This window comes from Gossypium hirsutum, chromosome A11 (assembly GCF_007990345.1).
Source record: "Gossypium hirsutum isolate 1008001.06 chromosome A11, Gossypium_hirsutum_v2.1, whole genome shotgun sequence".
NCBI lineage: Eukaryota > Viridiplantae > Streptophyta > Magnoliopsida > Malvales > Malvaceae > Gossypium > Gossypium hirsutum.
Window position 1 is genome coordinate 13,587,705 of NC_053434.1, and position 144,179 is coordinate 13,731,883.

The 144,179-nt window shown below is 32.5% G+C and overlaps 8 protein-coding genes across 14 annotated transcripts; 5 read left to right on the forward strand and 3 right to left on the reverse strand.

Annotated features, from left to right (window-relative positions):
• Positions 1–23,794: 23,794 nt before the first annotated feature.
• LOC107923600 (protein HUA2-LIKE 3) lies at positions 23,795–37,755 on the forward strand. Of its 2 annotated transcripts, none has more exons than XM_016853783.2 (12): positions 23,795–24,192; positions 25,027–25,103; positions 29,462–31,414; positions 31,776–32,238; positions 32,502–32,610; positions 32,698–32,810; positions 32,888–33,075; positions 33,161–33,653; positions 33,767–34,199; positions 34,302–34,463; positions 34,676–34,729; positions 34,807–37,755. In XM_016853783.2, the coding sequence occupies exons 1-11, from the start codon at positions 24,070–24,072 to the stop codon at positions 34,699–34,701; spliced, it is 4,140 nt and encodes a 1,379-aa protein (XP_016709272.2). In that variant the 5' UTR covers positions 23,795–24,069; the 3' UTR covers positions 34,702–34,729; positions 34,807–37,755. The 2 variants fall into 2 exon arrangements, with proteins under 2 accessions (XP_016709272.2, XP_040937049.1); XM_041081115.1 differs by having other exon boundaries at positions 34,900–37,755.
• A 21,898-nt stretch (positions 37,756–59,653) lies between these two features.
• On the reverse strand, positions 59,654–61,241 carry LOC107923176 (adenylate isopentenyltransferase 3, chloroplastic). The gene is made up of 2 exons (XM_016853393.2): positions 61,039–61,241; positions 59,654–60,923 (listed from the first exon to the last, which is right to left on the reverse strand). Exon 2 carries the CDS (start codon positions 60,912–60,914, stop codon positions 59,949–59,951), a length of 966 nt encoding a protein of 321 aa, XP_016708882.1. The 5' UTR covers positions 60,915–60,923; positions 61,039–61,241; the 3' UTR covers positions 59,654–59,948.
• A 4,496-nt stretch (positions 61,242–65,737) lies between these two features.
• LOC107922818 (TVP38/TMEM64 family membrane protein slr0305) lies at positions 65,738–69,841 on the forward strand. 2 transcript variants are annotated; one of them, XM_016852991.2, is made up of 9 exons: positions 65,738–66,246; positions 66,429–66,490; positions 66,691–66,745; positions 66,891–66,989; positions 67,177–67,263; positions 67,897–68,013; positions 68,216–68,308; positions 68,560–68,590; positions 69,031–69,841. In XM_016852991.2, the coding sequence occupies exons 1-9, from the start codon at positions 66,142–66,144 to the stop codon at positions 69,249–69,251; spliced, it is 870 nt and encodes a 289-aa protein (XP_016708480.1). In that variant the 5' UTR covers positions 65,738–66,141; the 3' UTR covers positions 69,252–69,841. The 2 variants fall into 2 exon arrangements, with proteins under 2 accessions (XP_016708480.1, XP_016708479.1); XM_016852990.2 differs by having other exon boundaries at positions 65,778–66,246; positions 66,888–66,989.
• Positions 69,415–73,236, reverse strand: LOC107922816 (transcription factor bHLH7). Of its 5 annotated transcripts, XR_001691440.2 has the most exons (9): positions 73,141–73,236; positions 71,418–71,886; positions 71,249–71,299; positions 71,011–71,157; positions 70,757–70,822; positions 70,388–70,453; positions 70,081–70,173; positions 69,942–70,001; positions 69,766–69,839 (listed from the first exon to the last, which is right to left on the reverse strand). XR_001691440.2 is itself a non-coding variant. In XM_016852988.2 (8 exons), the coding sequence occupies exons 2-8, from the start codon at positions 71,853–71,855 to the stop codon at positions 69,666–69,668; spliced, it is 1,002 nt and encodes a 333-aa protein (XP_016708477.1). In that variant the 5' UTR covers positions 71,856–71,886; positions 73,141–73,236; the 3' UTR covers positions 69,415–69,665. The 5 variants fall into 5 exon arrangements, 2 of the variants coding, with proteins under 2 accessions (XP_016708477.1, XP_040937050.1); XM_016852988.2 differs by lacking the exon at positions 70,081–70,173 and having other exon boundaries at positions 69,415–69,839; XR_005904868.1 differs by having other exon boundaries at positions 69,711–69,839; positions 69,942–70,173.
• A 991-nt stretch (positions 73,237–74,227) lies between these two features.
• On the forward strand, positions 74,228–76,770 carry LOC107923020 (small nuclear ribonucleoprotein SmD1a). The gene is made up of 4 exons (XM_016853218.2): positions 74,228–74,405; positions 74,516–74,592; positions 76,225–76,416; positions 76,522–76,770. The coding sequence occupies exons 1-4, from the start codon at positions 74,392–74,394 to the stop codon at positions 76,581–76,583; spliced, it is 345 nt and encodes a 114-aa protein (XP_016708707.1). The 5' UTR covers positions 74,228–74,391; the 3' UTR covers positions 76,584–76,770.
• Positions 76,771–78,976: 2,206 nt separating this feature from the next.
• LOC107924680 (F-box protein At2g27310) lies at positions 78,977–81,256 on the forward strand. Its single transcript, XM_016855232.2, has 2 exons — positions 78,977–79,345; positions 79,989–81,256. The coding sequence occupies exon 2, from the start codon at positions 80,006–80,008 to the stop codon at positions 81,125–81,127; it is 1,122 nt and encodes a 373-aa protein (XP_016710721.1). The 5' UTR covers positions 78,977–79,345; positions 79,989–80,005; the 3' UTR covers positions 81,128–81,256.
• A 40,944-nt stretch (positions 81,257–122,200) lies between these two features.
• LOC107922703 (protein trichome birefringence-like 11) lies at positions 122,201–125,897 on the forward strand. The gene is made up of 4 exons (XM_016852836.2): positions 122,201–123,375; positions 124,083–124,472; positions 124,750–124,908; positions 125,413–125,897. Exons 1-4 carry the CDS (start codon positions 122,876–122,878, stop codon positions 125,744–125,746), a joined length of 1,383 nt encoding a protein of 460 aa, XP_016708325.1. The 5' UTR covers positions 122,201–122,875; the 3' UTR covers positions 125,747–125,897.
• A 4,913-nt stretch (positions 125,898–130,810) lies between these two features.
• LOC107923708 (aluminum-activated malate transporter 14) lies at positions 130,811–133,271 on the reverse strand. The gene is made up of 6 exons (XM_041081118.1): positions 132,910–133,271; positions 132,674–132,814; positions 132,178–132,450; positions 131,647–131,756; positions 131,374–131,517; positions 130,811–131,269 (listed from the first exon to the last, which is right to left on the reverse strand). The coding sequence occupies exons 1-6, from the start codon at positions 133,196–133,198 to the stop codon at positions 130,940–130,942; spliced, it is 1,287 nt and encodes a 428-aa protein (XP_040937052.1). The 5' UTR covers positions 133,199–133,271; the 3' UTR covers positions 130,811–130,939.
• Between the last annotated feature and the right edge of the window lie 10,908 nt (positions 133,272–144,179).

Genomic DNA, 144,179 nt, shown 5'->3' on the forward strand with positions numbered 1-144,179 from the left:
CCATCTGTGACATTCTCGTCCAATAGAAAACACCCCTTCCCACATGTTCTTTAATGATGATTAAATGGCAAGTCTAACACATTAACACCATCTTACACAGGACCCTCACCTATAAATATCTCTAAGAACGATGAAAAAAGGACTAACTTTTCTAAGATACTAAGTTTACATTTTTTTCAACTTATCTTCAACTCTTAGCGTTAACACTCTCTTCGTCTTTACCCTCTATAACTTCTGGCTCTCCGCACCAACTAGGTTAATCGGCTTCCAAAACAACCATCACTCTCTTCTCAATATTCCTTCCTTATTGTATCATTGTATCAACAATTGGTACAGTGAGCGTAGACAACATGGTTTCACAATCTCAAAATGGCATCTTACCTGAGCAAACCAATTAGACCAATGACCCAGCCAACCAATTCAAGTTGCTCCACTCACCACCCTCATTTCACCTGCCTTAAGAACTCCCACTAGCTTGACCTCTACTCAGACTCCTTCTTTTTCCCCTATAGGAACCCCTTTACTATATGCGAATGCCCTCCTCCCCACTTTAGAGCAAATAATGAAGGCTCCGAAGGATCCTCTAACCCTAATCCTGCCACTTTTGCCACACCAATAGGAACCACCCTTTTAGTTGTTACGATTCCCATAGTTTCTACAATGCTTCAGCCACAACCTGTTGTGGTCCCTCTTGGACCATTTGATTACATAGCTTATTGTTTGCAAAAACCTGTAACTTGTCTTACAACCACACCTACTCCACAAACCATGATTCCCACTCCATTGGACCAAGGTTCTTAGGCATCACATCCCCACGACTCAAAAACCTAAGAGAAGACATTTGGATGAGCAATTTTCTTAGTAAGAGCATTGCTTTAAGGAACAACAAGAACAATAGTGCATCATTGACCAAAAGAACGTTCAGAATGAGCAACTTATTGCGAAGTTAAGAGCCACATGGAAGGTCCTAAGAAGAGAAAATACAAAGCATCAAGAAAAGGAAGTTCAGTCCATGCTCCGAAGAAACAATGAGCATGATAGTTTGAAAGGCCTCGTAGAAATAATGGTGACCTCTTGACAGCATGTAATGGCCTAAATTCAGGGTTATCAGAATAGTGGTTTCATAACCACAAATCTGATTTAAAAAGAATATTTATTTTAAAAATTATTGCATGAATATTAATATGATAGGAAAGTCTATAAAAATATCGATAGAAAAATTTACCGATTTAGTGGTTAATTAAAAAAATTTATTGAAAAAATTAGGTAAAAACGAGGTATCGAAACCTTGATCTCATAAAACTGAGTTGAAAATATTTTTATTGATATTTATGAAATTTTGGTATTGTAATAGTAAATTTTCGTTAGAAAATGTTAACATTTGGGTAGTCAATTAAATAGAAAGGACTAAATTGAAAAATGTGTAAAAGTATCTAGAATGATTAAATAGCTTAAGATTCTAATGAGAAATGATTTAAAAAGCAATTAGACCCAAAATTATTTGAGCTGGACGGCAAGGGCATGAAATCAGCAAGAAAATTGATGATTTAAGGGCAAAATTGGAATATTGCATAATTAACTAAATAAAGTTAAGACTAAAGTGGAAATATCTAGATTTCTTTTGATTTTTCTTCATTCTCATCAGCCAAAATGCCATAATAGGGGTTTTTTAAGCTTCTATTTCGTAATTTTCTCCTCAAGTGAGTTAATTCTTGCCTTTTTCTTGTAAGTTTTATGTTTTTAAGACTTTTACAACTAGGTCCTACTATTATATTCACTAGTTTTTGATTTTATGGATGAAATTGAAAGTTACCATGGTTGAGTACTGAAATTTTGTGATGAATAAACATGGATTTTAAGTTTTAATTTTATCAAAAGATAGATTTATTAAATGTTTTTAGTAGAAATTGATTTTTAAGACTTAATTGTGAAAAAGTTTGGAATTAAGGTTTGATGCTGAAATTATGATTTCCAAAGGTTGTGAATTAGTTCAAGATGATAGAATAAAGTGTTAATTGAGGAAAAATCAGCTCAATTGGGGGGTTAATTGAGTAGGGACCAAATTGTAAAAATTGTAAAATTTTGGGTAAATATGAAATTTAAAAAATTGAGAGGTATAAATTTTGAAATAAATTAGATTAAAATTAGATGCTGATACATGGAAAATTTTATATTATAGACCAAGAAATTGAAGATAAACGAGGGAAGGAAAAAGTTGCCAAATAGTCCCTGAAATCTCTACAACTACTACAAATTGTTACGGGTAAGTTTGTGTAACTTGAATTATATTCTTAAATGCTTGGAATGTATGTTTATTGATGTGAATATGGTTTGGATGTTCAATGTATGATATTTGATGAAAATTGATAATTCTCGATAAAAAAAAAGGAAACAAATCCTGGTTGAATGAAATGGACTTTGATGGATCACAGAAAAGGGGATTGACGGTAAAAAGGATCTAGCCCAGACGGGTGATCCAAATATTAGCCCTCCTGAAGAATATATGTGAAATGGATTTAACCCGGACAGGTAATCAAATTAAGCTCATTAGAGCAATTGTCATTGCAAGGGATTTAGCCTGGACTGGTAATCCCGACAATACTCTTTGAGCATATGATACAAAGGATTTAGCCTAGACTGGTAAACCCACTATAAGAAATGAGGTTCGCGGGAGTGTGCTCTCTGGAAAAAGGGTATACCCATATGTGTACAAATTGACAAACCTGGAATTGTACACAAAAGTGTACTACTGAATATCCATCGAAATTCCAAAAAATTCAACAGGATAAATATGAGAAATGGAAGAACATGAAAATTATGGAATTTGATGAGCTCATTAACCATTTATCTTTATATTGAATTTATATGATGTTGCTTAACGAATGCAAAAGTTGAGTTTGTATGTGATAGGTGTATGTTTATGTGAATTGGATGTATGCTTGTGTTGTTAAATGATGGATGTATAAGTATGGTAAGTATAATTCTTGTTGCATGAACTTACTAAGCACCATGTGCTTACCTCGTTCTCCTTTTCCCTGTTTTGTAGTGCTCGAGAGCTCGAAGGTCGGAAATTAGTCGGAGCCTTATCATACCATCAACCTATATCTTTTGGTAATGAAAATGACTTATTTTGAAAGAATGGCATGTATAGACGAAATACCAATGCTTACAGGGAAATGGATGTTAGTTATTGGCATGGTTAGAGTAAGTATAATCTTAGGATTTTGTGAAAAATTCCCTGTGATTCTGACTTTGTTCCGGTCTGGTCCCGATGCATAATTTGGGCTTTGGAAGTCCATCTAAGAGACGTAATAATAATTTTCGATAAATAAATAATACTTGGTTCGAGTAAATGGAAATTGGTTCCTTAAGTTTCGGTAATACCTCGTACCTTATTCTAGCGATGGATACGAGTAGGGGGTATTACACAACATCTCAACATTCTCAGGGTAACAACAATATCTCTATGGAAGAGCATCTCAAAGCCTTTAGAGACGAGTTGATGCAAAAAGTAAAAAGGGTAAAAATAGACGAATCTATTTGGAATTACTCCAACGAATTGTTAGCTCTAAAGATCCTCGACAACCATATCTCAACATCCTTCAAGTTTCTAAACTTAGTGTATAATGAATTAAGAGACTCGGAAGATCATCTAGCTAGGTACAACAAACGCATGAACATATTAAGGGCATCCAATGAATTAAAATACAGAGCCTTCTCCATGACCCTGTCTCAAACAACTCAACAATGGTATCTATCATTACCTAGGGGACTCGTCTATTCCTTTGGATAATTAGTAGAACAATTTATGAGTCATTTTCTAGCCAACAAAAGGCTACAACAGTCCCCTTCTTATTTTACGACCATCCTCCATAGAGCAAGTGAATCTCTCAATGATTGTAATATCCCGAAAATTTCTATAGTAAGATATTATCCTTGATATAGAAAAATAAGGAAATAAGTGATAAAAAGGGAAGTTTTGAGTTCTGACAACATTGGGAAGTAAATTATGATATCTTGATTCAAGAAAGGACTAAATTGTAAAAGTGTGAAAAGTTTTGTTGTACAAGAGTAAATACTCAAAACTTGAAGGGTTAAAGTGTAAATATGAAAAAGTTTAAGGACCAATAGTGCAAATATTTTAAGGGTGGAATGATCTAGAAACTAAGAACAATGGATGAATTAGGACAAAATTGAATAAGTGAATAATTATAAGGGACTAAATTATAATTTTACCAAATTAAATGATGACTCAAGGATAGAATTTTAAAAGAACATCAAGGGTAATATGGTCAATTAGAAGGAGAGAGAAATCTAGAGACAATGATGATGTTGGAGATATTTTAGATAAATTAAATAAATATTAGTTTATTAATACTTTAAATTAAATTTTTAAATGATTTTTTATTATTTTATTTAATATATATATGTAAGGAAAGAAAGAGAAGGATGGGCATTTTTCCCATGCACTAACGTGAGAGAAAGAGAGAAAGAAAGAAAGTTTTGCTTTCTTTACAATTTAGTCCTTCTATCAAAAATTCACCATTTTCACCCAAAAATCAAGAGAATTTCCATAGCTCCCAAGAGAGAAAAATGTTAAGGAGACTATGGGAAGTTAGAATATCAAGTTGGATTCAAGAAATGGAAGCTGAAGGAGAGAAAAAATCAAGATGAAGATTGAAATCAATAGAAAAAGGTAAGAACATTATGATTTCAATATATTTTTAAGTTTGATATTATTGAAAAAGCATGGGATTAATGTTAATGTAGAGTTTCCTTACATATGTTCCTATGTTCTTGATATGTTAGTGAAGAGAAAATAAGAGAAAGTGATGAGAAATAGTGTAGAAAAAGAAAATAAGGGTGTTATAAATATGGTAATTAATATCTTGCACTAAAACAGTTTTGGACAGCAGCAGTAGTCTAAATTTGAAAAATCACAAAAAATTTTAAAATTTTAATTATAGGATGAATAAAATATGAAATTAAATCTTATTGAGTCTAGTTTCTTATAGAATAAATTATGTAAGCAACGGAATTGTTAATCATGAGATATAATAAATTTTGTGAGACAAGCTCAGAATGATTTCGGGTTCCCCTGTTCTGACTTTGGAAAATCATAAAATTTTTTATAAAAATAATTATGGGCTTAAATTTATATTTTTATAATCTTGAATGATTATATTTTCAATAGAAATAAACGGGAGCATCATTTTAATTTTATACGAGGAGATAATTAATTTTAGTGAAGAAGGGTCAGAACTGTCAGACAGCAGAACAGGGGTAACTTTAAAGAATAACCTGTACTTATTGGATAAACCAAAAATTCTGAAAATTTTATGGTAATAAGATATATTAATATATTTTCAGTGAAAATTAGCGGATCTTAATTTGGAGTTCTATAGCTCCAGATATAAATAATTTAGTGACTATGACACAGATGGACAGCTTGAATATTCATAAAAGTAAATAATAAAAATTTTAGATAATGTTACTTACAAGTGTGTTATATACATTAAGGATGTGGAATGGATAGGAGGGGGAGGAAAATATATATAAATATTCAGCTAGTATGGTTAATTTGCATGTTTTAAGCTCAAGGACTAAATTGAATAAAAGTAAAATTTTATGGGGCAATTTTGTAAAAATGTCAAAATAACCAAATTGAAGGGAATGAATTGTTTTATTATCTAAATTAATAAATTAAATGAAATTATTAATTTAATATCGGGTGGAAATTGGGAAAATGATAAATTACCAAAATGCCCTTAAATCTTAGTATTTCTGCAATTTAGTCAGGTAGGTTCGTAAAACTTGAATGAGCATATAAATATGCCAATTTAAATATTATATTGTATTTTATATGATGTTTGAATTGAACATATGAAATGTATGGATGTTGAAATGAAAGAAATAATACATGTTCTAAAACTATTGAAAGGGATAAAATCTGTTTGAATATTGGGTTCCAGATGGATATAGGTGATTTCCCAAATGAAAGAGTTCCTGCATGTGTTGCAGAAATAGATAACCCAGACGGTTAATCTGAAAAAAGCCTTCTCGAGAATATAAAGTGGATAGGATTCGTTCCTGATTCACTATGATACCTCAAAGTGGATAGGATTTGTTCCTGATTCACTGTGGTAATTTAAAGTGAATAGGATTTATTCCTGATTCACTATGGTAACTTAAGGCGGATAGGATTTGACCTGAAAAGATAATCCTGATTTGCTACAGTTACATGATATATGATTCATTATGGTAACCTAAGGTGGATAGGATTTGACCTGAAAAGGTAATCCTGATTCACTACAGTTACATGAGATGTGACTCGAGAGAGTGCTTGATGATTAAACATCCTAAGGGTTATTTCTGAATATGAATTGATGGAATATGGAAATGTACGCTTTGAGTGTACTGTTGAAAAATCCATCGGAACTCCAATGATTCAACGAATAGAATATTTGATATGATACGAGAATTATAATATAAAAAGGATGTTCAATGAAACATGAAAATGAATGCTAAACGATATAAATTAATTGAAATTATTTTGAAAATTTCGGTAATGCCTCATATCCTATACCAGTCTCGAGTACAGGTATGGGGTGTTACAATAATTATGTCAAAAGATTCAACGTAGCTAACATGTCACGAAGGAAGTTATTGATGAATGGATAATTCAAGCCTTTATTGCTGGAACCTCGCATCAGCACTTAAGATACATCATCATTAGAACCACCCCGAGCAAACTCTTTAACCTTTATAAGATGATACACAAATTCTTGAAAAGGGATGACGTAGAAAAAGTTCGAGCCAACTCTTCCGCACAACATCCCATCAAAATAACCCTTCGCAAATATCACCACTCAGGAGATTTCAAGGCTATCAACAACCAATGACTAGTTCGAGGGTAGACGGACGTGGGTATGGATATTGCAACCAACCTAGCCAGAGAAATAATCAGCAGGTGAACAATGTCTATACCATGGATCACTAACGACCCATCTGCAGTCATAAGGGAGGCCAAGATCATCAACTTCAAGCTCCATATGATAAGTTCAGAACTTATCATATGCTTAATTGCTCCCCAACCCAGATTTTCAAATAAGTGCAATATTAAAAACTTCTGGAGACAACTCCACACCTCCCACCCAATCAACATCGTAGCAACTCCAACCATTATTGTAGATATCACAACGCTTGAGGGCATCAGATTGAATAGTGTGTGTATTTAAAGAATGCCATTAAAAATGCAATCCGGAAGGGGCACCTCAAGCAATTTCTAGCTCAAAAAGCCCACTAACCAAATAAAGCTCAGATCAAGGAAACAGGACCATCAAGTTCATAGCATGACAATAGGGGAAAAGTCAGTGAGAGAAATCATCAATGTGCAATTAAAAGAAAACACACGGAATGGGTCGCTTTAAATACGAAGTGAAAGGCTTACATGGGAAATGTCCTCTCAACTTCAACTGCAATTAAGAAACCCAAGCCTTCCCCATTGAACCTTCATCTTTCAGATCAGGATGAGAGAGATGTTCTGGATGTAGAAGGAAAAGACCCTTTGGTGATCTCAACCAACATTTCCTCCTTCCAGATTAGACGGATCTTGGTTGATACGGGTAGTTCCGTGGACATTTTGACAGCCAAAGCTTTCTACCATATGGAACTTAAGGATATAGAGCTCAAGCCTGAAAGCCTGATTTATGGCTTTGTAAACTAACCTATCGTAATTAAAGATCCATTATCTTACTAGTGGTATTGGGAAACAGTGAGCACACCACCACAAAAAATGGTGGATTTCTAGTGGTTGGCCACCCAACAGTCTACAATACCATTTTCAGGAGACTGATCATAAGGAACACAAAAATAGTGGTGGCCACCTTTTGCATGACGACGAAGTTCCCCACTCCCAAAAGTGACGGGTACATGAAAGTTGACCAGAAGACATCCCGAGAGTGCTATATTGTTTTTTTATGGCCTCTTCGAACAAAGTCACATTTCAGAACCGGGGAAACTCCTTTCAATGATAATGAACCAACACAATCAACTTAACAAAATAAGAGAAATGGAAAAGAACATTTGATTGAGCATCCAACTTCAAAATCTTGTTCAAAAATAATTATAACTTCTATTAGAAGAAATTTGGCTAAATCTATTGATAGATGGACAATAATAGTTGAGGAACAAATGAGACTACAAAATGAACTTAAAAACAATTCTACAAGAAAGTTAATGCCTTCGATAATGAAATTAGAATTGGATAATGAATGGGTTTTAAGATCTATCAGTATTCTTATGCATGAGAAGAAAGTTTGGTTTTTGCTACAATGCCTTCAGAACTTAAGAAAAAAATAGGTGCTTTGACAACTTGGTTTATTATGAGTGATATTAGGAAATAACCCAACAAACATACATGAAATGCTAAAACAATTAGATAAAATTGCAAATAATATTTTTTTTGTTATTATATTAGTAATCGTATTGTTGACCGCATTCGCACATGCATATAAAACAAACAATTTTAAAGCGAGGTTTTACTGCAAGTGTACTTGTCAGTTGTAATATATGTAGTGCTCCAATGGAACATTGGAGTATTCCAACGATCGAACCCAAAGGAGATGACGATTGAGTGATAAATACTATATACTATAGAGTCTAAGCGGTTATTGATATGATTTTATAGTACGACAATTGATAACAAGAAAGTTTTTAAAGAAAATTAAATATGCTAATTTAAGGACTAAATTGTAAAGAGTACAAAACTAAGAAATTAACCAATGAATAACTAACGGTGGTTTGATGTGGGTCGTCGGTCCTTGGATAAGGGACTTAAATCACTTAAATTACTTAGTGGTTACATTTTATCTCTTAATCTCAATTTTACCAACTTAGACAGATTAATTCGATTTATTTTTCAATCTCACCGGTTAATCTAGGACTAATGAATTGGTGCACAACAAGGTTACCTTTCGGTCTCACTTGTCTGAATATTCCCTTAGAGGCGTTGCTTCCTATGTTTTTAGGTTTATTCAATTTATTCCAATTTAATACGATTTGGTCCATTGTCCAAAAAAAATCAACTTACCCACATCTCCATCAACCAACCCCCTTTTTAAGTATAGCTACTCATGCTAAAAATAAAGAGAATGGACATGGTAATGACAAACAAACAAGCCATTAAAGTAAAACTTAAAAAAAATATAAAAGTTTGGATTTTATGCAAGAAAACTTAAAAGAACATGAAACTATAGGCATTCAACTAGGAAATCTAAAGCAATAAACATAAAGGAACAAACTTTAGTTGATTTAAAGTAAAAGAAACTGAAATACATTAAACTAAAAATAGGAATGTCTTACAACCAAAGTACAAAGACTAAAAGTGTAAATAAACCTAAGCTACAGTAATAACTATCTTAACTAACACTAAGAACAATAAGTAAATGCAGAAAGATAAACTCTAAAACTAATAAAGAAGAAGAGAAAATGAAAACCCTAGAAAAGTTGCAAAAAAAAAAACTAAAATAAAATCTAGAGAAGGCTAAAACTAAACTGATGTGTGTCTCTCTCCTCCTTAGCCAAAATTGACTATTTTAGGCTAAATGCTTATGAATTTTCGTTTCCAAAATTGCCCATACGTGGGCCTTGGGTGATTGATGGATCAGGTGAACAAAGACTACCATTTTTGTCAAATTTTGTCTCTCTCACGATATCGGTGTCACAATACCTCAGCCAGTTCTGAACCTTGGGGTCTTCTTTGAAGGGTGGATATCACGATACCACTGAAGGGTGGTCTCCAATCTTTCATATTGTTGGAGGTATCGCGATTCCAAGGTATGGATATCATGATACCCTTTCCTTTGGTGTTGTTTTCAACCTCTAACACGTCTCTACACCACTCAACTACACATTAGGCCTTCCAATGGCACTATTGGCCAAATTGGGTCACAAAATGAGTAAAAATGAGATATTTACATTTATTAACTTAAAATATAAAAATTAAAAAAAAACTATAAAAAAAAGACACTACTTTGCTTGAAAATAAGCTCTTTAAGTATACTAGGAAAGCCTAATTTTTCATATCAATTTATGATAGATCAATTGTCAACTACTTTCTTGGGCTTACATATTGCTTATGGCGAACTAATTTTAATTTTTATTACTTGTTTAGAAAAAAATTTTCTCAAATATTGTAGATAAATTTTTATAGTAATAAATATTTAAAAGAAAATATGTAACTATGTATTACAATTTGTACTACTAATGTAACAACCCTTGCCCGACTCGATCACCAGGTCCGATCTACAATATGCCACATCCGTTTTCGGAGCAGCTATTGTCAAACATACTATAATTATATCATTTAAACAAGCATTCATGTCTTAAACACATTCATAATATGATATACAATTAAATTCGAGCCTTAATCGAGCTTACGAAAGCTTTTTTATTGACTCGAGCACAAAATATGACTAAATTGTAATGTTTTAAAAATTTAGGCCGGCGTCATAACATCACCTTCTCCACATCATGACATTTTCAAACAACTTGTCACGTCACAACATTAAGCCACTTGACGTTGGGACATCACATACTGTCAATCGGCGTTGTGATGAGAAAATGTGGTCGTTGGGACAAAGATTCTACTTTTTTTTGGTACAAATTAGGCCATTTGGTACCTATTTCAGGTCAACCTAACCATTTGCACCTTTAATGCATTTTTGCACAATCAAACATGCATAAAACTTGATCAAACTCATACCAGACATTATGTTTCAACCAATTCACATCATTCAACCCAATATGCCACAATTCAGCATCAAAACATTCCAATTCAACCTATTCAAACTCATCTATACTATCATGCCTTGAAGCCATTCAACATCAACATTATACCATTTCATTTCATGAACAGTATGCCCTTTAAATACCATTTAAGATGTTGAAACACATTACCAAATCAAACACATGCACATTGACTTTAGTTTGCACAAAATTAAGCATGAACCAAAGTCTCAAACCAAACTAACATTTCTAAGTTAACAAAGCAACACCTATGTATACATTCCACATAACTAAGTCTAGAAATGATCAAAAGAGTACTAAGTCTAAAGCAAGATAGTGTGAGCTTCTTGTAGATCCGATCGAAATGTTTCGCAAGCTGACAATCTACAGGAGAAGGGAAAACAATAGGTAAGCATATCGAATACTTAGTAAGCTCAAATGAAACTTACTTAACTTACCTTAACATTACAACAGTTTAAGCAATTCAAACATATTGGTACAAAACATGGCATCCTTGGCAATCTTTTACTTTCATGCACAATTCAACAACACATACAATATGTTAGTTCATTTGCATAATAAAACATGATACGAAAAACATATACATATACAATCGTTTCATACTATATCAAATATTTTTAAGCTATGCTCAATTTGCAACTTAACATTTCAATCATGATCAATCATTACATTTCCATTTTAATTATTTTTTTCGCTCAGAGAACTAAAGTAAATTGAATTTGAATATCGGACTTGTATGCTCATAAGAGCTGACATATTTGAGTTGCTTACATAATCATTAGGTCAGGTTTGATTATTACTCACACAAGCTTCAGAGAATCCCCAACACGTGTTGGATCTCAAATCATCATATAAGCCACTGATCAAACAACAATTTTCCTTATTCGTTTGAATCATTTGCTTTTTCATTGGGACCCTAATGGCATGCCATTTGTATCCTAATCATTTATTAAGCTCACACGGGCACCATTACCAAATTAGTATCATTTTACACTCTGTAGTCGTATTCAAATTTATATATTCCATATACATTTTGGTATTCATCTCAATACCTTGAAACAATCCAGAATAATCACAATATCCATGTTTTACAATTCAATCTATTTGATACCAAATTCATCAAATCCATAGCAATTTAATTCACAAACAAAATAAATACAATTTAACATATCAATTAACTAAAATAGTAAACTTCATATGAACTTACTTGACAAAACAACAATCAATTGAATCTTAAGGACTACTCTGCAATTTTATTTTTTCCTTGATTATCTTCAATTTGATTCAATTGTCGATCTATATAATAATTTAACTTGTCGATCTATATAATAATTTAATTCAATTTGTCAATTCCTATCATTTTGTAACATTCTATAATATGCATATATCAATTAAATTTCATTATTTAAATACCCCTAAAATTTTACATATTATTCAATTTAGTCCCTAAAATCGAAATTGCTATAACTTTCAAATTTGAGCTTCGATTTCAAAACTGATCTCAATTTCATCCTTCTATAACCCTTTAGTATAAAAAAATTATAGAAATATTATACTATTTTCACAATTTATGCACTTTAGTACATATATTCAAAAACTAGCAATTAAATTTCACATGCTAATCTTTTTTCACTTCTAAGCTTAAAACCTAACAATTTAGTACCAAAAATTTCAAGAAATCAACAATGGAAACTTTTAAAATCTTTAACAATTTTACAAATTGGTATATGAGCTAGCTAAATCAAGCTTTCAAAACCTCAAAAACATAAAAATTACAAGAAATGAATTTTCAATCACTTACCAAATGAAGAAGAAAGTTTGAAACCCTTATTTTCCCTCTTTGTTTTGTGAATATGGAGAAGATGATAAGAAAGGTTTTTTTTTTCTTTCCTTTTCATTTGATATATATACTTGTATTAACATTAATAAATTAAGATTAATTTAACTAAACTTTAATCACAGTTAATAAAATTGGTGGATGAAAGTTGTCATCGTCACCGTTTGGTGATTTAGGAAAGATCCAATTACTCAATTAGTCCTTTGGATAAATAAAAATCTATGATGATTAACTTTTATCATTTTTACAATTTAGTCATTTAACCTTAATTGACAAAATTAAAGAATAAAATTTAATTAAACTATATACTAACAACGTAAATATTACATAATATTTATGGGCTCAAATATCGAAAATGGGGTTTCGAAATCACTATTTTTGATACCACTAAAAAACAAGTTGTTACAAGCAAACATGATATAGAAGATTACAATGCTTTGTCAACCAAACACTTCTATGACCTCTTTGGAAACCATGATTTGAGTAAAAAAAAAATTGGATTTGGATTTGACAATCCAAATACTTCATTTGGATAACAAGTAAAAAATTGGATTTGAATTTGATTTTGGGCAAATCCAAGTCCAATTTTATGAGTTAAATTTAGATTTCAAAATACAAGATTGTTTAAAAAATATGAGAACTTTTTTTGTTATTTATTTTTTTCCCACTTTCATTAAAACCCAAACAATAAGTAATTAATTTTACTTATAATATATATCAACAAAGCTCAAGATTTTTAGAACTGGACCGATATATGAATCGATTAGACCATCTGGATTTGATCGATTCAATCAATTCGATTAAATAAATTATCAAAACTAAAAATATATATATAAATAAATAAAACCGATTCAATTGTTGGTTTGGCCTATTGGACTAGTTCAACTGGTTCACAAGTTAACCAATTTGAACCCTTATTCGGGATTGGTGCCCCAGTTGATTCCCAATCAATCGATCTGACCGATCGGTCCAATCTAAGTCTAAACAATGATTAAGCTTCATGCATTTAATTTAATGTAATATAAATATTCACAATTTTCATTTATACCATAGTTTCCATAATTTTAATTTTAAACCCTTGACTTTTAATTTATACCTAAGTAAGTCCACTTATGCCCAGTGCAATCAATGTGACTAGCTGGTCCAGTTCAGTTTTGAAAATAGTGACAAGCTTCATGTTTTTAATTTAATAATATAAATATTGAAAAAATTTATTTATACCATAGTTTCCAAAATTTTAATTTATAAACCCTTGACTTTTAATTTATACCTAAATAAGTTCGCTTATTTATGTACAAACTAGATTATATGATTCTATTTAGGTGTAAACAAAGTATAAATGACTTGTATAAATAATACGAAAATGTTGAGAATTATTTTTTAATATTTTAACCCAAAACAATATAAAAATATAAAGTTACATTTTATTGGCCGATTGGTTTGATTAATATGATTGGTTTGATCAATCTGTTTGGTTCTATTAAATGTATTAAATGAATCATTAAAGACTTCATAAAAAAATGGTTTAATCATCCAATCAACCCATTTGTACCGGTTCCCAAGTCAACCAATCTAATGCCTTTCTCCAGTCCAATTCGTCGCTCGATTGCTGGTCCAGCCTGGTTCAAACAACAATGTTGAAAATGCTTATAAATAATAAATTTAAAAAAAATTATTTTAAGGATTAAAATTTGTTGAAATTCAAATTTAAATTTAAAATTATCCCAACAATGAATTTGGATTAATTCAAAATCCTGAATTTCAACCATTTTAATTCCCAAACAAAGATTTTAGAAACAATGAATTCATAAATCATAAATTTCAAAACTAAAATTTTAAAATCCAAATCCAAATTCCAGTTCTTAGACGCTATCTTAGGGAATTAAAATTCCTTGTAATTACAAGGGAGTGTAATTACTACTGTGGGTGTAATCGAGTCGAGCTTGAATACTCCAAAGCTTAAGCTAAGCATGAAACTTGGAGCTCCATACTCTACTTAAACTCGACCAAATATCAATTTTTAAGCTCGAGCTCGACTCGAGATATAATTGAGCTACTCAAGTTTGGCTCGAGATAGAACCAATGTAACACCCCTAACCCGTATTCGTCGCTGAAATAGAGTTACGAAGCATTACCGATCAAATCACAACATACAATATACAATTCTCAAACATAAATCCTTTATCATATAAACATCAATAAACATAATCACAATGTCCCTTATAAGGCTCTACGAGACCTTAAAACATGCTTGGAAGAGGTTCAGGACTAAACCGATAACATTTGAAAACTTTGAGAAACTTATAAAATTTTCATGCATACAAGGATCATATGCCTGTGTGAACTAGCTATGTACCTCACACGGCCACCAGACACGCCCGTGTCACAAGCCGTGTGGAAACAGGGCATACATACTGACTTGCATCACGCGGCCGGAGACACGTCTATGTGTCATGGCCGTGTAAAATATGGAGGGTATACTGACTTAGGTCACATGGGCTGGCAACACCGGCCATACGCCCATGTGCCAGCCTGTGTGTCACACACGGCCAGTAGACAAGCCCGTGTGTCTAAGCCGTGTAACTCATTGACTTGTTTAACTAAGTTACAGCAGGCACACGGTCGAGTGACACACCCGTGTGCTTAACCGTGTAGGGCGAAATCAGGCTTGGTTTAAGCCACATTTCTTATCCTCCTCAAGTATACCTAAACCTCATCATTTAATACCACCTCAATACATTCAAAGGCAACCAAAGCATGCTATTTCATACATATATCATGCCATTAATAAACTGTTCTTTCAACCTCCTAAAAACATAACCAAAACTTACCACATCAATATGTCATAACCAACATTTTTCACCTATCTTCTATATGGATATTTTCACCATATTATCATCTATTTCATGCCTCAAAACATACCATTTCATCATCTTAAAACCAATTCACAACATGCCTTAACAAACAGAACAAAACATAAGGCCATTTTTATACATCATATTTTACTTACCAAACTCATAAAACAAGCCAACCAAAATGGCCAAATGCACACCAACATTTACATCATTTACAAGCCAACTCTCATGTCTAAAATCATAACTCAAAACATATCATCTTAACACTAGTCTATACATGCCATATACCACATTACAAAGCATCAAAAGTACCAACAAGTTGATTAATAGTGTGACGGTGTTCCTGATGATCCCGAGTTCGAGCTAGCTTCGATTATCTATAAAATAGGGAAATAACACACAAAGTAAGCTTTAAAAGCTTAGTAAGCCATAACAAATAAAATTACCACATGAATCAACATTATTTTCATCAATAGACAAACTATGTATAAGCACATAAAAGCTCACAAACCTTTCCCAATGTATACATATTCAATATCACGAGTGAATTCATTAAATACTTCCCTTTTTTAATACTTGTATGAATCTTGTACGTACTTGAGTCACTTAACTCATTCACACATTCTTTCTCGACTTGAATTTACCTGTTGAACCTTTTAGAATCGTTAAGGATCTCGAAAATCACATATATCTCATACAATGCCATATCCTAGATATGGTCTTACATTGTATCACATATCGATGCCAATAGCCCAGCTATGATTTTACACGAAATAAAATAACGATACCAATTTCCCAGACATGGTCTTACACGTAATCACATCTCGTTAATCTTAATGTCATGACATTCGTATCCTATACTATTCCCAAGGTTCGTACAGGACTTTCGGATATTGTAACCCTGACGATTCTTGCTCGTATTTGATCATTCAACATTCATAGAATTTCAATGACAATTAAACATATATAATTCAATTTAACGACATTTATTTTCATATGAGCTTACCTCGTATTCAGAATAAACAGACTAGATTGACTATTTGTTAACCTTTGATTTTCCCCGATCTAAATCTGATTTCTTTCGTTCTTGATCTATATACATTAAAAATTAACTCATTTATTCATCAAATCATTCAATTCAGTCCATAAACACATATTTGGGCATTTTACACTTTAGCTGTAATACCCCAAAAATTTTTACAGTAAAATATTATCCGTAATATAGTAAAATAAGGAAATAAAGTGACAAAAAGGGAAATTTTGAGTTATGTCAATATTGAGAAGTATATTATGATATATTAATTCAAGAAAGGACTAAATTGCAAAGATGAGAAAAGTCTTGTTGCACAAAAGTAAATACTTAAAATTTAAGGGGTTGAAGTGTAAATATAAAAAAGTTGAAGGACTAATGGCACAAATATTTTAAGGGTGGAATGATCTAGAAACCAAGAAAAATTGATGAATTAGGACCACATTGAATAGGTGAAAAATTATGAGGGACTAAATCGCAATTTTATCAAATTAAGTGATGACTCAATTAGGGGTGTTCATTCGGTTAACCGACCGGTTAACCGACCCGAAATTACTATAACCGAATTAACCGACCTTCCAAAAATTTTAACCGTTAACCGAACCGATTTTTTTAAAAAAAAAATTAACCGAACCGAAATTTTTTCGGTTAATAAGGTCGGTTAACCGAATTAACCGAAAATTATGTATTTTTATTTTTGGTTAAAAATTACCCGAATTACCCGAATTACCCGAATTAACCGAATTAACCGAATTACCGAAAAATACCCGAATTTTTTTATTTTTTATTTTAAAATTTAAAAAATTTATAAATTATTAAAGTAAATTGGGTTTTAGACTTTAGTAAATTGGGTTGTCTTTTAGTTTTAGTTTTATTGGATTGGGTAATTGGGTAAACTTTAGTTTTAGTTTTATTGGGTTGGGTAATTGAGTTTGGGTTGGGTTGGATAATTTTATTTATTAATTTTTTCGGTTAACCGAAAATTTTCGGTTAACCGACCGGTTTCGAACCGAATTAACCGTTAACCGAAAAATCATAAAAAAATTAACCGACTCCCGACCGAAAAAATTCGGTTAACCGACCGATTAACCGAATTCGGTCGGTTAACCGAATTTTTTCGGTTTTACCCGAATTATGCACACCCCTAGACTCAATGATGAAATTCTAAAAGATCATGAAGGGAAAAATGGTCAATTAGTTAAGAGAGAGAATTCTAGAATGTAATGATTACGTTGATAATATTTTAAATTAATTAATTAGATAAATATTATTTTATTAATATTTTTATAAGATATTTATTATTATATTATTATTTATTTAGTATAAAAGGAAGGAAAGATGAAGAATTATCATCACCTTTCCTTTCCCATGCAAACCCACGTAAGAGAAGAAGAAGAAAAGAAGTTTTCTTTTTTTACAATTTAGTCATTCCACCAAAAATTCATTATTTTCACCTAAAAATTGAAAGAATTTCCATAGCCATCAAGAGAGAAAGATAGCAAGGAAATGATGGGGAGCAAGAATATCAAGTTGGATTCAAGAAATAGAAGCTGGAGGAGAGAGAAAAATCAAGTTAAAGATTGAAGTCAATAAGAAAAGGTAAGAACATCAAGATTTCAATATATTTTTAAGTTTAATATTGTTGAAAAAGCATGGAATTGATGTTGATTTAGAGTTTTCTTATATATGGTCTTATGTTCTTGTCATGTTAGTGAAGAGAAAATAAGAGAAAGTGATGAGAAATAGTGTAGAAAAAAGAAAATAAGGGTGTTATAAACATGGTAATTAATATCTTGCACTAAAACAGTTTTGGACAGCAGCAGTAGTCTCACTTTGAAAAATCACCAAAAATTTTAGAAATCGAATTATAGGATGAATAAAATATGAAATTAAATATTATTGAGTCTAGTTTTTATAGAAGAAATTATGTAAGCAATGGAATTGTAAATCATGAGATATAATAAATTTTATGAGACAAGGTCAGAATGATTTCGGGTTCCCCTGTTCTGACTTTGGAAAATCATAAAAAAATTGGATAAAAATAATTAGGGGCTTAAATTTATATTTTTATAATCCTGAATGAGTCTAGTTTCAAGAGAAATAAACAAGAATATCATTTGAATTTTGTACGAGGAGATAATTAATTTTTAGTAAAGAAGGGTCAGAACTTTCAGACAGCAGAACAGGGGTAACTTTAAAGAATAAACTGTACTTATTGGCTAAACTAAAAATTCTTAAAATTTTATGGTAAGAAGATATATGAGTCTAGTTTCAGGGAAAATTATTTGATCTTAATTTGGAGTTCTATAGCTCCAGATATAAATAATTTAGTGACTATGACACAGATAGACAACTTGAATATTCATAAAAGTAAATAATAAAGGTTATAGATAATGTTACTTACAAGTGTGTAAGGATGTGGAATGGAGAGGAGGAGGAGGAAAATATATATGAATATTCAGCTAGCATGGCTAATTTGCATATTTTAGGCTTAAGGACTAAATTGAATAAAAGAAAAACTTCAGGGGGAAATTTTGTAAAAGTGTCAAAATGACCAAATTGAAGGGAATGAATTGTTTTATTATCTAAATTAATAAATTGAATGAAATTTTCAATTTAAGATCGGGTGAAAATTGGAAAAATGGTAAATTACCAAAATGTCCCTGAATCTTGATATTTCTGCAATTTTGCTAGGTAAGTTCGTATAACTTGAATTATTTTCTTAAATTCTTGAAATGTATGTTTTTGATATGAATATGATTTGAATGTTCATTGTATGAAAATTGATGAAACATTAACATATTTGATAAAAAGGGGAAGAAATCCCGGTTGAATGAAAGGAAAATTCGATGGATCTCTGAAAAGGAATTGACGGTAAAAATGATCTAGCCCGGATGGGTGATCCTATCCTGATATAGCCCTCCCGAAGAATACGTGTAAATGGATTTAGCCCGGACGGGTAATCCGAATTAGGGTTTGAATTTAGCTTGGACTGGTAATTCAGATCCAAGCTCATTAGAGTAATTGTCGTTGCAGGGGATTTAGCCAGGATTGGTAATCCTGACAATACTCTATGAGTTTATATTACAGGGGATTTAGCCTGGACTGGTAATCCCACTATAAGGATGAGGTTCGCGGGAGTGTGCTCTCTGATATGAAATGTGTAAGACCATGGTTGAAAGATACCATGGCAACCTTATATGAAATGTGTAAGACCATGGTTGAAAGATACCATGGCAACATGATATGAAATGTATAAGACCATGGTTGAAAGATACCATGGCAACCTTATATGAAATGTGTAAGATCATGGTTGAAAGATACCATAGCAACCTGATATGAAATGTGTAAGACCATGGTTGAAAGATACCATGGCAACGTGATATGAAATGAATAAGACCATGGTTGAAAGATACCATGGCAACATGACGGGAAATGAATAAGACCATGGTTGAAAGATACCATGGCAGCGTGACATAAAGTGAATAAGACCATGGTTGAAAGATACCATGGCAACATGACAGAAAATGAGTAAGACCATAGTTGAAAGACACTATGGCATCATGTCAAAGATAAATAAGACCGTGGATGGGAGACGTGATGACATCTATTGAACAATTGATATTCAGGTAATATGTATCAGATGACGAATGGTTATATGAAATGGTTGTGTGAAATGTTTACAAGAACTGGTCATATGGAAATATATGTACAAAATAGTTGTATGAAATAATTATGAAGATAGATAAATGAAATAAGAATAGATAAATGAAATAAGAATAAGTACATGGAATATAATTTATGTTAAGTTTGATATAAACTTTACCGGAATAAATATACATAAAATATATGGAAATGATGGAGCATGAAATATTGATATAATGAAATGATTGATATATACTTATGAAGAAACGGTAAGAGAATGATATGTTTCATGACATGTACATATATGATTATCTTTGATATGTTGATACAGGGAAATTATGTAAATAAAGACAATTATTAAACTCAAGTGTGACATGTCGAGAAAATAAGTATATCAATATTGAATTTATATGAAATATGTGCAAGTATACTAACAATAATGTTGTTTGACGCTTAGACAAGTGTCAAGCTCTTGATTGAATAGTAACATGTTTAATTATAATAAGCATTGAAATGGTAAGTACTTAGATGAAAATAAAATTTAAGATTTTGTGAAATTTTTTATGATCCCGATTTGATTCCGGTTGGTTTTCAATGTATGTTTGGGGCTTCGAGGGCCCAATAAAGAGACGTTATGATTATCTTCAAAATATGAATAATAAATGACTCAGAATTATCTAAAAATGTTCAGTAAACTCTGATAATGCCTTGTACCTATTCCGGCAATGGATACGGGTAGGGAATGTTACATTAGCCCCTAAAGTTCTGTATTTTTACAATTTAGTCCCTATTTCACAAATACACAAAATTCAGCCAATTTAATACCTTCCTAAGCTAGCTGAATTTTCCTAGTGCACATCTCAGCCCATATTTATCATTTATTCACACATTTAACCACATATTTTCACATTTTCACAAATAAATCCCTATTTGACATTTTTGTCAAAAATCACTTTACAAAACATTAAAATCTATCATCAAGTTTTCATATTTCATCATCAAACATCCAAAAGCTCAAATAATCATAAATGGCACTTCAAAAAATCGTGAAAAAATTCAAAAATTAAGGCATGGGCTAGCTAAAATACAAAGCAACGATCTTAAAAACGTAAAAATCATCAAAAATTGAGCTCAACACACTTACCAATCAAGCTTGCAAGTGCTGAACCCTAAAATGCTCTCCAAAGCTTTATTTTCTTTTGATATTCGGTTATGGATGAAGGAAATTAAAGATGATTTTAGCTTTTGTTTTATTTAATTTAACTTAATTACTAAATTACATGTTTAACCTTAAACAAAAACCATTTAAAACATCCATTTAATGCCCTTTTATGTCAAATTCCACTATCAATGGTCTAATATCATCATAAGGACCTTTGGTTTAACGAATCATAGCAATTAAAAACTTTTAACAAATAGAATGCAACTTTTGCATTTTACGCGATTTAGTCCTTTTATCAAATTAAGCATTCAAACGCTAAAATTATTTCACGAAACTTTCACACATATATAGTTACATGCTATAAACACAAAAAATAATATTAAAATAATTTTTTGACCTCAAATTTGTGGTTCCAAAAACCATTGCTCCGATTTAGCTAAAACCGAGCTTTTACAACCAAGCTACTCGAGCTCAATTAAGCCCATTCACCAATTTTTGTATTCAAGCTCGAGCTACTCTATAATTAAGCTTATGGTTATTAAGACATATTAATGGCAATAATGTAATTTAATAATATAAAAAATGAAAAGTTTGACAAGGCTCCTGAACCATTCGAGTCAAGTATTACTAAACTTGAATTTAGCTTGATCCATAGCTCGGGCTTGAGCTCAACTCGATAATTATAGAATTAAGTTTGAATTTTTTTTGAGTCAAACTCAAGTAGCTTGTTAGCACCAATGTCTCGTTTACACTCCTAACTATTACACTAATAATTTTCATCCAATTACTATGTGGTGTCCAAACACACCATAAATAAAATTTGATATATAAATGTGGAATCACTTTCCAATTGATTAAATTCCGGGGAAAGTAATCACTACACTACCTTAAGAGACTGTTTGGTGTTTTCCTATCTAATGATTCTAATGTAATATAATTGATGAGAATATTATTTTACAATATTTGGTACACATTAAAAGTAATTAAAATCTCGAGAAAACTAAATTAACACGCTTAATGCACTTAACACTTTTATGAGAATATAATGTTATTTTACAAAATTACCATTATTAAATAAAAATATTATTATGAATGTCTATAATATTTTAAATTTTCCTCATTACTTCAGGTGTATTCATATATTGCATATATACTTTGAAGTCATATTAAGGGGAATGATCCACTTACATTTGTGTAAAATTAAAATAGTTTAACATTTTTTCTTACATTTTTATATGACTAATATTTTAATGATCTAAATTCTAACTGTCAAGTTTTATATTTTATTCATATAAATTATACATGTTAAATTTAATGTAAATCAACTATTTCTTTTATGTAAAAAACTTTCAATCGTTCAATAAATATTAATATATAAAATATTTTAGATCGATATGATAAAAATATAGAATTGATTTAAAAATTTTAATGTATAACAAAAACAATTATATTAAAATATTAATAATCAAAATATACAAAAAGGTGTAAAAACTACTTTAATTCTATATGTAAGTGAATCCCTTCCATTATTTTAATACTAAAATTCGATAATAATGAAAAAAATACATTTTAAAAAGATTTATAACAAAAAAATATAAATATTTACTTGCTTTGAAACAATGAATTGAAGCCATAAAGACCAAAAAGGACCAGAACATGCAATTGTGTTCTTTTATTATTAATTATTTATTATGGTTAATAAGTTAATACTCTAAACACGAAAGACTAGTTTTGTCTTAGCAATTATTTTTTGCTTTTCATCTACATGACAAAGTAACTTTCCCTCTAATTATTATGGGAATCACTTTTCACTATGTCAATGTTTAGTATTTTCTTATTATGCGCAAGTTATGAATTTAATTATTGTATTTTAATTCGATTATTTTTAATTTATGTAATTTTCAAAATTTAAAATTTTAGTCCTAATTAAGTAATACTTATTAAATTCATTAAATTTTACTATTTTTAATATTTGATACATCAAACTTGTTATCACATTTATAATGCCATATTAACTTATTATTTCAACATATAACTAAAAAAATTAGTTAATGGATTTAACAACTATAGCTTGCATTAAAATTAAAATTTCAAAATTCAAGAAATATAACTACTCAATGATTCAATTGGAGAATATAAATTTAACCTACAATTTTACGCCTATTGCAAGACTAATAGCAAAATTTAATCAAACAAGTTTAACTACTATCATTTGGTTAGGACTAAAATTTTAAAATTGAAAAACTGAAGGGACAAAAATTAACCAATTTGAAAAGTACAAAGACTAAAATTGAGCAAATTATAGTGACTAAGTCCACAACTTATGCAGAGTACAGGGACTAATAACAAAATTTGACCTTATTCTTTCTTACTGTACTTATCCTACACCCCGCCCGTGTACTTTAGCAGTCCCCCACCGCTCCATTTTCAATTATCTTTTTGCCTTGCGCATATTCTCTTCAGTGATAATCTTTCTATTTCGAAACCGAAAAAAAGAAAAAAAAAAGTAAAAAACTCTCTCAAACCCCCCAAAATTAGGGTTTCTCTTCTTTTAACAGAGTAAGAGACTTGAGTTGCTCACTCACTTTTGAATCGAGGTGGGCGTTTCAAGCGCCTTCATAATTTGTGCAAAATTGCTGCTCCGGAACCTTAGAGAGTGCCAAAGTATTATGCCTTTAGGACGATTTTTCCGTGCTTTTGAGTTTGGGATAATTGTTTAATATATACTCTGATGGCGCCCAGCCGAAGGAAAGGCGCCAGTAAGGCGGCTGCTGCGGCTGCCGCTCGCCGCCAATGGAAAGTCGGCGATCTTGTCCTCGCTAAAGTCAAAGGTTTCCCTGCTTGGCCTGCTACGGTATGCCAAGACTTGTATCACTATCTTCTATTTTCTCCTGTTTTAAATCTCTGTTATGCTGGAAATATGTTATTGCCTTAGGTTTGTGGTTGCATGTGAGTTTTAATGTTCTTTTCTTTTGATGATTAAGTGGCATGATCAATTCTTCTATTTAGTGTATGTTTATGTGTTAATAGTGCATTAGTCAGGAGGAATTCTTTGGCGGGTTTCTTTTTTGTTTTACTGATTAGTATTTAACTATGTTCTGAAGTTGCTTTTCGCGAATCCAAAGGGGATTGAAGTGTTTGTTAGTTTCAAACTTGAATGCATATCTTAGAAAATTAAATTAGAAATCTTTTCGCTAGTTTTATTTTTAAAATAGATTTTAGGGAAAATGAATCCTTGGTTTCTCAGTTCTGCTGGAAATTGCTTAGAGAGGCGACAGACTAATCTTTTGTCCTGTAAGATTTATTATTATTATTATTCTTCTTCTTCATATCTAACTTCTTTACTTTTGATTTCTCAGTACTATTTTTTTCATATCTAAATTAGAAATGTTAGAAATTATTTTTGATTCATATCTAGCTTTTATTTGGAAAAAAAGGGACAAAATTGATTAAAACAAAAAAAACCAAGGGAAATTGGTCCAAAATTAAGCTTATGCTTGTAACTTCAGGAATGAGTGGAGATTACACCCTGAATTTGGGCATCTTGATATTATTTGTGAATGTGAGATTACGGGGTGGCTGGAATATTGAAAATCAAAACAGTGTAATCTTATTATTTCAGGGTGTAATGTAGCATTTGGGGAACCGAATGCACCTTTAGGCTTATGTTTTTGATTGCTTGTGGCAGGTAAGTGAGCCTGAGAAGTGGGGCTATTCATCTAATTGGAAGAAAGTTATGGTTTACTTTTTTGGAACACAGCAAATGTAAGTGTGCATTTGAATTTTTTATTTTGTGCAATTTATCCTTTTGATTTGTTTTTCCTACCTCTATTTTGCCCCATTTTGTTATTCTATGAAACTTGTTTTTAAGTCATGACAAGTTGAAACTTTGCGTTCTCAGTTTTTGGTTTTTCTTGTTGACATGAATGTAATCTTGTAAAATTGTTTTATGGGCTTGTGTTGTTTGAGTACTTCCCAGCAAATATGATTTAGATTGGATCTGTCCTTGTTGCATATTGTCTAGATTTATTGATCTATATGTTTTTATCATCACAATGGTGAGATAATTTGGGTTTAGGATGTTCTTGAAGTGTAGAAGGATTTGGCATTCTATTTCTAGATGATTTATTGAACTATATTGACAACTAGAGGTGTTCATGTGCCAGGATTGAGTTTATATTTTTCAACCTTGGGCTGGTCCGGCCTGACCCATTTTATTGTATAGGAATAATAAAAAATATAAAAAGCCAGTCTGATTAAATTTCTCTTTAATTTTTTTCTATTTTTCACTGTTTTCATTTGAAATACCGTTACTAGTAAGAAAGATAATCTTAAACTCTATACTTCTCAATATTTGGGCATTCAACTACAAACAATGACTGCAAGGAAATCATTCATATTGACCAGTCACAGAAATTGCATGTTTTTTAGAAAAAACTGAACCACATTTTAGAATTTACTATATATCTTAAGCTTTATAATTTATACACAGACTTGTAAAATCTCACACTTATACGTATTGCACTTCACTTCACTGAGGCTAGCACTTTTTCTGTGCTTTGTGCCTGAGGCAATATAACGGTTCTAGAGTCTAGAGTGCTCCTTGCGTCCTGGACAACACTCCAATTGTCATAATTACGATTGTTGGTGAAACAGTTCCGCACTCCCACTATTTAGCTATTATTTTTTAGATTATCTTTTCAACTATAGTGTATTATCACCATTATTATTTTAATTTCCTTTTCGTCAGTATATTTATATGATGAAGAATCCATTGTTTAGTAATATTTTTTCCCCAGAAAGCTAACCACCTAACCCATATCACTGGTGGCGATGTTTTATTGTCACCAAGGAAAGGCTACCCATTTGGAGATGAATGAATTAGTTTCCTCTCTTCGTTGCCCATATGTAAAGCTATGAGGTATATTTTGAATCATATGCATCTTTAAATTGAATGTTTATGATCTAGTAATGTGTGCTTATTTATGCCGCCAGATATGGGTTCTTGAATGCAAAATTAGAACATTTTAAATGGGACTCTTTTTGTGCATTAATTTGTAGTTTAGGACAGGAAGATGTCTAGACTTCTTGTTGATGGCGCACTTTAAAAGATTTGCAATTATGGAAGCTTATATATTCTTCACATCTCATGCTTTGTTTTCTTTTCATCATAAAGAAGTCCTTACCAGAAGCTCTTCATTACCCCAAAAAGCAGAATTTGTTTAATGATATTTGTTAAATCACTAATTCTATAAACCTGGTAGGGATTAATTTGTCTTGGGGTTTTGACTGGGTTTAGGGTTTTAGGGTTTAGGGTTTAGGGTTTTAGGGTTTAGGGTTTGCTCTACATATTTTGAGAATTTGAACTATCCTCTCCTCTTATGTTGTTGGCTATTTTAATATTTTATTGTTTCTGCATATTTAGTTCTCATATAAAATATTATGTTAAGGTTGTGATCTAAGCAGATATTATAGTGTCTAGAAGGTGTGGAATTCGGCATTGCAGTTTTTCACCATTTCTTTTCTTGCAAAACAATTTATTCATTAGTACTGATAATTTAAGGCAGTCCATGGCATTACAAATTAAGGCTTTGTTTGTTGAGTGGATAGAAAAATGGGAGCGAAATGTGAAGAGAAACAAGATATTTTCCATAGCATGCTAGCAAAGATGGAAAAGTGAAAAGAAAAATTTAATTTCTTCCTAGCCATTGTTAGGTAGAGTTAAAAAAATGAGAGATGTTGTTCACCCCTTTTTATAATTTAAAAAGATATATTGAAATAATAATGAGTAATCTTGTACATGTGCACACCTGACTGGCTGACTAGCATTTCTATGATTTTTCTCTCATTTTTCGGATTCGGAATGATTTGTTTTTATGCATCAAGCTGAATTCCTATTTTATTTCCTTTCACTTCTCTCTCCTACCAAGGATATTCAAAATTTGTTTCCTTCCATTCTTCTACCCACCTCTATTGACCCTTCCATTTTTTTCACTGTACTAAGTAGACGTCAAAGTACATGAAAGCATGGCGAGGATATGGCAGCTAATTGTGATATAAGAAACTTAGAAACATTTCTGGACAGATCATTAGCTTGGAAGCATGGCATTCATATAACATAAAGAAAACAAAGCTCAGTGGTAGGATGATTGTATGGTGGAATTTGGTCTACTAAGTGGTGATTTGTTTGTATTATTCCAAAGATAAATTTGTGTAAGAAACTAATCAAACTGGAAACTTGAATTTGTCAAGTGTTGAATCTTGATGAGGTAAAGAAAAAAGGTCATCTCTCTTGGGGGTCGTTTGGATCATGAAATGTATGATTACCAGTGGCCATCTTGTATTTTGCAATCATATAACCATGTTTGGTTCAACAACATTACCTTGAGCTGGTAATATTATTACCAACAGTGCCAAGATTCAATAATATAAGGGGTAATCTTAATACCAATCTTATATTACTTTGATGACGTAAGATTTGTGACAAATTTACCCTCATTCTTAATGACTTTGATCCATTTTTATTAAAACTAAGACAAATAAATAATAAGTACTAATGAATTAAACTCTCCAGTTTTTTTCCATATATATTCCCTCAATTAGCATTTAACAATATTAATTAATTAATTTATTATAAGTGAGTTTGTCTATTATTATTAGTTGAGGAAACTTAACATTTGTTTATTATATTACATTTTATCGATTAAATTACCTTAATTTTTTATTAATCAACAGTATGACTAGTGAGTTTTTTCCATAATAAGTGTTGTTGCTTACTGAAAACCTCATTATCAAGAGGTGCTCCTGAACAGCTATCGAACAAATCTCTTTAAATCATTCCAAGAATGGAAAAGCTACTTCCTCACTGTTCACTGTTGCTTCAACTGTTTCCTTTGCTTTCTCTTGCATTAATCAGTTACCTCATTCCGTAGGTGGCTTCTTTTATTCATGCAATGGATGCAATTTCAAATTTCTGTTTTATATTATGTTGTGTTATGTTGGTTGGTAAACCTTTCATTTGTTGGTATTCTTAAAAGTAATGTCAAATACTGTTCACTGGAGCATTGCTTCGTCTAGACATAAAGTTGAAACTCCTTATTGTAATGTTCAATTATTGATTCATGGATTGGGTTGTTGAAAGCTGGTGTACCTTCATTGGATGATATTAAAATTGAGTCTTATTAAGGCCTTGGTATCCTTGCAGTGACATGAGCTGTCTTTTTCAGATTGTAGATTAGATATTTTCTTTGTTGTTATCTAATGCCTGCTCTATACTTTATTTGGATTGTCTTTTGTCCTTCCACTTTATCTTATAGTAGTTAACCTGATAATAGGTTTACAGTTCTCATTCAGAGAACTGATAGATGGTTTTCAAGGCGTAGAGAGTTATGTTCTGAAATGGGCTTTTTGGAGACTCACAAGTAAAGGCATGATGTATGCTTAGTTGGATGCTATCATTCTAATTTATCTTTCCTGTATGTGGTTGTGACATTTCTGGTACTTTTTTGTACATAATAGAGACATGTTAGGAAAGCTGGAAACATTCCTGGTATTTTTTTTAGATTTTGGAAAATCTCAATAGTTATTTGGTGATGCTGATATATAGGAAGATTTAGTCTTCAAATTCAGAATCTCTAAAGACCAGCAAAGATTTAAGGAGTTATTTGATAGCTTGGGTTTTGAAGTTCATTGGTATATCAATCAGCTGTGCTGTAACTTTCTTCGAACTAATGATATTTCATCAGTGTAATTCTGGATGTGGATGTTCTGTATAACCTGTTAAATAAATGAAAATGGTCAGGGAAAGGAGACAAATGCTTCCTTTTAATGTGTAGCAGCACCTGTATGTATGATGAGAATGTTGTCCTAATTTCTTATCTAGATAACTGTGTGTGGGCTGCCCTTGGGATTAGATTCATGGAATTATAGTAGAACCTATAATTTTAATAGGAAGTTCTGATAGTTACTATATAAAATTACTGTAAACATCTTTTACATTTTTTTTTATGTGGATGATTGTCTGTTGGTGGTTGTAACTATGTCTATTCTTTTCCTCTCCAAATATAATTCAACTTAGCTTATTTTGCATTCTGTTAGTTCACTTATGGGTATCTTTCATGCAGAGCATTCTGTAATCCTGCTGACGTTGAAGCATTTACAGAAGAGAAGAAACAATCTCTTTTGACCAAACGTCAGGGAAAGGGTGCAGATTTTGTTCGTGCAGTCAAGGAAATTATTGACAGTTATGAGAACTCAAAGAAGCTGGATCAAGTTGATAACTATAATTCTGCTGATGGAGTTACTCAGGCAAATTGTGGGAACTCAGGGGACTCATCTGTGTCAAAGGATCTGACTGACACTTGCGAGGCAACTGAGATTGCTCAAGCTGATGCAAGAATAGATGCTCTGCATGAAAAAGAATCTGTCTCAGAACAACCTTCAGATGCATTTCCGGTTAAAGAAGAACCTGTTTTGACCACATACTCATCAAGAAAAAGATCTGAAAGTGTACGATCTCAAAAATCTATTGGACAGCAGAAGACATCACCAGTTCGAAGAGGTAGAAGCTCAACAAAGGTGGAATCCTCTAGATTCCAGAACTTTATGATGTCGTCTAATGATGTTAGGAGTGTCTCTGATGTAGCAACAAATGTGATCCAGAATGGGTCCCAAAGGAAGAATAAACAAGTCAAGAAGTCTACAGATGCATCTGAGAGTGATGATGTGGACTTATCTGTGTTAATGCTGAATGGTAGAATTGATGACAATGGGTCTGACATTGCTACTGTTGATTCTGATGCTGGTAGTTTCAATGAGGGTAGCTCTATGGATTGTAGTTGTAAACCTGAAGACTCTGAGACTGTTGTTGAGTGTTTGGAGGGAGATGCTGAGTTGAGCAAAGGGCTTGATTTCCAAATAAAGGCTGTTGTCATTAAGAGAAAAAGGAAACCATTTAGAAAGAGGGTGAACATTGATTCTGCTGAGCCTCTTGCAGAAGCAGATCTGGATTTAGGAATCAGTAATACTAGACAAAATTTGCAGAATACTTGTGAAAATATAAATGACACATATTCCAAAGATGATGGAGATGAGCACCTACCCTTGTCAAAAAGAGCAAGGGTTCGCTTGGGTAAACTGTTAGCTGCTGATGAGATCGTTAATTCTTCACCAATAGAAGAAAAGCGTATTAATGAAGGCACTGTCAATTTATTGCAGCAGATGAGTCCATCAAGCAGTCACAATGATTCTGCTACTGAGAGAGACTCTTTGTTGTTGAAGGATGCTTTGGTTAATGTATCACCTTCAAAGGGTGACACTGAAGTTCGAGGGAGTGGGCCGGAATCTTCGAAAGTTTTGAGAAATCAGTTGGGGTGTTTGGCAGGTGGTGAAGCTGCCTTGCCTCCATCCAAACGCCTCCATCGTGCTTTGGAAGCTATGTCAGCTAATGCTGCTGATGAAAATCAGGCAATTGCTGAACTTTCTACAACCATGAAAATATTAGATGGTGAAAGTCATGATTCTCTAATGAGTTCTCATGTAACTGTTGAGGACAAAGAAGCTAGTGGGTTGGAGCAACACAGCAGGGATTTGATTGCTCATAGTGATTCTGGCATCTTTTTCGTATCAAATTCAATGCCTTCAGATAAGTTTGTCAAATCTTCTGTGGAACCACTTGTTTGCTGTCAACCTGTGAAGAGTCCTAAGAATCAAAAGCATGAATTACACGAGGATGTCTTTGTGGAGCCTATGAACCCTGTTAGTTGTAATACTCATAAGAGCGAATGTTTAGAACATTCATCCCCTAATCCTGAGGAATGCCAAGCTAGTTTCAGATCTAGCTGTGGTTCTTTATATGAAAAGTTCCCTTCAAATGATGATTTGGATGCTGAACCTGCTGCCTTGAGCAATTCCAGGGCTGAAAATCTTGATGAACGGTTTAATACTTCAGAACATGCTGAGATGAGTTTTGATCCTGTTACAGTGACTGGGAAAACTTGTAAAGTTTCACCTCAGGATGACTCCAAAAGTGAGCCACTGAAGTCCCAAATTAATGATAGCAGCTTAGTCAACATCATGTAAGCATATTTACCTTGCTTTTATCACAGTTATTATGTGAACTATATTGAGAAAGTAAAATAATAGAGAATTTTTTGTTCTAAAAGTATGCCATAAAATTTCACATTAGCAGCCTAATTTGATACTACAATCATGAGAGTGTTCTGCTGTTAATTTGCAGAATTTGGAGTTTGACAACAGCTTATTCTAAGCAAAATAAATAATCCTGATGCTAATATTAATGTAAATCTTGTAAGAATTTAGTTCACCAAGGTGTTTAGCTTTATTTTCTCAGTTTTCTTTTTGTTTTTTCTGTGTCTTTGTGTGTGTCTTTAGCGCTTATCTGCTATTGATTTGCTGAATTTTCTCTTATTTATGTAGGTGTGAGGTTGAGGAAGAGTTTCAACCAGAATTGAGGCAGAAGACTTCTTCTAGTTTTAATCATGATGACAACTCAGACAAGGATGTTGCAGTTGTCCAGTTAAGTCCATGTTCAGCTGATGGAGTAGATTCTCCGGCTAGGGTCTCTCCAAATGCTTCTCTTTGTCATGTTTCTACCTCGGAGAGTGCTAGTATTGCTCCAAGCAATGGGTATTGTAGTCCAAATGTTCACTTGTGTCCCAACAAAGCTTTATGTGTTCCAAATGCTGATGATGAAGGTAAAGCTGATTCTGTGACCTTTGAAAGACCAAAATCTGTCAATAAATGCAGTAATTACACTGAAGCACAAGCTGTTCTGTTGTCTTTTGAAAATATGCTTGTGATCTTAACGAGGACAAAGGAGAGCATTGCTCGTGCAACGCGTATAGCAATTGATTGTGCCAAATTTGGTGTTTCTTCTAAGGTAGATAAAGGCTTTTTGTAGACTGTTTAAGTTATCAAAGGCATTTTTACTTATTAGCACTTTAAATTCAAATTCGTCATAGATAAACTTTGGCATGAACATTATTTATTCATTCCCCTTTTAGGATTTCTTTTTAGACTAATAGTGTATATGCTGAATACTAAGAGAGCATGTTTGCTAAAAGTATGTACAGATGATATACTGTTATAAAAAAAGTTCTTATTTTTTATTTGGAATGCATTGGTTTCTTCCTTTTAACCTAGGTTGTGGAAATTATTGCTCGAAATTTGGAGAGAGAGTCAAGCTTACACAGAAGGGTGGATTTGTTCTTTCTTGTGGATTCCATTACTCAATGCTCCCGGGGTTTAAAAGGTATTATTTGTATTTTTATAATTTAGCAGCATGTTAGGTGTTTGGTCTGTAAGTCATGGCTATGTGCCTACCAAATTTGGTATCCAGGTGATGTTGGTGATATCTACCCTTCAGCTATTCAAGCAGCACTCCCTCGTCTACTCAATGCTGCAGCACCCCCTGGACCTAATGCACAGGAAAATCGTCGGCAGTGCTTAAAGGTAGGTGGCTTTGATGTATTCTTTTTCTTTATATTTTATTTGGATTGTTGGTTTCTCACCCTTTTTCTTTGATATAGGTTTTGAGACTTTGGTTGGAAAGAAGAATCCTTCCAGAATCTGTTGTTCGGCACCATATACGAGAACTTGATTCACTTAGTGTTTCATCTTCTGGTGGTGTGTTTTCTCGTCGTTCAGCTAGAACAGAGAGAGCATTGGATGATCCTATTAGAGACATGGAGGGTATGCTTGTTGATGAGTATGGCAGGTCTATATTTCAGGATCACTTTAACTTATGGTTACTTTTTGTTTAAAAGATTTTTGTTCCTGAGATTTGTTTTTTCTTGCCTCAGTAACTCAAGTTTTCAGCTCCCTGGATTTTGTATGCCTCGAATGCTCAATGAGGAGGATGAGGGTAGTGATTCCGATGGAGAAAGTTTTGAAGCTGTCACTCCAGAGCACTATTCTGGAGTTCCTGACGAACAAGAGGAAAACCCTGCAAGTGAAAAGCGCAGACATATTTTGGAGGATGTTGATGGTGAACTTGAAATGGAGGATGTTGCTCCTGAGATTGAAATGAGTTCAACTAGTGGCACTGCTGCAATCAATACTGCACAAACTTTGCAAGAGCATTGTGATCAGCATTTTCCACTGCCATTTGCCCCACCTTTACCTCACGATGTGCGTCCGTCATCACCACCACTGCCATCATCACCACCTCCACCTCCACCTCCACCTCCACCTCCACCACCCCCTCCACCGCCTCCTCTTCCTCCACCCATCCCTCGTCCTGTTTCTGGTCCCTACACAAACAATGTTGATTCAACTGTTCATACAAGTATACAAGTAGGTCCTTGTTTGTGTTCCTTGCACTGGTTTCTTATTATGGTTATGACAATGATGATAAGGTAATAATGAATTAGATTATTCATGTGGTTGTGTTCTTATTATATTTGCAGAACAGGCAAGATGATTTGAGATCTTTGGTTCCACCATCAGTTGCACCCAGAATAAATTCAACAGTGTGCACCAATGCAGTCCCATATAATGGGCATGATCCTAGAAATCCTCCTGTTATGCAGGTTTCGGATTGTAATACTGCTTTCAACAGTTGCCCAGTGCCTCCAGTTAATAATATCCAACAACCTGATGGCCCTAGCTTTCACAATCCCTACCCTCCGCAACCTCTTCATCCTGCACCAACAAATCAGTTTGCATATGTTAATTCAGGCCCACATGTGAATTTGATGAGGGATGCACCTCCTCCATACACTGACAGATACTCTTCACTGAACTTTGATGGTGCAAATTATTATAACAGCCATGAGAGAATGAAACTGGCCCCAAATGATCTTAGAGAGAGCTGGAGGTATCCTCCACCGCCATTCTCTGGTAAGTTTCTTGAATCATGTTTTGTTCTGGTTTACTGATATCATGCCTTGTTCTGTCTAATGACACCTGATTATGTATGTTTTTTTCTTTTTCTCCTAACAGGACCCTGGTATGCTGATAAGGCTAATTCATCATATGGCCATGGCCATGGTTCTTATGGTGGGCCCCATTGTGAGCCAACAAGGTTTCCAAATGAAGGATGGGGCTTCCGACCCCCTCCAATGGATCACCGGAACTTTTTTCCTGGCAGACCACCTGCAGAAGGTATGGTTCCCATTGGATCAAGAGCTTTGCATTTCTCCTGTGAGATTGTGGTTTAAAAGCTAGAGACAGAGCTTATATATTATATGTAAATATATATATGTATGTTGGTGCGTGTATCATTTTGCATTTGCATACTTGCTGTTGCTAGATACCCTGTGTTCAGTTAGTTTTACATGGGGCCTGATACTTGAATTCTCTTTTATGTGTTTCAGCTCCTTGCATTTGGCAGCCACGATGACCAGATACTTAATCAGCTGCTTTAATTGGTATGTTATATTTTAGTGATAGTTTTATTATGTCATCCAAAAGTTCTCTTTTTCACTGGTTTTCTTGTTATGAATAGGTATACCCCCCCCCCCTTTCTCCTTTCCTTTCTTTTGGCATGGGTTCTGCGGCATGTTGAAAACAGTTCAGAGTTTTTGCATGCATTGAACAGATAATAGGATGAGTTGAGCCGAAGATGAGCGTGTCGGCATTGCTGATACTGGTTTTGTAAATATGTAAAATCTACCACCGGGCAGGACAGTAAGATTGGGAGAGTTAGGCTATCATCATGTATCAAAATTTTATTTTATTTTTGTTTCTTTTTGCATAATTTATTCCCATCAACGCCCCAATTAAAGACCTTTAGCAATTTTTTAATCGGGCCATTCCCTGTAAAACTTTTTTTCCCTATACTTTGGCTGTAAACAGTGCTATTTTATTAGTACAGTGGGAGGCAGGCAGAGTGTCAGTGGATGAATCTAGTTGTATGCTTCTTGTTTTTGAACTGAACACTGTTTTTATATATATGTAGGAAAGAGTTTTAAGTTCTAACCTAAAAATTAGGATTTTTTATATTTTAACTATAAATAAAATAGGATCATAATAACTTGTTTGAGTTATGCTTTTAACATTGATTTTATGATATAGTTTGTGGTGGTGCGCTTGATAGGAAATAATATTATTCTTTTCGAGGATTAGTTATGATTTATTGGTTTGATAATTTGAGATTATAGAGCAGTGGCTAATTCGGTAGGGTGGCAATGTGGTCATTTCTGAAGAATTAATGGGTATACTCATTATGTACTTGGCCGCGCATGACTACATCCCCTTTTGTAAAAGGCGCTAGAGTGTTACTGCATGGCGAGAATTTTCTCTTAGGGCACCCTTTTCGGTTGTCCCAGCTGTCATGTTGTCTCGGTTATTAGAATTTTTTATATCTTTTCCAAGCCAAGTTTGACCGTGTACCCCATGCATTTTGCTTTACATCTGTTTACTGCGCTATGGGTAATAGCACCAATTGAGAACTGTTTTAGACAAAAAAAAATAAAAAATAAGAGCAACCGGTTAATATTTAGATAAAGTTTTGATTATTTTAAGATATGAATTTAGTTCAAATGTTTTGTATAGTCATTTCTTTTGACTACTTGGCAAGTGTTTATAATTTTTTATTGACTATGTATGAATCCTTTATAATTTGTTTTTGCTTACATCTGAATCCCCACACTAACAATAAACAATGCAACAAAATCTGCCCGACAGTTTGGATTTTTTTCAGTGAGTTGTATTTAGTTTGCCAACGTTCTCATACTTCCAACCATTTTTGACTTCTTTTTTGGCTTTCTCATGTGTGCATGTCGTCGTCATCCACCACTAGTCCACCTTGGGCATAGTTTGCATTGCATCTCAATGGAATTCAGCAAGAATTTGCATATTTGTCAGTGTCTTCTGATTTTCCTTAAGTTTAAACAGTACCCCTTTTTCTTTCAAATCTGTTACCCCAAACAATTACTACAGAAGGGACACTCTCTCACGTGGGCAGCTGGCCCCGCATATGGTCTCATCGGTCATCTCCATTCCCAAGAACAAACGTGGCATGGTTCTATCCACTTGCTTTTAACACTGTGGCTTACTCTGACCTACAAGTTCACTCTGTGGGTGACATGGGAGGAGGGTGTGTGAGGCTGCTGCTGAGGTTAAAGAGTGACTCAGAGAGGAGCGAAAACGACTGGCTATGGCCACCAGGACAAAGCAGAACACTAAATTTAATAAACATGAGGCGCATGTAAAACCTACTTTCAACTGGTTCGTTAAAGCCGGCAATCACAGTTGGCCCACATGTCTGATTGACAATGACCACTATTTATAGCTTGGCCCTAGCGATGACATTGCACACGTGACACCGGAGAATAGCAGGTTTATAGTTGGACCATTCATCAATTTTTTAGGTCCTACTTCATCGAGATTTAAATATAAGTTGAAATAAATTCCATGTTTTAAACAATGGCTTTTATATGGTATTTATTTGGACTTAGTCACCTGATTATCCTTGTGTTTATTTATTTAGTCTGTCTTGGTGGTCTTGGTATAATTTAAAAGAAAAAAAAAAACCTAAATGCGGAATGAGACTTATTTCATTTTGAAAAAAAAAAAAAGAAGACCAAAAACTACTACAAACTTTTATGTTTGGTGCGCAGTGCTATGATTGGTAAGAGTTAAGTGCATGACTAAAGGTAAAGATAAGTTAAGGTAAAGCATGAATAGGATTGATGGTGTATACAAGCATGCATGGGAGACATAGATGACCCTCCATGAAATTGATGACAAATCATTTTGAGTTTGGAAAGCAGACAAGCTAAATAACTCCACCTTACTGCTCCCTTAAAAACAGTAGGACATAATGCACGAGATGACCCAAGCTTTAGGGGGGGGGGGCAATCGTTTCTCAGCCACCACATGTTCATATCTTTAACTGCTTTCCTTCTTATAAAAGGGGCTTCAAATTCTTTCACAGCTTTTCAAACTCAAAAGAAAATCTCACATTACTTGCACATAACACTCAAGAAGTAGTATCAGTGAGGTGCTTCTTCCCAGTGAGGAGTATGAAAGGTCGATCATGGCAAAGGTGTTCAAAGCAAATTAGAGAACAGAGGGGACGGCTTTATATTATATGGAGATGTACTGTGTTACTTCTTTGTTGGCATGACTGACTTCCATTGCAGTTCAATCTTGTACCCACTTCTCAATTACACTGCAAGATTTAGATGCTCCTTGTGCTGTGGGTATTGTGTAGTTTAGAAACTCAGATCATGCAATCACATTTTCAATTAGGAGAGAGGGTCTTTTTTTTCCCTTAGATAAAGAAGGGATTGTCTGGTAGGGAGGTTAACATGAGTTCGAAAAGAAAAAGTTAAAAGTTGACTTGTTGCTTGAATTTTGTAAATAGATTTTTAGTTAATTTTTGTTCCAAAAAACTTCTCTTTCTTGTATCACTCAAAAGCATAATAGAAAATTAGATTCTACTGGTTTATCTCTGCAGCCACAAGTGATGGAAGCTAAGATGTTTCGGTATCGTTAATTTTGTGACTACAGGTATAATATACAAATTTAATTTTAGCAAAATGAGAAAAAGAATTATTTACATGCAAGACGACCATCATTTCACAATTTGTCTTAAACCTAAAGATCAAAACACAATGGAGTAATTTTAGTTAATCTGTTGCTAAATACAGTTAGTAGTTGACAATAGTTAAGAGGTTAGAAAGATTAGTTAGTTAGCTGATAGCAGTAGCATACTGTATATAAATACACTTGTAACTTTTCGTTTAGCTGTTGAGTTCAATATTCTTCAACATACAATTAGTAAAATATTGGTATGATCGTAGAATTACATAAACCAGAAGAAAATTGTTTGAGGGAAGGCCGATTTCGTTAAAAGAAATTTAAGTGTTGTTTGATCAACATTAATGGACCTTTCATTGAATTAATATTGTTCAGGAAATTTTGACTCCACACTATTAAGAGGCTACATGATTGGAAAGCGGTAGGTGGGAATTTCTCACCCAGCAAGCAGCTGGTGAGATTTGAAACCACGCCCTATTATTAGGAGAATATGCTGCCACTTAGGTAAGTTGCTCTTACTTTGTGACTTGCCATCATTATTTCAGGATTTCGGTTCTTGACAAAGTAAGAAGATGAAATTCCCATAGGAGACAATATTAAATACATTGAAGATTCGATAACTTATCTATAAGGAGTACTTGAAAATCTCTCAACAAAAAATACATTTTTTTTTCTTTAATTAAGGAGAGGCCAACTTTGTTGAGAGAATTTTGTGAAGTGTAGTCCATCAGGAGCCAATGAATCCCTCAACGTTCGATATTGTTCTTGTTGGAGGTTTTGTCTCCTTAGTGACCGGCTCGCATAGCAAGAGCACTCGTTGGGTGCCTAATAAGACAAAAAATGTGTGTTACACGTGGCTATACTCGTACCCATTGCCTTCTAGTTTATAGGGCACAATTGGGTGAGAATGCTACCACTCGGGTTAGCCCAAGTAGTAGTATAGTATGTATGGGTTCAAATCCAACTAAATACAAATATGAGATTTCCTTGATAGGTGAGGTGATATTGCTTTCATGTCGATATTGTCACGTTTTCAAAAATCTAAGCTCTTAGCAAAGTTGGGAGACAAAACTTTCATGGAGACGATATCGAACATGTTCGGGTCCGTCAACTCCAAATGAACAACACTTTGTAGACTTCTCCCTAAAAAGTTCCAACATTCCTCAGTAAAACTAATGCTCAATTTGTTAGATAAAGAGAAAAAATTCAAATTTATAAAGACTTTGCTTATATGAAATTTTATTTCTACTGCAAATGCATATATTTACCTCGACTTTGACAAATTCTTGTAACTTCAATTTTTTTTTTTGTAAACACATTTAAGAAACTCAGTTTGCTCTATGCCCAATTTGATGTTGAAACAGATGTTTAGTTAAATGTTCAGACAATGACTATTCAAACAAATGTTTGCACATGTATTCGAACAGAACACAAGCAAAAAGGAAAATAAGAAAATGAAAGAAAAAAACACAAGAAATTTATTAATGTAATTTGGATTTAGAGCCTCGTTCAATAAATGATTCTTATTTAACAAATTTTCAAATCATCTATTAATTAAAACTCAATTAACCTTACTCCAATTATTATAAATCACTCACCCAAAAAATCTCATATACATCAAATATAAACTCTCTAACAAAAAATCCCTAACAAAAGAGTGAAAGTGCAAAAGCCAAAAGCACTCTAAACACACACCTAAATATGCGACGCTGTAACTTATTTATAGGCTAAAAATCGACATATTGTTTAAGTAGTCTTCATAAAGTAAAATTAGCAGCTAAAATCACTAAATAAATAGCTTAATAGAAAAAGATAAGATAAGACATGTTGATTTCATAGTTCTTCCAATTATCCAAAACTTACCACTATTTTTTGGGGCAAAATAAAATACATTTTGAAACTCATTTGCTTGTGGAGAAAATAGTTTTTAAGGCCCAAATCATATAAGCCAACAAATAAATACATCAAATTGTCCTAAAATCTTGATTGATCATGTGTTTAAACATGTGACTGATCAGGTTTTGAATGACTAAGCATCGAGTCTTCAAAATTAAATAATATTAGTTTTAATAATATTCAAATATCATAAACACTTTTATAAGTATTTTTGTTGATTTTTTTATAACGAATAATACTTTTTATATAATTTTTAAAAGTTATTATTTTATTAATTTTGTATTATTTATAAATATTTAATTTTATTAAAATTATCTCAAATTGGTACATTGTGTTAATGATCAGATATGAGATTATATCTTTATTGAGGGCTTGTAGTTGATGGAGGATATGTTGAGTGAGCTATCGACATATATAAAGAGCGAAATAGTGACGGTGCCAATCCCTTGTGTGAATAGAGAGGCTGTTATGGATATTAGTTGTTGGGGGTCGGAGGGTTTTGGTAGATTCTTAGTGGGATCAGCCTATTATATGCGGGCAAATGAGTTTCTATAGCAATAGTGACATTAAGTCCGATTGGATAGGGTGGCTAAGTTTTCTGGAGCGCATTCTTTCTTCATATGGCTTGCTTGGCTAAATCGTCTAAATATGAATCAAGTACAAATGTAGTTAACGCCTCTTGTTATTGTTGGGATTTTCACCTTGAATCTATCAATCATTTTCTTCGAGGGTGTTCCACGAAAAACGAAATTTGGACTTCGCTACAAATTTAATCTCAAGTACCGCCTGACTTTTTCAATTCATATTTTGAAACATGGCTTATGGAAAACTTGAAGTAAACTATTATCTTGAATTTTCAAATTCCATGGGGGGAGGTTATTTTTTCTTCCTTGGAAATGTCGCAAAAAATGTGTTTTTCAGGGCCAATTGATGTCGACGACACATGCTCTGGCTCATGCAAAAAGATTTCCTCTGGATATTTGCAAAGCTGTGAATACAGCAGTGGCTAGTATTGCAAGGGGTCCTAGAATCGTTGGATGGAAGAAACCTCTGATGGTGAGCGACGACCAACGACTGGCATGGCCTCCGCAGGTGGTGTTCTGCGAAATGAAAGGGTGAGTGGATCTAAGGAGGGTTGTTCTATTTCAGTTATTTTTTGGTTTTAATTTGATAAAAAAACAAGGAAGTTTTAAATTTTAATTCAAGGTAAATTCATCTGCCACCTCAGCTTTTTATTGCTGTCGCTGTTCAACGGGCAGAAGCCCAGAACTCAGCTTTACTGGGGGTTCCTTCTTTTGGGTCTTTACATCACATCGCATGTGGGTTGGTAGGAATTTGAAAATTTTAGTTACAATTTGAGCCTTTGTGTGCAAGTTAACCTAGCTTGGATCATAGGCCTACTCGTTTCAGCATGGAATCAAAATGCCAAAGCATTTCATTATCACCAATGTACTACTGTCTTTAACAACGTTGTCGGGTCCCCAAGTACTCACGTTTACAGTTAGCATAGCAAAGTTGTAATTGCCCTTGAAATATCAAAAACAAAAAAGTTTGTCCTATTGTCATGGAAGGCCACAACCAGCCAAATTGCATGCTGTTTGTAATTTTCCTGGAGGAATGATCTAGTTTAGCATAATAACAAAGTCTTACCACACTAAATGAATGGAAGCAAAAAGAATAAATAAACCCAATTGAGAAAACCTCAAGAGCCCCCATTCGCTCATTCTCTTGGCCATGCATGATTTCATATTCTTTTTGCCTCCGCTGAATTTTCAATCCAACAAAGAAAGCAGAAAGTTTATGAATGAACCCCAGTATAAATTGAACCTATACAAAACATGTTCATATACCAAAATCCCATCTATTTTACTTCATATTACCTAAATTTAATAATTAATAAAATAAAGATTGAGATATAGAATGAGAAAGGTGGAGGTTGCAATAATATGTCTCTTTTCATTGTTTTTCGTAGCCATGCCTGTTAAACTGCCACAAAGGCCACAGCTGATGGCCCCACCCCGTCCACTTTGTGCTTCACAATTTTCCCTGGTCAACTATGCGTGTGCGGTGCTGCCATTAACCCCCTTCTCACCACCACCTCCTCGCAATCGCAACCACAGCCGCAGCCGCAGCCGCAGCCGCAGTAACAGCCGCCGTCGCAGTGGCAAGCATAGGCGCAGGCACGGGCACCGTGAGACGGAAATGCAAAGTTACTGTTGTCAATGGCTGAAGCAGGTGGACACTGAGTGTGTGTGCGACGTTCTGGTTCACTTGCCCACCTTCCTTTCTAGGCCTAAACATCAGTACACCGTTGTCGTTGATGATACCTGCACCGTCAATTATTCATGTGGGGGGCGAATAGAACCATGATTCCACAACCTCCTTTTCTTCTGATTTTGCTTGAATCTATGTAATTGAAATCATGTCCATCTTTATTATTGAAAAAAAAAATCTTGTCTATTTGCTTTTTGCAATATCAAAATTGACGCCCAAACAGCAGATGTTAATAAGAAATTTTAGTTGTAGAATTCTGTCCCTGTAGTGACAAGATAAATTAAAGCTAAAGTTTTTGTTCATTGATTCAGTCTTTCTGCTTATTGCCAGGGCCTTATTAGCATTTTGGGCAACTTAGTAGGGTAACTGCTAGTCTAATTTTTTCATCCTAAAAAGTTATAAAATGACGATTTAATTGTTCTCTCTTTTCGTCATTTAATTATTTGAATTTATCTTTTTTAGTTAGATAAATTATTAATGAGAGGATAACTTGTTAACTTTGAAAATTGACATTTGTACATTATGTTAATTTAGTCTTAATTTTAAAAAAAATAACTTTCAATATTTTCACATTGTGTATTTTTTTTTATAATTTCACTTTTATTTGTAACATTGAGTATTAAATTAAAAAGAATGAGAAAATATGAAAATTATTATCCTAAATTTTTATGTATTTTTATTTTTGGTATATTTGATAAAATTTGGTTGATAGATTTCTTTTTTAGCATTTTAAGTAAAAGAGTCACAAAGAAAAATAAAATTACAAAAAAAGTTCAAATTATACAATATATAAACATTGAGGGTTAAATTTTTTTAGAATTAAGACTTAATTGTCAGAATGTGTAAACATTAAAGGTTAAAATTATTATTGTGTCAATTTTAAAAACTTCCATATCATCTTTCCATCATCCATTTAACAGCTAGTGACCAAAAAAATCAAATAATTGAGTGATTATTTTATAATTTTTTATAGTTAGATGACTAAAAAAGAAACTTACCAATAATTAAGTAATTACAAGTATAGTTTATCCAATTTAGTATTAATGTCAAAAAGATTCCATGGAAAAAAATGCGTTTAAAACAGAGTTACAGGAGATTGGAATGTTAAAATAAATATGTGTAAAATTGTAAGAATAATACTAGGACAAGTTAGAAAACTTTGGATAAATTGCACCTAAATGATAGTTAACTATCGGCTACCCCTAGTTCAGGTTCGTGTTTTGTTGTTTTGATTCTCGGGGTTCGTAGAAAAATAATTTTACAAAAAATTTTATATTCACTTTCAGCTCTAATAAAATTAAAATCCTACATAGAGATAATAGTCTTCGGTTTAAAATATACATCCCGAAAACAAATTAAATTACAAATAAATTTTTAGGAATCACAACTTTAAGAAAATTATTTTATCATTCATAACAATAAAATAATTGTCGAAACCATCTTTCATATTTTACAAGAAAACCGGGGAATCGAATTTATATTTTGAAAAGAAAACGAAAATTCGGAGTCGCCACCAATCCTTTTTGTTTAGGTGTGATCGGATCACCTAAGAATTTTGTTATTTTAATAAAATATTTCTTTTTCCTAAAACAACAATTTTGGCCTACGTAAATATGAGAAAACGGGTTCGAGAGTCGGTTACGTATGAGGAAGGGTTAGCACCCTCATTACGCCCAAAATTGGTACCAAATCGATTAGATATTGTCCTTATGTCTAAAATTTAAAAATGTTTTTGAAATGTGGTTCCTTTTTAATAACATTTGAATAACCCGAGTTGGTCATCAAAATTCTCTTGTTTCAGAGGAATATAGCATCACATCCAGCACAATAGGACACGATCTTTTGTACCCCAGAAGACATAATAAATTTTGACTTCCAAAAGTTTATATGTTGAAAACCGCAAAAGGGTGCCCAATTATTTAGTCCAACGAGAAAATCGAAACCCAACACAGTAGGACACGACTCCTCGAATTTCTAGACATTGGACCTTGCCTTATTTTAGAATTTGGAGAACATGAGTGAAATTCTAAAGGAATATTCGATTATTTTGAACAAACAAAAGATCGTAACCCAGCACGATAGGGCACGATTCCCCGAATTGCCAAACATCGAACATTACCTTTGTTTTGGAGAGTTTTTTTTTAAAGCATGAGTGAAATCCCAAAGAAATATTCGATTGTTTTGAACAAACGAGAAATCGCAACCTAGCACGATAGGGCACGATTCTCGAATTGCCAAACACCGAGTATTGCCTTCGTTTTGGAGGATTTTTAAAAGCATGACTGAAATTCCAAAGGAATATTCGATTGTTTTGGACAAACGGGAAATCGCAACCCAACACGATAGGGCACGATTCCTGAATTGCCAAACATCGAGTATTGCCTTCGTTTTAGAGAATTTTTAAATGAATAATTATAAAAATAGCTTAAAACGCATTACTTCGACTCAAAATAAAACGGGATTAATCTTAAAGATTTGGACCTCATAGAACAATATTTCGTAAAACAAATGGAAAACAATGATATGGGATAATGTACACATAAAATACAATACCAATTAACAAACTAATAAATAAGCATAACTGATCTAGAAAAGATAATCAAACTTGTAAGCATGGATGACAAACAATTAATAAAACAATGAATGGATGATATACAACAATAATAAATATGGCACAATATAAAACAATCAATAAATCATATACAAAACAAAGGGGAATTTGGAAGTCAACGTGGTATAAGATGATTTCAAAACAATGACGATCTAACGAACCAATAATTTATACGACATACGAATTAATGGATTGATAAATTTTAAATCTATTTGTGGAAAAAACTAGAGATATATACTTAATTATTAAAATATATGTTATAAAATGAATATTTTAATCAAATATCATACCAAAACATTAAAGAATATTGGCTTAAAATTGACAATTTATATATAATATAAAAAATTTAAATTATGTACAAAATATGAAAAGATTATAAAAATGTATGGTGAAGTATAATCTTAGAAGCATGATAGATTTACAAATCATATATACATAAATGACTTTAAAAATAATTACTTGTAAAAACATAGTAATACATACAAGATTAAATTAATTTTATTATAAACTATATATATAATAGATTGAAGAACATGCTTATATATATAAAGAAAACTATATGTATAAAATACATAGATTTAATAATATATATAGATCAAATATAGGTATCAATAAATATATACATATATAATAATTTAAAAGATATATTACGTAGGACTATATAATAAAATACAAGAATAAATTTAAGAAATCGTATGTATAAAAATAATATAAGGTTGATAATAATATATATATGACATAAAATCAACTTTAATACAAAGTATATATATATATAATAGTGTATATAAAAAACATTTACATGAAATATACAAAATGTGGCGATGACATTACAAAAACAAATTTACAATAAGAAAGAAACAATTTCCTAGGTAGTTTAAAAGGCTATAAAATAAAAACTTAATAGGAATTAAACTAAATCAACAGGGATAAATTGAAAATAAAACAATAATAATAAAAAGGATCAATATTCAATGCGCGAAAACGTATAGGGACTAAAACTGGCAATATACCTGTAACACCCCTATAACCCGTATCCGTCGCCAGAGAGGGTTATGAAGAGTTACCAATCCAAAACACTACATTTGTACATTCACATATACATAATTTCATTAGCAATTATATGCATAGTCAAACATAATCAAAGATCGAAATTCAGACTTATACCGACATTCAAAAGTTGCCATATTCGCATGGCTTATATACAACAACATCTCAAAATATCATTCACTTAAGTCTATTCTATACATGCCATACTAGCTCCAAAACATAGTAGTACCAAAATGATAGATAATGTGACGATTTGTTGACGATCCCTCCCCGAGCAGATGACTGAAGTCAACAATCTATAAAACAGAGAAACGTAACAAACGGAGTAAGCTTTCATAAGCTTAGTAAGTTTTAAGCAATGCAAACAAATAAACTCAATTATACATCAATTATTCAATTTCTCAATAGGCCATTTTCTAAATATATTATCATTTGGCCGAATATACACAAGCACATAATGCACATTTAGCATTCTTATTTCACTTAGTCTGAATTCATATAGCATAAATAAATCAAATACTTTCGCATACTTTCACACCTTGACTGAATGCATCATGATCATAGATATAGATATAACATTTATTCACATATGTATCATATTATACACTTATGATTCAATTCAAATCATACTCACATATAAGTACATAATACGTACCTGGCCAACTTAACGTATTGAATGTATTCATTTGTTGTTCTAACATGAGGTATCTTAGTCTTAGACTTTTATCAAATCACCGGCATTCAGTCTGCTAGGTTTTAAACCTAAATTCATTCACCAGCATTTCGCCTGCTAGGCTCGAAGCCCGATATCATTTCACCGGCATTATAGCCTGCTAGGCTCGAAAGCCCGAATAGTATCTCACCGGCATTATAGCCTGCTAGGCTCAAAGGCCCGAATAGTATCTCACCGACGTTATAGCCTGCTAGGCTCAAAGGCCCGAATAGTATCTCACCGACGTTATAGCCTGCTAGGCTCAAAGGCCCGAATAGTATCTCACCTGTAATATAGCCTGTTAGGCTCAAAGGCCCGAATAGTACTGTACGATATTCAAATCAACAAGTTTCATATAACACAATCACACCAAATTAGGTACAAACATCATTCGAATATATCATCCTACATTTTTATTCACTTTTATTTCATTTCATCACTCACATTTATCATTTGATAGATTACACATAATATCTTACTCATATTCATCTAACACTATCATTTGATCATAAAAGCATATCACATTTTACTTCCATTACAATTGCCATTCGGCCATATACATATATGACAAGTAATACTTAATTCTCATAATCTGTCATGTCATTATCTAAAATTATTTATATTTAACTACTTAAAACTTACCTCGAATATTTTCGAACAGTCTCCAATCGGCTATTCAACTACTTTCTCTTTTCCCTTGTCCAACCTTGGTTCTCTATGCTCTTGAGCTAATTCAAACAAAATTTAACTTATTAAAGTCCCATCATGCTAGCTTATGGCCGAATATGACAAGAAATTTAATAGGTCATATAGCTACTTTTAGCTCAAATACAAAATGGTCATACACATTTTTAATCACATTAAGCAATTTAATACAATTAATTTAACATTTCCTCATGTACACCTTTATGACCGAATGCATATATCAATTAAGTAACTTGCCTTAGCATATAACTCACATAGCCAAAGTACATATAACCCTAATGACCGAATATGTACATTACCAAAATTCCTATGTCTTAACCTATAACCTTCATAGCCGAATATTCATTGTATACTTAGTTCACATATACAAACACAAAACTCATATGGCTTATCATATTTTCATATACATATCTTTACCATATAGCCGAATATATATATAGCTCATCAAATAGGTATTTATTTACGTTTCCCTTTTAACACATATTGATCAACTAGTCCATGCATTAGCCTTTGGCACATTCGGTCATTAAAGTAATAACCTATTTAACATTCAAGCATTTTATACCAGAATTTCTCTCAAGGCCGAATTCATCTACAACCTTTAATACTTATACAAAGTTTATATGTTAAATAATTTATACACACACCATTAACCTAGTATCAATTATCTAAGTACTTTAACAATTTTCTTTAACTATGAAACTCATTCGGCAATGACAAGGACAAATTTAACAAGCTTTAAATTCAACTTATAATTGTGCATATCTCATCAAAGCATCCACACCAATTTATTATCTAATTATCCATAGCCGAATACACATATTTCTTTCATTCATTCTCAACAAAATTTTATCAAGCTTAAATCTCCATTCCATCATTTTAAAACACAAACATTACTCAAATGTTATCTAAATTCACATTCGGCAACTACACATACACACAAGCCGATTTTCCCTATCATCTAAACCACCTATATGAACATTTAACTAGCTTAAACTTCACCTATCTACCATTACTCATAAAAAGAACATGAAACAACAACCATTTCCTTCAATTCAATTCATGACCGAATGCTCACAATACAAAAATTTTCAAAATTTAAACATGGGTTGACTAAGAAATGCTTTAACCATGCTAATTTCGCAAGAATATCAAGAAAATACATGGAAAATACCTTTGAATCATGTAGTAAATGACCGAATGTTGCTTGAGCTTTTTCCTCTCCTAATTTCGGCTATGAAGAACAAAGATGAATAAGCTTTTTCCTTTTTCTCAATTTGTTATTTTATTTATCTTTATTTTATAATAATAAAGCCATTAAATTTTATAATGCTAATTTAAAATGCATATATTGTTTATCATCATCATTATGGCCGGCCACTACAAATTAAAGTGAGAAATTTGACATGCAAGTCCACCTATTTTAAACCATAAAATATTTGGCCACTACAAATTAACCTATCACATTTTCAAAATTTCTCACATAAGTCCTATTTAATAAATTCACATACAAATGAAAAAATCAAAGCATGGAATTTTTACACATGCACTTTCACATACAATAAGCATAGAATATAACATTTAATTACTTTTGTAACTCGGTTTTGTGGTCCCAAAACCTAGCAAAATTTAATTCATTCTCTCTACCACACTATTCAATTGTGGAGTGTTCGACAAGGTAAACTGGGATAGAATACCATTCTCTATAAGGTACCCTAACGACATACCATTACAAAAGCATCTGCTCAATTCTCGTCCAATGATTTTTTCATAAGTGTGTTACCCTCATAGGATATCCTTAATCTATTTAAGATAATATTCACTCTCCCAATATCTTATTTTATCTCATGGTAATCATTACATCTTTCTTTATGAAAAGTTAATTACTATTAAATAGTAATCAAGTCATTCATCACAAAGACGAACACCATGTGGCCATGTTTACTTTCCATCAATCATATAATGCCAATGAGAGGATATCATTTACCCATGTCTCAGACTATGAATTTCACTATTGTGAATGATGCTACATACTGCAAAAGTCGAACACCCAACGCACCAACTTTCAGTTCCTTGTCTATTTGAACTTAGGCTTTTACTTACATTAAAGTCTACGAGTCACGCATACATAGTCCATAATCCATTTAGGATTTAGGTATGTCACAATATGAACGTCACAAGTGAATGAATCTATACATGGATTCAGGATCTATATTTCTTGGGTCTAGTTCTATGTATTGCCAATCCAGTTAGTCACATCTATGTCTTTATTGCTGGAAAATCAAGTTTGGAAAATGCAACGGAAAATAGATTTGAGGAAAATTCAGGCTTTTAATTTTTTGTCTAAAAATAAGAACTTGATTGTGATATATAAAGTAATAAACACTTAATCAAAATTGTAAATTTTCTATTCGTCTAGGATGAACGCTTCGATCGAGTAGTTTTCTCTGCTATCAGCAAGCTTACGTCTGCCAAGTGTGGGCTCGCTTTGAATCATAAAATTTTTCATAAAATTACCAGTATGGCAATTTCATAATTTCTTTATACTTCTAGGCTAAGTTGTAAATAAGAATAATATCTCAAGAAATTTTCTGAAATAATTTCTTTAAAGAATTTTCTCTATGTAACTTTATCTTAAATTAAAGTGTGTAAAAAATAATGACACATAACTTCCCTTACATAGGGAGAGTTTAGTGAGTTCAACTATAATTAAACTTAATTACTTTAATATTAAATTAATATAATACTTATCAAGATAAATATTAGATTAAATTTAAGATTAAATCTATTAATTAATAGAATATTTATCTATAAGATAAATATTAAATTGATTTTAATATTAAATTAATAAAATACAATCAAGATAAGTATTAAATTAAATTTAAGTATTTTTTTAATTTAATATTAAGTCTTATTAAAATAATATTATTTTTTTAATAGTTAATCTGAAATAAAGTTATCTAGTAGAGTCCTAGTAGGAGTGTAATTCTACCAGTACTCAACCACCAAAGAATCGTTGTCGTCGATCATCTGACGGTCACTGAAATGTCATTGTTGCTACCGTTGGCACCATCGTGTCTGATGGTGCCATCATAGGTGCGACACCGTCACAACATCCCAATCTGGTTCGGCTGTTGTCGGTCTGGTCAGGTCAATGAAGGCCCGACCAGCCCGATCCAACCATCGATTAGACCATTTGCCCAATTCGACCAGTTTGTGGGTCTTAGTCTTAATCTTGATTTTGGGTTCTTTGGCCCAATTTTTTTTATCTTAGATCCAATTTTCAAGTCCAATTACCCATTGGGCCAATTGCCTGAATTGAAAATTAATTTCCAAGAATATCATATTTATTTTAATTAATTTGATTAATTTAATTTTACTTGATCAAAATTAATTTTTCCAAAAATCACTAAGATTTTCCAAAGTTAATTTTTCAAGGCAATTCTTTAATCAAATTCTCTAGTTGAACAATTCTCATGACCGCCCAATTTAATTCCACATCGTTCGACTCAATTAAATTATTTCTAAAGTCTTAGTTTTTTTTTATTCAAATGCAGTCCAATCGAACTTTTTTGGAGCTAGCAGAGTGACCAATCAGACATATACAATTAGGCTCGAGTAATTGCAATTATGTCTAGAAGTACCGTTCTGATAGTTCGCAATTTACTTAATAATGGAGTCAGTCCACAAAAAGTACCATGAGTGAAAACTCCTTATTTTATACTTTTTACAAAAACAATTCATCCAACTGCTTTGTCCAATGACCTCGTCATGTGTGTGTTACCCTCATATGATATCCTTGATTCTTTTGAGTTAAATACGTTCACTCAATAGCCAATATAATATTATTTTATCTCATTTTCACTATTGTGTCTTCCTAATAATTAATATGATCACTATCAACAAATGACTGTGATAAATTGGTAGTTCGAAAACAAGTAACCTGTGATCAAGTTCCATATTTATCAATCCACACAATACCAATAAGATGATATCGTTAACTCTTAATCGAGCTATGAATTCCATTGTTGGTAGTAAAGTCATGTCATACACAAGTCATGCACCAAACATACCGGCTATGGGCTCGATCATCTTTAGAGCATAAGCCTCTACTTATATCAAAGCACATGAGTTACATACGCATGGTTAGTGACTAACTCAAGATTTAGGTAAATCGCACCATGAACTTCACAAGTGAATTAATCCACAAACGGATTCAAAATGTAACACCCCCATACTCGACCCGATCGCCGAGTCAAGGCATCAAGATGTCACATTTGTTATCGAAGCAACTACTGAATTGTAAATCATTAACTAATTTTGGTAATAATTGAATTTACGATAAAACTAATTATGAGTAAAAGGAGCTCATTAAGACATCCACAATTGATCAAAGTCCAAATTGTAAAGTTCATAAAAAATTTTCAACTGTTGTCGCGACATTGGGGTTTCAACGTTGTGACGTGGCAAACTTGTCATCGTGACGCCGTCTCTATTTTCCTACAAGTTTCACGCTTTATTTTTATTTATTTATTTTATATCATTACCTAAATCGTATTCAAATGTCATAACCACTACATCATTTTACATATCATCCACTTATATCTATTTCTAATCTCAAGTCATCTTAAAAACATGATATTTAATCAAAGATAACAAAGTTTATAAAATTAACATAAATATTAAAGTTTTACTAATAAGACCATGGGAGGACTTGCACTTTCAAAGTAGTTTACCCACTTTATGTATATTTCATATTTATTTCTAGATTGTGCCAATCAATTTAATTCTTCATAAAATTTTAACAAGAATTCAATATCACATCAATTAACAATTATTCACTTATTATTTTATCAATTCATTTAAACATATTTACATGTATTAATCGTTCCATCACTTACAACCGTTTCGAAACATTTCAAATTCATCTATTATATATATATTCATATATATTTTTCCTCCTCCTCCTCCCCATTCCGCATCCGTTATGTATATATTTATTAGAATCTTTAGCTTTTAGTATATAACATGCTTATATGTAATATTATCTATAATTCCACTATTTACTTATGTGTTCATATCAAAGCTATCCACTTGATTCATAGTCACTAAATTATTTATATCTTGAGCTACAGAATTCGAAATTAAGATCCACTTGATGTTTTTGGAACTAGACTAAGATATATTTTTACCATAAAAATTTCAGAATTTATAATTTAGCCAATTAGTACAGTAAATTCTTCAAATTTGTCCCTATTTTGTTGTTTCACAGCTTCGACCTTTATTTACAAAAATTAATTATCTCTTAGTACAGGCTTTGGATAATGTTTTCATTTGTTTCTATTAAAAATAGGCTCATTAATAATTTAAACATATAAATTTAAACCCATAATTATTTTTCCAAATTTTTTTATGATTTTCCAAATTCAGAACAGGGGAACCCGAATCCAGTCCAACCTTGTTTCACGAAAATTAATATATCTCAAACTATAAAATCACGTTTCTTTCACTGTTTCTTTCACTGTTTCTTCCATATGAAACTAGACTTAATAAGATTTAATTCAATATTTAATAAAATCTATAAATAAATTTCTATACTTTTAGGTAAATTTTTAGAGTTAAGTCACTGCTGCTATCCAAACTGTTTTAATGAAAATATTTTCTTTTCTAAGGTTCTTTGTACTATCTTTCATTCAATCACACATAATTCCCATACTTTTGATTACTATACAATTTAGACACTTATGTTTATGTGTAGATTACATATTCATTTCTTAATTTTAGTACTTCCACCATACAAATCACATTCTCTCTTACCAATTTAGTATTTTAAGTATCTATTCTTCATCAAATACTTTCTATTTCTAGTATTTAGATTAAATACATGTTTCATACATCTCACTAAAAATATCTTTAACTCAGTCTATTGAAATACAAGTAGGTTTAGTATGAAAGTTACCTCATTTGTTAAGAATTTCTTCATTTCTTCTTCATTTACATGCATTTCTCATCTTCACCACTTTCCTTCCTTTTTCATCTCATTTTCTCCACTTTCATCTACTATTTTCTTGCTTCTAAATTGATGAACATATTCTCTAAAATATCTACTTCATCTTCTCTCTTTAATATCTAAGGATATTTTCAAAAATTTTGGGTAAAAATGTAGGTATTCCTAACAAAGGACTAAATTGTAAAAAAAAATAAAACTTCCTTTCTCACCCTTTCACTCACGTTGGAAGGATGATAAATTTCCTTCATCCTTCCTTTCTTTTTATACTACCATTTTCTAAATAAAATAATCATAAATATCTAAGTAAAATATTAATAAAATAATATTTAAGTAATTAATTAAAAAAATAACCAAAATATCATCAACATCATCATTATATTCTAGAATTCTCCCTCTTGCTAATTGACCATTTTACCCTTTATGATCTTTCAAAATTCCATCCTTGAATCATTACTCAATTTGGTAAAATTATGATTTAGTCCCTTACAATTCTTCACCTATTCAATTTGGTCCCTGCATGCCAATTCCATATCCTATTAAATTAGATTATTTTCACTTTTGGTCCTTCAAATTTCTCATTTTTACACTTTGATCCCTTAAATTTTAAATATTTACACTTAAGCCAAAAACTTTTCACATATTTACGATTTAGTCCATTCCTAATACATCATGTCATGCTTCTTGATTTAACTCTCTTTTGATATATTGCAACTTTCATTTTCTTTGATCTTATACCTTATTTCGCTAAGATTTTATCTCATATTATTTACGACCAAGGGGGTTTTGAGGATGTTACACAGAATCAATTCATCTTGGGTCTAGTCTAATGTATCATTCTTCCAATGAATATATCTATGTCTCTACTCGTGGAGTCAACTACTCCGATAGTCAAAATTAGTCATCTCTCCAATTGAAATTGTAGATGACATAATAATCCTTCTAAGTATTTGAATCTGATGCTTACTTTGATTCTTTTATGGGATTACAGACTTATTTAGATTATCTACTGAAGTAAGTTGTCTTTTTCGCAATGTAAACGTTCTTACAGTGCCACTTATCATCAGTTTGAACTTAGACAATTAATGAACTAATATTTGCTTGTCACAATTTTGGTATACATACAAAACATAAAAGATAAAAACGCAAAAGAAATAATAGTGAAATGTGAAATTAACTTTATTTATTTATTTATTCATCATTTAAATACATAGAAAACAAGTACGTGTTTACTACAATATAGGCAAATTTCCCAACATCTATCTTTTGGGAGTCATTCGCTCTAATGCTCAAGATAAAACATCTTCCCAATTAGACTTGATAGGCGACATATTAGTCTTTTAATAGGTTTGCTCATTTCCGATTAGACTAAGGACATGTTTAGGTTCACTTTCTAATACAAGTTGTCATTTTGTATTACGATCCAATCATGTAATACCACTTAATATTAGTTAAACATTAGACAATTAGTGAGCAACATTTGCTTCCATTTTACTTTGCATGCAAAAACCATGCGAAAACAATATACAAAGTATTAATGTAATTCATGAATATTTTTATTAACCAATCTGTTCGAAAAATACAAGTGTACTTAGACGAAAAAACTACACTTAGGGCACTAGATCCAACAAGATGTGGTTGTTAACTCTCTATTCATCATACTATGAACTCTTAAGGTCACTCGACTATTAGTAAATTAACACTTTGGTCACTCAATTTCAAAATAATTACAAGTTGATCACTAAAATATTCGAAAATTTTTAGTGTTATAAAAACCTCCTTCACAGTTGCATTCCAATCATTTCACCATTGTCCAGCCTCCTCTTCTTACAAAGACACACATAGAAGCTTTTTTCCTCTTTCAAGTTTATGGTTTAATTTACCTTAAAAAAACTTTATGGTTTAATTTTCTTTGAAATGGTTTCATCAAACTTCATTAATTAAAACTTGAAGCCTTAATGAAAAAGCTTTATGATACTTGTCCATCTTTATCAAATGGCCGCCTAACTTTGATATGTTCCTCTTCTCAGCAAGACTTTCTCCTTGATCTTTTGGATTGAGCCTTCATTGCTTGAAACTCTCTAACTAACTCTTGACTGAATCAAGTATGTTTGAGTCTCCATTTTTTATATATTTATTATTTTCTTTGATTTTATTTTGTTCCTTTTGCTTCTGTAAGTCATGTATGGGGCATGGTGAAACAAGAGATTTTCTTCCTTTTTATTTATTTTTTTGGTATTTTTGTTTGCTTTGATTGTGGTTGTGGTGATATTTGGTTGTTCATTCAAAGTAAAGACATGTGAATAGCTTGATTGTAGATTTTCTTGGATTATGATTTTGATCGAAGGGGAAATGGTGAGTGGGTTAGAAAGAAAAGTTGCTGAGTTGGTTGAGTTAGAGGTGAGACATTGAATTGATAGTGGCTTGGCTAAGGTTCGGGGCTTGGGTTGTTGATAGTTTTTGGTTTATCGAGTTAAGGAGTAATGGTGCAAAGATTGAGTGACTAAAGGGTAAACATGTAAACTTGCTAATGGTTTAATGACCAACTTGTAATTTTTTTTTAAATTGATCAAATTCTAAATTTTATTCATCCCTACATCTGACATTCATTGCCAAGCTAATAGGCCATTGATCAACTTATAATTTTTTGAAATTGAGTAATCAAAATGTAAATTTATCAATAATTACGTGATCTTGGAGTGTAATTTACTCATTAAATTGTAAATTATTGAAAAGTAAAAGCGAAAATTTATCAGTTATAACTTTACAAATTTTAAATTGAGTAAGCCACAAATTTGCCAGTTTTAGGATGAGAACCCATAATACAATCATTTCATTCAATTACCAAAACTCTCCCCTGTTTTTTCCGCTAAGTTATGATTTTAATTGCAGAAATTAAAATGTTTTACCATGACATTTACTGTGAAAAACATTTCTTTTCTTTTTTTTTTAAATCTGGAAAACTGTTGAAACAGCAATCCTAAATAAAGTCTTGTTGAACTGGATGAAACATATTCATGAAGAAATCTAAAACATTCCTATAATTATAATTTTCCATGAAAATGGAAGTTTATGATTATTGAGTCAACTTTTTTTTTTTTTGGTGTGTGTATGCACTTGAGAATCAGAAGGTTACACAGAAAGAGTGATTCAGAAATCATTCCAAAGGGCAAAACAACATGCATGCCTGCAGGAAAAAGCATTCATTAGAGGTTATTGATTATGGGATTCGATACCCAAAGGTTACCATCATATCCAAGAAGAGAATAGTTTTGACATCTTATCGACGACGACAACAACCCGTCTCCGAATGAAATTTACGGAGAGTGGTGATGGATGGATTGAATAAAAAGTAATAATAATATTATTATTATTCCTGGCTTGGCTTTTGATTCCAGTTTCCGGAAAACCAGAATAAGTGGCTTACAGTTTGGTTTAAACGCGTTTATTTGTTAGCTAGTCGGGTTCATGTTGCTCCATAATTCAATTCCATGTCCCTCAACCTTTTTGTCTGCTTTTTAATAATCCACTTCCAGACCAAATTTTTGGACCACTTGCCAACTTTGCATGTACCCTCTAAAGCATCTGTCTGCACAATATATTGTATATCAATACATGTGTCGTTTAATGTAATTTTCAAGTTTCTTCTTACTGGGGTCAACAATCAGGAGAGGAGGGGCAGCCATCCTCTTGGCCCAAATTTTATTTTTAGTTCTTTTTAAATATTAATAATTCAATTCAATTTTTTAATTAATTATTTATTTGTGGTCCCTTTTAAAAGTAATTTAGTAATTTCTTGGTAAATAACTTTCACCTTTCAAAATATTGGATGTACTGAGATTTTGAAGTCCAAATCAATTTTTGGATCATCGAAATTCATAAATACATTTTTTTTTCAAAAAAAATCTATTTTTTTAAGTAAAGATAGAAACCCTCAACAACATAATTAAGAGGCAAAATAAGTAACCATCACCCTAAACCTAATGATTTAAACACCAGCCTTTCAATATTATATTACAATCCCTCAAGAAATTTATGTAACAAGTAAGAATATTGAAGAAAAAAAAAGTAAAGAAAAAAGTTGGTATCATCCTTTTAAAATTTTATGCTAAAAGGAAGTGTTCATTTTTTTTTTGTTTTTGGCTATCTTTGTAGGTCATGAGCACTTTTTCTAAAAAAAAAAAAAGATGAGCCTGTTTATGCCTTTGTGATATAAATCTATATAAATTTGCTGGAATCTAGTATATATGTGACTAATTCTTTTCAAAAAAAAAAAGTATATATTTGACTAATGGGACCAACAACTTGTTGTTTGTACATACTTGGTTCTCCCTTACCATTTTTATAATATAAGTAGAAGAAAACAATCATATATTGAGCATCTAACTTAATTGGATTTAAAAAGAAAAAAAAAACATATTTGTATTCCCCTTATATATGAATTTAAACGATATAGTATGATTCTATAAATATATAAAATAAAAGAAATTACACATATTAATATTTGAATGCTATAAAATAAAATAAAATAAATTCAAGAGTCAAATAACTTTCAAATGCTACTTTTGTTTCATGGATAAAGTAAAAAAATAAAAATAATTCCTTAATTTTTTTTTAAAAAAAGGAGGCTTTTTTAAGTAAAATAATCAAAGCTAAAAGTTAGTGACTTTTTGAAGAATGATTTAAAAAATAAATCTTTTGAAAACTGACCAATCACCATTTATGTGATTGGGGTATATTTATATATAAACTGGACCAAGCATTGATTGTTAGTGGCGAATATCAGTATCCAGCCATTATACTAAACACAATTTATAATCTCTCGTCTTCCTCGATCGCCTCTCATGCATCTTTCTTTTTAAGAACATATTTTCTGTGTTTTTCTTTTGACAAGTGGCCATCAGAATCTTGAGCTGCTGGAAGCTACTCATGGGTTTCTGAATTTTCACGACACGGTTTAATCAGCTGAGTCAGGTCGGATCGTGTTATAAAAACAAGTTTTTTAATCATGTCGTTAACTTACTACTCTCAAATGCGTTTCGTAAGTTTAGGGTTTGTTTGCTTGGTATAAAAAAGCATATGGAAAATGATTTTTAATAAATGTATTAATTTTTTAAAATGATAAATGATTTTGTATAAAATATCTTATCTTTGATAAATTTATTTAAAATTATTTTTCAAAACTTATTTTTAGTGAAACAAATATAATACTAATGAATTTTTTATTCATAATTGATCTAGAGAATGAAGTTTGTTTATTAATTTAATTAATAAACAACATTGGTTTGAAATGATTTTTTTAGCAATATAAAAAAATAAAATTTAAGTAATATGTATAAGGGTTAAAATGTAAATTTGTCACCATATTATCAGTAAATATTGAAATTTGACACTATAATTTATTTTGAATAATATTTATCAGTATACTTTAAAAGTATGGTTCAATTCGCTATACAGCTTTTATTTTATTGAATTTTATCACTAAACTTTGTATTTTACCTAAGTTTATTTTTTAATTAAATTTATCATTTACGCCTTGCTTGATTAAATGTTGAAAATTTTTAATTGGATTAATATTTTTAACAACTTAATTTTTTAAACACGTTTGATAACTCATAATGAAAACTATAAGATAAGATTTTTTTCCATAAAAAGATTCAATTGTTTTTATTTTATTTTATTTCGTTTAAGACTATATTATCCTTTATAAAATAATTTAATTAGACTCAATATATAATTTTAAGTAATACACAAAACAAAATTTATAACTTAAACTCAACATTTAATTTTTCAGTATTTTTTTTCCAATACACCGAACATAGCCTCAAAATTGATTTTGATGATTTAAAAATAACTTTTGACAAAAAAAATGTTATTTGAAATATTTTGTTTTAACAGTTAACTATTAGTTAATTAATAGTATATTATATTAATTAATTATTAATTATTAATATAATATTAATTTATTATTTTTAAGCAATAAATTAATATTTAAATATTTTATTAAATTTTTCTTCAATTTATTTTAAATTAAAATTGAATAGTAAAAGACAAAATTTAATCAAACAATAATAAAGGGGCAAAATTCAGAATAAAGTTAAAATATAATGATGAATTTATTTTTAGCTCAAAAGTATAATGAAGAATATGGCAAATTTCTGCTTTCAGACAAATTTGTAATATAACCAGAAAAATATCCAAATACAAATTTTATACCAAACAAACATTCCCTTAAACTCACATTCGTATATACAAAAGAGTAGAACTTCCAAAAAAAGTATATACAAAAGAGTAGATTTTATAGCGATGCAGGAAACGGCCCAACAGGCTGAATTGGGTTGTGACACAAACAGTCCAACTTCCAAGCACCGGCTTTTAAGTTGTTTTCGGACTGTACGGCCACTAATAATAAAGTGCAGGGCATTAGACTTGGCAGGTTTTTTGGGCTGCTGCTGGGCAGTGTTTCTGAACAAGTTATTTTCAATTATTTGCTTTCCATAATAATAATAATAATACTAATAATTAAAAGTCATTAACATGTGTTTAGAAGGAAATAGGGAAATAAAACAAACAAATGAACTGGGTCCCTACCCCCAAAAATTGCATTACCTTACAGTTCCGGAAACCAGTTAAAACAGTTGCATCACTTGTAATGGTATGTCAACTGATAAGACACCAACAAGGAGAAGAAAAAAAATGCTTTCATATCATTTAATGGCAAGGGCCATGAAATTTGAGCATCTTTTTTTTTTCTTCCCAAAAAAGTGAGTTCCATTAAGTAGCATATCTCAAATATTTTAAAACATCGGAATGTATCAATTTGCTAGTTATTGTCTGTCAGATATGATTTTACAGCATGATACCACAAGGCAGTGAAGGCACTCTAAGGTTGGGTTTAGTGACCAGGGTCTGAGGGCTGAAATTATATAGAAATTCCGCCACTATCTCCGTACTAGGACCTGATACAAGCTTTTCCCATGCCTCATCTGCATCCTTACCACGCCTGCGGAAAACCTCCGTGGCATCCACCATGTGTATCTTCCAGTTCTTCTTGTTCCTCAGCCGGTGAATCTTCTCCAATTGCCGACAAGCTAATTTGCAGGTATTCCTTTTGATTTCTTGTATTGCTTCTTGCAGCAGTTTACCACGTTGTTGTTTGTCCAAATATGGTTCGGCTCTGAAGTAGCGGTCAAATTCAGGGACTCCAATGGCTTTCCTAATCCCCACTGCGTAATTGGCATTGGCGTCGAAGAAACTCCTTACCTCATCGACCATCCCCATTTCCACCATCTTATCTACTCGCTCCGATACGTACTGGTGGAGCACCGGCATTGCTACATCTACACATAGGAAACAACATTCGTACCTAGATCGGAACCGAAAGTCCTCATCGTCAACTAAGGCCTCGATGTATGAATTCGAGCCCCCGGCTATGATCGGAACCTGGCTGCGGGACAAAATCGAATCCATGGCATGTGAAGCCATGTCAACAAAATCCGTTGCCGTGAAATCTGTGTAGGGACTTATTACACCTAACATATGGTGTGGAAGCCTACACCGTTCCTCCTCAGGGATCTTGTTGGTCGCTATGTCGAGTCCGGCATGTACTTGTATTTTATCCGAATTTATTATTTCGGCAGGGAGCCGGGTAGCAAGGTCGATGGAAAGCCGGGACTTGCCGGTTCCAGTCGCTCCCATTAGGATCACAACCTTCTCTTTTTCTAGCCTTGGCCTAAAGAAATTGGATTTGAGCACCCCAGAAGGTATGTCTAGTAAAGACATTGTTTGCTTGCACAAAGACAAGGAAACTATCATGATTGGTACCTGTTAAGAAACAGCAACATTTTAAGTAAAAAATAGTTGAAAACTAATCTTTTCATTCGATTTGAATGACAATAAATGAAACAAGCAAATAATTGTTCTTTTTGGGAAACCTTACCTTATGGTCTATGCAGCAGCAAACTGAGATCCAATAAGACGGTCCAAAGAGTGATATACTAAATAAAAATCAGAGAATTTTATATGTGAAGAAAGTAGTAAGTTGAGACAACTACACGAGTGACAACAAAGGTGGAGCGAAGTTAATTTATAGGCAATGGGCAAAGTGCCAAAGGGGTCAACTTGCAGTCTACTTTTCTGATCCATCACTCTAGTAGTCAAAGAAAAAGTAGTTTTATGATATGCCTTCTAAACTTCAATTGCTTTATATACATATATATATATTAAGATCTGTTTGTATTTATATTAGAAGTGTTGGATTGGACCCTCCAATAACATGGAAAGGCACAGTAGTGTTTATAAAAAAAACAATGGTGAAATGGGTTTCTTTTGGTGATTAGATATTTCTATATATGGTTATAGTACTAGCAAATTGCAGAAAAAAATATGATTTTTAAGTAGGCTTTTTTGTCCTATGGTGACCATATTAGCTGCCTTTCCACGCCTGCTACTGCAGATTGCAGAAGATAGATATTAAAAGGGGAAAAATCTCACCGAAAATTAAAATATTTGCAGATTACTTTCCTTAAGCCTTAATCCTTATCGTCCTTTGCACTTTTATCAAGTTTGTTAATAAAAGTTAAAATACTTGAGATTTAATTTCCAAGAAAACGAAAATGTATGAAATTTTCAACCTTAACCTAGGCTCCAAAGAAAACCGTTAGCTGTATTGCAATTTACATAAGTCAAATGGGGGATGTGTACTTACAACCTCGAAGTTGACCGGGATTTCCTGCAGAAAAAAACAAAATTTAAAAAAAAAAAAGGAACTTTAATAGATTCTTACAGTGACAAGGGAATGTTAAAGGGTGGACTGTAGCTGTACTCTATTGCAAATGGCGCTTTCCCTTGGCTAACACATGATTCCCTCATCCAAGTGGTAATGGTTAAGAAGTGAGGTGACTTTTCTGCACGGCTGATGCGAAATACCCCCCGGGGGGGTCTAAATGCTGTCAAAATCGAATCCTTATTAAAAAAAAGGAAGAAGAAGAAGGTGGCATTGAGTTTGTAAACCATTTGTAAGGAGATAGCTGTCAGTGGTGGAATGGTGAGAGAAAGACGTCAATCTCATGACAAATTACGCAAGTAATCAATCATCTGATAATTATTAACGTAGCTGTCCACGATTGCATTCCTTCCCTTATTTTTGAGCCAACAGAAGGGTATCAAAGTTTTTTCTTTTTTCTTTTTTTTTTTTGAGAATGGAGGGCTGGGATTCAGAAATGGAAAGTGTAAGGTTTATCATAAAGAATCTCCATGATCGGATTCCCCAACAACAACACGGTTGCCTTAATAAGTCAATGAGGTGTGACATTTATATATATTTAACAATGATTTTCCCCTTTTTGATCATGGAAATGAATGAGAAAAAATAAGTAAGAATCATGTGCTGTTCTTAGTCGATATGCTTTAACTATGTCATTTGACTGTTAATTAATAAAACTGATGATTTTACCAAGAATCTTCTATTCCCCCCCCACATCTTTTATAGAACAAGTTTAAAAAAAGAAAAGAAATGAACAGAAGAAAACAGTTGTGAATGATTGATATCTGACACATACATGCTTAGATTCTAAAGTAAATAAGAAAAATCCAATTAGAATAGGGTTGGATGTGAAAGGATGGGACTATTTAATTTTGCTGTATTGCATATCAATAATTCAGATTGTGCAAGAAAGTCTTCCCCCCCGTACTAGTTGGGCAAAATCAAGTGATGGATCGCTCTAACCTAATTTTAAGATTTGATTTCATCGGTTTTAGGTTGTAGGTGGTCGACAGTCGACACCCAAGATGAACATCTGTTTATGTACTTTGTACAATTTTTTTGGGCAAAGTCCGATAACCACCATGTCTCGCTGTTCGCCCAACATTTCGTCGAGGACTGAACATTCGGGTTTTTTTCCATCAGTTTAACCAACAATCTCTAACATTAATTCAACTACTTAAAAGTTTAATGGGCGGATCTGATCATTGATTGTTTATTTTTATATATTATAAAATATATTAAAATTATTATTTAAAATAAATAAATGATTATAATGTTTATCGTTTCAGATATAACTCAAATTTAAGTTATACTAATTACATTATTGTTAAAACTTGACTGACTTATAATTTATTAATAAAATATTGATAAAATCGACTTCAACTGATATTGATTTAATAACTACAAGATTCCAATCTTATTGAATTGTTTATTCTTCACACGGGTACATGCATGTTTTTTGTTAGCTTTAATTTGAAAATAATTTTATTTATTTATAAGTGCTTTTTAAATTTATGTATTTATTGGATTATTATTTTGATTCGAATTGAATCATATAAATGCAATATCCAATTTCGGTTTACTATTCAATTTATAGAATTATTTTATTTAAAAAATATAATTATAGAAAATAATATTTTAATATAATTCAAATAATGTCAAGCTGGATAAGCAATTTCTTTCTGCTATTTAGAGATAGCGAACCAATCTAGGGTTGTGTCATGATTTCCCTTTTTCTTTTTTCTGGTAATTGTCACGTCTTATATTAGCTCAAAGTTACAGTAATTTTGCTCTCACCCTCTATTTATCCATTGACTTGGAATTTGATTATAAAAATAAAATCTATTTCCTCTAACTGAAATCAAATTCAGTTTATGAAAGTATTTAAATATTATAATTAAGAAAAATACAAGAAATTAGGATTTGTTAACTACAAAAGCAGAGTTTAGATTTTGATACACGTTTTTATGTTGTATTTAAAAAATATATATGTAGTAAAATCTTAACTTCACTTATAGAGTTAAAAATTTCCACGGTTAGCATACCAAATAATAACCCATAGTAAAATATTAAAAAATAGAATACATGACAACTTTTTAAATTTACTTGTGGAGTTGAAAAAATACACTTGCTAGTGTTTCAAATACTAACCATTATTATATAGTTTTGGTATTTTCCATGTTTATTTTACTATTCATGATCAGAGTTTACGGTTTCTCCTTCCAATAATACCGTTTCAAATGTCTGAATTTACATTTTCTCATTTAAAGTATAATGTGTCTTATTATTGTATCCGACGAGAAATGTAAGTAGTTAATTAGTTTAATTTTTAAATTCTAGTGAATTTATAAAAAATAATTAATTTTTTAATTGAGTTATTTTTTTGGTTAATTCCGTGATACCAAAATTTTATGAGTAACTAAATAAAAATAACTATGTAATTTAAAATTTTATATACAAATGATTTATTTCTAAAAACGTCGATGGTATCTATGAAAATAATTGAAAGTCGGATATTTGTCCAAAAAGCTGAAGTTGGAGACGTAAGAGGAGTAGCTTTTGAGTCACAATCAAACCATGTACATGTAGTTGTGATGCAAGTGCTATATATCTTGTCAAATTTACCGAGAAGTTGCTGCTTCTTGTTTACCTGTGTTGCCTAGCATTATCGAATAGACATAAGTTGAAAAACTTAAAAAGCTACTTTCATTCACCTACGTCTTCTTCTTTGGTTCTATCCAAAGTGATAAGAATTTAAGAGCATGCCGACCTATAATATATCGCAACTCTAGAAGCATGCATCAATCAAAAAGGTAACGGTTCAATCATTGGAACGGGGAGATTTTCTTTTTCCATATAAAGCCAATCTACCTAGCATGCTTATTATAGAGTTATAGTTTGTCGTCATTTTATACATATATATGCAATGAAGTGGCTGGCTGGTACAAAATAGGCTAGTTTTCGTTTTCTTGTATGAAAACTGCGTGTTGAGAAAATGACTTAATTGATGCATGGAACGAAGAATGGCTTCAAGTATATATAGATATCCTATATATGTTAGGACACATGGCATGTTTCTTAGGAGGTAGGACCTAGTTAACTCAAGGATGACCCTTTGGGGCACTATGGATTGCACCTGGGCAGCCCTTTTTGGTTGATGGCCGCATTCAGTCTGATCTTGGGAAAGTGGATGTGCTAATCATTTCCAATCATATTGAATTGACTTAAACTTGGGCTACTTTAGATGCTGCCTAAGTAGTCCTATTCAAAGGAGTCACATTAATTCACCAAGTTTAATTCTTCGGTTTTACACTAGTTTTGAGTTGGATATTTTTTACGTTTATATGAAAAGAAATCATATTTAAAGGATCAATATTCTTTACTCACTTGGGAGATTTAGTTCCCATGGAATCCTAATCATTAATAAGTTATCAAACTATGAACTTCTAATTTATTACTGATTTTTTTAATTAGTTTTATTACTAATTCTCTTAAAACTAATATTTGATCATCTGTAAATATTTGAAGAATGGCAGTTTAATGGTTTGATTGTTGCTCTCGAGGGCATGAAATAACAAGAGAATTTAAATTTGTTTTCATTATGAACAAAAAGAAAAAAAAAAGCAAGTGCAAACGAAAACAAATGCAAGAGATTTATGGGAAATGGTTTTGGTCCAAATAGCACAATCCGAGAACCTCCTCAGGGCTCATATCCAATTCAAAATTAAGAGAAGAAACCCAGAAAACCACTGAAAGCCCATTTTAGAATCAGATGCCATGCATCCATTCAACCTTTGAAGTTCATGCAAAATACACAGCGATAACAGTCAAAATCGATTTAAGCTAATTCTTGGATGCTTCTTTTTTCTAAATTCCAAAAGTTAGTATGTCCCAAAAGATATAAGCTAAACTTACAACCAAACATGAATTTGAACAACGACAAACAGATTGTCTCGTTCCTGGACCTTGGATGATCGAACTCAATAAAAGAGAAGCAGAAAGAGAAACGCACATTAAATATGTATGCTATATATATGCAAGAGCTTTACTTGATTGTAGCAACAATTATCTAAATTTAGATAAATATGGGTACCTTTCTGTTAAAAAGAAATTTTGGGTTGATACCTTGAGAAATAAAAAAAAAAAATTGGGTTAGTTATTCTGGTAAAAAGATCGTGGAATTGAGGGCACGGTCGTCGTCGCATTGCCAAAGACCACCATCATTGAAACGACAACCGCTGGAGCCCCTGGAGGCAAAGGCTGTTCTCGTTTCCCGACATGGCGGATGTTTTCTTTACCTGGGTTTCGGCTTTTAGAATCGTATTTTCTCTCCTTTTCCTCGTCGCCACCTCTTCCGTCCTCCTTTCCCTTCCCATCGAAAAGGCATTTCCTTATTTTTTTTTTTTTTATTTTTTTCCATAATCCGCCTTCTTTAAATTTTGTTTTATACATATTTTACTCAATTAAACAATTCGATATTTAAAACTTCCTTTTATTGTGTTTTATTTCATATTTGCATGATTGCATCTCTGCAACTTCGTTAATTGAAAGGATTGATGATGCAGATGGTGAAGGGTTTCCTGTTCTGGGTTAAGGAAGATCTTGGGCAATGGGGTCCATTTGTGCTGTAAGTTAGCACTGTTTATTAATGATTGGCTGAATCTTAAATCATTCAGTTTTGCTGCATTGATGTGTACATTGTTGATTTTTCTTCTGATTTATTCTAATGTTCAAGCTATGTTGAACATAAGTTGAAATGTCCCTTTTTTTTTATGTTTATTCAACTTCAACCTGTGTGCATGAAACATATCTTTCTTGGTATTGCAGGGCCTTATCGTATATTCCTCTCACGATCCTTGTCGTTCCTGCTTCGATTCTTACCGTGGGTTCTCATTGCATTTTGCATTTAGATTAAAATAATTATATTATTGGTTTTGAAACCTCATTCAGCTGTTTCGATATAAGTAATACTAGCACTCGTATGCTTTCTATGAAAGAGACAAATTCGTTCTTTTGTTGGTTAGCAGCTAGGGGGAGGTTATCTGTTTGGGCTGTCAGTGGGGTTTATGGCTGATTCAATTGGTGCTACCCTAGGGGCTACCGCTGCATTCGTCCTTGGCCGAACAGTGAGTCTATTGAGCTACTGTGTGATGTGGATCATTTCTTAATATAAGCATGCACAATATGTTCTTGATAAAACTAAAGTCAGATTTTGATCAAGTAGTGCTACTCATTGATTGAATATTTCTTAGTTTTTTTCTCTCTCTCGGGCAAGAATAAGTTTTTTAAGCCTTGCATTTGCTTTTCTGGCAGATAGGAAAATCATATTTGATCTCCAAACTAAGGAATTACCCAAAGTTCCAGGCTGTTGCTAATGCAATCGAGATATCTAGTTTTAAGGCAAGAATTTTGTGTCTTTTCTTAGCCTATTGTACCTGCTTGTAACTATTACAGCTTGGTGAATATGTTGCGTCCGCTTCTTGTTGTATGTTTTAATTTATTTTCATCTTCTTAGGATATACACAATAAGGCTATCATATGAACTACTTAAATGACAATGATGAATTTCAAATTCAATGGCACAGGATCCAATCATTTCAGGAGCTTTATGTTTAACTGTGTGGATGTGTTTCTTTATGCCTCGTCATGTGAAATGGAGTATTCCAGTTGATGGTCGCTTCCTGCAATTCATATTTCTTGAATGCTGTAGGTTTTATAGTTAGAAATTTTGAGAAATGCGTTGGAATCCCCTTCTTTAGCTTGACAACTCTATATATATATGCTTCATGTCACTAAATAGTTCTTTAAGAAAATGGGACTTGTAGTACCGTACAGTCCAATACCGTATAATGAATTCCAGGAACTAAGTTTGCTTGATAATTCTATTTATAAGCTTCCAAAAATGCATTGAACATTGGATTTTTTATTTACTACACATATATTTTTGAAATTTTGCAGATCAGTCTACATTTTCTATTGTATCATGGAACTCTCTGCTTTGGTTAATTTTCTTCGTCTTTTTGGTCCCAACAGATGGTTTTTCTGCTTCGGCTTGTTCCTTTATTGCCGTTCAGCTTGTTGAATTACTTACTTTCCGTGACTCCAGTTAATCTCAGCGTGTACGTGTTGGCATCTTGGTTAGGAATGATGGTAGTTACTCCCTAACTATCTCCTGTTTCATTTATCGGAGATGATTGATCATGCAAGATGCTGTTCTTTTTATAACCTTTAGTACTTGTTTGGCAAACAAGTTACTATTTTCTTGTCCTTGCTTTGAGATTTCTTCATTTAGTTCTTTTTTGGTTGAACTTTTATTGAAGTTGTTAAGTCTCTTGCTTTCTTCTTATTACAGCCTTCCATATTCGGCCTGGCATATATCGGGACTACAATAAAGGACCTTTCAGATGTCACACAAGGATGGAATGAGATTTCTACAATTCACCAAGTATGTATCATGACCCGTTTATGTTAACTTTTTAAAGGATATTTGATCCTTAACATGCATTTAGCAGCTATTACAGGATATGGGATTTCACAATGTTGAAGTATTTCTATCTTGGTTATTGTTAGTGAAGGATTTGAATAGTCTTCTTTCCCGTAAAATAATGATTTCTATTGGATTAGAGGTTTCTGATTCTTCCTAGGATATTGCTTAATTTCCTTATCTCTTGAACTGATCTTTGCCTCCAAATACAGGTTCTTATGGCAATCGGGCTTTGTGCATCTGGTAAGCGCCTATTGCCCTTTTAGGCTAACCAAGAATTATTGTTGGATGATAAAGCACATATCTGAAGCTAACTTCTCTCAACCTGTGTAGTAGCTTGGTCCAACTCATGGTCCAAGGTCCAATCTAATTGTACTTACTTGCTAGTTTTTAAGGTTAAGAAACGAGCAGGGGACCATATAACATGATTTTCAGTCAGGTTATGCAAACTAGTTCTTACTTAAAGCTTGGAGAAGGGATATATTGGAGCGAGGATTAGATTTATACTGAACTCAGAAAAAGGACAAAGGCTGAAAAGTTGTATTCTTACATGTGAAAGCAATTTTTCTTTTATCAAAGTTTCCACAAACCTAACAGCATTTAGCATAGGTAAGAAATTTATCAGGATGATGGATCGTGTTTTTGACATAATTTTGCTTTGTTGTTGCTTCTTTATTTCACAGCAATTCTGCTAATTTGGATTACTAAAGGTGCCAAGGCTACTTTGGAGAAAGCACTGGCTGTCACCAATGCTAAAACGGAGAGATTCTTTGCCCCAGCAATGCTCCCGATAGTGCCAGTGTCTCACACTCCCGTGGATGCTGAGAAGCCTCTCTTAATTACGGTTGACTCATCCAGGGAGAGAAACCAGAGACAAGAGTCTTCTATGTCGACTCGTTCCTAACTTCTTTTACTTCATCTATCATCCGCCCCCTGCCCCCCCCCCCCTCTCTCTTAAAAAGGAAAAAGGCAAAGGCCTTCAAGAGGAGTAAGATCTTTTCGTGATGGATTTTGGATTTTCTTTTTTTGGATCCAGGGCCACCCAAAGCCGAAAGTAGCTTTAAAACTTAAAGAAATAGGTAGCAAATGGTTGCTCACAGTAACAAGCTCACAGCTAAGAGATTTCAAAAGTGCATTCACCTAAAGCTTAAAACACTAGCCATTGTTCTGCAAGACTATGTTTTGAAACTACTAGTACTACTTAGGTTCTATTGTCCACAAAAGAAACGAACATTTGGATCATATAGTATTTAAGTTGATGTAGTTAAAAGTTACTCTTTAAGCCGAGCAGATAAAACAGTTAGGTGTGGAGTGTGGACTATCTATGTGACTCGGTGCAAAAGTCATCAACCAGTGCCCTTGGCATCATGTAAAGGCCTCTGCTCTCCAACAGCTGAGTTGCTGCTGATGGATTTATCTCTAGCAACTTCGCCATCATCTCTTCAAGAGGTTCATTTATCATCTGTTCATGGAGAACATAGTGACCATATCCCTGCAGATTTTCACACACACAATTTTACTTAATTCAGAAACATTTCCACGATTCCCTTCTATAAGTGCCCTATATGGTAAAGGCATGGCATGTGCCAATTACCTCAAAAAAAACAAAAGGATTAGAAGTTGGTTCACCCCCCAGTCTGCTTCGACTTAATTCCTGCACCATAGAGTTTCCACTTGAATGCAAACATATATTATAATGTCATGTATTACAATCTAGGAGTAATTGACCTCACGTTTTTTTAATCCAAAGCTAATCAGTTGAATCTTTGAATAAACCTGAAGAAATGTTTTATGATATGGCTTTATACGACGATGATGGGTGAAACCTATAGCCATCCAAAATGACTCAAAAGTGAAGATTAATCTTTGGAACAAACTTCATCCGAGCTTCATACAATTATTGTAATGCAATGGAGTAAAGTATAAATAATTCTATTCAGGCATGCAGTTTAAAAGAAGAAAGAACGACATGATTTGATATGCATATGAAGGCACTTGCAGCAGGATATATTGAAATTGGAAATAAAAAGAAAACACTACCTTGACTTGCAACTGCAGAAATTTGACATAGTCAATAATATCATCCAGTGCATTTCCTAGGCCACGCTGCATTAGAGAAATGTGATAAATCAAGGGATCAAAGCTCCTCAGTTTAACAAAATAATTTAGGTAAAGTAACATTGCTGCTTAACCTCTTCCATGGTTCCTTCTATGGAGTTGTTCTTGTTATCATTATTATTGTTCATGTTAAGCAGCTAAATTGTAAGACAAATATGAATAAAATGAAATGGAAGATTAATAAAGAAAAGTTGTATTGACAAATATGAGATTATATACCAATTTAGGTTGCTAATGGAAAAAGTACGCTTTCACCCAGGTTCTTTTCTTGTTCACAAAAAAATGAATTACCTCAGAAGAACTTGGAAGCAGTTCCTGCAATGCCTTGATACTTTCATCTATTCGTAGCCTGCGTTGCTGTGTATATAGAAAATATATTATCCAAGTAAAATGTTTGATAAATCCAAACTCAAATAATGAGACAGCATCCAAATTCCAAATTCATATATATCAAAATTGCAGAGGTAATAACCATTGAAGCGTGCATTTCAGATTCACAGTACAGTACTAGTATGTTTGAAGGCTAGGAAAGATGATAGACTTACACGATCAATTGCAGCAGCTCTTGATTTGGGTGCATGGTACTGTGGTTGGGACTGGAAACTGGGAGCAGAAATGGTTTCTTTCGATTGAAGGTGAGAAACATTACAATCCTCTGCTTCTGGTTTTTGCATCCAGGAAGCATGATTTTGCTGAAAGACACAAAGCTGCATTATGAGTAACTTTGTGCTACAAGAGGCTCAGATCGATGAAACAAGATTAGAAGATAGAGAAAGAACTGACCTGTGCATGGAACTCATATTCCGAGCTTGAATTTCTGCTCAAAAATCTTTCCTGTCAGACATGAATATAATCAGTCCTTTGAAGGTAATAGCAAAGGAGTTTTATCAGAAATGAATCCTGCAAGAAAGAAGAAAAGAGCAATCATTTTTTATGAGGAAGTTTTTTATACGCTTGCTGAAGCTTCATGATTGTTGATTTCAGTGGGGTAAGCAGATAGCTTTAGATTCCACTGCCCGGCCTCCAGGGAGTAGCCATCCGGTCCAGAGCTGAAAGCCTTTCCTTCATTGCCATGCAGCAACTCTCTTTGAATTTCAGAGACCCCATCAACAGCATGTATGCCACCAATAGGAGAACCAATGCTCTCCAAGACATCAGCAGTAGGAAGCTTTTCAAGATTTTCTGTCAGAAATTCAACATAACTATGAGGTGTTTTGGGACAATCAATCCACTGAGATAATGATTGGAGACTAGGCTGGTTCGTGTTTCTTCCCCTTGGCGTAAGTAAGACTGGGTTTGTATCATCTACATAGTCATACGGGAACTCATTGACACTCCCATCAGAATTCAGTGACATCAAGGGGTTCTCATGACCAGGTTGTCCATCCATATCCCCTGAAGTGAAATCACTTGACCCTTAACTAGTAAAAGATAAAGAACAATCAATTACTACTAGGACAAAATACTTACAAATAGCACATCATCATACCGCAGCAAGAAGAATGAAAAACGACACTTAGTCATAGTGAAAACTGAGAAGTGAACACTGGAGCATATTTTAGCCTATTGCCAAGGCTTCTTAGTTAAAATATAACATAAATATCATAGCAACAGCCAAGACCCAAAAATTTTATAGTTGCATCTCTTGGAACTGAAGTACAAGCAAACACAAATTGCACGGAAAATTCATCAGGAGAATAACATAAATATCATAGCAACAGCCAAGACCCAAAAATTTTATAGTTGCATCTCTTGGAACTGAAGTACAAGCAAACACAAATTGCACGGAAAATTCATCAGGAGGTACTTGGACCATGCATGATTATAATTCAATCATCATTTGTATGAATAGATAATAACGATGCATGAGGATTTCTGATCAGAAAACAGGAATGTGGAAGGTGGAAACAAAGTAGATGAAATAAATAAGAGTCTAAAACGAAATGCAACAGGTATATTCAATCTCATAGTAACATTAAATCAAAGATTTAACACCATCCATTATTGGTTCATGCTAAGAACCTAAGTATGTTCTTCAGTTAATAGTTGAACTTGAAGGAAAAAATATTTGAGAAGTTTAAACAGCGCAAAGCCATGACTTGCATATAGATGCCTTCAAATCTAAGCATGTTAAAAGAACATAGATAAATACCTTATCTTATGATAGACAAGTTTATATCAAGAAAAAGTTGTAAAGGTTTAAAGTAGCACCAAAGAGCTCATAAAACTCAACATAACAAGAGAAGAATATATAGGGGTTAAAAAAGCAAAACTTGGATATAGAAAACAGATTAATCATCTTCTCCATCTTTGGTTCTAATCCAACAAAATAAAACAAAATTTAAGCAGGATTTCTCAAAAATCAACAGGCAAAGCAAAGAAACCCCCAACAAACAATGACAAACAGCTTGTAAACTAGAAATTCATGGCGCAAACAAGCTCATAAAGAGGCAACATCTTCTCCCTGCTATTAAAGATTTAGAAAGAACACGCCCATGTTAAAAAACCAAAGGAGAACAACATAAAATGACAAAAAAAAAAGAAGTAAAATCCAAAGTTGAAAAATGCTTTGGCAATGCCATGAATAGTCATGGCAAATCGCAATAGATAAATAGTAAAACATTATTAACCTATATTCATGAATCTTTACATAATGAAAATCGAGAACGACTTACATTGGTGATCAGAGGCGAGGCTTTAGAAATGGGGTTTAAGAGAAAAAGGGGGGGGGGAAGAAAAAATGGGGCAGGTTCTTTAGCTGTCACCTTTGCACGGAGTTCCAGCCTATACGTACTTATAACAGAACACTTGGGCAGCAGCCAGCAGATAATGGTGATGGTATGATAAAATTACTATTTTACCCCTATCCCACGCTCAATCCAGTTAAACTATGATTTTTTTTATATATATGGGTTACTATTTCCACTTCCACAAGTAGAATTAGAAAAGTATGATGTGTTTCATTTTTTTAATATATTTAATTCAATATATTAAAAAAATCTTTAAACTATTAAATAAGTTATTAAATTATTTTGTACTTAAATAATTCACTCTCTTACTATTTTTTAATATCAGGTTTTTATTTTAATTTTATTTTGATACAATAAAAATTATAAACACTTTAAAATTAACATAAAATTTAAAAGAAAAATCATAATTTTTTAAAAGAGTAATTAAGTGTTATATATGTATATATATTTTCAAGAAATTTTAAAATATTTTTATTTTTATTTGATAAATCATTCACATAAGCATAAAATACAAATTAAATTAACATTTTAAATTTTTTATTTTAATATTAAAATCAAGAATTTATTTAATTAAAAATTTAGTATATAATAGTTGAACACAATTAACAAAAATGTAAAGAAAGAATTTAAATTGCATCTATTAGTCTACGAGTCTCTTCCTTTTTGCATATGGTATAGTCATTTCATTTAATAATATCGGATAATTCAAAACTTAATTTAAAAATTATTTTTTGACCCAAATATTTTTAGAAATGGAATGTGTTTTTTCTTGGTAGATCCTATTTCAATAAGAACTTGATGAATCAATCCATTCACATGTCTTGCTTTTATTTTGTATCGAGATTTAGTCCACGTATTGCCTAACGTAAAATAACTAATGGATTTGTTTAGACTTATATTAAAAAAAAAAAAGATTTGATGAGTGGTGAGAGTGTTGGGCCATCACCTCAGTAAATGAATGGCCCAATATTTTAACAACTAGTCTAGCTACGGCGTCGTTTTATTATGAAGTCAAAAGTGGCCTTTTAGCAGTGGCCCGAGCCCCAAATCACCTCCGACTCCGATACCTGGTAGAAGCAGCACACAGGTCCATCTCCGTCTCCTCTCTTTCCCGCTTCCTTCGACTTGCTTTCTCGCCTTTTGCTTCAAACCCTACTTCTCTTCTTCATTCTCAAAATGAAGCTCGTCAGGTCAGTTTTAGTTTCCTCTTCAACGTTAGCTCTTGATTTTGAAACATAAAACATAGGCAACTTTTTAGATTCTCTTCATTATGGTTTCGGATTGAACAAACAATGTGCAGGTTTTTGATGAAGTTGAACAATGAAACGGTGTCGATTGAGCTCAAGAACGGAACCGTCGTTCACGGAACCATCACAGGTTCCTCTATTTTCCCTCTCTTCCTCTTTTTTCCCCTTACATTAGGGTTTAGCTAAACCTTAACCCCTGCGCTTTGGCCAAGTTGTAAATTGTTTGTTATAATTTCTTGTCAATATGCCATAGATGTTTAGGGTTTGTTTTTACATTATTCTGTTTTTCTAAAATGAGTTATGCCAATTAAAATCCTAGTTCCCATCTCGGTTGTGCATTCTGTAGCTAGCCTTTTCTTATATTACTTTCTTTAAAAACTGTGAACAGATTTAACTGATCACGCATGATATCAGTTATCCATTAGTTATACCTTTTAAGATGAACTGGTTTTGCAGTCTGTATGTTGTAGTGTTGACTATTCTGCTTATTGAATGTGCAGGTATGATATTATTATGAGTTGGTTAATACTAGATGAAATTGGGTCAATTGTGGACTTTCTTTATGCAATTAACTGATTACTATATGCACAAGTTTCTTTTTACCTCTTTGTTGTTATTGGATGACTTTGTGTACAAGCCTATATCTTTATAATTTTTAAAGGGTTAAATCAAAATTTTATTATTTTTGGAGGGCTAAAGAGAAATTTTACCATTACTTTTAAAATTTTATAAATTATAAAGGGCCTAAATTAAATATTTACCATTTTAGGGCCCTCTGGGTCTCTCCTTCACTGTTTGTGTAGTTTTAGTAATGGACCCGTTTATTTCCTTTTAGTTCTTATTATTTACTCTCTTTCTTGCTGAGTTTTTGAAGAGTCAAATCACACCGGCAAATTCATGTCTATCTACGCAATGTCTTATTGGTGCCACATTGCGTGATTATTATTATTATTTCGATGGAAACCACATTGCATTATTTAATTTACTGTTTTCATGAGAACCAATGTTTTTGGAACCGGTCAGACCACTGGTTCCCAGTTTGGGCGGTTTAGAGCAAATAAATCAGTAAAAATTCAAAAGATAAAATATTACTTAAAAATTATAAATAAATAAAAAAACGGTTCAACTGGTCCATTCCGGTTTTCAGGTCAACCAGACTAGTACCCCCGGCTGGTTTTGGGTCTGACTAGCCAGTTTGGTCCAGTTCAGACAACACTAATGAGAACACTATAGTTACTGTGCCTAACTTTAATAATGACACATACTTTGAAGCCATTCTCCTCCTGGAAAAGATGCAATGGTTTTCTTTGACACAACTGATCATTTCTTAGGACACTTTAAGCTCATGATGATTTCTATAGATGGAGAAATAGTGTGATGATATCTTGCTTAGGGGAAAAATCTTTTTCTAAGAGCATATACTATTTGACTTTGATCGAAATTCACATAAACATGTGCGTCCACATTTTGCAGTAGCTTGTAATATGTGTTCCTTCTGGCTTCCCAATAATAGGTTTAGTCTCCTACATTACTGGATTTCTTGCTCACAGATGTGCTGCTATGTCTCTCACTCCCTCTTATTTTGTATTTCTATAATAAAAAGTTTTTTATGTATGTTTCGAACTTTGGCAGCATCTGTTTGGACCGTAAATATTAGAGTTTAAAGACTGTTAAATATTCTTAGTGATTTCCTGATTGAACATACACACATATTGGTAAGGCATTTTTGGTTGACTGATTGGATTTGATATGTTTGTTTTAGGCGTGGATATCAGCATGAACACCCATCTGAAAACAGTGAAACTTACATTGAAGGGGAAAAATCCAGTGAGTTTGGATCACCTCAGTGTGAGGGGTAACAATATTCGCTATTATATCCTGCCTGACAGCTTAAATCTTGAGACATTGCTGGTTGAAGAGACACCAAGAGTGAAGCCCAAGAAGGCAACAGCTGGTATTCTCATTTCTTCCTGGCTTCTATCTTCTCTGTTTGAATGCCCTGCTTTTATAAATTTGTTTTCTTGTAGTATTTATCTTTGTAATGCATTTCCAAATTCAGGCAGGCCTTTGGGACGTGGTCGGGGTCGTGGGCGTGGACGTGGACGTGGTCGAGGCCGTTGAATATGTTGCTTTGTTTCCAAATTTTTGTGACAGCTGGCTGTGTAGGCAGCTTTGTTATAGTGAGAATTTGTGGGCGATGCTACGAATTTTAAAGGAATTGTATTGGTGTTTTACTGTTCCGTGTGATTATTAGCCTGGGTTGAATAGCTTAATCAAGAATCCTGAGGTTCACCGCTCTTTAATTTTAGTTTCTCCTCTTACCCCACTTTTCTCGTATCATTTTACAAAGTCTATTTTATTCCAAATTCAAATAAATAAATAAATAAAAAGGTGCAACTGATTTTAACTTTTCAAAAGCACCCACTGAAAATTTTTCAGGATTCAGTTTTAATATATAAATAATAGGTTGGGTAAGAGTAAGCTGAGCATATACTTTTAGATTAAGGTTTGGTACTTCAATTCAATGCAATCTCTCTTTAAAACCCTGAATTTCGTAATTCTATAGACGGAAGGTAGTTACCTTTCGAATTTATTCAAAAATTTGTATTTCGTCCTATACTTGGGTAGTTTTGTATTAACTTATCATTAATTTGTACTAGGTGTGATAAATATAAATGAAAAATTATTTTTAAAAAATATTTATAAAATAAAAGCGTATGAAAAAATAAAAATTAGATCTAAGTTCCAGTTAAATATTTTTAACCAAATTCATTACATATTAACTCTTAACTATAAATATAATATCAAATCAAATCAAATATGTAAGTGCTTTCTCTCTTTGAAGCGGGCTCCTTTGGATGCCCAATTCCTTCTACTGTGGCGAGTTTATTTATTGAATTTATTTTGTCAAGTGAAAATAGTTTCACCTCACTGGCTGGAGCATTAAGCATAGGTGAAGGAAATGACGTTGCAGTGAGAATTAATTTTTACCATTTAACCTTTCATATTGTCGTTATGAAATACAATTTGAATTTTTATTATAGAATAATCTTAATATGTTTTAATATTTTATAATAAATATATACAAAGGTCATAATAATTTATTATGTAATCTATATAATGTTGGCTTGATAATAATTTAATAAACATATACATTTTAGTATGAATTAATTATAAATAAGTAGGTGCATGAATAATAAAAAAATAAATACAAATATAATTAATAATAAAATTATCATTTTAACATAAATAAAAATTCAATATATCTTACTATTTAATGTAAAATATAATTAGCTATTTTACATATGCAACTTAATTTAATGTCTTTAATAACCATTTTATGATCTCACCTATTGTTACAATTGCAGTTGGTTTTCGACATATTACTCACTATTTATTTTAATTTTATTATTATAGTGTTCAATCTCACTATTATAATAATTAATCTTACCTTCATCGCTATTTTCAATCTCGATTAAACTAAATTTAGTCAAAAAAAAATTAATTGTAAAGAATAAAAGTATTTGCATCACCAACTCATTATGTTGGTGATCCTTAAAGCTATTTAGTTCACCTAAAACTTCCCTTATCTTTCTATTTCATTTTATTATCCTCAGGTGCCCCTCAGCCCAACCACCTCACCTTGTTTTTTTGTGGTTCTGGTGCTATTTTTTTGGAAATAGCTCTCTCTCTCTTTCATTTTTGAGGTGCAATCGATGTAAAATCACCTAGGTGGCCATATGTGACTCATATTTCTCCGACCCCAATATTGTCTTCCATTTTTGTGCCCATAAATGAAAATTCATTACAAGTTCAAATCTCAGAGGTCGTTTTCATTTGCATGAAGTGAAATCTTTGTGTTTCATTCTTTTAAACTGCTTTATTACTGCATTAGTCTCTATTCCAAGAGCGTTGATCAATATCCCAGGAGTAATTAAGGATGCAAAATTTAGTCTTAAAATAAAGCTTTCGAAGGGTAGACTCTATTCAATATAATTAAATAAATTGTTTTAAAAATTATAAAATTCAGGATTTTTATTATTTTAAATTCATACCCTAATTTATTTCCGGTCCAATTTAACTCTAAAAATAATTTTTGTTTTCAAAAAATAGTGGGTTTGGCAAAGCATATTTAAACAAAGATTCTACTACTTGGGTCCTCCTTAGACAGTCCAAAAAGGCGAATGCAACTGATCAGCTGGCCTAGGAGATGGAAAACTGGAAGCAAATTGGCATAAGAACCATCAAAATGTCTACCTGTAATTCCAATATCTTCCAGAAAGCTCTTCTTTGTTGTCTTATGGCGTAAGTTATAGCAACCCCAGATATGACTACTTATCTAATTCACATTTATTTAATGATTAGAACAACCTATATTAAATGTCCTGATAAGAAATCAATTTCTTTCATCTGTATACCGACAATTGATTTTTCTCTTTTTCTTTTATAAGACGTGAGGTGAGGAATGAGGATGGTCAAACTTTTCAATGCTGTTTTTCTATAGAACCAAAATATAAATAAAATAAGACGTGGCAAGAGATGAGTAGGGAGTGATAGAACAGTACCATAAGAACCGGACAAAACAAATAAAGGAAAAAAAATCTGAAAACATGACGAACTGCCAAGCTACAGACACAACACAGTACCCAAGAAAGCTGTCAAAGAAAGGCAAAGCGGAAAATGACCTCAACACCACTTTGATCTCTTAACCATTGAAATCCCATCCCCATATTGCGCTCTAAATCTTCTCTTCCTTTTTCCGTTGACTTTGATTCCCACTTCCCTTCCCACAGTACCCTTCGTTTGTTCCTGTTTTCCCTGTTGTTTCCTTTTACAACGTTGTTTCGCCAGCATGTTTCTTACATTTGCATGCCCAATTTAAGGTAATCTCCTCCTCGTCGATTTTTTTTCTTTTTGGGGTTGCATTTTTTTTGTTATCGGAGAAAACGATGAGGGTGATGAAACTGCCCAGAAAAAAGGTTAAATTTTGGTGTTAATGGTTGAGTTTTCGTATTTCTGTTTGTAATTTTTCAAGTGATCTGTTATGATCATCTGAAATTGGGTTTGGAATCTGGGTTTTGATCTAACTTGTAAAAACTCAACTCTCTTTTTTTGGGGTATTTTTTGAATGATATGCATGTGGGTTGATTGTAGGGTACTTTTTTCTTTCTATGAAGCGTTATTATTTGACTTGTTAATGGAATTTTCAGTAATTTTGGTGTTAGTTTTTTTTTTTTGCATGAAACAGGAAGTTTAAATTTCACTCAGATCTGCTAATCAAAGCAAAAGGATTACATGATTATTTCACTACATTAGCTTTATCTGAATAGAGTTGAATTGAACGCTGTTCTGTTGGGGATAAAAAGCTTTTATTGATTTCTGAATAAATCTCTTTTTGGACTCATTTAGGGGTTCCACATTGAGTGGCTATGCACTCAAGTTCTCCTTGAGCTTAATTGAATGGTGTTCTTGAACTTATCTGGTCGAGTAATTATGAACAATTCCATTTCATGTGGTTTTCTGTAGATTAGAGGCCTGGAGCTATGTCAATGGTAGCCATCGAGAGCATGGCATCGTTGAGCACTGATGTTTTCTACGACATATTGAGGCGCCTTGATGGTCCAAGTTTGGCTGCCGCAGCATGTGCTTGTGCAACGTTTTGTTCTATCTCTAGAGAGGAGAGATTATGGGAAAATGTTTGTTCTTCTATGTGGCCTTCAACCAACAGGGAAGATGTGAAAAGTTTGATTTCGTTGATTGGTGGGTTTAGAAAATTCTATGCGGATTGTTTTCCGCTTATTGTTAATAAGGAAGTAACGGAGTATCAGTGGAATGGCTATCTTGAGAACCCCGAAGAGTGGACAGAAGCTGAGTATTATGGCGACACCGTCGAACTAGAAAGTATTTCACCACTAGATTTTGTTTCAATTGTGGATATCAGGTATAAGGATAAAACAATATGCTCAAAAGTGCTGTGGGGTATTCCTAATGCAAATGGATCCAATAGTTGGTTTCACAACTGCCCGTTTCGGATCGATCTTCTCAATTATGCAGCTAGAGATGATGATAGTGAAAGTGAGGTTACCCTTTCGGTTTCTGATGGCCTGCCACCTATTACTTCTATGGAAAAGGAAAGGAAAGATGGGAAGCTATGGAAGGAGCTACGAGACGGCCTTCGCCTTAGTTGGATCGTTGTAAACCGGAAAGTTAAACAAGCTGCTAACCTTGCAAGCTGGAGCCCTCTTGGCGGACAGAGACATTGGCCAACGGACAAAGATTTCGTGATAAGGTTCGGGTCTGTGCTTCCTGCCAAGGACATCCTTCCATGTCAAGTAGTGGAATGCATTCTGATAATGAAGTTCAGAGTCGTGAACACAGAAGGGGAGGGCGTAGAGACGACACTCAAATTGACGGAGCTAAGCATGCAGTTGGAAGATATGGAAGGTGCACATGTTAACGGAAGAAACAGTTTGCTTATTCTGAAAGAAGCTCTAAGCTGCAGGAGAAGCAAAAACTACAGCGAGGTTCTAGAGTCATGTCATCTGTACTCGAAAGTGCAGAGTGAGTTGAAGGAGGAAAAGATGAGGAACGAAAGCAGGATAGATAGACTTTGTATCTTAAGTGGCATTGCTGCTTTTGTCACGTTTTGGTATTACATATTGTAAATGTTGATGCTGCTTTTATATTAGCACCTTTCCTAAGATGTTCTAACAATCTCTGAACTCTTTTTTATGCTTTTGATGTAAAGATTCAATTTTGGTCCAAGTAATAAAAAGGTTGCAATCGTTCTTCTCTTCTGATTCGATGAGAGGGTGAAGGTATAAAAGATGAATGAAGATGATGGGCCAACATAATTGAGGTGTACTTCCATTATATACCTACACATTTACCGACCTCTGCAACGCTTCGCATAAACTTCGATTTTGGGCTCTTGGGAAATACAAGTTAAAAAAAAAAAAACTATTTAAATCAAATCGAATTTTACAATTTAATTTATTTATGATGAAAAATATTCTATATTTTAATAATAAAGATAATCTTAGATTGTCATATAAGATTATTTTTTATTTAATTGAATAAATAGTTTTCTTTTAAAATATTTTTGAATAATTTATCAAATGATGTTTTAAAATCATAAAATAAACTTTACTTTGTCAATAGTAAAAAAGAAATTCTAAAATATAGAATTAGTCTAAAAAAATCAATCGAATGCAACGAAGTCACTCTTACATCCATACTGAAAAACAATGTATATTATTTTCAACGGAAGGTGTAGGCAAAATGCAAAAAATTGATGTTCTTAGAGATGACATTGTTGAGAAGAGTAGATGTAAAATTTAAATATCAATTGTAAAATGAACATGAAAAATATATAGACAGAAGGATTTCATTCATTTCAAAGAAAGGAAAGACTCGGAAAAGACTAGTACAAACCGAAAAAAAAAAGATCCAATGGCGAAAGCATAAAGACATCCCTAAAAACAAAAGAAGATCAACTAGTCCTATGAGTAGAATTGGAAAAGGGATCACCACCATGCAACGAGGTTTCAGCCATTTATACGAGTATGATCTTGTCTACCACCAAAGTCTCTCAATATAACCGAACAATTTGATCTAAACCCAAGGATGATGAGCTAGTAACAAACAAAAGGAACAAAGCCTAGAAAAGTTAAAACATAAGCCCAACCCACGGATTTTTTACTTGTATAATACAGATTAAAAAAATACTAAAACGGTATGTCAATATCATTACTTACCAAAATAGGATGTTTGAAGCAGTTCCAAGGGTGGAGGGAGAGAGATGGGCGGTATCCATTTTTTTCTAACACAATAAGTGAAACATCATTACAAAATGATAAAGTTTAAAAAAAAAATTTAAGGTGGTGGGGGAGAGATGGGCAGTACTAGTATTTTTTGTGTAAAAATACGGTCTAAATGGTGGAGAGTGAATTTTGTACCATTTTGTTATTTTTTTAAGAATTACTAATATTTTTACGCATATATTTTCAAAACAATCTCATTTATTTATTTTTTTCATTTTTTTATCCCAATAACAATTTTTTTATTACATAACATATTCTCAACATTTGTAAAATGTAGTTCTTTTGCCACAATAATCCAAAAAAAGTTATATACCAAAATGGATCACCCTAAAAATATTTTTTTTTAAAAACACAAAAATAAATACTGAAATGGGTTTACAAAAATAAATATTAAAATGAGTTATTCACTTGAAATTTTTAGGGTCCAATTTGGAAAAGATACTTGCTTGACCGAGTTCATCTAGCAGCTCCTCAATAATGGGGATGGGGAATATATGCTTTATGGTAAACTGGTTGAGCTGTCTGTAGTCAACACAGAGCCTCTAGCTACCATCTTTCTTTTTAACCATGACTATTGGAGAGGCAAATGAGCTAGTACTATCTCTGATAACACCTGTGTGCAGCATCTTCTGAATGATTCTTTCTATTTCTGCCTTCTAAACAGTGTGGTATATGTAGGGTCTGATTTTGACCACCATATTTTCATCTTTCAAAGGAATTTTGTGGTCTTGATGGAGGAAGGCCTGAAGGGTACCAAAAATATCTGAAAATTCTTCCAAGAGTGCATGTATGCCCGAGTGCACTTGAGGGGAAGCTGCTAGTACTAGGAGTTGAGCAGTGAAAACCATAACCATTGTACATGGGCATAGAAATTGATCAGTATGAGAAAAACACCTGGAGGATTGTGTTGCCGTCATGGTATGTATACTACCAGGTAAGATACCCTGCAACGTGCAACAATTTCCACCAAAACCAAACTGCATAGTTAATGATCCAAAATTCCAGGTGATTGACCCCCAAAGAGAGCAACCAATGTATTCCAAGGACCAAATCACACCCTTTCAAAGGTAACAACATAAAATCTTTTACAAATTTAAAATCCTGAGTTTTCCACTGGACATTTCTGCATGCACCCCTAGTCAAAAGACATCTACTATCTGCCACAGATGCTTTTAGCTATTATTGTTGCCTTATGGAAAGAGACAATTTACTCACCAATTTTGTATCCATGAAATTATGGATACTACCTGAATCCACAAACACAATAGCTCTGGTGTTCCCTTCAAAGGCTTTAAATCTCATTGTATAGGAGGTTTGTCATCAATAGGAGGTTCCTCTAACTGATCAGAACATTCACGAAAATCCTTTCCTTCTCCATCAGAATGCGATTCCAATAACAACTGGTAGAGTTGCCCCTTAACACGTTTGTGGCCAGCATGATACTTGACCCCACACCAAAAGCATAGCCCATTTTGTTTCCTCTCAGCTATCAAGGCTGGACTAATTCCTTTAGAAGGTACCTTGGAAGTGTTAGATCCATTAGAGGACCCTGTAGTAACTGTAACAGGTGCCCTAGAAGGATGTAGTGAGGTAGACCTATTGGAAGCAACAGGGTGTCTCATTGGAGAATCAAATCGATTAGTGGAACTGGAACCTGTCAAAAATCCCTTCTTTGGAGAAGTGTTCAAAATTTCCTCCACCTAATTAGCTAAATGAAAAGTGTCCACCATATTATGAGGTTTAAACAACTGTAAATACTGTCTAACCTCATGTTTTAAGTTACTAATGAAAATACTGAAAGCATATGGTTCGGGCAGATCTATCTGGTTCAACAAGCTTACAAATAAATCATGAAAATGTTCCACAGAAGCTTGTTGTTTAAGGGTTATCAGTTTTGACATAAGGTCTCTAAATTTCCTCAAGCCAAAATGTTCCTTTAAGATAAGAGCATAACCTAGCCAATCCAACATTTGCAAACCTCCATGTTTCTGAGTGTGAAAATAATGTCAATCCAGTGCTCGACCCTCCAAGTTCAACATGATTGTATGCACATTATCATTATAAAGAACTGCTTCTACTCGAAAAATTGCTCCAGCTTTGACCACCAGGCTCTGAAATTGGTTCCATCAAAGTGAGGGCAACCTAACCTGTAACTTTTCTCTTGGAGCATTCCTAACTGGTGATGTTGTCAGGAGGTATGGTGTGAGACTGCTGGAGGTATAAGGACTTCAAAGGGTTCTTTAGGAGGGAACCTTGGGTGTGGTCTCCCGAACACACCCTTTCATCGATCTTGTATAACAGCGTTTACCACAGCAGGGTTGCCAAAATATTGCTCAGACAAACCATAAGCTTAGATATAAGATGTTGAAGTTTATATCTGATTTCCCCTTTAAATCATCTTTGAATCCTTGTAGTCGAGTTTCTAGCTTTGCATCGAACTTAACATCCAGCTGGGAAAACTTTGCCTGAATCTTTTCCACCTCTTTATTAAAACACACCATTTTATTAAAAACTCTACGCATAGTTTAACTCAAGTGTTCTAGCTCATAACTAGATTTGTCCATAGGCCGAGTTCGGCCAGCTCAAAAAATGAAAAGGTTTGGTTAAAAATATAGACTCAAAAAATAAGTTTATGTAAAAAAATATAACCTGTTTAAAAAATAAATCAGGCCTTGGGTAAAGCTTTTTTAGCTCGAGTTTAGCCCGACCCGGCCCAAATATGCAAAATAAAAAGAACCTGTAGTTTTTTTTGTTGTTTTTATTAATTTATTGTTATTTTCTTCTTCTTTTTTTACTATTTTGTTACTATTTCACAATTATGTTCCTACTATTTTGTTGTTATTATTTGGATATTGTATAACTCTTGTTTTATTGTTTATTTTGTTACTATTTTAAAGGTATTTGCTTGTTAAGTTGTACCTATCTTAGTGTTATTTAAGTGTACATATTTTTTTAAAATTTTATTTTCAATTTATTAGGAAATATTTATTTTAATGTTTTTAGTCTTTTTTTGATGTATAACATTTTAGAAAAGATTATATAAAAAATAATATAAAAAAATTAAGACGGTTAGGCCGGGCGAGCTTTAAGCATTTTTATCCGAGTCAGGCTTGGATAAAAATTTAGACTTATTTTTTTAAATCGGACTGGACTCAAGCTTAATAAATTGGCCTAAAACTTTTAGTTGAGCCGAAAGAAACCTAATTTAAGCCGACCCTAAGACACCTCTACTCATAACAAAGCGTCACCAATAAAAATGAGATTCATGTTGATTATGATGAATGAGTTGCGTGAATTTCAATTTTATTCAGAATGAAATTAAATATATTAGAAAAAGCATAAGACGCTTTAACTTGCTTTTCATAATAATAGAATACTGTCCAAAACCAACTTATGAATTACGTTTTCTCAGATCCCAACCCAGGAAATAAATCTTTGAGTAGGGGAAAAATTTGTACCAGCCTTAATCTAATCCTTTTTAAAATTATATTCTTTTTCAAAACTAGTAAAATTAATTTTCTTAATAAAAATATCAATTAAAACGTTAAATTTTTAAACACAGTAGTTCATGTGACAATCCAATCGCACTTCATGCTTTTCTTTCTTTTTTTTAGAATTTTAAAGAATTTTTTTTATAAAATTTAAATTATTCTTGATATATATATTAACATGAATTACACGTAAAATTTTACATGGATTGCCATGTCAGTGTTTTCTTTTTCTTTTTTCTTTTTGAATAATAGTCGGTATTTTCTTTAAAGAAAAGTGATTTAACTCTTTTTTGAAAGTTAATCGTCAAATTTAGTTAAAGAAAAAATATGACCAAATTAACATTAAATGTAAACACTAAAAGCTAAATTTATCATTATGTCAATTATAAAAGATATACTTTTAATTAAACTAGATTATGACATATTCATTGTGTAAGTAAAAAAAAATTGTAATATTAAAAGTTTATATAAAATTAAATACTATTTTGGTTGAAATGATAAAGTTAAAAAATATAAAAAGTCATATTATTTTAGGTTCAAATCCTTTAATTTATAAATTTTTTATTGATTTATATAAAGTATAATAAGTTAAAACACCCTCATAATAATATAATTTACTTGTATAAAATAGTTTTTTTAATCATTACAACGGTAGTCAATACCACACCAATAGTTGCACCATTTTTCTACAAGAACTAGTACGTCTCGGCATCAGTTTGTTTTGATATACTGTTTCGGAGCTTATTTTTTTAAAAAATATTTAATGAAACAATTCAACTTAAATCGGTGTCGGAAAATATAATTTTGAAATCAAATATCATAAATAGAATTAATAAAGTTATGAATAGAGGATTTACGTATTTAATATGGAAAAATATTATTAGACGGTTAAATAATTGAATCAAGAAAGCAAAATTATAATAAAAAATTACATTATAAAAGTGCAATCATTATTAAATTTAACATTTAAAATAAATAACCATTTGTATAATATGGATAGTGGGGTAGGATGATTGATCCATTCAATTTTAGTTAAGAACGTTAATTATGTATTATAATTTAATTAAGTTTAATTAATTCGTTACTAAAATATTTATATTTAAGCGAGTGGGAGAGAGAAGAGAGTTGCCATCACTTTTTTTTTTTTTTTTTTAGTTTTGTCGTCCAAAACTTGAACGAAAGACAGATTATACTTTCAAAAACAACATATAAATTTAAAATTTAAAGGTTTATTTGTTAACAACGACAACTATAAGTTTTAAACATAATGAGAGAAGATATTTATGGTGTCAAATAAATAAAATGTTCATAATAATAACATATCATAAAAAAAGAGAAATGAAAATAAATAACACAAAAAATTTTACGTTAAAATCTTTTCGAAAAAAAATTACGGTCAAAGGAGAAAAAAATTTATTATTTCAAATTTGAATGATTATAAGAGGATTAGATTATGTCTATTTATAGGCTTGTAAAACTATATTCTAATATAAGTGTAGTAAGATTAAAACACTTTATTCTAATTAATATCAAAAAGATAGAGTTTAATAAAATTTAAAAAATTTTATTTTAAAATAAAATAAAAAAATATAATTTTATATGAATTTTACTTCTATTTTATTTTACTATTATATTTTATTTAAATAAGAATTCAGGTCACTTAATTATAAGTTATAAAATTAAATGATTTTGATATCATTTCCTTGTAGATGAAGGAAGCAGCAAGCAAGATGCGTCATTCATGGTGCTGTGTGTGCATATAGAGAAGAAAGTTAATGCCGTCTTTGTTTAATGATGTATACAGAGACGAAGGCGTCAAGGTTGAAAGTTGGCGTCATTATGCGCGTATATCATAATTGTTTTTCCAAATTCATATACATGTGTTGTTTTTGCAAAACAAATCAATAACTTCCGAAGCAACATTTAGGAACATGTTTTTTTAGTTTTGGATTTGTTAAATAATTTAATTTTTTTAATATTATTATTAGGTAATATATGACGTTTTAATAAAAATTTAAAAGAATCAAATATACTAAAATTTTACATTGATTTTTTTAAAAGAAAATAAATTTTCAAGTTTTTAAATTTTTGATAGGATAAATCTGGTCATGCATTTGTTAATGTTCACTCATGCATCTTTTTATTTTTCTAATTTAAAAAATCTTAATTTTAGTTTTATTTATTTATTTTCTATAATTTTTTATATTTTATACTTTTATAACATTTATTATAAATATTTAATTTATATATTTATATATTCTTTTTTTATTATTTTTTTAAATATGTTATATCCCCTCTGGCCTAGGATGCATGGCAGCATAGTAAGCCATCTGAGAAGCCTCCGCAAACACCCCTCCACTCATCACTGACTAGCTAGTCATGAGAGGACCAGTGACCCAAAATGCCTACTTCCACCCTACATCTTGTTTTCTTCGAGTTAGTCTTGCCTTTCATCTCGTTCCTCCCTAGAAAGATCTTGGTTACTCATCCACTCTCTCTAAAATGGTCTTGCCTACTTACCTCTGTGAACAAGCCACTCATTCCTCAAGGAATCCACTCTTCTGTTGTGAACGTGATTCTTTAGGACACCAACTTTGCACTGCAACTTAGAAGGAATGACAAAATGTGTCCCATTATAGATATACCTCCCATGCATTCCACAATGATGACCCAATAGCAGGCTTACCACGACAACACCACTAAACACAGAACCTCCATTGTATATACCTCCCATGCATGAACATCATGCTCCATGAAGAGAGTGTTGCCACGATGCCTGTAACGACCTCTAACCCCATACCGTCGTTGGAACAGGGTTATGAGACATTACCAATCAGTATAGTACAATACAGACATTAATTAAATATAAACATTCAGACTCATCATAATTTTAAGATGACGTCCCTTTAATGAGCCCTCACGGTCCAATATGAACAGTAAAATCAATTCGGGACTAAATGAAAATTACTACGAATTTTTCTTTCAAATTTCAAATTCATACTATATACCATTGCCAATCGTAATTTACTTATTTTATCAATACTTTCACAACCTAAATGACTCTCATAAGACATCCTAGGTACATGCCATTACCAATACTCAACATGCTTTACCTCATCGAATTCGGGATCGGCCTGGGATGTTGATTCAATGATCTAGCCTTAACTTAACCTGCGCACGGAAATAAACCGTACGCTGAGTATACACTCAGTGGTATTTCTATAATCTGAACACTTAAACAATTATAAAACATATTAATTTATATATATTGAACTATTCAAACTCAATGAGTATTCAAACATTCACTTTCCAACTAATGTTTTGGTCTACTTTAAATTCAAAATCATTTATTATTTTTCAATAGCAATTAATCAATCAGTAATATTCATTAATGATCATTCAACCAGAACAATTATTTATTTAGTAATAGTCAGTTATTCAGTATCAATCAATTGATCAGTTATCCAATAACAGTCAATTATTCAGTAAAAATCAAATATACAGTAACAATTAAATTATTCAGTAACAGTTGGTCTTTCCATTTCCTTTATTTACCCCTATTAACATGACTCGGACCTAGACGGATACACGGATCCAACCAACACACCAATACGACACATAGTGTCTCATCGGCCGAAGCCGAAACAATAACAGTAACAGTAACAGTAAGTATTTCATCGGAACAAATCCGGAACAATAACAGTACGATACACAGAGTACCTCATCGAAACAAATCCGAAACAGTAACAGTAACGGTAACAGTAACAATATCCGACACACAAAGTGCCGAATCGGTAACAGTAACGATAACAGTGACAGTAGTCGGCACATAAGCGCCTGATCAGTAAGCCGGCAAAACCCGTACTCTTCCATATCCTATGGAATGCCAACTATATCCGACTAGCCCGACTAGTTAATAGGGTATTTAATTCACTTTCCAGTTTTCAATTAATTCATATTTTAATTAATTAACTATATTTTTTCAATTCAATATAATTCCATTCACTTTTCACTAATAAATATTCAATTTCACAATAATCACAATTTTCTATCAATTTCATCACACTTCCAACTACATATATTTTCCAATATAACAAATATTTATTATTCAATTTCCACATCAATATTCATTTCAATCCAAACATTCACATATATTCATAAATTAATTCAATATAATCAATATTCAATCCAGTTCAAATAATCATCTCACAACACTTACTATATATATATATATTAAATAATAAATCCAACAATTTAAGTATTAAGTTCAGATTATAGAAATACAAACCATATTTTCTCGAGCTAACTCCTATTGCCTTTGCCATTTTTCCTTGCTTAGCCGAGATTTCCCGAGACAACGTTAGCTATGAGAATTAAAACAATTCATATTCGTTAATTCACTACTAATTTATATCTAATTAATACAATTTCTATTCAATTTCTACTTTAATTTCAATTTAATCTTAACTAAATTCACTTACTTTTTCTATCTCAATTCATACTTCATTTCTTTTCAAATTTTGTCCAAACTCATACTTAACTATTAAATTTCCAGCATATTTTCCTAATTTCGAAATTTCATCAATTTAGTCCCTACAACATAAAACTTATGAATCACTTTACAATTCAATCCTTATTTCATTTCTAACTTGAATTCCTATCAATCTAACCCCTAATTCATCTTTTTATTCAACATGAACAATATTTAGAAATCTAATAACTTTCAAAATATTCACTTAATTTCATCAAAACCTTGTCGCAAAGCTTTCAAAATATCAAAATTAAGTAAAAATGGCTAAATTGACTTACCTATTTAACTTTCAAGCCTTGAAATCCAAATTTTCCCCTTTTTCCTTCTTTCTTTCCCCTGCTATCTGCTTTGTTTCATCCTTTCTTTCTTTTTTTATTCTTTTTCTTTTTATTCCTTTTACTTTATATATATATTTATATATATTATAATAACTTAATAATAGCTATAATAAAATATCTATTTAATATCCAATATCTATTTTACATTTGTATACACATATATTATTACATTCTTCTTTCTTTAATCTATTCATTATATAAATATCTTTTACTTAATACTAGTATATAATTTAATAATATACTTATATAATAAGTAAATATATATGTATTTTACAATTGTATGTATATTAGTATTACACATGTCACCACATGCACCATACATTTGTCAACTTTTTATTTATTTTTCACATAAAAAACTTATAATATAATTATTTAATTAATAAATACATTTTATAAATAATAAATATCTATTAATACTAAAATACAAGCATTATAAGTGTATGTATTTTTATTAATACACTTGTACCTAATCATTACCACACATTTGTCTTACTTTTATTTATTTATCATATAATATCAAATTAATAATAATAAATACATTAATATTTACTTAAATAATAAGTAAATACATACATGTATTACAAATGTGTGTATTATATTTATTACACTTGTATTTATTTTTCCATACACTTGGCACTCTTTTTGACTTATTTACTTATTTAGCCCTTTTAATTTTTTTATTCTATAATTAAACTTTCACACTTCATTCAATTTAATCCTTTTATCTAATTATTCTTAATTTAAGCTAATTCACTTAATTAAACTCTAATTAACCACTCCATTAACTTCGTAAATATTTTTAATAAATATTTACGAATCCATTTTTCAGAAACGGAGACCCGAAAATATACTTTTTTGATAATGGTAAAATTCAAGTCATTACAATTCTCCCCCCTTAATAAATTTCGTCCTCGAAATTTGCCTAAAAGAGAGGTGGGGGTTCAGTGATCTCACTATTTCTCTCGGTTCCCGTATTGCTTCCTCAATATTATGACATTATCGCTCAGGCTAGTATCTCAACCGACTCTTTTTCATACTATAGATTACATCAAATCTAAATATCCTTTGTCAATATAACATGCAAGAGATCTGATCTATATCATCTTCTGAGCTTCAAATCATGAAAAATTATCATAAACTTTCTGTAACTTCAGAAGAAAAACCAAACAATATTTTACCGGTCCGACTTTTCTACAACTTCACATAGCCCAACAAAACAAGAACGTAATTTCTCTTTCAACCCAATCTTCAAAATTTTCTTCCAAGGTGAATCTTTAAGAAATACCATATCACTAACAAAATACTCAATATCCCAATGTTTCAAGTCTATATATGATTTTTTTCTGTGAAAACTGCTTTCAGTCTATCTCGAATCACCTCCACTTTTCTTCAATTTCACGAATCAAGCAGCTTCGCATATTCTTTTTCTCACTGTATTCAATCAGATTCCATGCAGTTTTACACTCATAATCATTCAGAACCTCATACAGTGCTGAAAACTGTTATCACATATCCAGAACTTCTTGTACTTGTTCTATAATCAGAGTATAAACCACGTATCTCAATCAGAAATAATAGAAACCACCATACCATGTAATCTGATAATCTCATAAACCTATATTTTAGACAATTATTAAGTAAGAAATTTATTCATACCTGAATAGAATTTGCAGACTTTACCATACCTTCGACGATTATTCAAATACAGTCTTTCTTTTTCGAAGATCGAGATAATTCCAATTCAAACCTATAGAAATTATATCCCATTTCCATTTTGATATCCTTTCTAGCTGTAACAGTTCTGAAGGTATTTGTATCTGATATAAACATTTATATACAATTTCAAAGTATTGCTTTTCTTTCCTAGTCTTCAATACATCTGCCTCAAATCACTGTACATCTTATTTCTTCCAGAATGCATAGATATAGTATTGCTATAAATTTCATACAAATTCTTCTGCCTAAGCTCTGAATTCTTCAATACAGCTTCTATTTCTAAATAGCAGACAATCATCAAATTCAATCTGAAATTTTCAATCAAAATCATTTGTTCACTATACCCATTTAACCAGTAACTCATTATCACATTTCTGAACTTTGTAGACCTGCTGTAGAGAAGTAAGTTCAACCTTTATTTCAACTAGAATTGAGTGATCATCAGGTAATGACAATCGGGTGTTCATAGCTCATAACACAAAGCAAAACTTTCAAGTCTGAGTATTCATAACTCCATTTGCTTTTCCTGGATGATATTCAATTATCAAATTATGATCTTTTAGTGCAAAGATAATAGCTACCACTTCCGAATCATGTGTCAAATAATTCTTCTCATGTAATTCTAACTTTCCAAAAAATAATTCATTAGTTTTCTTTCTTGTATCAAACACTACTATCCCTGTAAATCATAAGTTTTTTTTATCGGGTTTTAGACTAAACCATAACTAATACTTTAGGTAACTGAGCCTTCAACTAACCAAAACCTTGCTGATATTTATCAGACCATTTTAATTCCACATCTTTTTGTAATAACCATATCATTTTTTTTATTTCTGGTAATAACCGGCTAGTCTCAGAAAACTTCTGATTCCAGATATATCTTCAATATCATTTCAAACACAAATCTATAGCAAATTCAGCTTCATTAGCTATCAATAATTCAGATAACTCTTCTAGAAATATATCAGAATTGTTACTGATTTAAATTTTGACATAGATACTTCAATAGCCAATACATAAGCAAAGTAAGTACCATAACCCCTTTTCTGACACACTTCTGTGTTAGCATAATTAATATCACAATAAACAAATCATTCAATCTTCTCTTGTTCAAAACAAAACATTTCATCATCTTGATCTTGCAACATATTATACTTCTGCTTATAATTTATCATAAACATCGTGCAAAATTAACCATTCCATTTTCAGAATCAAATCGAACAATAATAACATCAAATCGATTAGAAAACAGTACCTTAGTATCATTATTAGATAGTTCATGCAGATTCTATCAATCAATAAATACTGACCTAAAAATTTGATACTTCAACAAAAAATTTAGCGAACTCAACAGGAAAATCTTTAATGGATGCTATAATGACATCCGACAGAGAAATATCTTCTTTTATATGATTAACATATGCCGTGGCTGATGTTCATGCTCTAGATTTTTCAGTGAAGTCCTTTATCACACTTCGACTATCACCCATATTTCCGGAGTTACAGAGTAATCTACTTCTGATAGCTGTGTTACTCGGTATTGATTTCTGAATAATATCTTTTCAACTTTCTTTGAGCAATCACTAAAATAATAATCAGAAGAATCATATCTAATCACATATTCCACTCTTTATTCTACATTCCTTAGCTTTTTGTCTTCTTTTAAACCATCTTCAAACCATTTATACCTTACTGTTTTTATCGAAATATACCCTCTGATATATTTATTCAATCAAACAAATTCCCTTCATATACAGTTGCAGTTATATGATCCTGTTTAAGCTTCAAGAATTCTGTACATTTCTGATCAAGAAATCTCTGACTCATATATATATTTCCTTCAGAACTCATCTCAGAAAACTTCCAAATAACCCTTTCTTAATCACAACAGAAATCAATATTTTCCACCATTAGCAAGCTGAATCTTTTTAACATAAATATCATACCTTTCTAACATTTAATCGGTGAACAGAATAATTCATTTACAATCCCGATAATATTCTCTAACCAGATTTCAGTTCTTTCAAGATCATTCTCAGCTGTAATTCTCAATTTATCCACACTCTATATATACATGTACAGATCATTAACAGCAGATAACTTACCCGTTCAGACAAGCTCTATACCTTGAAGCACTTCGGGAACCGATTAAGAAACAGGAGGGATAGATACTGTAGCAGATACAATTTCTTCTACTCAATAAAGAACATCAGTTATAATTCTAAACAGTTTCGTATTATCTCTTTCTTTATCATTACATTATTCAACACTCAGTGGACACTCAGTGGTTAACTACTCATTAAGTTATTACTCAGTGTTGTTGGTTCAGTTTTTATCTAATTCACGAGACTTTTCATTTTCAGTATACATTTCATGATCAATACTATAAATATTTCCATCTAACATTTTCACTATAAAACAGTACCAAACAAATATACCAGCATCCGATCCCGACTCAATTTCAACTTAATTATGACATGTACCTCTAGACTCCTTTCAGTATTCGACTTAATCCTAGAATCGGCTAAACCTTGTTAACTCTGATACCACTAATTGTAACGACCCCTAACCCCATACCGTCGCTGGAACAGGGTTATGAGACATTACCAATCAGTACAGTACAATACAGATATTAATTAAATATAAACGTTCAGACTCATCATAATTTTAAGATGACATCCCTTTAATGGGCCCTCGCGATCTAATATGAACAGTAAAATCAATTCAGGACTAAATGAGAATTACTACGAATTTTTCTTTCAAATTTCAAATTCATACTATATACCATTGCCAATCGTAATTTACTTATTTTATCAATACTTTCACAACCTAAATGACTCTCATAAGACATCCTAGGTACATGCCATTACCAATACTCAACATGCTTTACCTCATCGAATTCGGGATCGGCCTGGGATGTTGATTCAATGATCTAGCCTTAACTTAACCTGCGCACGGAAACAAACCGTACACTGAGTATACACTCAGTGGTATTTCTATAATCTGAACACTTAAACAATTATAAAACATATTAAGTTATATATATTGAACTATTCAAACTCAATGAGTATTCAAACATTCACTTTCCAACCAATGTTTTGGTCTACTTTAAATTCAAAATCATTTATTATTTTTCAATAGCAATTAATCAATCAGTAATATTCATTAATGATCAGTCAATTAGAACAATTATTTATTTAGTAATAGTCAGTTATTCAGTATTAATCAATTGATTGGTTAAACCGATGGGTTTGGACCTGCACCCCCTGCACGCGAGGCAGAATTCCAAGCTTAGTCATTCAATCACCTTTCAAGAAGGTTCTCGTTTATATACACATCTCACACTTGGTATTTAACCAATATGGGATTTAAGCTTTTCTTTTCCTCAACAAATATTTCTAAGTAGCTTACTTTGAGCATCAATTTCTTCTTCATCACTCAACCATTTTGAGTATATGATATATCGTTGTAAAGGCCTTATGGAGTAGAATATGACACCATAATTTTATAATTCAAATATCCACATTTGCCTATTGAGAATATGCCTCAAAGTTCTCATAAATTATAATTTTTCCAACAGGGACCACCCCACTAGAGTAGGAAGGAGAGATGCGAAATGTAGTACATAAAGGGTGGTGTAACATCCCGATATTTCAGTAGTGCTGGAAACAGTGGTTTCGAGGCCATCAAATATAGCGAGTAAGTTTGTAAATATTATTATTTAATTTTTACGAGTCAAAGATGGTTTTAAAAACATTTTTGATTTGGCAATTTATGTTTATAACGATTTATTAAGTTCAAGTGGTAAAACCCTAAGGTTAAGTGGTTTTAGAAAGTGAGGTATTAGGACATCGTTTCTATAAATTGAGCCATAAATATTTTTATAAATATTTACGGAATGTCATTAATTGGCATTAAAGTTTCGTTGAAAAATTTTAACGTTACGATAGTTAATTAATTAAAAAGGACTAAATCGTAAAAGATATAAAATTTAGTCACTATTTGATTTGAGTGATTAAATGGTTTATTGAATAATGAAAAGGGGCTTAGTTGAAAATTAGACCATTATTAAAAATAATGGACAAAGGTGGACATTAAATGGGTGAATTTTAATATTATAACTGTAACAGCCTAATTTTCAGTGGTGTCGGAACAGTGATTCGAGATCACTAAATCCGACAAATGAGTAAGAAATATTATTAATTTAGTGAGTATAAGTTAAATGTGAAGCTAGGAAAAATTTTGAAATAGTGAATAGTGTACTAAAAATAAATATTAAAATAATTAGAATCGAAAACGAGGTATCGAGACCTCGGGATTTTTAAATCGAGCCATAGATATTTTTATAAAATATTTATGGAGTTTTAATATGTTAGTATTAAAGTTTCGTCAAGAAATTTTAAAGTTCTGATAGTTAATTGAACAAAAAGGACTAAATTGTATCAAATGCAAAATTGTGGGGAATGATTAAATAGCTTAATTGATAAAAGAAAGAGGGTTTAAAAGGAAAATAGACCCAAGGTCTATTTGGGTTGGATGGCAAGGGCATGAAATCAGCAAGAAAATAAGGAGAATTAAGGGTAAAATTGGAAAATTACAAAATTTACTTAATAAAGCTAGGACTAAAGTGAAATTATCTAGATTTTTCATTATTTTTCTGCATTTTCATCAGAAAAAACACAATGGAAGAGTTCCCTTAAGCTGGTTTTTCATATTTTTACTTCAAGTAAATTCAATTCTTGATTATTTCTTGAATTTTTTTGTGTTTTTGTGACTTTTACAACTAGGTCCAATTCTTAAATTCATTAGTTTTTGATTCTATGAAAGAAATTGAAAGTTGCTATGAATATTTTCTAGAATTATATGATGATTTGGCATGGAATTAGAGCTTTAAATTGTTTATATGCTGATTTTATTGAAATAATTGAATAGAAAGTGAATTTTGGGACCTAATTGTAAAAGAGTTTGAAGTTAGAGTTTTATGTAGAAATTATGTATTTCAGTAGTTATGAAATAACTTATAATGTCTAGGAAAAGTATTAATTGAGAAAATTATCTTAATTGAGGGGTTAATTGAGCAAGGACTGAATTGTATGAATTGTGAAATTTGGGGCAAAATGGAAATCAACATTTTGCACTAAAACTGTTTTGGACAGCAGCAGTAGTCTAAATTTGAAAAATCACCAAAAATTTTAGAAATGGAATTAGAGGATGAATAAAATATTAAATTAAAGCTTATTGAGTCTAGTTTCTTATAAAATAAATTATGTAGGAAATGGAATTGTAAATCATAAGATATGATAAATTTTGTGAGACAATGTCAGAATGATTTTGGGTTCCCCTGTTTTGACTTTGTAAAATCATCAAAAATTGGATAAAAATAATTAGAGGCTTAAATTTGTATGTTTAGAATCATTAATGAGTCTATTTTCAATAGAAATAAATAGGAACATTATTTGAATCTTATACGAGGAGATAATTAATTTTTAGTGAAGAATGGTCGGAACTATCAGACAGCAGAATAGGGGAGACTTCAATGAATAAACTGTATTAATTGGCCCAACTAAAAATTATGAAAATTTTATGGTAAGAAGATATGTGAAACTAGTTTTAGGGAAAATTAGCGGATCTTAATTTGGAATTTCTTAGCTTCATATATAAATAATTTAGTGACTATGACACGGGTGGATAGTGTAACACCCCGAACCCGAGACCGACACCGGAGTCGGACACGAGATGTTAACAAACTTTGAAAAATTTCCTTCCAGACACTGCCCAGTCTGAGTACTAGTCGCTTCAAAAATCATATCTTGAGTTTCACAACTCAAAAATCAGTTTGGTGATTTTTCCCTGAAACTAGACTCATGTCCCCACCTATGTATTTTTTTCTAGAATTTTTGGTCACCTTTTCCCATTACGACTTGGATATCTCTCTGCACAGAGCTTCAATACTGATGCCGTTTGTTTCTATGGAAACTAGACTCAGAGAGGAATCCATACATATATGGTATGGCCCCTAATTATCCCTGGTCAATTTATAGTGAATTTCCAAAGGCGGAACAGGGAATCCAGAAACTGTTCTGGCCCTGTTCCACAAGAACCCGAATATCTCTTACTGTACTGTCCATATGATTGTTTCGTTACTTTCCTATGAAAGTAGATTCTTCAAGGTTTGTTTACATAATTTATTCACTATTTAATTCCATTCCTACTATTTTTAGTGATTTTCCAAATCTACGTTACTGCTGCTGTCAGCATCTACCTTTAAGGTAGGCTTTACCTATTTCATGGTTCAACTAGCCCTTTTTGCATACATAGCACAATTTATGAAAGTGATTAACCATCCCCGTGGCCAATCCTTGTCAAGCATATCCACACTAAATGATTATAACTTTATACTTAAACACATATAAGCCATTTTCACATGGCTATCCAAAACTTATACATCACATAAAGTACTCGAAAAACAACAATGGGTCGTCCTATACATGCCATATCAAAATTCAACCAAAAGAGTACCCATAAGAGCCTTTGATAGTGTGGGCGACTTCGACGTCAAGATCCCGAGTCCGATAGCTGGAGAACCAAAAAATCTATAAAACAGAGGAGCAATGGAACGAAGTAAGCAATTTATGCTTAGTAAGTTTTGAGCAAGAAATTCCAGCATAAATAAGGAATAACACACATTTAGCTGAATGGAATATTTCATAATACGCAATTTACCGATATCAAACTTGCTTCACAACATTCACAACCCTTATGTACATACACAATAGACTAACTTAGCCGAAGGCCGGTAGCTCGTTTATCAACTGAGCGAACATTTATTTGTAAGGGCTCGATTAAATTCAACACATACGTAACATATCCCCATATTGGGATGTTTTTCGAGTATTCGCTGGAATTTTACAGCAAGCTCATTCATTACCAAATCACGTACCTTCGGGATTTAACCGGATATAGCTCCTCGTTCAAATGCCTTCGGGACATAGCCCGGTTTTAGTAACTCACACAATGCCTTCGGGACATAACCCGGATTTAACAACTCGCACGAATGCCTTCGGGACTTAACCCGGATTTAATAACTCGCACGAATGCCTTTGGGACTTAACCCGGATTTAGTATCTCGCACAAAGGCCTTCGGATCTTAGTCCGGATATATTCACTTAGCACAAAGCCTTCGGGACTTAGCCCGGACAGCATTCAATTAATCATGCACATTCATATTTCATTTTCATTTGCGAAACTCAAACACAAGGCACATATCGTCCTTGCACATTCGGCTCAATAGCCACACATAGAGCATGATTTAATCACATTGTAATTTAAGCTCTCTTACTCAAGAACTTACCTCGGGTGTTGTCGAACGATTCCGCTAGCTATTCAACCACTTTTTCCTTCCCTTTATCGGATTTATTTCCCCTTTGCTCTTGAGCTTAATCAAACAAATAAATTGATTTCATCATTTAGGCATCAAAAAGATGAACACAAGGCACTTAGCCCATATTTATACATTAGACATTAAAGTCTCATACATGCAAAAATCATGCATCAACACAACATATTAGCTAATTTCTTTCCCCTTGGCCGAATATGCATGTCTATTTTTGGGGTCGATCTCAACACTTAATACACACATATACACACACTAGTAAAGCATCCTCCCCCTTTTCATCGATTTAACACATGCATTGCTCATCAACATGCAAAGTTACATTCGGTCTTAGCACACATCTTGCTAGCCGATTCTTCTCCATTTAGCAACCAATGCACATATGTGCTCACACAAAAATGCTAAAAAGGAGGTTCAAGAATCATCAAGCCATCATCACATGCATCATTAACAAGCCTCATATTTTGCATGCAATGGCATTAACACAACCTCCACCTAGGCCGAATCTTAACTCATCCTCATGCCTCATGCCTCATCACCACAACATCAAACACCAACCAAGAATGATGCATCCATGGTCAAGTGCCAATTCCATCACATAGCAAGATTTAGACCATGGGCCAAGTAGAACTCAAGCTAACAACTAAAACATGCATGCATCTCATGGAACATCATCAAACATACCTTAGCCTAGCTACATGCATGGCCGAATCTCTTCACCTTTCTTCTTCTTTCCTCCTTAAAATTTTTGGCCAAGGATGAACCAAAGGATGAGAAAATTTTTCTTTGTTTTTTTCTTTCTAGTTTCGGCAAGCATGAAGATGAGAAAAGGATGAACAAAATTCTCTCCTTTCTCTTCTTTAGCTCACGGCAATGGGGGGGACAAACAACTACACACACATTTTTTTTTTGTATTCTCCATACTCCTTTTTATTATTTTATTTGTTTTATCCCAACATTTTATGACACAAATTAACATATCTTATTTGTGCCATACTCATGCCATAATTCCCATAAAATAAATTGCACACTTGTGCATCATGCCCATCATGGCCGGCCACTACTAGTAGGGGGGAAATTTGACATGCAAGTCCCCCCCTTTGTCCACATGCACTAATAGGTCCTCACACATTGACCTATCACATTTTAGAATTTTCTCACATAAGTCCTATTAACTAAATTCACATGAAATCAACCAAATTGAAGCTTGAAATTTTCACACATTCATAATTACATATTCTAGACAATAAGTATCACATTCAAACATTTTGGTGACTCGGTTTAGCGGTCCCGAAACCACTTCCCGACTAGGGTCAACTTTGGGCTGTCACAACTCTCCCCCACTTAAGAAATTTTCGTCCCCGAAAATCTTACCGGTAAATAGGTTTGGGTATCGTTCTTTCATCGAGCTCTCGGTCTCCCAAGTAGCTTCCTCGATCCCGTGTTTGAGCCATAACACCTTTACTAGCGGAACTCTTTTGTTTCGCAACTCCTTCACTTCACGAGCTAGGATACGCATCGGTTCTTCTTCATAGCTCATGTCGACTTGAATTTCAACCTCTGATGGGCTAATTATGTGCGATGGATCAGATCGATAGCGTCGAAGCATCGAAACATGAAAGACGTCATGAATCTTTTCAAGCTCCGGGGCAAAATCAATCTATACGCAACCGGACCAACTCGTTCGGAGATTTCGTACGGCCCAATGAATCTTGGGCTCAACTTGCCCTTACGGCCGAACCTGAGTATCTTTTTCCAAGGTGAAACCTTAAGGAACACTTTGTCTCCCACCTGATACTCGATGTCTTTTCGTTTCAAATCTGCGTACGACTTCTGACGATCCGTGGCTACCTTTAGACTTTCACGGATTACCTTTACTTTCTGTTCAGCATCTTTAATCAAATCAACTCCGAAAATTTTGCTTTCACCGAGCTCGGTCCAAAACAATGGTGTACGGCATTTACGACCGTACAAAGCCTCGTAAGGTGCCATCTTAATACTTGATTGAAAACTATTGTTGTAAGCGAATTCAATCAAAGGTAAATACCGTTCCCATGAACTACTGAACTCGAGGATGCAACATCTCAACATATCCTCAAGTATCTGAATTATCCGCTCGGATTGACCATCGGTTTGGGGGTGAAAAGCAGTGCTAAAATGCAGCTTGGTACCCAGAGCTTCTTGCAATTTCTTCCAAAATCGTGAGGTGAATCTCGGATCTCTATCCGACACGATAGAAACAGGTACCCCGTGTAATCTCACAATTTGATAAACGTACAATTCAGCTAGTTTATCCAATGAAAAATCCGTACGTACGGGGATGAAATGAGCCGACTTAGTCAGTCTATCAACAACAACCCATATCGCATCCTTCTTACTTGCTGACAAGGGCAGTCCGGACACAAAGTCCATTGTGACTCGATCCCATTTCCACTCGGGTATCATGATCGGCTGGAGTAATCCTGAAGGCACTTGATGTTCCGCTTTCACTTGTTGACATATCAAACATCTCGAAACAAAGTCGGAGATGTCCCGTTTCATACCATGCCACCAAAATTGACGTTTCAAATCGTTGTACATTTTCGTACTCCCCGGGTGAATTGACATTCGGCTACAATGGGCTTCGTTCAGAATTATCGAAATGAGTTCCGAATTCCTTGGAACACACAAACGATTTCTGAACCTCAAACAATCATCATCATCAATTTGAAACTCCGATTCCTCGTTCGGAAAACACTTAGCCCGTTTTGCAACCAATTCATCATTGACTTTCTGAGCTTCACGAATTTGGTGAGTCAATAATGGTTTAGCTTTTAATTCAGCTACTAACACACTGTCTGGTAGAACAGACAAATGCACGTTCATCACTCGTAAAGCAAACAATGACTTCCGGCTTAAGGCGTCCGCAACCACGTTAGCCTTTCCCGGGTGATAATCAATGACAAGCTCGTAATCTTTCAACAACTCAAGCCAACGTCTTTGTCGCAGATTCAAGTCTCGTTGAGTCATCAAATATTTGAGACTTTTGTGATCCGAAAATACATGGCACTTCTCACCAAACAGATAATGTCGCCATATTTTTAAAGCAAACACGATGGCAGCTAGTTCGAGATCATGGGTCGGATAATTCCTCTCGTGAGGCTTCAATTGTCTCGACGCATAGGCCACGACTCGACCTTCTTGCATCAATACGCAACCCAACCCAAGTAGGGATGCGTCACTATAAATGACAAACTCTTTACCTGATTCGGGTTTCTTTTCTAATTCTTTGTCACCAAGTACATACGCAAGGTATGCTTCGCACCCTTTTCTTACATATTTCTGTGCCAACATTGCTGATATTACAGCTGGCATCCCCTCCAAGTCCGCAGACTCAATTCGGACTACTTCGTTATTTGCGCACCTCAAATCAATAGTCTTGCTCTTGCAATTCACAATCGCATCATGCGCGGTCAACCAATCCAAACCAAGGATAACATCAAATTCATCAAACGGCAAAAGCATCAAGTCCGCCGGAAAACAGGAACCTCGAATTTCCAGGGGACATCTCTTACACACTTTGTCGACAAGCACGTAACGACCCAAGGGATTTGACACCCGAATTACGAACTCAGTAGACTCAATAGGTAAAGTCTTACTGGATGCTAAGGTTTCACATATGTAAGAATGAGTAGAACCGGGGTCAATCAAAGCAATTACATTAGTATCAAAGAGAGTGAATGTACCGGTAATAACATCAGGCGAAGAAGCATCCTCGCGGGCACGTATAGCATAAGCTCTAGCAGGCGCACGGGCTTCGGATCTGGTTATATCATCTCTAGATCCTCTCTGACCACCACTAGCATTGCCCATATTTCCAGATGGTCTACCTCGAGCAGTGGTAGCACCCGGTCTCCCACTCTGATTTGCATTCTGTCCCGACAACCTCGGGCAATCTTTAATGAAGTGGTCAACTGATCCGCATTTGTAACAGGAGCGGTCAGGAAATCTACAACTCCCCGAATGCCATTTACCGCAATATCGGCATTTCGTCCTGTCTCGACGTTCATTCCCAACACTGGCGACCGAAGTGCCTCGTGTACCCACAGGGGGTCGATCACGATCTCGTCCAAAAAGGCCCGAAGTGCCTCTAAACTGGCCCGCATCATCTCGAAATCTCTTCGATGTCTGTTGAAGAGACCTTCTCGAGGATCTTTTACGAAACTCTTCAGTTCCCTCATCAACTCTTTGCTTTTCTTTTCTAAGCTCTTCGGCTTTACAAGCTCGTTCAACAAGTACCACGAACTCTCGTATTTCAAGAACGCCAACGAACATTTTTATATCTTCATTCAGCCCATCCTCGAAGCGTTTACACATAATAGCTTCGGACGAAACACATTCCTGAGCGTATTTGCTAAGTCTAACAAATTTTCGCTCGTAATCAGTAACCGACATGGAGCCTTGCTTAAGCTCAAGAAATTCCTTCCGTTTTTGATCAACAAATCTCTGACTGATATACTTTTTCCGAAACTCAGTTTGGAAAAACTCCCAAGTTACTTGCTCTCGGGGCACAATAGAAGTCAGAGTACTCCACCAATAGTAGGCAGAATCACGTAGCAAGGAGATAGCACACTTTAGGCATTCATCGGGTGTACAAGATAGCTCATCGAGTACCCGGATAGTGTTGTCCAGCCAAAATTCAGCTTGCTCGGCATCATCGCTATCCATAGCCTTAAATTCAGTAGCCCCATGTTTTCGGATTCTGTCAACTGGGGGCTTATTTGACCTTATTTGGTCCGTTACCGGTGGTATTGTAGGTGCGGGGGTAGTATTTGTCGGGAATGGAGGTTGTGGAACAGCCATATTAGTTCGAATGTATTGGTTAAACCAATCATTCATCACGCTATAGAATGCTTGTCTAGCTTCATCATTCGGATTACTAGCATTAGGTTGAGAGTCTGCCGGCACTGTCCCTTGTGCGGGAGCAGGCGCTACACTCTCAAGATCATCAGCTACCTCTCGGTCACGATCGGGATCCATTACTATAAATAAACACATTTACAATTGTCAGAAATCACCACACTATCAAGTAATCACATAAAATGGCATGTATAGCTAGACCCAAAACATTACGGTAGTCCTAGAATCGACAAAACCGTAGCTCTGATACCAATAAAATGTAACACCCCGAACCCGAGACCGACACCGGAGTCGGACACGAGATGTTAACAAACTTTGAAAAATTTCCTTCCAGACACTGCCCAGTCTGAGTACTAGTCGTTTCAAAAATCATATCTTGAGTTTCACAACTCAAAAATCAGTTTGGTGATTTTTCCCTGAAACTAGACTCATGTCCCCACCTATGTATTTTTTTCTAGAATTTTTGGTCGGGCCAATTAGTACAGTTTATTAGTCAAAGTCTCCCATGTTACAGGGGTCGACTACACTGACCTTTTCCCATTACGACTTGGATATCTCTCTGCACAGAGCTTCAATACTGATGCCGTTTGTTTCTATGGAAACTAGACTCAGAGAGGAATCCATACATATATAGTATGACCCCTAATTATCCCTGGTCAATTTATAGTGAATTTCCAAAGGCGGAACAGGGAATCCAGAAACTGTTCTGGCCCTGTTCCACAAGAACCCGAATATCTCTTACTGTACTGTCCATATGATTGTTTCGTTACTTTCCTATGAAAGTAGATTCTTCAAGGTTTGTTTACATAATTTATTCACTATTTAATTCCATTCCTACTATTTTTAGTGATTTTCCAAATCTACGTCACTGCTGCTGTCAGCATCTACCTTTAAGGTAGGCTTTACCTATTTCATGGTTCAACTAGCCCTTTTTGCATACATAGCACAATTTATGAAAGTGATTAACCATCCCCGTGGCCAATCCTTGTCAAGCATATCCACACTAAATGATTATAACTTTATACTTAAACACATATAAGCCATTTTCACATGGCTATCCAAAACTTATACATCACATAAAGTACTCGAAAAACAACAATGGGTCGTCCTATACATGCCATATCAAAATTCAACCAAAAGAGTACCCATAAGAGCCTTTGATAGTGTGGGCGACTTCGACGTCAAGATCCCGAGTCCGATAGCTGGAGAACCAAAAAATCTATAAAACAGAGGAGCAATGGAACGAAGTAAGCAATTTATGCTTAGTAAGTTTTGAGCAAGAAATTCCAGCATAAACAAGGAATAACACACATTTAGCTAAATGGAATATTTCATAATACGCAATTTACCGATATCAAACTTGCTTCACAACATTCACAACCCTTATGTACATACACAATAGACTAACTTAGCCGAAGGCCGGTAGCTCGTTTATCAACTGAGCGAACATTTATTTGTAAGGGCTCGATTAAATTCAACACATACGTAACATATCCCTATATTGGGATGTTTTTCGAGTATTCGTTGGAATTTTACAGCAAGCTCATTCATTACCAAATCACGTACCTTCGGGATTTAACCGGATATAGCTCATCGTTCAAATGCCTTCGGGACAAAGCCCGGTTTTAGTAACTCACACAATGCCTTCGGGACATAACCCGGATTTAACAACTAGCACGAATGCCTTCGGGACTTAACCCGGATTTAATAACTCGCACGAATGCCTTCGGGACTTAACCCGGATTTAGTATCTCGCATAAAGGCCTTCGGATCTTAGTCCGGATATATTCACTTAGCACAAAGCCTTCGGGACTTAGCCCGGACAGCATTCAATTAATCATGCACATTCATATTTCATTTTCATTTGCGAAACTCAAACACAAGGCACATATCGTCCTTGCACATTCGGCTCAATAGCCACACATAGAGCATGATTTAATCACATTGTAATTTAAGCTCTCTTACTCAAGAACTTACCTCGGGTGTTGTCGAACGATTCCGCTAGCTATTCAACCACTTTTTCCTTCCCTTTATCGGATTTATTTCCCCTTTGCTCTTGAGCTTAATCAAACAAATAAATTGATTTCATCATTTAGGCATCAAAAAGATGAACACAAGGCACTTAGCCCATATTTATACATTAGACATTAAAGTCTCATACATGCAAAAATCATGCATCAACACAACATATTAGCTAATTTCTTTCCCCTTGGCCGAATATGCATGTCTATTTTTGGGGTCGATCTCAACACTTAATACACACATATACACACACTAGTAAAGCATCCTCCCCCTTTTCATCGATTTAACACATGCATTGCTCATCAACATGCAAAGTTACATTCGGTCTTAGCACACATCTTGCTAGCCGATTCTTCTCCATTTAGCAACCAATGCACATATGTGCTCACACAAAAATGCTAAAAAGGAGGTTCAAGAATCATCAAGCCATCATCACATGCATCATTAACAAGCCTCATATTTTGCATGCAATGGCATTAACACAACCTCCACCTAGGCCGAATCTTAACTCATCCTCATGCCTCATGCCTCATCACCACAACATCAAACACCAACCAAGAATGATGCATCCATGGTCAAGTGCCAATTCCATCACATAGCAAGATTTAGACCATGGGCCAAGTAGAACTCAAGCTAACAACTAAAACATGCATGCATCTCATGGAACATCATCAAACATACCTTAGCCTAGCTACATGCATGGCCGAATCTCTTCACCTTTCTTCTTCTTTCCTCCTTAAAATTTTTGGCCAAGGATGAACCAAAGGATGAGAAAATTTTTCTTTGTTTTTTTCTTTCTAGTTTCGGCAAGCATGAAGATGAGAAAAGGATGAACAAAATTCTCTCCTTTCTCTTCTTTAGCTCACGGCAATGGGGGGGACAAACAACTACACACACATTTTTTTTTGTATTCTCCATACTCCTTTTTATTATTTTATTTGTTTTATCCCAACATTTTATGACACAAATTAAAATATCTTATTTGTGCCATACTCATGCCATAATTCCCATAAAATAAATTGCACACTTGTGCATCATGCCCATCATGGCCGGCCACTACTAGTAGGGGGGGAAATTTGACATGCAAGTCCCCCCTTTGTCCACATGCACTAATAGGTCCTCACACATTGACCTATCACATTTTAGAATTTTCTCACATAAGTCCTATTAACTAAATTCACATGAAATCAACCAAATTGAAGCTTGAAATTTTCACACATTCATAATTACATATTCTAGACAATAAGTATCACATTCAAACATTTTGGTGACTCGGTTTAGCGGTCCCGAAACCACTTCCCGACTAGGGTCAACTTTGGGCTGTCACAGATAGCTTGAATATTCACATAAGTAATTAGTGAAAATTATGGATAAGGTTACTTACAAGTGTGTTATTTATACCAAGGATGTGGATGGAGAGGAGGAGGTGGAAAAATATATGAATGACTTGTGTATAAATTGATCACATGCCCGATTATAATCGATAAGTGTTGAATTAGAAACGATATAATGTTTTATTTGGAATATTTATTATGAAATTATGATTATCGCTATAATACAAAAATCGAACTTGTGAGTTTATATAACTAAATTTAGTGACCATTTGTTAATATTATTAAATTTCAATATTATTTTATGAATGGTGATTAATATTTATGTATGTTAATTGTTCAAAATAAGTAAATTATGTACAACAGTTATGAAATTGAACTGAGAATTTCGGAGGAATGGAATGCAGAAAATGAGTACGATCTTTCAGTGAAAAAGATGAATTGACGGTAAATTACCCAAGTAAACAGAGATTCAGCATTTGTTGTGAATTCTCGTGTTTGCTTTCCATTTAGCTCTTATGAGCTTCCGTTAACTCATATGAGTTTCAGTCAACCCTTTTGGGGTTTCAATTCAGCTCTGATGAGCTTCAGTTAGCCTTTGGGCTTTCGTTTAGCACTTATGTGCTTCAGTTAGCTTTCGGGTTTCCGTTTAGCACTTATGTGCTTCAGTTAGCCTTCGGGCTTCCGTTTAGCAATTATGTGCTTCAGCTAGACTTCGGGCTTCAGATCACGATGTACTCAAATCCGTAAGCCGTTCCTTGAATTGACAAGTTGGTAAGTCGTAAATGTAACGTGTGGAAAAAAAGAAATGTAAGTAATGTTATCATTATTATTGTTGCGCTCAATTATGTGATTTTGTCATTCAGAGATTGTGTTTGACATGATATGTTTGTAAATTATGAGTATGTGAATCAAAGTGACAGAATTTAAACACCTAATGAGGTTGAGCTCATTCACACGAATTTGTCATTTGAAATTGTGATTAATAGGAAGAAACAGTGAATTGCATGCTTATCAATGGTTACACATAATTATCTGAAAAACAAGAAAAATGACAGTTATTGATATATGGAAACATGAGACATTGATATATGAATGTGGAATATGTTTGATAAATATGTTCATTTTTAATTATGGAATTATGTACCTCATGTGTACTATTTGCATAAAGATGATATTTCAAATACTTTGGTGAGTAAATCTTAAATATATGAAATAGTATGAAATCGAGACAAGTTGTTATGAAAATATATTTAAATTATCTATAAGTGTTTTGTACTCCTCGGTAATGCCTCATACTCTATTCCGGCGAAGGATACGGGTAGGGAGTGTTACATTTAGTGGTATCAGAGCCAAGTTTAGTCGGTTCTCGGACTAACCTAGCGTATGTGAGTTTAGCTATACATGCTATATTACTACTCGTGATAGTGTGATATCTTCCGGCTCTAACGAAATTGTTTTGTTAAGACCAAGGTGCTTTCCAACCGAGCTAATCTTGACAGTGCGAAAATTTGGTGTTGAGACATTGAAAATGTGTTTGTGTTAAGTTGAAACTTGACAATGTATGAATAGAATTTCATGATAAGTATGTGATAATGTACGAAATGAGATAACCATAAGTTGAAATATAAAAAGGTGAAATGAAATGAAAGTTTATATTATGATAAGGCTATCCGTGTCTGTTTGGCATGTCTATGATGTTATGTGCCCAACATGTTTGATTAAGTAAATTTTATTCAAAATTGAATAAGTGTGTGTTTATGTACACTTGGTTGAATAAGTATGATTAGTAAGTTCATATGGCTAAATTTAATGTTGTGATATGAAAATTTCATTAATGATATAGTATATTATTGCATATGAATGTCATTAAACTGTGATAGTTGTAAAATGATATTTGAATAAAAGTACAAATTAAGTGGAACAACGGATTTGAGTACTTTCGTTCAGTGGCTAAGACGAATTAACGGAAAAGACCATAGTTGGACCATGGCAACATGTGATCATGTGATTTCCGTATAAGACCATAGCTGGGTTATGACATCAGAGATATGTGATTATGTACTTCCGTATAAGACCATATCTGGGATATGGCATCAGTGTGATATGTGATCCGTGTAAGACCATGGCTGGGCTATGGCTTCGGTGTGTGATATGTGACTATGTGCAAGACCATAGTTTTACTATGGCATGGTGAAAACAAAGTACTTAATCCCGAAATTGTTCCCTAAATTGATTAAGAAAGGTAAGTGATAAATGGACTTAAGAGATTGAAATTGATTAATTGTTGATATTGAGCTAAACTAAATGAATTCATCGTTTGAAATTGTATATGGCAGAAAATATTGATAGATTATATAAATGTATTAATTTTGCTTGAAGAGATGAATTATGTGAAAACAATAATGTAATGTATGAATGTCAAGTCATATGTGTGTAGTTATGTGTAACGACCCGAATTTTACCGTTACTGAAAAAGTATATTTTCGGGTCTCCATTTCTGAAAAACGGATTCGTAAATATTTATTAAAAATATTTACGAAGTAAAATGAGTGGTTAATTAGAGTTTAATTAAGTGAATTTAATTTAATTAAGAGTAATTAAAAAAAAGGACTAAATTGAATAAAGGATAAAAGTTAAATTGTAGATTAAAAGAAAATGAAGAGGACCAAAATGGCAATTATGCCATTTGTCCTAAGTGAGGCAGCATAAACATAAAAATCTCAGATTTTTATGTGTTAAAATATATATTAAATTATTATTATTAAAAGTAAAGTAAATAAAAAGGAAATAAATGAAAGAAACAAAAGAATAAAAAAGAAGGAAGGAAACAGAATAGCAGGAAACGAAACAGAGAAGAAACAGGGGAGAAAGAAAGAAAGAAAAGAAAAAGGGACGAAACTGTCAGACAGCAGAATAGGGGTGAATTTAAAGAATAAACTGTATTTAATGGCTAAACCAAAAATTCTGAAAATTTTATTGTAAGAAGATTTGTGAGTCTAGTTTCAGGAAAAATTAGCGGATCTTAATTTAGAATTCTGTAACTCAAGATATGAATTAGTAATGTATTAATGATTATGAATTGTATTAATTTCGTAGTCAATGTGGTACCGGAAATCTCGGCTAAGAAAGGACAAGACAAAGTCAACGGGAGTTAGCTCGAAAATTACGGTTTGTATTTCTATAATCCGAACTTAGTTATTATTTGTTATATTTATATACATATGGCAATTGTTAGTGTTAGAATTATGATGTTTTACAGTTGGAATGGGTTGATTTTGGTATGCGATGAATTTATTGAATTTATATTGATTGAAATTATTTTGATTGAATTTATATTGATTGAATTATATAATATACATGATTTATGTAGAAATTTGAATATTGAATGAATGTTATATTGAAAAACATATTGGTTGGAAATATGAGAAAATTGATATGAATATATGAGATTATGATATTTGAATATTTATTGAAAAGTGAATTGAATTGTATTGAATTATGAATTAATGTGAATAATTGAAATATATTGTTGAATTGAATGAAATTGTATGAATTGTGAAAATGGGTGAATATATGTGATTATCAGAATGGTATATTGATGAAAGAATTATTAAATTGAGAAAGTGAATGAAATACCCTATTAACTAGTCGGGCTGAGTCGGATATAATTGGCATGCCATAGGATCTGGAAGTGTACGGGATTTGCCGGCTTTATCGATCAGGCACTTTATGTGTCGTATCAGGCACCTCATGTGTCGTATCAGGCACCTCGTGTGTTGTTTTAGGCACTTTATGTGTCGTATACTGATCAAGTACTATGTACCGTTTTAGGCACAATGTGCCGCACTGGTGTGTTTGGGTTGGAATCCGTGTATCCGTCAAAGTTCGGGTTTGTTAATAGGGGTAAATAAGTGAAAGATAAATCGAATAAATTTGATTGATCAAGCCATTGAAATGAAACGAGAAATTGAATTGAGAATTGAAAATTTAGATATGAAATTGAAAATATGAACCAAGGTTCATGAAATGATTGGAGTTCGAATTGATGATATATGATGCCACTTGATGAATCGAAATGTGATTTGAGATATATGAATCGTATGTATATACTGAAAGCTACCAGGGATAGTAAGTTGATATGATATAAATGAAATTGACTATTATTGAAATGAATTAAAATGGAATATGATTGATAAGTGTATAGTTGAATATAGTTTAATGATATTGAATTGTGAGTAAATTAAGGAAAGCTATACCGAGTAGTAAGTGAAAGAATGGAGTAAATAATAATGGATTTAGTTAAGAATTAACAATTATGTTATTGTGTTTATTATATGATTTGTATAAAATTTATATGGTAAGTAGTTGAAATTTATCTATGAATAAATAATTGCATAATTGTAATTGTTATTATGATCTTAAGTATTTGTTATGTTATTAAATGTTTGGGTTATAGAAATGCCACTGAGTATACCATACTCAGCGTACGGTTTGTTTCCATGCGCAGGTTAAGTAAAGATAGTACGTTGAATCAGTATCCCAGGACGATCCCGAATTCATTAAGGTAAAGTATGTTGAGTATTGATAATGGCATGTACCCAGGATGTTTAATGAGAGTCATTTAGGTTGTAAAAGTATTGATGAAATGAGTAAATTATGGTTGGCAACGGTATGTAGTATGAATTTTGAAATTTACTAAAAATTCGTAGTGATTCTAAATTAGTCCCGAATTGAATTTACTGTTCATATTGGACCGCGAAGGCCCATTAAAGGAATGACATCTTAAAACTAGGATGAGTGTGAATATTTATTTTAATTAATAACCGAAATTGGACTGTACTGACTGGTAATGTCTCGTAACCCTGTTCCGGTGACGGTATAGGGTTAGGGGACGTTACGTTATGAGAGTTGAGTTAGAGGCTTTACGACCTCACCCCCTTACCAGAGTTGTAATTATGACAAAATTTCATGAGAATTATGTTAATAAATTCACATCTGTAGAATTGGAGAGTATAGTGTTGAAGTGATTAGTAAGGCATAAGAAACGAGAATAGTTTGAAAAGTAAATACAGTTCTGGAAAACGGTATTAGAATGTTTTAAAGATCATTCGAGATATGCAATGTCATGATTAGAGAAAAAGCTAATTTCAGTAAATTGACTTATTCAGATATGATGTCTAAAGAGTGTACTTACCGAAAAATTCTTTTGAATTGATTTTTGTTAATGAATGAAATATTATGGGATTAGGGATGACAGAATCAGTCAGAGGAATATGTGGCTGTTCGTTTTCTGATGAAATTCTTATTGTATGAGAATGCTAGCTAACTAAAATATTTGATGAGAGCATCGTTGGTCTGATTAAATTATGATTGAGACTTCTTCATTTTTCTTTGTTATACTATTCTGTTACGTTGAAGATAAAAGTAAATGGTGAGATTCATGTAAAGCTATTATTCTGTTTATACGGGTTGTTACTCTACATTATATACGTATTGGAAAATCTTGATTATTTTGTGAATGTTGACTACATGATTGGCTTTATTTAATGATGATTTGATTTTAACCAAGTTAAATGCTAAAGCGGGGTTTTCTTTGTGAAACTGAGAAACTCAGAAATGTGATAATGGGTGGTAATCTAAATGAGTTTGGAACGAATTTACTTCTGATGTTGAATTTTAAGTCGAACATGATTTTTGTTATTATTGTTATCTTGAGATAGAATGTATGTACAGATGAATCCGAAGTTTATGTAGTAGTTAGTCTGATCATCCAAGAAAGATAAAATGTGCAGTTATATGAGTTAGTTATGCTAGTGATTGTATGTGTTCAATGATATTTTGGATTCATATTCAGACATTGATTTGTTATCAGGTAAAATACGAGAAACCAAGTGTATTAGTACTAATACAGTCAGTGATGAGACGAGTAAGTTGTGAGATAGAATTGCCATAGATTTCGTATCGGAATTATCATTCTCTCTGAAAAAAAAATAAGATGCTATTTGATTGTGGTTAATCATTTGCCAAAGAAAGATCCGTATGATTATTTCAGTAGGTACAGAGTTTTTATTTGACAGATCAGCTAAGTATATGTGTTCCTAAGAGGATAATTTAGAATTTTGACAATAAGTTCCAACATTTACTCTAGAGTTCAAAGGTGACTGAAAAAAAACAAAAAAAATATTCTAGGTTAAATCGAATTGTGATTCTGAGAAGTTAGTAAAAGTGTTTCATGAGTGTTGAAAGCAATTTCTTCTGATAAGATTTTCAGGGACGAAAATCCCTAAAGGGGGGAGAGTTGTAACAGCCTAATTTTCAGTGGTGTCAGAACAGTGATTTGAGATCACTAAATCCGACAAATGAGTAGGAAATATTATTAATTTAGTGAGTATAAGTTAAATGTGAAGTTAGAAAAAATTTTGAAATAGTGAATAGTGTACTAAAAATAAATATTAAAATAATTAGAATCGAAAATGATGTATCGAGACCTCGGGAATTTTAAATCGAGCCATAAATATTCTTATAAAATATTTATGGAGTGTTAATATGTTAGTATTAAAGTTTCGTCAAGAAATTTTAAAGTTTTGATAGTTAATTGAACAAAAAGGACTAAATTGTATCAAATGCAAAATTGTGGGGAATGATTAAATAGCTTAATTGATAAAAGAAAGAGGGTTTAAAAGGAAAATAGTTTCAATCAACCCTTTTGGGGTTTTAGTTCAGCTCTGATGAGCTTCAGTTAGCCTTTGGGCTTCCGTTTAGCACTTATGTGCTTCAGTTAGCCTTCGGGCTTCCGTTTAGCAATTATGTGCTTCAGCTAGACTTCGGGCTTCAGATCACGATGTACTCAAATCCATAAGCCGTTCCTTGAATGGACAAGTTGGTAAGTCGTAAATGTAACATGTGGAAAAAAAGAAATGTAAGTAATGTTATCATTATTATTGTTGAGCTCAATTATGTGATTTTGTCATTCAGAGATTGTGTTTGACATGATATGTTTGTAAATTATGAGTATGTGAATCAAAGTGACAGAATTTAAACACCTAATGAGGTTGAGCTCATTCACACGAATTTGTCATTTGAAATTGTGATTAATAGGAAGAAACAGTGAATTGCATGCTTATCAATGGTTACACATAATTATCTGAAAAACAAGAAAAATGACGGTTATTGATATATGGAAACGTGAGACATTGATATATGAATGTGGAATATGTTTGATAAATGTGTTCATTTTTAATTATGGAATTATGTACCTCATGTGTGCTATTTGCATAAAGATGATATTTCAAATACTTTGGTGAGTAAAGCTTAAATATGAAATAGTATGAAATCGAGAGAAGTTGTTATGAAAATATATTTAAATTACCAGTAAGTGTTTTGTATTCCTCGGTAATGCCTCATACTCTATTCCGGCGACGGATACGGGTAGGGGTGTTACAATAACAAAGGTTAAATTAGTAATTTAATAATTAAAAGAAAAGTAAGACAAATAAAACGTGACATCATCTTCTTTAACCTTTGTTTTTCCACTGAAATTGTTAAAGAAGGTAGCCATAGCTAGGGCTTAGTATTCGGCCAACTCTGGTTTGATGATTTGGTAAGCAAATTTTACCTGTTTCTTTTAATTTTGATGTTTTTGAGATCGTTGCAACTAGGTCCAGCTAACCCGTACCTTTATTTCTGATTCTGTTAAAAATTTTGGAAGTTTCCATTGATAAATATTAGATTTTTTTTATGAATAACATGGATTTGGAGCTTTGATTATGTTGTCTGATGATTTTGTAAAGTGATTTTTGTTAAATATTGATTTTAGGATTAAATTGTGAAAATGTCAAAATATTAGGGTTTGATAGTGAATTTTAGGTTTATTAGGGGCTGTATGAGGGCCTAGAATATTTGGATAAATTATTTATTTGAGAAAATTAATTAATTTGATAGATTAACTAATTAATGGATTAAATGGCAAAAATTGTAAAAGTTTAGGGTGATTACGTAAATTTAAAAAATAAAAGGGTATTAATTGTAAAATGGATTGGGAATGAAATATATGCTAATAAATGAGTAATTTTATATTTTAGATCAAGATCCCGTAGATACTTGTGGAAAAGAAAAAAATAACAAAATAGTCCCTAAACTTCTGCAATTACTACAATTTAGTCCAGGTAAGTTCGTACGGTTAAAATTTAACATTTGTATAAATTGATGATTGATATTATGCATATATTCTATTGTTGGAAATGAATTATTGTTTGAATTATAATATGGAATTGGATATTCGGTTTGAATTGAACGCAGGATTTGAGTACATTCGTGATTTGGTGTATGACGAGGGTTTGGAGTGGAGATGGTATTGGAGGGAGATATCAGCATTTTACCCAGGTAAACGGGGGTTTAGCATTTTTTGCGAACTCTCTTGTTTTACTTTCTGTTTGGCGTGATTGGATGGATCAGCTCTTACGAGCTTTTGTTCAGCTTTCGAGCTTCTGTTGGTGTATTCAGGAGGACCAGCTCTTATGAGCTTCTTTTGATGATGTAATCTTATCCTTAAGTCGTTCTTCGAATAGAAAAATCTCGGTAAGGTGATTTATTTAATGAATTTGAAAGACATGTTATTTATTTTTGTATTAATTTGAATAGAGATGTATTTATTGATTGAAGTTGTGAATGATAGGGAGTTGTCATGGATGATTTTTATTATTTTATTTATTATAGTTAGTTCGGTAAGAGTTTTGTTTATCTCGTCGAACTTACTAAGCTTCATTAAGCTTACTTATGTTATTTAATGTCATTGTAGATTTTCGGAAGATGGGACGATCGGATCAACACTCAAGTTACACTATCCAGTTTATCTCAGTAGTTTTTGAAACGTTAAATTCAAATTATGTGGCATGTATAGGCTCTTGTGCTATTTTGGTTAATGTTTTGCTTATATAAATGTTATGAATCATATTTTGTGCAAATAACCAATTTGCAAAAGGTATGAGAATGGGGTATAGTTGTTATGCTAGTATGTGTGGCTAACCTATATTTGATTTGTTGTGGTTGTGGTAACTTTGTTAGGTATTTTGATTTGGTATTGCTTAAATGGGTTGATAAATTGAATAAATGTGTATTTTGAGATTAAATTGTATATACTTTTGGTACCAATAAGAGTACATTGGTTAAGCACATCTTAGATTGGTTTTGATGTGTTTTTTACCCAATTAATGTCATTTTGATTTTGTATTTTGGTTAGTATTTGAGTTTCTTAAAGTCCAAGCAATTTGATTATGTTTGTATTAATGTATGATTTGAATGATTTACTATTCTGTTGTCCTGTAATACTCCGTAACCCTATTTCGGCGACGGATACGGGTTACGGGTGTTACAGGTGGGCTCCTATCTTGAATAAAAAATGAAGACATTAAAGATAAATGGACATGTTAAAAGTATTTGTAAAGCCATGAGAGGCTTCATTGGTGCAATATGAACATGATCCACTAACTATACAGGTTGCCTCCCCTTTTGAATAAAAAATGAAGACATTAAAGAGAGAAATGGAAATGTTAAAAATATTTGCGAAGCTAGGAGACACTTTATTGGTCCAATATGAAAACGATCCACTAATTGTATTCGTCGCCACAAGGCCAATCCCAATTTTTGTTTGCAAACTATCAAAGGACACATACAAGGGAACAAAATATTCAATGGATCATTTACATCAGTATAAGAGTTATATGAGGATTATGGGAGCCTCTAGTGCTTTCAAGTGCAAGTTGTTTTCCTTGAAGTTACGGGAGCATATTAGAAGGAGCCATTCCATTTGGACTCCCCCCTCAAGAAAGTAAAATGAAACAAGGCTTAGCTTTTGCAATCTAGTGAGAGTAAAGTGAAAACCTTGCTTATAGCAGTTGAACTAACTCGTAGCAATGCCATTTTCCACGTTGGGCCTCCTGATCAATTTCTTGGTGCCAAGTTCCTTACAAGAAGAATAAATGCGACAAGAAACTTACCAAAGTAATAAATTTGATAAACTCCAAAAAGAGATAGGAGAACATTAAAAAGCAAAAAAAAATGCACAAGTGAAGTACCCATCAAAACCCTAAGGTCCCTATTTCTATAAAAAGATTTAGACTTGGGAAATAGTAGAAAAATAAAAAGAATGGTCCTATAGATGTTGTAATCGTTGGCCAATAGAACACTATTGTAACGACCCAATAGTCAAGGGTGTCGGAAAGTGTATTTTCGAGACTCTGTTACTGTAAATTAGATTCATAAATATTTATTAAAAATATTTACGAAGTTAGTTGTGTAGTTAATTAGGTTTTGGTTAGGTGAATTTGCATGAATTAAGAGTAATTAGGTATAAGGATTAAATTGCATATAGGGTGAAAATTGAATTATAAATTAAAGAAAAATTAAAGGGACTAAAGAAGCAATTATGCTAATGTCTTAAAATGAGGCGGCATAAGGTAGATTTTTTTTGTGAATTTATTATATATGTATATTACAAAATAACCCTTAAGTGTTAAGTATATATATTATATTATAAAATAATAAATTAATATTATAATAAAACAAATAAATGAAAGAAAAAGAGAAAGGGAAAGAAAGGAGAAAGACAAAGCATAGGGCTTTCAAAGTTTTTAAGTTCAATTGGTTAGTCAATTTAGTCACTTTTTCTTGTAATTTTTATGATTTTGGAATTTCGGTGTTAAATACTACTCGACCCATGTCAAAATTTTAGAAACTATTGAGTTTTTAAATGTTGTTAATGTTGAATAATTTTAGTTTAGGGATTAAATTGATAGATTTTTAAGTTAGAAATGAAAAAGGATTAAATTGTAGAATAAATTGTAAATTTTGAGTAATAGGGACTAAATTGTGAAAAATTTTAAATTAGGAATTTAAGTGAAAATAGGGAGTTAAATTTAGTTTAAAATGGAATTTGTATGAAAATATAAGATTAATTGTGAAGAATAAAAATTAGTCTCGGTTTAGGGACTAAATTGAAATTTAGGCAAATATGGAATAAAAATTGAAATATTAATTATGAGATTGAATTGTGTTGTATTGATGAATTTTAATTGTTTTAATTCCGTAGCTAACGTCATACCGGAATCCTCAACAAAAAAAGGGGAAACATAAAGTCAACATCGAATAGCTCGGAATTTCTGTTTTGTATTACTATAATCTGAATTTAGTTGTTAATTGTTATAATTCAATTTAATGTATATGGTAAGTGTTGAGGTGAGAATTATTGTGTTTTGCAATTGAAATGGATTGATTTAGGATGTGATGAATTTATTGAATTTATATTGATTGAATTGGTATATATATATTGAATATATTGATTATTTGAATTAAAATGAATATTTGGTGTATTTGAAAAGTGAAATTAAACCACGTTAATTATATTGGGTTGAGTCAGATGTAGATTAGGATTGGAAGAGTTCAGGAATTTTTTCGACTTCGAGTTGATGAGACAGTGGGTGTCAAGTTACTACTTCGGATTAATTCGATGAGGTACTGGGTGCCAATTTACTTCGGTTTAGCTGATGAGACACTGGGCGTTAAATTATTACTTCAAATTATCCGATGAGGCACTGGGTGCCAAACTGGTGTGTTTTGGTTGGATTCGTGTATTCGTCCGAGTCTGAGTCGTGTTAATAGGGATAAATGAATAATAAAGTTTTATAATTGATATTGAAATGGCATGGTATGAAAAATGGAAGTGAAGCAGTAAATTGAAAATAAAATGTGAAATATGTTGTAAATATATGGAATATACGAGTTATATGCTCATGAAATGAATATGGAATGAATAATGCAATTGTATAATGAAATGTGAAATAAATTGTGAAAAGCTATTTATATAGCAAGTATGAGAAATTGAGATATTTGTAAAACAAATGAAATATGATATGGTTGTTGTAAAAATTAAATATTAATATGTGTTTATATTTCAATTGTATATTTGTAATTTCTTGTCTTTAAATATTTGGATTATAGAAATAGCATTAAGTTTTTATTTAGTGTACGGTTTTATTTTTTGTGCATAGATTAGGTACAGTAATTTTGAAGAGTTGTAATTGATGTTGTGAGCATCCATCTCATCACATCTCCAAGTGCCAAGAGGGTATGTTTCAAAATTTTGAATAGGATAACATGTACTTAGGAAGATCAAGTGTGTTCCAAGTAGTAAGGACAAAAATATAAGTTATATAAATTTATTTTTTTAATGTTCAAATATATAAGTGATTAGCTAAAATCACTTTAGCACTAAATGTAATATTCCTATATCAGGTTCCTTGGGTCGAACCGGATAGAGGGGTGTTACAACTACTACATAAAAAGGTTAGTAATTACAGTCATTAAAGAAGTTGTTTTGAAATTTTAAAATAATCACGAAGTAATTATTAATCAAAATATAGATAGTCCAAATGAAAAAAACTTCTTCTTCACAAAAGAAGTGACACCCCATCACCCTAAAATCACAGTATCAGTGACATTCTCTTTATGAGCTTCTCTTTGATTGGATGACAATTGTTTACCCCAACGACTAGATACCTTAAATGCCTTCCATGGATAAACATTTCGCACCATGAAGAGAGCTTCATTGCTATGCCATTAAGGACAACCGTTGACCAAACAGACTCGAACTTGAAGCTCACCCGTGACGATTCGAGCTTGTAATGATTCAAGTTCGAGAAAGCCCAAGCTCCTAACAGATCCTAGCTTGAGAAAATTCAATATTGAAAAAGCCCAAGCCCAAGAAAGCTCATGTTCGACAAAATTTGAGCCTAATAGAACTTGACCCCAAAATAGGTCTAAGCCTGAGATTGATCTAACCCAAGCTTGAGATAAATTTGACCCAAAGCTTGAAAATGCCCAATGTTATAACTAAGCCGTCATAATAGACCTTAATAATTAATATAATTTTAAATTATTACTTAAAATAAAAATATAAAGAAAATATAAAGAAAAGACAATTCTGTTTTTAAAATGTATTTATAAACATTGTATATTATTTATATTAAAAAAATTTAAAAAAAAATAATTAATAGTAATTCTTTATGTTAAATTATAAAGTGAAATAATTTTTTAGTATAAAATATTTTTAATGTATATATAATAAATATATAAAATTAATAATTACTAAAATCTATAAAATTAAACTTTAATAGTAATATAATAATGTATTATAATATATTAGTGTTATTAATACATAAAATAAATAGTATATAATTATGATTAAAAATATTAATATATAACTATTATTATAACATAAATTATAGTAAAAGATATAGCATTACATGATATTATAATGTTTAATCATCGATGCATATATATAAACTATAGATATATGATATGATATGATATGATATGATATAATATGATATAATAAGAGGACTAAGTTTCAATTGTACGAAAAGTATAAGAGCTTAGAGTATGTTTCAACCAATATAATAAATAATATATAATGTACTACTTTTATATATAACTAGTATTATAATATAGATTATAATATAAAATATAGTATTACATGATATTATAATGTTTAATAATTGATGCATATATATAAACTATTAATATATTATATACGGTATGGTATAGCATTATATAATTTTATAAGATAAATTTGAATTGTGTTGCTATTGTATAAAAGTAAAATAATTATAAGACGTAGTATGATAGTTACTTATTTTATTCTTTAATTAAAAGAGAATGAAATATATTTTATAAATAATCGTATGGCGAGGAAGAGATTAACCATTTTTATCCTTTTAAACTTACATCTTTAGGGTTCTTTGCAAAACATTCCATGTGGATTGCACCATTGTTATAAAAATATCTAGTATATTTTATTAGCTATTTCTAGAAAGTATAAATAACTACACATTTTAACCGTTTTTGAACCAAAAAAAATCCACCGGATATAATAAATTATAAATTTCTTTTTTGTGTATTTTACCTTTATTTAATGAAAAAAATGATTCCGTGTTCATAAGCTTGCACAAAGGGATACAAAAGGAATATGAAAAACGAGTTTCCGCCATTAATGCAAAGTACATAATCAGTGAAAATAGCTTGAAAGGGAAGAAGATTAAAAAGAAGGAACATTTTGGACTCTAGAAATGCATTATTGAATTATACTGAAACAATTTAGTCATGAAAGAACTCCAACAAAACCTAGATTCCTTACAAAGTTTAGGACCATTTTTTTTTCTTTTAAGGACAATTTACTTTTTTTTGGTTCATTGGTTTAAGAACCATTTCATTTTTCATGTTTCTTTATTTTTAGATAAGCCGTGGAATTTAATGTCAGTAATTAATAGCCTTATCAACAAATAAGCTGACCCAGATTTGTTTATGTTTTCCTCAAAGAAGAAAAAAGAAAGTTGAATGCTGTTGAAATAATTGCACTTTTTGAAGCTCCTTCCTGCCATCAATGGCAGGGCGATGCTATTGTCGGGGGTCTATATTTTCGTTTTGCTACGTGCCATATCCACCACGCAAGAACCACGGTCCACACAAGTCCTGGACCGCACGAATGACCGCTTGAGCCCCAAAGATTCCAGCTCTAACCGTTGCCTGCCATTTTCCCTACTATCTACCTCCACTCTCCCACACACCTCCTCCCCCCCCCCAACTCTCTTTCTCACTCTGGTTTAGTGTTCTTCTAAGTTTACAACTTAGTTTTTAATCATTCTGCTTTCTTTGGCTAAGACAGCTGCACGCTAAAAGCATTTTTTTTTTGGAGTCGTGGTAATTTGGGATTGCTATATTATTTTTAAGCATTCTTTTCTGTAAATTTTTGGGAGCACAGCTCGTTAATCGGTGTTGGTTTTCCTTTTGTTTTTCTCTTTCTCCGTAACTCCATATGAGGAAGATGACAAAGAACACAACTTCACAAGACTTGAGCAAAACGACCACCCACTTAGATTTCTCCAAGAAATCCAAGAACTTTAACCCCCTCGAGCCTTTTCTGGGTGTTCTTGGCTTCACTTTAGTCACTTGTCTCTTCATTGGGGCATTCTTTTACTTGGATTACCGGGCTGTCCTCCACCCTGGGTTCTCTTTATTTGGACGTAGTGGCACTACCACTAGTGGCACTACCACTTCATCATCATTACCATCAGAAGCAAAAGCAGCAATAGCTAAGGCACCAGCAAATGTGAATGGACGGCTGGGATTCCTTAATGGAGGTGGAGATACATGTGACATTTATGATGGGAAATGGGTGTGGGACGATAACTACCCACTTTACCAAAGCCAAGATTGCCCTTTTGCAGATAGCGGTTTCCGGTGTCTAGAAAATGGTCGGCCTGATAGTTACTACACCAAGTGGCGTTGGCAACCTCATGATTGCGATTTGCCAAGGTCCCTTTTCCTTTCTCTTTTGCCGACTCTTCATTTTTAGTAACTAGTGCCATCTCTGTTCTGCTTGCTGGAAAGAGCAATGGAAGCAAACTGTGTTGAACTCTATGTTTGTCTGTTTGGTTAGAAGAAGGTTGGAATTTTGGCATGTCTATGGAAGATGATTCACTTGTTATTTCTTATTTATCTATCCTTAATGTTCATGTTTTTTTGTTCTTGATTAGTGTCTTTGTTTTTCTCTTTGCGATTAAATTCGAATTTTATTGTAGTTTGTGGATAGTTTGTTGATCTGTTGTTAAGTTCTCCCCATTACAAATAATTTCTGATTTTCATGGCTGACAATTTCTTTTTTCTCGCTGGAATTAGCCTAAAAATCCTCCATTGAAGCGTCAAATTTGTATTCTCTGAGAAGCTGCATTATAAGTTTATATCTTCTTCCTTTTCTTCACTTTCTTAGTTAATTCTACGGAGGCATTGTTCATTTTTTTTTTTATATTTTGATTAATGGTCTTATCTGTTTGTTATGTAAAGCTGAAAACTCCCTCTTGTATGCGCTAGCATCATTTTTTCGCCTTGGTTTTAACATGGTTCTATTGCCAAAACGAGCATGCCTCTTTTTATGATGTTCCCATTACTGTTAACTATGTTATTTAGAAATTCTGTTTCATTGAAAAGGTATATTGAACATGACTTTATCTTCTTGATGACAGATTTAATGCAACAATGATGCTGGAAAAGTTGCGGAACCGGCGCCTTGCATTTATTGGTGACTCCATTGGAAGGAACCAATGGGAATCTATGCTTTGCTTGCTTGCTACTGCTATTCCCAACAAGGATTCAATTTATGAGGTGAATGGGAACCCGATTACTAAACACAAAGGGTTCTTGGTTTTTAGGTTTGAAGATTATAACTGCACGGTTGAATACTACAGATCTCCATATCTAGTGGTGCAGGGCAGTCCTCCAAAGGGGTCTCCAAAAGATGTTAGGATGACTCTCAAACTGGATCACGTGACCTGGACTCATCGTCAGTGGAAAGATGCAGATGTGCTAGTTTTTAACAGTGGCCATTGGTGGAGTTATGCGAAGACAATAAAACAGTAAATATCATCAACCTGATATATGATATATGTTATATATATTATATGGTCTTGTTTTTGTGTGTGTGTATGTTGAATTATACGAACTTAGTTTTTGAGGTGCTATGCCTGTAAATGGAAAATGTAGAGAATGTACTTAAAGTTATCCATCCTTTGTTACAATAGAAATGACTGTGAGATAACAGATTACAGTTTGTTTGATGCTAGTTTAACAAAGCTGCTGTTGGTTCTCGTTATAATCACATTGACTAATCTTTGGATTTATGTAATGTGGCAGTGGGTGTTATTTCCAAGAAGGGATGGAGGTGAAGATGAAGATGGACCTTACAAATGCATTCCAAAAATCCATCAAAACTTTAGTTGACTTTGTTGCCAGTCAAGTAGATACAAAGAAGACACAAGTTATGCTTCGCACCTATGCTCCTGTTCATTTCAGGTATGCCCCCTTTCTTTTCTCTTTAACCATCAACGCTTCATTTCTGATTCCTGTTCCTTTTTTTCTTTTCACAATCTTCACACTTTCTGCTATTGGCATTAAGATTGTTACATTTCAGGATGCTACATTAAATATTTATTTGCTTGTATGTGCAAGTAATAGAACTAAAAAGGTCAATAGTTCATGGCGGTGATGAAATGCCTTTGGCCGAGTTTAAATGTGAAAGTTTTCAATTGTTTGCATATTAGAGCAGCATTGAACTTAAGAGGGTTGTAGATATGACTCGCTTTCTGATATAAGTATTTCCGGTAAGATGAATGCTAATGAGCATGAATTTGTTTGGCATTTATAGTTTTGATATTGTTATACAGTCTATACTTATATGAATCGGTTTTTCAACATTGGCTATTAATCTATTTTCAGTTTCTCTTTTGAATCAAAATGTATATATGATACGAAGATATGAATATGATTTAATCACCATTATTGTGGATGGATGAACAGAGGTGGCACCTGGAATACTGGTGGACACTGTCATCAATTAAAGCTGCCTGACTTTGGTCCATTGCCGAATAACACTGGGAAACTTGTTGACATAGTCTCTGGTGTATTGTCAAAACACCCACAAGGGTTTCAAGTGATAAAGCTGATGAACGTGACTCCCATGACATATCAAAGGCAGGACGGGCATACATCGTTGTATCATTTTGGCCCAGGAAACGGGCCAGGTCCTATGAACCGTCAAGATTGTAGTCACTGGTGTTTGCCTGGTGTGCCTGACACATGGAATGAACTTGTTTATGCCCTTTTTCTCCAGCGGGAATACTCACGGTCATAAAGCTCTCAGGTTTCATTATGATGGGCATAATGTTTTCTGATGGTTGATCATATACGACAAATGGTTCATATTCCTCACCGATGTAGAGAGTTGAAACTTGGAAATCTTGTTCATTTGATCAATGAAATTATAACAAATTCTTTACTGCTTACTTCTAGTTTCGTCCATGTTCTAGCTAAGAGAGATTTCAATGAGGTCTCTACATCTTTCTCCTACGTTTTTTTTTCCTTTGCCTTCCATAAATTGCAGAATTGTTTTCTTGAAACTAGATTACGTAGGTAAAAAATTGCTGAAAATTTGCTGGAGCCTGGAAAATGGCAATGAAACTTCTTTCTTGGCTAAACCAAACTGCATGGACCAAACAGAACCACGTATTTTTTCCTTTGAATTTTGACAGATAAGCATGTTAAACTCTGCTATATACCCATCAAAGATCCTAAAAGGGAATGTTAGTGAAAAACCTTTATGGAAATTCTGTTGTCTGGAAGAACCCAGAATTAGATAAGAAAGTGAACAGCTGAATATAGAAACATGAATCAATGATTACACCAAAATAGATAAGGTTTCAGCGTTGCATGCACCTCTTGCTTTTTTTTGAGGTACAAAATAAACATTATTAGAGATAAAAAAGATGTCCATTAACACCAGTAGAGTGGAGTGGAGTGGAGTGAGTGGGAAATGTGTTTAATTCAGTCATCAAATGGGTATTGCTCATACCTAATGGTACAATCATGGAGCACCGAGCGAGACCCTATTCGACTTTGACAAGTTGCAAGCATGACGGTTTTAGCAGCACCCAAACAAGTAGCACAATCGGAGGTGGTGAGGTTTTGGTTACAAGCCGCGTGACCGTAGGCAAAAGCATTAGGGTATGGGGAGATGTTGAAGTAATCGTAACCTTTGCGCTCAGGCGTGAGGGTCTCTAAGTCTTGGAGGATGAAGGCCAAACTAGTGGCGAAAGGATCACCCTCGGAATAGCTACCAGAGTTGCAAAGAACACTTATGACGCTTGTATCTGGAACACTTATGACATTACTGCATAACAAAAGCAAGCCGATCATGGCTGCTGCCTGTTTTGGAAGATAACCCATCTCAATCTCAATCTCTTTTGCTTCTTCAATTGTTTCTGATAAACACAACGAAGAATCCTATGATTTTAAATGGTCTTTTTTTTTATTTTTTTTATTGGTTTCTCCATCACCATCAATAAATGGAGATTTATTAGAGTTTTTGTCCTTGTGCTTTTGTATTATTTTGTGATTTTCATTTCATCTAACATTTCATCGTTGATAACTATCTCTTTTAACTTATTACATATAGATTTTAACTATAACAAGCATCATTTATGCGATAGCTAAAGAGAATTGTTCATTTACCCCTGCGGATATATATATATATATATTTGTTCTCTGCAAGTCCAAAATTATTGCGAAAAATAAGACAATTTAATAAAAAGGTTGATTTGTTTTTACTCTTTTTAAGTTGTTGTTAGAAGTTTTGGGGACAAAACAACTTATAATAGGGTAAAAGTAGTCTATTAACGCAATTCAAATGATAATCCTACTTTTCGAAGCTTTGCACATCTCCCTTCTCTTATAAGTCAGTTGATTAAAAATTGATCATCATAACATATTATAGGTTGAAGATTTTACAGTTACAGCAGAATATTTAAATTTTTTAAAAATTGAGCCACTTTATAATATTTATAGTAATAAACCTAATCGAAAAGTATTTGTAATTTGTCTGATACGGATTTGAGTTGATCCTAACTTTTAACCGAGTGATTTTCTCTATTATCCACGTACCTCGAATTGCATTGAATGTAGGTTTGAGTAACACGAACCAAATATAAAAAAAAAAACAATATAAATACTTTCAGTAGAAAAGTTATTTTTTCCAGTAGAAATCAACAAATTTCCAGTAGAAATCAACAAATATCATAATTCTTACTATTTATAAGGAGAGGTACAAGAATGTTGGTTGAACAATCGGTATAAAATAATAATATTTAAACAGAAAACACTTTACTAATCTAACTAAGAGAGAGGGGGTGAAACATTCTCTTAATTTCTCTTAAGTTGTCACCCCTCACATGCTATGTGAAGCAGATTGGGTCTCTCGTATAATTGTGTTTCCTACATTTTTAACCTAATACTTTATAATTTAATACAACCCAATATTTGTTGTCTTTCTCCCAAAATAAAGATTATTTATTCAATTAATTTAATTAACTAAATTAATTTCTTAATTAAATAATATTCTCAACCTATTTCTAATTTCGTTAAAGCCATGACAACTTTACCATAAAAAAATCTTATTCAATTTATTCAACGGATTCATAATGACTAATTAATTTAATTCCATTCTCAAATTTCAATTATTTAATTATAAATAACTAAATAATAATTCAAAAAATCTTAAATTAATTCTCAATTAATTTCTATTGTTCATAAGAAAACACATTCATTTGTGAATGGGACACATTTATCTTACTTCATCATTTTATTTATTTTTACTAATACAATTTGTCTTTTCATATTACGATCCAACAACATAATACTGCTTATTATTAGTTAAACGCTAAATAAATATTTGTTTCCATTTTGCTTTTTGTGCAAAAATTGTTGAGAACAATATACAAGAAATATTAATGTAACTAGAGGTGAGCATGGGTCGGGCCACTCGCCCGAAGGCCCTCCTGAAATGTGGGAGGGTTTGGACAAAAATATAGGCCTGAAAAATGGGCTTGGATTAAAAAATAAGGCTCGTTTTAAAAACGGGTAGGATCTTGGGTAAGGCATTTTCAGCCCGGCTAGGCCCGAATTCACTAAAAGACAAAAAAAATCTGATTTTTTAATATTATTTTCTTGTTATTTTCTCCCTATTTTGTTACCATTTTACTATTATGTTGCTATTGTTTTGTTGTTATTGTTTGGAGATTATATAAAACTTATTTTATTGTTAATTTTGTTATTATTTTAGAGACGTTTGCTTGTTAAGTTGCATCTATCTTAGTGTTATTTAAGTATACATATTTTTTAAAATTTGTTTTCAACTTGTTGGGAAATATTTATTTTGATGTTTTTAGTATTTTTTATGTATTATATATATTTTTAAATTATATAAAAATAATATAAAAATTAATATGGGCATGTCGGGTTAGGCCGGGTTTTAGCATTTTATTTGGGTAGGGATTGGGCAAAATTTTAGGTCCATTTTTTGGGCCGGGTCGAGCCCAAGCCTAGCAAAGGGGTCTAAATTTTTAGTCGGGCCAGCCCATGTTCACCTCTAAATGTAGCCAATGGATATTTTATTGAATCAATTTATTCGAAAAGTATAAATGTACAAAAACGAATATACTACCGTTAAGGCACTAGATCGAACATTTACTTCCTCATTTGCTACTTAACAAGATTAAAATATAAGTCATATCATCAAAAAGTCAAACATGCCAACTGAAAAACTTTAATTACATCAAAATTGTTGTTTTATCTGTTGTTCGAACATGAAGTGGAATAAGAAAACTAGTCAAAGTTGAAATAATCTTTCCTTTGACAGTTTTAAAAATCAATAGCAAATGATTAGCACATCATCCAAACAAGTTGAAGGGAACTAGAATATATTTCTTCCTAAGAAGTAGAACCATGCTCCATCATACACTTTCCTTATCTATGCTTTCATTTGTTCCTCAAAGTATCCTCCTTTAGCGAAGCATAATGCAATAGCTATCAATGTTTGTCATCTCATTTCATCACATTTGTCATGTCCCCCCACCCCAACACCCCCCCCCAAAAAAAAAAAAAACAAGCGAAGATGACGAAAGAGCTACCTTCCATTAAGAGATTTCCATTTATCAATTAAAAGTTTTCAACTAAAGCATGCTTGTTTGCTACATTTTGCTTTGTTATAATAAGACTTTGGACATAAATATTTTGTTCATCGGCCGACTCATATTTTCCTTAGCATGTACTTCCATTCACCATTAGATCTTATTAGAAATTAAATAAAATTTGTCAAAATAAATTTTGTAAATTATATCAAAAACCATTTCATAAGCACAAATATTAAATTTTTATAAATAAGTCTCTCATTAGGTTCAAAGCTCTCTTGAGGAATAAGAATAATGATAAGCATCAACACTTTAAACTTCTTTCTTCTCGGCCAAGTTAGTCAACTAAAAGATGATGATCATAACGTGTAGCACAAAATTACTTTTCTTTTTTTGTTGAATAATATCAAATTAAAAGTCATACTATTAAAAAGTTAAAACATGTGTATTCAAAAATTTTAATTGCACTAAAACTATTATTCTACTACTGTTTCAACATGAAGTGTAAGAAGAGAAATAGTCAAAGTTGCAACATAATGTATATGTATTGTGAAAAAGACACCCAACGTTTAAATCATGTTTATATAGACTTGGAGGAGATGCATTTAAAATTTTGAAGAACCCCAAGTGGTTCGGTTATTAGAGCCGAAGTTAAGAAAATAAAGACAAAACTATAGGCATTCATTCATGCAAGCCCGCATTGATGAACCAAATGGACCTAATCTCGAAGCTCATGGACGGCAAGGAGGAAGGTAGATGAATTAACCTATGTAATCTTAGTGGACCGAAATTAAATGATTTCATTAATTGGCATAAATGTGATATAAAAATCAAGTTGTGTTTCTCTTGCCAGTAGATTAAGTTATTATGTTTTATATATTAAATATAACTTTAGAAATTAATAAAATTTATGTTCGAAAGGTTTTGATGATGAAGAAAATACATTTTAATTATATCAATGATGATGTTTCTTTCTTTTCATTTTAAATTGTTAAGGTTCTTCATCCGAGAACAATTGTTTTTATTGAGTTCAAATACTAATAGGGACCATGAGCAAGATTTTTCAAATTCCATTTTCTTGTTCTTAAATTCAATTATTTGAATCCTAAGTTTGATATTTAGTTATTTTTTGTTCTCGTCTTTTTCTTGTTTATTTGAAGAAAAAAAAATTATGGAGTCAAATTCATCTAACATTCAACCAAGATTCAATATTTTGGAACCCAACTCACTTCCACTCGATTAATTAGCCTCAAATTATGATTTCAAAATTCATGTTTATAGCCGGCCAATGAGTAATATACCTATTTATATGTACAGTACAATCAATACATGCATATGCACATAGCTTGAAATAGTTTAATATTCTAACTGAAACCTCCAAGTTGTCCAAGTTGTTCCACGTGTATTGCCATTTCTTCCATCTTTTCAACCATCTCCACCATCGAATACACGAAGGTAGCCAATCCTAACCCATCAGTTCTCTCCAAATCATTAGTTCCAAATGTGGAAGGACCCGGAATTTGGCTTAGTTCTTGTCTCACTGTCTTCAATTTGGGTAGTATGCTATCCTCGGATCCACATTTTTTCATCTTTTTTATGCTTTCTCCCAGTTCTCTTAGTGTCCATGCTAGTGATGCTACAATTGCTTCACATGGTTCCTTCACCGGCTGACGAAAGGTATTACTTTCTGATGGCTGATGATAACAATATTTGAAAAAGAAAATTCAGCAAAAGCGAATAATATATGGAAGATTCTCCCAAAGAAACATTTTGGTTTCTGAAGAAGATTTAGTTGTACCTGTGTCGGTGATTTAAGGCAGCCTTTGAGTGAAAGGATGGTTGTAGCCAAATCTCTTAAATCTTCCCCTAATTTTAGGTATATTCCCCAAGGGTAGCAAAACCCAAATTTTGCATGCCAGGGTTCCCAGCTTGCAAAATTTACCTGCACAAATTTTCGTTGTTTATCAAACAATAATAATTCTGATATTGATTTTAAGATGACAGAAACAAAGAAATACTATACCATGAACAAAAAAGAAAGAATAATATACCAATGATAAGAATAATATACCAATGATTCATCCTTTGTCTTGGAATGCAGGACTGATTTGCATTTACTACTGAAATTAAAACTAGACTTCTCCTTCTCATTGACATTTCCAAAGTACTCCTTTGAGAACCCTACAATAAGATTGTGGATCATAATAAAATTCAAATTTACATTGAATTTCAATTAAATTTAAAATCAAGTAAAATCAAATTTTTAACTAATAAAACTCTTTAGATATTATTTTTCCTACCCACAACATTTGGATTTGAAATTTTATTTAAAAATTATTGGGTTACAACAAGCATGGGTATAAACTTTGGAATGATTTGAATGATAAAATTGATACGCTTATCACAAGCCTAGGTAGTACCGAACTAATTTGAGATCCCTCCTTAGGCTTAATGTAAGTTATAAATTCTAGCACCAGGTCTAGCCCCAGGCCCTAACCTTGGGCTAAGGTGGAAATAGACAAAAGCATATGTAGAACCAAAGATTTAACCATAAGGGTAAGTTTACTATGGCTTGTACTGTTAAAATAAATGAATAGAAAACCTTCGAGAGAGACAGCAAGGTCTTCGAAGCGGGCGATTAAAGAGTCATGGAGTTCATCACTAGCCCAAATGGGGAAGACGAGCAAACTTATAAAGAGACAGATGGCGAAGCCCATGGCAATGGTGGAAAGACGGTCACGGGCTATTTCCAACACTTGTTCAGCACGTAAACCCGACACTACAACCAGGCTAAACGTGAGAATGAATATCATTGTTCCGTAATCGAATTTCTTTTTAACGTTTGGAACCTGTCGAGTGTATGTTGCGGCCGCACCTGAGAACAAGATTCCAGTCAAAAGTTCAAAAATCATCGCAATGACTTCAAACAAGTCGGAAAACAACCCTTGATTACACAACAATGGTTTATCCATCCATGGACTCATACAGGGAAAACTTGAATATAAAAAGTTTCTTTAGTTATGTCCATCCATGGACTCTTATAGGGAAAACTTGAATCTTGAGTAGAAGAGAATTTATTGCAAGCGCAGCAGCCATACCAAATATGAAGACAGTAATGGCGACAATTATAGCTTTGCCAACCCCACCCACTGCTTGGGCGAAAATTGCCGCTAAACACCCCAGTCCACCTCCTAGTACTGTCCCAATTCCTCGATTTATGCCCTTGCTTAGTGTAGCGCCTGACAAACAGGTATAAAAAAAGATAGCAAACTTGTAAATTTAACTGAAACGAACCTAACATATGTACAAATTAAGAAGCAATTAAGCATATCACCTGCAAAGAACTCGAAGACAACCACGACAGTCATAATGGCCCACATGGCATTTTCTCCAACTTGCTTGTACAAAGGATCAAGTAGATAGAGCAGTGAAACGAAAACTAAAGCAACACCAACCTTGATACTATGAATCACTTTTCTCGTCATATGCTTATTACTTTTCATTTCTTTAAAAAACAAATCAATGGGGAATTGACAACAAATGTCACCGACTTCCTTCTTCTTTTCTTTAGAGCAAGGGACAACCCCTTCTCCATCTGGAATATCTATAACAGTCGAGCCCATTGCTCAAACAAACACTACCACTAAAACTCTCTTGCTCGTGTTATATATATAATTTGATATCTGTTGAATCTTCACTTGCTAGTTGAGGGTTTTGGTGGGGGAGAACGGGCTATATATAAGCATGTCAGGTGATAGAGACAGCCATAAAATGGGAAATGATGATGCCTCAGCTCCAAAAGAAAAGTGGGCACGAACTAATACTAGCACTTTGTACGAACCTCTAGAACCTAAAGATATGATGCTTCAAACATACATGTGCGTCAATCCAAACATAGGGTTAGCAACACCTCATCAAATATTTAATAACTTTTCATGAGCTTTTTTGGTTATTAGAGTGTATACCAATTTTTTTTTTTTTGAATGAGAAGAATTATCAAAAGCTCTAACATTATATTAAGTATCCAACGTAAATAACTAATAATAAATGGAGAAATTGAATTTAATATAAAATTACATAAGAAAATTACATTTTGAAGAAAAGATACATGTTTAAATTTTAAAGATATATTGTTGAGAGGGATAATTATAAATTTTAAATATAAAACATAAAACCAAGCGTAGAGAGTATTAAAAAAATAATCAATTTAAAATAAAACATATTTACTTTAATGTTTTTGTTTGATGTATGCATAGTGTATTTTGCACTAAATCACATGTATAATATAACCGTATATATTTAATATAAGATTTTCATGTCAATAAGAAACAAAATCTTAAATGAAGGAGTTTATAGCGCAACATGTGAGGAGCCTATTAATAGATATGTAAACATTTTATAATATTAAAATAATATTTTTAAGAGATACTAGTAATCAAAATAAATAATTTTTTTATCTATTTTGGAATAAATTATTTTTAATCTTAGAATGAATTCTATTAGAGAGTTTTTCTTTTACATAATTATATATGGATGTCTTATTTTTAATGACTATTTTTTGTTGTTTGTAGGTTTTTAATATTTGGTCTACTATTTTATTTTATTTCATTTACTTTTTTGCTATTTCTATAAATATTTAAATTCTTATAAAATGAAATGTCGAAACCATTTTTTTTGAAAACAACAGTAATCGACTTTGTGAAACTAAATGTGGAGTCGCCACCAATCTTTTGTTTTGGTGTGATTGGACCACCTTAATAAAATATTTTATTCCATTTAAATCAGTTTTGGCCTACGAAATTTGAGAAAACGGGTTTGGGAGCCGGCTACGTACGAGGAAGGATTAGCACCCTCGCTACACCCAAAATTGGTACCGAATTGATTAAATAATGTCCTTATGTCTAAAAAAAATTTTTGAAATAGGATTTCTTTTAAAACACTTGAATGACTCAAATTGGACGTCAAGATTCACTTGTTTCAAAGGAATACAGTATCACATTCAGCACGTTAGGACACGATTCTTTAAACCCTCAAAACTATGATCAATTTCGATTTCTAAAAGACCATACACTTGAAAATTACAAAAGGATGTTCGCTCATTTGGTCCAATGAAAAACCCAAACCCAGCACGGTAGGGCACAATTTCTCGAATTTCCAAACATTGAACATTACCTTGTTTTAGAATTTAGAAAATACAGATGAAATTTTAAAGGAATATTTGATTATTTTGGACAAACGGAAAATCGAAACCCAACACGGTAGGGCACGATTCCTCGAATTTCCAAACATCAAACATTGCCTTTGTTTTGGGAGAGTCCCTTTCATTGTAGTTTTAAAATAGAAAGAATTGGTGATTAAAAGGTAATTGATTGAGCTAAAACTTTTAAATAGCCACTCATAGTAAAAACATGCATAAGAATAATGACATATTATCTTGTCAAAGCATATTGCCAAAGCATTTACGGATCATGAGGTTTTAAGGCATAAACAATCGAATATGAGCAATATAAAAGCAATGAATTTAAAATGCGACCCATAAAACAAATAATCATACACTATTCTAACATTTATGCTAACAAATTTTAAGAGATATTAACAATATATTTATAATCTATAATAGAAAATAAACATAAGGCAAAATAAAAAGTAAATAAATAGATTTAAATAATAATGAATAAATTTAAAACAATTGATGTGAGAGGGTAGTTCTAAGAATCAACAATATACAACAATTTAAAACGAACGATATATGAAATATTTACATGCATATATGTAAGTGTGAAAATAATGTTGAAACACTTCAAGATAAATAATTAGAATCTAAAATAAAGTATTTAAAACAATTTAATCATAAAATAGATCATAAGAATAAGAACCACAATAAATCATGTGTAACATAGTAATATATAGATTAATTTTTAAAATAAATCTTATGCAAGAAAATAAATAAGTAATATACAAAACGGTACATATATGTGTCTACAAGAAATAACATACATAAAAATAAAAAAATGATTAAATGTAAATTATGTATATATATACAATAATAATGTATAAAAATATTTAAAATAGCCATGATACAAAACTTTTAAAATAAAGAATTTACATAAAAGGGAATTTTAAAAATGAGTAAATTATATGAATAAAGTACTTTAAAAAATATACAAACGAAAATAAATAAAAAATGAATAATATAAGATAATTTAAAACAATGAATAATATAAAAAATGAATGATAATCTAAAATAAATAATAAAACAATTTTACATGAAATTAAAAGGAAAAGGACTCAACTGAAATAAAGATAAAATCAAAAAGATAATCCATAAACGAATAAATCGTTGGAGCTTAATTTAGGACTGAAATACAATGCGTGCAAACTTATGGGGATTAAAAATGAAATTATCCCAAACTCCAAAACGCAATGCTCAAACACGGACTAAATCAGTATTGAAATAAATTATGAGGTACAAATTAAAATAAAAGAAAACAGGATTTAGAAGAACAGCTAATGCGGGGGGACTTGACCCGCAAATACCCCATCAACTAGGAAACGCTCGGATCTAGTCTGCGGGTCGGGTCCAAACGCGGGTCAAAGGCCATGAAACGACGCCGTTTCACCACTAACACTCACGGCCTAAAACGACGCCGTTTTAAAGATATTTAAAAAAAAAAACTAAAACCAATCCAAAAAAAATGGCAGATCATTTCTTCAAAGAAAAAACCCTAAAGCTTTTCTAAAACTCTCTCAACCTCTCTTGGGAGCTTCGTCGGCGCTAAGTATGCCTCCATCTCCGCCGCGGCTCTAACTGGATCCCTAAGGGTCCATTTGCCTTTGGATCGGAGGGGGAAATGTCGACTAGATCGACACTGAACGATAGGTAAGCGAACCTTCTTCTTCCCTTTTTTATATTTGTCAAATAGATTCAAAATAAATGAAAAACGAAAAGAAAAAAAAAACTACGAATCGATGAATGAATCACCTTTTAAAAATTGATTTCTAAATGCATCTTTTTTGTATTTAGTATGCCTAGAAGAGTTACAATCCAAAATGAAAAAAATGGCTTTATAGCCAAATAAGAAAAATACAATCTTTTTGTCCCGTTTTTTTTTGTGCTGTTGTGTTTGCATTGGTTTGCAGGTACGAAGGAACTAGGTGGTGTGTACGGAGGTGGTACGGGCGTGTCGACATGGAGGAGCGAGCGATAGTAGCGCTGGAGGCTGCTGCGGTGCAAAGCAGATGAGGCTAGGGTTAGGGTTTCCAAAAACTTTGAAAGGATTGGGCCTATGTAACACTCCTAACCTGTATCCGTTGCCGGAATAAGGTTATGAGGTATTATTTGACTGAACAAAACTTCTATAAGGTCAAAGATACTCACTATCAAAACATAATCGAATATCTAATAACAAATTAACTACTGTCAAGTTATAACTAAAACATTTCACCACATTAGTTTAATTATAAGGCTTCTCTAAACAAAATAAGCAAGCCATCTTCGCATGGCTATAATGTATACAAAGTCGAAATATCATTCTACATATAGTCTATCCTATACATGCCTTCAACCATGATGATATACAATCTTCTCAACTCACATAATGACTCGATAGTGTGATAATATCTCCGGCCCTTCCAACTCGAGCTAAAGTATAAACCTATAAGAAATGGAAAAGAGAACACGGAGTAAGCTTCAATGCTTAGTAAGTTTTAAGCAATGCAAACAATTAATTTACTTATAGATCGATTATTTCAAATTTTCAAGAAATCATTCCTAGATAATTACCATTTTGGCCAAGTATCCATGAACATAATGCATATTTAGCAAATTCACCTCACTTGAATCTGAACTCAATTAAAACCAAATATTGAAATCACAAATAAGATCATAAGAACTCGAAAAGCATCTCATTAACAAGTTTTAACCATGTTTGCAACAAAATCACAAATTCACTACAAGCTGTCTTCCTGAGCAATAGTCACTAAATTATTTATAACTGGAGATAAGAAACTCCAAATCAAGTGTTGTTAATTTTCCCTGAAATTAGACTCATATATCTTCCATCCATAAAATTTTCAGAATTTTTGGTTTGACCAATCAATACCAGATTTTTATTGAAGTTTCCCCTGTTTCACTGTTTGACTATTCTGACCACTCTTCACTACGAATCAATTTTCTTATTATACAGAATTCGAAATATGTTATCGTTTATTTCATTTGAAACTAGACTCATTAAGGAGTCTAAGGATATAAATTTTATCTTATAACCATTTTTGTACCATTTATAATGATTTTCTGAAAACAGAACAGGGGACCTCGAAGTTATTTTGACTCTATTCCATGCCACTTCAAATATCTCATTATTGGCAATTCTTTTGCTCACACAGTTTCTTTTATAAGAAACTAGACTCATTAATATTTCATGACATAATTTATTCAGCTTCTAACTCAACTCCCAAAATTTATGGTGATTTTCTGAAATCACGTTACTGCTGCTGTCCCAAGCAGATTTATTACCCATTCTTGCATTCATATTATTTAATATGTATATCACCAAATCAATCTCATATAACCTTTCACCATAACCGAATACACACATACACATATGAGATTTTCACATATACTTCTCATTTCTCAATCATGATTCAATTCCGATCAATCTAACATATAAAAGTATATAATACATACCTGATCAACTTAATGTATTTGACATATTCAATGGCAGTTTACTACGAACATTCGAAATCATAATCTTACTCCAATCATCGGCATTAAGTCTGCTAGGTTTAAAACCCAAATCCAATCACCACCACAAAGCATGCGGGACTTTAAGCCCGAATATAATACCAGCACGAATGCCTTCGGGGCTTAGCCCGGATATAACACCAGCACGAATGCCTTCGGGGCTTAGCCCAGATATAACACCAGCACGAATGCCTTCGGGGCTAAGCTCGAATATAACACCAGCATGAATGCCTTCGGGACTTATCCCGGATATAACACCAGCACGAATGCCTTCGGGACTTAGCCCGGATATAACACCAGCACGAATGCCTTTGGGGCTTAGCCCGGATATAACACCAGCACGAATGCCTTCGGGACTTAGCCCGGATATAACACCAGCACGAATGCCTTCGGGACTTAGCCCGGATATAACACTAGCACGAATGCCTTCGGGACTTAGCCCGGATATAATTCTCCATTATCATGCACATATATATATCATAACACATTAGCATTTTATTTGCATTACTTGAACACAAGCACAACGTGCTTATCAACCATTCCACTTTCGGCTCAATAGCCACATACAAAGAATACGATTTCATTTCTCTATCCAACATGATTTCTATAACCATTCGGCTACAAGTCATATACACAAATTATTTATCCCACTACGTAATTCAAGTAGAACCAATAGGTCACATTTATTTATTATGCTTATATACCATGATTTTATCAAATCATAAGCTAAGTTTCATTACTCAAAGACTTACCTCGAGTATATTTGAACAGTTACGGATAGGCTACTCGATTACTTTCTCCTTTCCCTTATCCGATTTCGATCCTCTTAGCTCTTGAGCTTAATTTAAACAAATAAATTTATTTAATTATTTATCAATTGAGCAATTCAATTTAATGCATGTATATCGTACAATTAAAGTACAATTGACCTTATTAACTACTATTTTAACATCATGCATATGCTCCACTCATTACAACCGAACATATTACTAGCTAATCACCTTGAAATTTCGAGTTTAATAAACATCACTTAATTTCATATAATAATACATATCATCCAAGGTCGACACACAAGTCAAATGCATCACTCAAAATGCTAAAGTCCAATTAAGTCTACTATTATAGCATTATCAAATTTGTATACTTGGTAAGTCACAATAGAATACATTCGGCAATATGTATCGGTTCAAATATTTCTTTTAACATTAAACTCGGCTTATAACCTTCCCCATTTTAAAAACATTCTCCACTAACTAGACATGTTTACAAGCCTAAGCCGAATATCATTTAGACATTTGAGAAATCATTTCTCAACTCAACTTAATTGTATATACCTCTCTCAAAACATTCTCACCAATTTTATTATATAATTTAAAACCTTTGTTCAAAATAATATTCACTATAATATTAGGGCCGAAATCTTCAATTAGCTAACATAGCCTCTTAAATTCAATATAATCACATATATATATAAAACCTAAATCTCTCTCTTAACACATAATTCACTAACTTGGATTTCATTTCCTAATTAATTTTTAATTTTTTTTTACTCCAAAGCCGAATGCCTCTCAAGCCTTAAGCTCATGATCTTTTCATTATTAAGCAAGTGTTATAACACAACTAACATCCATTTTCAATTTGAACATCAACATAAAAATATTAAACATGAAAATTCATAGCCGAAAGTTATTTAACTTAAGCTACCCTTATATTTTTACTTATCACTTCATACCATATTATCAAAATGACTAATTATACTTATATAATTACTATCAAAGCCGAAACCTATACATAACATTATTCAAGATTTATACCCTTAAATTCATTTACAAAGCCGAACCTCTTGATATGAAAATCTCTAATTATTTCATACAATCACCCAACGGTATTTGTTCTCATTTAACACTAAGAAAAAAAAAACAAAAGATTTATTCATGTAACTCAACAAGTCCAAATTCATCCCTTTCACATATAAATGCTAACAATCAAGTATTAACTAGCTCAAATTCCATTAAACCATAAGAACAACAATCCATTCACTTCAATTTCTCCCATGGCCGAATGCTCAAAACACCACACAACTAAAAATTTTGTCATGGGCTAAGTAAGGAACTTAATACCTAACTTAAAATATGCTAAAAATCCAAGAGATAACATGAATTACTTACCTTATTTAAGGCTTAAAATCACCGAATGGTTTGCCCCCTTTTCTTCTTTAAAATCGGCTAAGAAGGAACAAGGATGAACACCTTGTTTTCTTCACCCTTTTTCCCATTTTTATTTCTTATTATTCTATAATATAAAGCCATTTAATTAAAATAATGCTAATATAAAATTCATATATTATATGTTAACTAATAACATGGCCGGCCACTATCTAAAATGGTTAATTTGACATGCAAAACCATTCCTTTCAATACATGCATTAATAGACCATTATAAAATTAGCCTATCACATTTCAAAAGTGTCTCACATAAGTCCTATTAAATAAATTCACATACAAATGACCAAATCAAAGCATGAAACTTTTACACATGCATTTACTCACATCAAAAACATAGAATATGACATTTAATTATTTTTATAACTCGGTTTTGTGGTTCCGAAACTACTTCCCGACTAGGGTCAAATTAGGGCTATTACAGCCTATCGGGCTCTATTTTGTTGGGTTTTTGTAATTGTAGGATTGGGCTTGTAACTGGGTTTTAACTTTGGGCTATGTAAATTGGACAGTGGACATTTAATTATTTGGTTTTTTTTTTGTTTTGATATATATTTTTTAATTTTTTGGGCTGGTTAATGGTTTTGGGCCCGGGTAAATTTGGGTACTTACATGAAAAATATTTAACATCAACCATTTGATGTTAGGCAGCTTTTGTTATATTTTATTGTCGTCCTTTTTGGCGTTCCTCAGCGATTGTGTAATGACTTTGGCAATTATCAGGCATTTTCACTTAATAATAAAAACTTTATTTTTGCTAAGAAAAAAAATTCTAATATCTACCATTAGATTTAAAACTAATTAAATTTTTTAATCATGAAATATTATAAAAATAATTTAATTAACCCATATAACTAATACGATAACATACATATAACTAGGAGTGAGCGTTTGATCGAATCGAATCAAATGAAAAAATTTCGAGTTAATCGAGTTAATGAATCATATTTTATCATCCTAACTCCATTTGAAATTTTCTCGAATCAAGTCGAGTGAGATGAAATTTGAATCATACATTTTTGTTCGAGTTAAATTTTAAAAAAATAATTTTAGATCCTTATAACCACTGTCACCCACTGTAATAAAATTTATCCACAGTAATTAAATTTGTTATTAACTTTCATCACCTCATAATTTATTTATTAATCTTTTATATACGGGTTAGCTTCTTTGATTGCTTAGTTGTTTCAATTATCTTCAGATTCTTATCCCTATGTATTTTGAAATTAAAAAATATATTAAATGAAAAAATGTGATTTTCTAATAAAATTTATTTTAAAGAAATTGACACAAACATAAAATTTTAACATGAATATTTTATGACATTATTAATAATTAAATTTTAATATAAATATTCAATATGATTAAGCAATTTAATAATATAAATAATATAAACTATGAAATTTAATTTAATCATATAAATAATAGATATAAATAAAATTATTACTATTTAGGTTTAGGGATTTTTTTTAGATGTTTTTGATTTTTTTATAGGAGTAAAGGGTAAAAAGTAAAAGTTTAGGGGGAAAATAAAAAGTTTTGGGGAATAAAATTTTGAGGGAAAGTAATTAGGGGGAGTAAAATTTTGGAAGGAAAATATTAAAAAAAATTGAGAGGATGGGTTTGGGGTGATGGGAGGTGGGATGGGAGAGGAGAAAAAGTTTTAACGGGAAAATGGGAGGGAGTAAAAATTTTGGGGAAAAATAAAAATTTTTGAGGGAAAGTAAATGGGAGAGTGAAATTTTGGAGGGAAAACATTAAAATAAATATTTGGTGGGTGATAATGCTCTAGAATAACGTATTTTCATGTATTAATCATGTGTTTATTCTGGGCTTGATCCTACTAGTTTGAGCTATTTATGTCTTTTTATCGATTAGGGACTGATTTGGAGGCAAAAGCAAAATTAAGGGACAAAAGTGCGAATTTGAAGACACAATGGGCTGATATGTGACACAGGAAAAAAATTGTGCCAAAAGTGCGAGCATGGAAGACACAAGGACTAAAAATGCAAAAAGAAGAGATTTTATTTTATAAGACTCCATTTTATTTATATTAGAATAATTAATATTAAGATAATTATTAGGATTATTTAATTTTAGGATTTTATTTTAATTATCTTTATTTATCTTTAATTAAATATATTTATCTTTTTAGAATTTAAGTTAAATTAGACTATCTCCCTAGCACTATAAATAAGGGGTGAAGTGACTCTATTTGGGGTTTATCTTTTTCTGTAAACACTCTCCTCCTGAAAGTCTAAGCTTTTGTTTCTTTATATTTTCTTTCAATAAAATTCCCTTTTCTATTTTTATATTTATTTCTTTTTCCACCATTATCATGAGCCACTAAAACCTATTTAGCCGAAAGTTGTCAATATTCCCCAAAAAGGGTTCTTGAGGCCTAGAATCCGTACTTAGCCTTCTCGCCAAGTATTCATCGTTTCTCCACACTACGGGCTGACGCTTCCGTCCATGGCCCTTAAGAAGTAAGCTTTTCAGCATATGCAAAGGTGGCCGCTTTGTATGTCTTGGAAGGATTGCATAGTCGGTTCGTTAACTTACTGCGTCAGAGATTGGCGAGCCAAAGAGACGAAATGGGGTGGGATTCGCCACTGAGAAACGTTGATCTAGCATAGATTACTGGCTAGAGTCAGGTTCCCTAAAAATCGTAAGTCTAATATTTGGAGCTGGTGGTTGTAGGCGTCTTCTTCCACTATAACTGGGTTACTTAAGTTGAGAAGGGTCATTTAAAAGCCGAGGATCGAACTCAAGGCGAAATGAGACAACTGGAGGCTGGAATCTACCAATAAGAATTTCTTTTCCTTTAACTCTCTTTATTATTTTTATTATTTTCGTAATCACAATTTCAGTCAACTTTAGATTCTGTTGTTTATTTTTTCCAAATCAAATCTTTAATTCTATTATTTTTTTATTTTTTTTCTGTCACGTAGGTTTTCTTGGGCACGATTCTTGTAATACCCCGAAAATCTTTACAGTAATATATTATCCTTGATATAATAAAATAAGGAAATAAAGTGATAAAAAGGGAAGTTTTGAGTTATGGCAACATTGGGAAGTAAATTATGATATCTTGATTCAGGAAAGGACTAAATTGTAAAAGTCAAAAAAGTTTTGTTGCCTAAGAGTAAATACTCAAGACTTAAGGGGTTAAAGTGTAAATATGAAAAAGTTAAGTTGAAGGACCAATAGTGTAAATATTTTAAGGGTAGAATGATCTAGAGACTAAGGAAAATGGATAAATTAGGACCAAATTGAATAAGTGAAGAACTATGAGGGACTAAATTGTAATTTTACCAAATTAAATGATGACTAAAGGATGGAATTCTAAAAGATCATGAAGGGCAAAATGGTCAATTAGTAAAGAGAGAATTCTAGAATGTAATGATTATGTTGATGATATTTTAAATTAATTAATTAGATTAATATTATTTTATTAATATTTTATGAGATATTTAATATTATTTTATTATTATTTATTTAGTATATAAGGAAAAGAAAGATGAAGAATTTTCATCATCTTTCCTTTCCATGCAAACCAACGTGAGAAAGAGTAAGAAGAAAAGAAGTTTTCTTTCTTTACAATTTAGTCCTTTCACCAAAAATTCATTATTCTTACCT

What these genes read in the sequence shown, in the direction of transcription:
- LOC107923020 (XM_016853218.2), top strand. An exon ending in CGTTCACGGAACCATCACAG is followed by an intron (nt 74,593 to 76,224) that starts GTTCCTCTATTT and finishes TGTTTGTTTTAG; the next exon opens with GCGTGGATATCAGCATGAAC. An exon ending in GCCCAAGAAGGCAACAGCTG is followed by an intron (nt 76,417 to 76,521) that starts GTATTCTCATTT and finishes TTCCAAATTCAG; the next exon opens with GCAGGCCTTTGGGACGTGGT.
- LOC107923600 (XM_016853783.2), top strand. Translation starts at nt 24,070, where the DNA reads ATGGCGCCCAGCCGAAGGAAAGGCGCCAGTAAGGCGGCTGCTGCGGCT. An exon ending in TCCCTGCTTGGCCTGCTACG is followed by an intron (nt 24,193 to 25,026) that starts GTATGCCAAGAC and finishes TGCTTGTGGCAG; the next exon opens with GTAAGTGAGCCTGAGAAGTG. An exon ending in AATTTGGTGTTTCTTCTAAG is followed by an intron (nt 32,239 to 32,501) that starts GTAGATAAAGGC and finishes CTTTTAACCTAG; the next exon opens with GTTGTGGAAATTATTGCTCG.
- LOC107923176 (XM_016853393.2), bottom strand. Translation starts at nt 60,914, where the DNA reads ATGATAGTTTCCTTGTCTTTGTGCAAGCAAACAATGTCTTTACTAGAC.
- LOC107922818 (XM_016852990.2), top strand. Translation starts at nt 66,142, where the DNA reads ATGGCGGATGTTTTCTTTACCTGGGTTTCGGCTTTTAGAATCGTATTT. An exon ending in CATCTTGGTTAGGAATGATG is followed by an intron (nt 68,014 to 68,215) that starts GTAGTTACTCCC and finishes TTCTTATTACAG; the next exon opens with CCTTCCATATTCGGCCTGGC. An exon ending in AATCGGGCTTTGTGCATCTG is followed by an intron (nt 68,591 to 69,030) that starts GTAAGCGCCTAT and finishes TTTATTTCACAG; the next exon opens with CAATTCTGCTAATTTGGATT.
- LOC107924680 (XM_016855232.2), top strand. Translation starts at nt 80,006, where the DNA reads ATGTCAATGGTAGCCATCGAGAGCATGGCATCGTTGAGCACTGATGTT.
- LOC107923708 (XM_041081118.1), bottom strand. Translation starts at nt 133,198, where the DNA reads ATGGGCTCGACTGTTATAGATATTCCAGATGGAGAAGGGGTTGTCCCT. An exon ending in CCTTGCTGTCTCTCTCGAAG is followed by an intron (nt 131,757 to 132,177) that starts GTTTTCTATTCA and finishes ATCTTATTGTAG; the next exon opens with GGTTCTCAAAGGAGTACTTT. An exon ending in GCCTTAAATCACCGACACAG is followed by an intron (nt 131,270 to 131,373) that starts GTACAACTAAAT and finishes TGTTATCATCAG; the next exon opens with CCATCAGAAAGTAATACCTT.
- LOC107922816 (XM_016852988.2), bottom strand. Translation starts at nt 71,855, where the DNA reads ATGGATGGACAACCTGGTCATGAGAACCCCTTGATGTCACTGAATTCT. An exon ending in AATATGAGTTCCATGCACAG is followed by an intron (nt 71,158 to 71,248) that starts GTCAGTTCTTTC and finishes TGTGTCTTTCAG; the next exon opens with CAAAATCATGCTTCCTGGAT. An exon ending in ATCCTTTTGTTTTTTTTGAG is followed by an intron (nt 69,840 to 69,941) that starts GTAATTGGCACA and finishes GAAAATCTGCAG; the next exon opens with GGATATGGTCACTATGTTCT.
- LOC107922703 (XM_016852836.2), top strand. Translation starts at nt 122,876, where the DNA reads ATGAGGAAGATGACAAAGAACACAACTTCACAAGACTTGAGCAAAACG. An exon ending in CATGATTGCGATTTGCCAAG is followed by an intron (nt 123,376 to 124,082) that starts GTCCCTTTTCCT and finishes TCTTGATGACAG; the next exon opens with ATTTAATGCAACAATGATGC. An exon ending in TATGCTCCTGTTCATTTCAG is followed by an intron (nt 124,909 to 125,412) that starts GTATGCCCCCTT and finishes ATGGATGAACAG; the next exon opens with AGGTGGCACCTGGAATACTG.